General features: G+C 43.8%; 3 protein-coding genes and 2 long non-coding RNA genes across 7 annotated transcripts; 4 read left to right on the top strand and 1 right to left on the bottom strand.

Annotated features, from left to right (window-relative positions):
* The first annotated feature begins 14,016 nt into the window (after positions 1-14,016).
* Positions 14,017-19,417, top strand: LOC308460046. The gene is made up of 2 exons (XR_013978411.1): positions 14,017-14,218; positions 17,814-19,417. It is a non-coding gene; the product is annotated as an uncharacterized lncRNA (long non-coding RNA).
* Positions 19,418-37,684: 18,267 nt separating this feature from the next.
* TBX20 (T-box transcription factor 20) lies at positions 37,685-81,514 on the top strand. 2 transcript variants are annotated; one of them, XM_080975933.1, is made up of 8 exons: positions 37,685-38,104; positions 46,212-46,452; positions 50,893-51,057; positions 57,627-57,735; positions 60,399-60,557; positions 65,789-65,865; positions 76,102-76,214; positions 77,079-81,514. In XM_080975933.1, the coding sequence occupies exons 1-8, from the start codon at positions 37,978-37,980 to the stop codon at positions 77,417-77,419; spliced, it is 1,332 nt and encodes a 443-aa protein (XP_080832059.1). In that variant the 5' UTR covers positions 37,685-37,977; the 3' UTR covers positions 77,420-81,514. The 2 variants fall into 2 exon arrangements, with proteins under 2 accessions (XP_080832059.1, XP_080832060.1); XM_080975934.1 differs by lacking the exon at positions 37,685-38,104 and adding an exon at positions 43,048-43,240.
* A 5,662-nt stretch (positions 81,515-87,176) lies between these two features.
* LOC308459648 (uncharacterized protein) lies at positions 87,177-88,263 on the bottom strand (the record flags this gene model as incomplete). Of its 2 annotated transcripts, XM_080975177.1 has the most annotated exons (4): positions 87,177-87,344; positions 87,476-87,594; positions 87,672-87,813; positions 88,168-88,263. In XM_080975177.1, the coding sequence occupies 4 exons, from the start codon at positions 88,261-88,263 to the stop codon at positions 87,177-87,179; spliced, it is 525 nt and encodes a 174-aa protein (XP_080831303.1). The 2 variants fall into 2 exon arrangements, with proteins under 2 accessions (XP_080831303.1, XP_080831302.1); XM_080975176.1 differs by having other exon boundaries at positions 87,194-87,594.
* A 5,018-nt stretch (positions 88,264-93,281) lies between these two features.
* LOC308460077 lies at positions 93,282-94,694 on the top strand. The gene is made up of 2 exons (XR_013978457.1): positions 93,282-94,124; positions 94,164-94,694. It is a non-coding gene; the product is annotated as an uncharacterized lncRNA (long non-coding RNA).
* A 7,264-nt stretch (positions 94,695-101,958) lies between these two features.
* DPY19L1 (dpy-19 like C-mannosyltransferase 1) lies at positions 101,959-139,204 on the top strand. The gene is made up of 23 exons (XM_080975824.1): positions 101,959-102,384; positions 104,068-104,136; positions 105,504-105,528; positions 106,370-106,457; positions 107,402-107,539; positions 107,968-108,088; positions 109,591-109,684; positions 112,583-112,640; positions 117,997-118,088; positions 119,216-119,315; positions 120,394-120,471; positions 122,037-122,123; positions 123,152-123,217; positions 125,253-125,333; positions 127,192-127,293; positions 127,737-127,808; positions 128,241-128,281; positions 128,859-128,886; positions 130,225-130,344; positions 130,936-131,110; positions 131,601-131,700; positions 134,969-135,094; positions 137,230-139,204. Exons 1-23 carry the CDS (start codon positions 102,012-102,014, stop codon positions 137,384-137,386), a joined length of 2,391 nt encoding a protein of 796 aa, XP_080831950.1. The 5' UTR covers positions 101,959-102,011; the 3' UTR covers positions 137,387-139,204.
* The last annotated feature ends 4,581 nt before the right edge of the window (positions 139,205-143,785 follow it).

Here is a 143,785-nt window from a genome sequence, read left to right as displayed (position 1 = left end):
TGTTTGTTGTTGTTGTTTAGTCGTTTAGTCGTTTCCGACTCTTCGTGACCCCATGGACCAGAGCACGCCAGGCACTCCTGTCTTCCACTGCCTCCCGCAGTTTGGTCAGACTCATGTTTGTAGCTTCGAGAACACTGTCCAACCATCTCGTCCTCTGTTGTCCCCTTCTCCTTGTGCCCTCCATCTTTTCCAACATCAGGGTCTTTTCCAGGGAGTCTTCTCTTCTCATGAGGTGGCCAAAGTATTGGAGCCTCAGCTTCACGATCGGTCCTTCCAGTGAGCACTCAGGGCTGATTTCCTTAAGAATAGATATGTTTGATCTTCTTGCAGTCCATGGGACTCTCAAGAGTCTCCTCCAGCACCATAATTCAAAAGCATCAATTCTTCAGCAATCAGCCTTCTTTATGGTCCAGCTCTCACTTCCATACATCACTACTAGGAAAACCATGGCTTTAATTATACGGACCTTTGTTGGCAAGGTGATGTCTCTGCTTTTTAAGACGCTGCCTAGGTTTGTCATTGCTTTTCTCCCAAGAAGCAGGCGTCCTTTAATTTCGTGGCTGCTGTCACCATCTGCAGTGATCATGGAGCCCAAGAAAGTAAAATCTCTCACTGCCTCCATTTCTTCCCCTTCTATTTGCCAGGAGGTGATGGGACCAGTGGCCATGATCTTCCTTTTTTTTTATGTTGAGCTTCAGACCATATTTTGCGCGATGAGACTGTTTAGGGAAGCTTTTAATGTTTAATAGACTATTGTATTTTAATATTCTGTTGGAAGCTGCCCAGAGTGGCTGGGGAAACCCAGCCAGATGGGCAGGGTATAAATAATAAATTTATTATTATTATTATTATTATTATTATTATTATTATTATTACTATTGACGCACAGAGAGAGAGCATTGCAATTCATTGTGTCATTCTGTTAAGTGTGGCTTGTTAGTGGAAGGCCAGCCACTCTGGAGCCCACAGAACAGTAGAACTAAAAACGTGGTCTGTGATGTCCCAGCATCTGGTGATAGCTGGATTTTTATTCCCAAAAGGCATCAGTAAACTTTATAACTACTGGACTAGACTGTTGCAGCTGAATGTCTGCTACTGCCCTCTAGTGGACGGAACTGATGCATGTATTGGCTTTTGAAGAGGGTCTGTATTTGCTTCTGCCAAAGCAGCATGATATATAACAACGCTGAGCTCTGTCGAGTGAAGTTATTTCAGAGAGCAAGCAAACAAAGTGCCTCTGAAAGAGCAGGAAAGAACAAGAGTCAAGGGGGGGTGCTTCTATTCAACATCCTATAGCCTTACTTTTAGGAGATAGGAGTTGACTGTCATGGCTTTCTCACTCAGGAAATCAAAGCACTTCTTGATGGCAGTGCACTATCAGTGTTTAACATATGGGTGAATCTCATATGGGTTACATTCTGGGGACAGCATATACAGCCACATCACATATAGTAAGCACATTGGGTTCAATGGCAGGTGGGATTACCAAAGTCTTTCTTCCCAGATGCCCATCCCTTTTGCCCCCGTTTTAATTATCTTTTGACAAGTGCATAAAGCTGAATGTGTGCAAGTTTAAATGCATGAAAGTTACCTGTATCTGCATTTTAAGCAAAAAAAAGTCAGTGCCTTCTGATCTGAATTAAAGTCTGTGTCATAATGGCAGAATTAGAGATTGGTAGCAGAGCAAGGGCCCAAGCTCTGGCATAGTTGGACAGAATTGGCTGCCTCGCAGTGTTTCACTGTTGGGCTGAGCCTGTCTTGGGAACCCTGATTTGGGCTGGATCTGCACACAGGGGGAAAAACACACTATAAGAAAATCAGAAATTAGATTTATATAACAAAACAAAAAAAAACCCTATGGAAAAAGCATAAAAAAAATTCTTGCTCTCTCGCGCCATCTGGTGTTGCATGTTTATAGTGCATGCAAATCGTTTCTTTACTAATGTTGCTGAGTCCCAGATGTACCTGTAATTATAGAAGTGCCTCACCAAGTGCAGAAAATGACATTGTTGTTGCCCGGGCCATTTATTTGACCCAGATCCCTTCTGGTTTGCATGGTCAAAGTTGTAAGCCATCATCAGAGGCAGATTTCGGGCAGCGCAATTTGTTCTGCCACACTCGGTGCCGAGCCTAGGGGGCGCTGCAGGGCGTCACAACTATGACATAGTGAACTGAGCAGAACGGAAGGTGAGAGGCGGGAGGCACCGAATTTTGGCCTTGCACAGGGCGCCGCTGAAATTTGAAAGATCAAAGTTCGTCCCTGCCATTATCAAGGGGGAGGAAATAGGCTCAAACTGATAAGTCTTCCGAAGGCTTCTAAGGAGTTTGGAAAACCAATGACAAAGAAAAGACATTGCCTGTATGAACCAATATTTATGTAAAATATGTTATTGAGGGCTAGAAACCTGCTTTTTTAAACATGACAGCTGACCATCAGTACATTCCATGCTTCTTGTGCAATGTCACAGAATCATATAAAATGCAAGGGCCCAGCTATGTGACATGTTTTTGTTTGTTTGTTTTAAAATCAGTCCTCGAGCAGAGACCTTTGTAATGGAATTCCTTATCTAAAACTAATGAAGGTCTGCAAAAAGAACGAGCAGTTGCAGAAAAGACATATTGTACCTGGCGGAAACGTTTTGTCAGTCTCCAGGTTAAGGGCCAAACTATTATGCTGGAGATCTTATTCATCTCTCAAATTAAAGCAACAATAAATTGCAGCCGTGGAGATGGGGTGCTAATTTGATTGGGGAAATGGTTCAGGGACTGGGATGTTTAACTCTTTCCCCTCTGCCATTTCCCCACTTCAAATATTTCCCCTCAAGCTGCAGTTTTCAATGAAATAGCAGCTGGAGGAGGTGACGGTTTAGCTTGAGGGAGATGGCGCACAGGGAAAGGGTTAAATCTCCTCAGCCTCTGTGCTATGGCCCGGTCAAATTAGCAGCATCACAGTTGAATTTCCTTTTAAAAAAATAATAATTAGGAGATCAGTCATGGATCTCCCAGCATAACATACCATCTGGCTCCAACACTTGCCGTTTTGCCCATTTTGAGTGAAAATCCTGGTCTGCCTAACGCATTATCTGTGTGTGTGTGTGTGTGTGTGTGTGTGTGTGTACAAAGTTCAAAGTGCCAAACGAAGGTAGTGTCAGCCTGATGAAACTTGGTGGCACTGAAAGCTCCTAAAGGGTGCCATTATTTTAGATAATTTCAGCTCGATTTTCTGCTTCGTTGAAGGCACAAGGAAGCTCTCCACCCGTTAAATGTTTTGCACAGCCAAGTGTTAAATCGCTTCATATCAGAGCTGAACCTCAACCTCATCACCCTTAATCTTTCTGATTGGTTACGTCTTTGCTTTCTGTCTGAAGGCTGAGAATCCGAGCGCCAACAATCAGCACATCAAGCTGTTCTGGTCTTGGAAGAACAGCCGTCCCATTCAGAAAGAACTCATTCACATTTGTGTTTCTCAAGGATGGACTCTCAGCCTGAATATACGCCGTGCTGATTCACATTTGTGGCTGTCCTCACCTGAGGAGGAGCCATTGGAGAGTCGGTGGACAGGATGAACCAGGGGTGGCTGAGAAATCTGATTTCAAGGCAAGGCTACCTCAGTCACACTTCCTGAAACAATACGCGAAGCAAAACACAACCTTTCTACCAAATTCACGCTACCCTGAATTTTGCAGTTCTGCAGCGAAGCAATGCATATGGAAATGCATTAACGAGAAATGGATATAATGGTGAAAACAGCGCACAAAAATGTGGGGGGAAATTGTTTTGCAAAAATGTGTAATCAGTCAAATAAATTCATACAAGAATGAGAAATTTATTATTATTATGAGAATATTATTAAATATTATTGTGATGATTTTATTAAATTATTATGAGAAATTTGCACTAAAATGTTAACAGATTTTTATGAGGGCTTAAAAAATACAATCTCAAACTGATGTAGAAATTTTGGAGTGGAACTTAAGATTGGTAAAATGAGAATGTGAGGGAAACCGAAAGTGTCTGCTTTGCCTATCCTAGGCTGAGCGCATGTAGGCTGACTGAATGTGTAGGCACCAATTCAGATGTGCCTGAGCCACTTCTCAAATGGTGCTCAGTCAGGCCCTGCTAGGCCTAAGGAACCACTGAATTCAGCAAACATAGCCGTGGTGGCCTAAAATGGATGGCAGCAACAGAAAAGTCCAGCACTGTGTAACTGGTGTCTTTTGCTGAAGTCAGGTGACAAGCAGTATGAGACCATGGCAGCTTAAGATAAGAGAGGCTGAGAAGATCGCCATTGATCAGAATGGCAGGTGGTGAAAAAAAACCACACACTTGGGGTCCCCCCCCCCAAAGATGCTGCTATGAAATGTGTCTATGTGACTTGGGCAAGTTACCCAAAAGTGGAAGGTGATGGCAATTTGCAGGGGCACTGAGTACCCTTCCCCAAGGAAGATTCTGGTGTCCACCTCTGGACCCAGTTCCAGAATGGCATAAAGGTGTCGACCCACCTGTCTCTTTGCTTTTCATTAAGAAGGTGGCACATCAGTGTGTTTTTTGCATTACCTGAGACGAAACGTATTCTACTTGTATATTGTTCCTTTACAAATGAATGCAAGCATCTGAACTAGATACAGAAGTACAGTGGTACCACGGGTTAAGTACTTAATTCGTTCCGGAGGTCCGTTCTTAACCTGAAACTGTTCTTAACCTGAGGTACCACTTTAGCTAATGGGGCCTCCCGCTGCTGCCGCGCCGCCAGAGCACAATTTCTGTTCTCAACCTGAAGCAAAGTTCTTAACCCGAGGTAATAATTCTGGGTTAGCGGAGTCTGTAACCTGAAGCGTATGTAACCCAAGGTACCACTGTAGTGTCACTAAGTTCCCCATCTGCACTGTATATTTAAAGCAGCATCGTACCACTTTAATCTGTCATGACATCGCCCAAGGACTCTTGGGAGCTGTAGTTTGTTAAGGGCGATGCCTGTCCCTGCCTATTATCTCAAGCCTATTTTTTTAAAAAAAATACTCAGGTGTTTTCAAAATCCTGATGGAGCGCACAGGAACCTGATAATTGGAATGACTGACCACTCCACCTTTAAAAAACAACAACAACACATTTTTGAAATAAGCAAAATTTAAAGGCGGCTATCGTGAAACTCCTTGAAACTCGACCTCTCTGCAGGGGCTGCCATGTCCCCAGACTTCATGTCGTCATGTGAGGGGAAAACAAAAATGTTTTGTTAATTTTAAAACATAAAGGTGACTAGCACAAAAACCCCTGGAGCTACCCATCTGAAATTTGGTAGCGTTATTCCATTCTGAAGAAGTGACCAAGTCTCTAAACGTCACGCTCCTGTGTGGAAAAAGGAGAAAGGTGTTGCCATTTTGGTTTTGCGATGAGAGTCAATAGGATTTCTGGAGATTTGTAATTTGGCTCCAGGGTGAGTCAAAATGGGTCCGGATTGGTCCCATCCAGATTGGGTCCAATCCCAGATTTCCAAATGGGACCATAAAATTGGATTGGGGGGGCGGGTTGTCAGTGCAAATACACTGAAAACGGGCAGTATTCCTCCTCCTGCCGGATTTCCCTGTTATGCCTGAGGAATTAAAAAAACTTTTATGGCATTACGACAGCATTGATGACAAGAGTAATAATGCTCACAGTAATTAGGACAAGCAGGGATTCCATTTCCATTACACGAACCAATCGATTCCGTGCTTTAATGTCTCTCTCTTCTCTTTCTAAAAAAGTCCACGCTGGAGCTAAATCTTAAAACTAATTTTTTAAAAAAAGTAGTTAACAGGATCTTTGGAAGCCACATGGAATTTTAAAATCGAATCTGTAATTTTACAAATGAAACTAATGTGATTTATATATCATACACTTCCATTAAAACTGGGATGTCGTTTGGTCATGTCATCTCAGTCACATATAATAAAAGAATATATGCACCAGGGATGCAGTTGCTTCTAAGGAACTTCCTTTAATTAGTTTATTTTGGGGGGAACAACTCCTTGACCTGGAGGCTGGATTGTGTTGCCATGGCCTTCCGTGGGGGGCTACAAAATGACAGGGCCTTTCCTTGCCTATGCTGAACAAGTCCTTGACTGTCACCAGAGCACCAGAATTAGCCATGAGGTGGAGTTCCTCTTGGTCCAGACTGCGAAAGACAAGGCCTCAAAATGCAGAAGAGTGTTTCTTTGGAGCAGGGGTCAGGACCAAGGCTAGCTCCGCCCAGTGCGACCCAATCCTAAATGTCCAGCATGGATCCCTAACTTTCAAATAGGAAAAAGTGGATTGACAATGACAAGGCCTGAAGGGATCCTGAGCACTTGATTCTGTAAGCTCATTCTTGAACCAGAACTAGAATTCTGATATCCGTTTAGACTGCCAGTGTGTCTGGCCCTGTTGTAATGCTTGATGTTTTATTGTATTTTTAATATTCTGTTGGGAGCCGCCCAGAGTGGGGTAATAATAATAATAATAATAATAATAATAATAATAATAATAATAATGTATCCTACAGTTTACCCATATCCTGATGTCACAAAGTTGCATGTTTCCCAGTTCCCATTCCACATCCTTCACTCCTGTTGGCGGAGTTTGGAGTGTGGAAACACACGGTCTACTGGATGCACAGCTTCTGAGGTCACCACTGCATGGAGTTCTGGCCTCAAGGTTTTCTTTTTATATATATAGTATTTTATTAAGTTTCCATTTTATAACATTTAAATCCATCCTTGCTCTTCACAGTAGTTTTTGCTCTTACGAGCTGTTTGACTTCCCTCCCTCCCGCCTCATGGTTACCATATTGCCTTTCTATGTCATCGCTTTTGTATCTTTTCCTGCTTATCTTTCTTCAATTCAACTGTCAAATTTTTAAATAAATATAAGAAGGTATAAGTCATAGTCATTACATAGTCATTTTTAAATGAGTCCTGTTAGGGTTGTTAAATGTTTGCAATTGTCCTTCAAATATTGTACAAATTTACCCCCGTCTTTTTGGAAAGCTTGATCACGCTGCTTTTGGATTTTCCCAGTCAGCTTTGCCAATTCTGCATATTCCATCATCTTCTTCTGCCACTCTTCAATTGTTGGTAATTCCTGTTGTTTCCATTTTGGGGCGAAAAGAGTCCTTGCTGCTGTAGTTGCATAAATAAATTTGAGCACAGAGTCCCAGGGCGCTGCAAGGGATGCCACAAACTTTAGAATGGAGTGTGACAGATGGGGGCACTCAATTTTGGTGTCGCCCGGGGCACTGCTGAAATTTGAAACTCCAAGGTCTGCCACTGACCAGGACAACAGATCCAGCCTCCAATAAATGCATCACCCACTCCTTTTGCTGCTGCCAGGGTGAATGTGGAACGTTCAGTGCCATGAGCCTTATTTGCCCATGTGTTTCACAGAGTGTTTTGATTGGCATGGAGGAACGGATGTTAGCAACATCTGAAGGCATGCAAAGATGACAGCTATCACCTGATTCCAGCTGCTTAGTTCTGCCAGACAATATAGGAGATAAAAAATAATGGGGAAAAAGAAAGAAATTAACATACAATAATCCTTTTTATTTTTATTTTTTGCTGGGACATGGGTGGCACTGTGGTCTAAACCACTGAGCCTCTTGGGCTTGCCGATCAGAAGATTGGCGGTTCGAATCCCCGCGATGGGGTGAGCTCCCATTGCTCGGTCCCTGCTTCTGCCAACCTAGCAGTTTGAAAGCACGAAGTGCAAGTATATAAATAGGTACCGCTCCAGCAGGAAGATAAGCAGCATTTCCATGCACTGCTCTGGTTTCAGTGTTCCGTTGCGCCAGAAGCGGCTTAGTCATGCTGGCCACATGACCTGGAAAAACTGTCTGCGGACAAACGCTGGCTCCCTCGGCCTGTAAAGCGAGATGAGCGTCGCAACCGCAGAGTCGTCTGCGACTGGACTTAACTGTCAGGAGTCCTTTACCATTTTAATCCTATTTTTAATTGCAAACATTAGAATTTTGGCGCATCTGAGCCAGGGCTCATTACTAAAATTGCAAACTGGCAAAATTCATATTACAGACCAGCTAATGGTAAGTTTTGGTCACAGGAGGTTTCTGGTATGTGCTACTTCTGGTGGGTCACAAGGTGGGCAGGCATAATTGTGACCTAACACGCAGCAATGGCGCGTCAAAGATAATATTACAACTCCTCCCACCCCCGTCCTGAATGCAATGCTAAATCTCTTGTCATGCGTGGAATGTAATTACCATTAAGGTTGAAAAACGAGAGAGATGAGCAGCAGTGGCAGTTTTTCTCAGGTTTATGTAAACACGGCCTCCAAGGAGGAGGCTGGAATGCTAGAATCAAAGGGCCCCTGTCACATCAGCCCTCTAAATCTCTAAGCGGCTGCCTTGGAATCATCTGGCCTCGGTGAACACAGGGAGCCGATAAAAGCTTTGGCTGAAACCAGCGCCAATCTGCTAATTTAAGAGGGAGATGGCCCTATAGTCGCTGTCCCTCAGAAAGTAGCAATTTTGGCACTTTTGTTCCTGGAAGAAAAAAAAGATTTGCTGGTTTAAAGGAACAACAAATGGCCAGGAAAGAGGCAGGATGCATTCCTTGGATAGTTAATACAGGCTGGGAGGCCACCTTTAGCTCTGATGTTGTGAAGACGCAATAGATATTTATGCTTGACTTTAAGTCAAAGTTAAAGGGCAAGTTCACTTGCGACATTCAGGGATACATTTGAGCTCTATTTTGGGGAGTTGCTAATGACTTGTGGGACTTTTTATCCCCAGATGCATCAACAGGTGCCTCTGATATGTCCAATGAGGCCAGAATTAAGCCAGGATGATGGAGGAGCAGCAGTTACAGGACATCACACAGGGGCGGATTTTTAATCTTTCGTATTACGACACTCTGTGTAAGGCCAAAATTTGGCCCCCCTCAAGGATCTGCTCAGTTATGGATCTTCTTGATTTTCTGCCCCCTCAGCTCAGTGTCCTGTGGGGTGGGGTACAGCCCGCAGCGCCCTAAATCCAGTGCTCATCACACTATTTTTTTGCATTTTCAACCTTCTTCAGACCACATGCCAGTGTTGGGCAGGGTAAGAACAAAAGTGGTTGGCGCAACTAATGTACATTTTACCTTTGCAGAGTAGTCTAGTGTCAGGAGCGGGTCTCAGAAGCAGGTCAGTGAACTCTTTATTTCAGGCTGACTCAGGAAGCCAGGCCTAATAAGCACAGCAACCTTTCACAGTAGATCATGAGTAGGCAAACTAAGGCCTGGGGGCCGGATCTGGCCCAATTGCCTTCTCAATCCGGCCCGCGGACAGTCCGGGAATCAGAGTGTTTTTATATGAGTAGGATGTGTCCTTTTATGTAAAATGAATCTCTGGGTTATTTGTGGGGCATAGGAATTTGTTCATTCCCCCCCCCCCAAAAAAAATTATATAGTCTGGCCGCCCACAAGGTCTGAGGGACAGTAGACTGGCCCCCTGCTGAAAAAGTTTGCTGACCCCAGCAGTACTGTAGATCATGCTCCTATGCAGCAGTTGTGGGGACTGAAGGCCCCCGCTTTCCCACAGTTGCCTAAGCTTCCTTCTCCCCCAGATCTGAGACTCTGTCGCCATGCCTGTCTTTGCTCCACCCTCTTCATACCTCTTCTGGTTCTGGGAGATCAGCAGAAGGAGGTGCAAGGAGAGTCCTGAAAGCCAGAGAGAGAGCATTGAAGGGCTGCACTTGGCCCCCAAGGCCTGAGTCACCCCGCCCCTGTGGGAAGGAATACCATTGGCTGCCTCCTTCTTTGGCAGCTCCTCCCTCTCGTCACCCACCATCTGGGCACGCTCAGAATTAGACCTTCTGCTCTCGTCTTTCTCTCTATCAAAATAGACTGCTGAGGTGTGCCAGGAGATCTGTGCGTGAGCACCAAGAGTCCTGGATCAGTTTTAGCCCAGTTGTGTGGAAGAGCCCGTCAGGCTGGGACTAAGGTGCAGAGTTGCTATGAGGGGCCTGAACCCCCAGAAGTCAGCTTGGCATGTTTGCTTGCTTTTTGGCAGCTGGGCAAAGAGGTTAAGAGTGAGCTGTGGGCCTGTAGCCGCATCTCAGCTCTAAACTCAGGAGATATCATAGTTCAGTCCTTCTCAGCCTCTGAACCTGAGGTCTCCTCAAATGAGGAGCAAGGGGAGTAGGACCTTCCAGTGGATAATAATAATAATAATAATAATAATAATAATAATAATTTATTATTTATACCCCGCCCATCTGGCTTGGCTTCCCCAGCCACTCTGGGCAGCTTTCAACAGAATATTAAAATGCAATAGTCTATTAAACATTAAAAGCTTCCCTAAACAGGGCTGCCTTCAGATGTCTTCTAAAAGTCTGGTAGTTTTTTTTCTCTTTGACATCTGGTGGGAGGGCGTTCCACAGGGCGGGTGCCACTACCGAGAAGGCCCTCTGCCTGGTTCTCTGTAACTTGGCTTCTCACAGCGAGGGAACTGCCAGAAGGCCCTCAGCGCTGGACCTCAGTGTCCGGGTAGAACGATGGGGGTGGAGACGCTCCTTCAGGTATACTGGACTGAGTCCGTTGCCAATGATCCTGAGAAGCCATCGGATCTGGACACCTCTGCCCCAGGACAGGACACCCCTGTAATGTCTATGGCAGAGCCATTCCTTGATCCAGAGCAGGATTTCAGAACGTTCTGGCCTAAAGCTAGAAGAGTCCATCTCAAGACTTAGAATTCTGAAAGGAAGAACACTGGTCTACATGCAAGGGAAGGAGCCCAAAGCAAATCTCTTCCTTGAATAACCATAGCCTCACTAAAGCTTCTTATTTCTAAGAGACCCAGTCATCTGAACTCGACAATCCTCACACCACTAGCCTGGCTTCCTGAGTGGCTCTCGTCTCTCCCAGGCACACAGCTGAGATGCTTCAGAGCTCCTGCCCAAGTGGTCACTGCTCCCAGGAGGCTACTCAGGAGAAGAGGGACGGCATGGGAACACCTCCTTGGGCCTGAATGAGAGCTAGGAAGGTAGAGAGCCTGGTCCAGCTCCTGTGTAAGCTCCCAGTGTGACCAGCTTTATGACTGAAGCAACAGCACCATCCAAGCTCCAGATTTTCAGACTTGGGGACATGGACAGTAAAGTGCTTTTTGTTGCTTCAGTCACACATCTTCAGAATGTAAATAGTAATACTACTGGCCTACCTTGCAAAAATATTGTGAAGATTATTGACATCTTTTACAGCAGGCATGGCCAAACTTGGCCCTCCAGCTGTTTTGGGACTACAATTTCCACCATCCCTGATCACTGGTCCTGTTAGCTAGGGATGATGGGAGTTGTAGTCCCAAAACAGCTGGAGGGCCAAGTTTGACCATGCCTGTTTCACGTCCATTTTTGGATATACACCTCGTCCATTTATTGAGATGACACATGGAAATCTGTTAATCATCGAACTGTGGTATACAAAGTTGGTGTTTTCTGTTTGGAATTTTTTTTTGGGGGGGGGGGAGCTTGTTTTGGTTTTTGCTATAGTACTTTCCACAGTCAAACAGATAAGCTACTGCTTAGTTTGAAAAGTGGCTTGCCTCTTCAGCAATTGGATTATTTTTATTTTGGTCCGAAACAGGAAGCAATACTCTTGCTACACACATCATTATATTGTATGTGCACATGCCCTTTCTTGAGATCTTGGCCATAACCACTGAAGCCAAACAAAATACATGCAAGGAATTTTCAAAATCAACATCTAAGTTGGTTGAAGATCTTCAGACTCATTCACAAGAGGTGTAACATGATGTTGATCAATAAGAACATTGCATCTAGCTTCTAAGTTGTGCCCTTCTCCTCAGCCCTATGTCTTAGCTTATTCTAGGGAAGAGTGGGAGAGATTAGGTGCCTTCTAAACTGATTCAATTTTTATTAAAAATTTAGTTGGGATAAATGTATTAATGTAGGCTTGTAACACTCAAGTAGAGTAAAAATACCCCCGGGGCAGGAATTCTTCAGGAGAAGTGAGACAAAAATTGAATACTTTGAAGAGGGTGAGAATGTTCTTGTGTGTAGAAACCCTTTTTGCAATGTCACACAGCTAAACAGGACTTTTATCAAAGTGTACTGGCGATAAAAGCCTGGGATGGAAGAAGATATAAATGAAAAAACAAAGACTCGGAGAAAGGAGTCCCAGCTAATGAAGAGTAATGTCTTTGTTGATTAATTTTACTTCAGATGTATTTGGGGCTGCAATTAAGAGAGAGGATTTTTACTTCCTGCTAGCCTTTAGCTTCCTATCAGGAGTCTGTTTATTACTGATAAGTTCTCAAAAATTGCTGCAATGGTGGCCAAGACAGGCTGGTGGGGAGGGAGGCGGGAGAGAGTGAGGAGACAGGCAGAGTTGGAAAACAAAAATTCCTCAGAGCTTTCATCCTCACTGGAGCACTTTTGCTTTTCAACTCCAGATGAGGCCTGTGAAAAAGGAGTTCCATTTTATGGCTCTCCAAAGTATCAGAAAACAACAGGGAGTCAGTCTGGTGAGATCTATCCTTCCTTTCTTCCTTTCCTCAAGAACTGATTAAATTGTTTAAAATATACCTTAGTATTTTGTTCAGTTTAAAACAAGTAATTTGTAATGTTACTTGTCTGGATAAAATCTAAATCGTATCAGTTGCCAAGTGTGGAACTGGATGGTGGGGGAGAAGGATTGGTGCATAATAATGATGAAATCTACCACGTTTTCTCATCTAGTGACCCAGAAAGCCAAATATAGCCCACCACCCATGTACAAATGGCCTACCACGGGCTCCTGAGCCCTCTCGTTTTTGCTGACTGCCCAGGACTGCTGAAACAAGGGGTTTTCAAACCACCTGGTAGGTCACTATATCTGGTTCATGGACTAGATGTGTTGTGGGACGCAAGTTAAACTTAAGAACATAAGAAAAGCCCAGGATCAGGCCAAGGGCCCATTCTACCACAATGGAACTACCACCTTGGAAAAGCGTAGCAGCACAACGCTTGCCACACTTGTGTTTCCCAGCAAATGGTAAACAGAGGTAGACTGTTTATTACGGTGGAAGCAGAACATAAGCACAGTGGGTAGCAGCCATCAATGGCCTTTGGTCGAGGTCTCCTTTAAAGCCATCCAAGTTGATGGACATCACTGCATCCCATGGAAGCGAATTCTGTTGTTTAACTATGAGCAATGTGAAGAAGTGCTTTCTTTTGTCTCACCTGACTCTTCCAACATTGAGCTTCATTGAATGTCCCTGAATTGTAGTATTATGAGGCAGGCCTAACCACTTTCCAGACCCTCCAAGTGTCCCTATTTTCCAGGGACAGTCCCAGATTTACAGAAGCCATCCTGGTTTCTGATTTGATCCTGGAATGTCCCACTTTTCCTTAGGAAAATGTTGGGGAAATGTTGGAGGGTATGGAGTTATGCAACCCTGAGCCAAGGAGATAAGTAACTATAAAATATTTAGAAGACATCTGAAGGCAGCCCTGTATAGGGAAGTTTTTTTAATGCTTAATGTTTTATTATATTTTTATGTGTGTTGGAAGCTGCCCAGAGTGGCTGAGGCAACCATTATATTTATGATGATGGAATAGGACATCCCTTGTTTCACTGGAGAAATGTTGGAGGGTATGACTTTTTCCAATAATTAAGTACATCTCTGACCAGTCTCCCCCACCTTACCATTTTTCTACACTAAAAGCCTTTTGTTGTAACCTTTCTTCAATAGAGAGTTGCCCAACCACTGGGTCATGTGACGTCCCCTTTTCTGAACCTTTCCGATCTCTGCAATATCCTCTCTGAGATGAGGCAACCAGAACTGTACACAGCATTCCAAGTGCAGCCGCACCAGAGATTTGTCTGAACTACATCTTAGGGTTCTTGTGAGGGGAAACTGAGAGAATATGTAAGGTGGTTCACCAAAACAAATGGCTACTGAAATGATATTTTGTGACATTCTGTTCACACAGGTCCGTCAAAGTGCATTAATGGGCTTGCTGCAATAACAGAATAGCAAGTTGTTATTATTTACCACACACATACACAGCTCTCCCTCCATTCCACGTTCTCCCCACCAATTCAACCCTGTGGAGTAGGCTGGGCAGAGAGAGAATGACAGGTCCAAATATCTGTGGGATATAAAGCTGTCAGTCAAGTCCAACATTCCAAGAGGACTAACTGCCTCTATGTGGCAGGCAGTTTTGTCAGTTGGTCAGTTGGTCGGTTGCTGCAAGGAGTGTGAACTGGTAACTGCTCGGATGCAGTCTTCTCATGACTCACTACTATCTAGTATATAGTCTATCTGTTATGCAACCTAAGCCTGCAGTAACTCTGTAAACCTGAATGATAGTATAGTTGTTGTTGTTGTTTAGTCGTTTAGTCTTGTCCGACTCTTCGTGATCCCATGGACCAGAGCACGCCAGGCACTCTTGTCTTCCACTGCCTCCCTCAGTTTGGTCAAACTCATGCTGGTAGCTTCGAGAACACTATCCAACCATCTCATCCTCTGTCGTCCCCTTCTCCTTGCGCCCTCCATCTTTCCCAGCAACAGGGTCTTTTTTCTTTATAGCATTGGACTTTCGCTTCCAGGCATATCCGCAACTGAGCGTCCTTTCGGCTTTGGCCCAGCCACTTCATCAGCTCTGAATCTACTTGTACTTGTCCTCCGCTCTTCCTCAGTAGCATGTTGGACGCCTTCCGACCTGAGGGGCTCATCTTCCAGTGTCCTAACTTTTATATGCCTGTTGTCTTTGTCCATGGAGTTTTCTTGGCAGGGATACTGGAGTGGCTTGCCGGTTCCTACTCCAGGTGGATCACGTTTGGTCAAAACTCTCCACTATGACCTGTTCATCTTGGGTGCCCTGCTCGGCATAGTTCATAGCTTCTCTGAGTTATTCAAGCCCCTTCACCACGGCAAGGCAGTGATCCATGAAGGAAGATAGTATGGTAGTTTATGTTAATATGATTCAGATTCATGTGTGTTTTCTTTAAGAGGGACAGAAAGGGATTATCAACCAGGAAGGTATAATTATTGATAGGACTCAAACGAGTTAGCAACCTGCTTGTCACTGCATAAGCTCAAACAGGGGATCGTTTAAACTCTGCTAAATTATATAAACGTTCCCACAATATCATGGCTGAATGAGGATTTGAACCAGAGTCTTCACATCCTACTAAGCTACTAAAACATGCTGACTCTCAGCAGCCATGCCAAGTTTACATGATATATCAAAAATAAGACTTTCAGGGTCACATGCCTTGTGGTCCAGGGTTGCTTGTTTGTGTTCTTTGACCCAGATGCATCACTTTTCAATGCTACAGAGAAGGGGGGTGCTTCCTTTGTCCACCAAGAAGCAGAGCTATCAACAAGTATACCCACCAAGGCAGCTGTACCCTCAGGCTTATAGAGACACCACTGGTTTAGTATCAATAGCAGCTGTCCTCCAGTCTGTAAGAACTGGTAAGGGCCTTCTTGGCCTTGCTCAGATGGGAGAAAGTGGCGAGTGCATTAAGCCAGCCACCTCCTGGGAGCTGTCCACTGTTTCAGATCAGCAGCCTAAGCCCTAAAAGCACCTCGAATGCAGCCATGCCATCACAGTGTTCTGTGATTAGATTGTCAGCCTTCATTCTCACTGCCTGCCAAAGGGATCTAACAGGATAGTATGTCTGAGAGATGTGTGGTCCTAAGCCAACAAGAATACATGGCGTGCTTTTAAATCAATTGAAACAAGCTGGATTAAGGGTGTGGTGAATTGTGGCTAGTGACTGACATCCTCTCATCCAAGGGTATGTTTCTTCAGTAGCTCTGGTTCCCTTTCACTTGCTTCACTTCAGCTGACACCTTCAAGCATTTTCCCTGGTCTGTAGATCCAATCCCTTTCACTTCGTTCTTGATTCAACTTACCTTCGCTGTGGGTAAAACCTCAGCGCCTAGGACTTGCCAATCGCATGGTCGGCGGTTCGAATCCCCGCGGCGGGGTGCGCTTACATCGTTCGGTCCCAGCGCCTGCCAACTTAGCAGTTCGAAAGCACCTCCGGGTGCAAGTAGATAAATAGGTACCGCTCCGGCGGGAAGGTAAACGGCATTCCGTGTGCTGCGCTGGCTCGCCAGATGCAGCTTGTCACGCTGGCCACGTGACCCAGAAGTGTCTGCAGACAGTGCTGGCTCCCGGCCTATAGAGTGAGATGAGCGCACAACCCTAGAGTCTGGCAAGACTGGCCCATATGGGCAGGGGTACCTTTACCTTTACCTTCTTTCAGATATCTGTCTAGTCTACAGGGCACAGAAATCCATGCCTCTGTATACCTGTTATAGGCATGAAGGGGGGGAGAAGTACCATATTTTCCTGTCTATAAGACGCCCCCATGTATAAGACGTCCCCTATTTTGGGGGACTCAGATTTAAGAACATGGCCTTAGCACTATCTGTGTATAAGACACCCCTAATTTTTGACATGGGATGTGGGTGGCGCTGTGGGTAAAACCTCAGCGCCTAGGACTTGCCGATCGCATGGTCGGCGGTTCAAATCCCCGCGGCGGGGTGAGCTCCCATCGTTCGGTCCCAGCTCCTGCCCACCTAGCAGTTCGAAAGCACCCTTAAGTGCAAGTAGATAAATAGGTACCGCTTTATAGCGGGAAGGTAAACGGCGTTTCCGTGTGCTGCTCTGGTGCCGGTTCGCAGGAGCAGCTTCGTCACGCTGGCCACGTGACCCGGAAGTGTCTGCGGACAGCACTGGCTCCCGGCCTCTTAAGTGAGATGGGCGCACAACCCTAGAGTCGGACACGACTGGCCCGTACGGGCAGGGGTACCTTTACCTTTACCTTTTTAATTTTTGACATAATTTATTAGGGAAAAAACCTAGTCTTATACACGGAAAAATACGGTATGTCTAATGTGAAAGTAGTGTTCCGCTAATGCTTTCCAATCATTATGCACAGACCAATAATAATTAACTTCATTTGTCTATTGGAAGCCATTTTTGGAACAATTTTAATTCTCTCTTTGGGCAGGACATTGCTTTATTATTTATTTGCTGCATACATGCCAGGATGGCTGCTAAGTGGTTTGCAAGCATAAAATCAATTATGAAATCCATACATAATTAAAATTATGTGATAAAACCATCAAAACGTTAAAAATGTCCCTATTTAAAATATACAATAAGACAGTTATCCTATATACCAACTGTCAATTAATAACAGCTGTTCCAATGAAGTATCAAATATATTTATATGTCAAATGTCGATGCTGAGCTATGAAATGCTCCTGAAATAGTCACACATCCGGTGAATATTTGCCAGCAAAGTTTTTAGAAGATAATTCTGAGGAATATCACTTGAGGCAAATGTATTTCAGTTCTGCGCTAAATCATCCATCGATTTTGCTCATACCTTCTTCCACTGGAAATTTCAGGCAGATGATAACATGCTCCCTCCTTTTGCTCCCTCCATGCTTGAAAGCATCAGTCTTATGTTCCCATACCATCCATTGTAGGGATGCTAGCCCTTACATCAGTGATAGCCAACAGGCTGCTGTGCACATATTTTGGACTACAGCTATTAAAATGCTATTAAAATGTTTTGGACGTCAGCCATGGGCAATGCTGTCTGGGCACAACATTGGCTAACCCTGTCCTACATGAAGCTTACTAATTTAATGGGAACTGTTTTGAAATGTTTTGATCACAGAAAAATATACCTTGCCCTTGTCTACATCTTTTGCAACTCCCCCCCCCCCCTTTTTTTCTTTTTTTTCTTGGATTATGTTAAAACTCGTTTTACAGCTGCTGGTGAAATCTTTTATGTATGTGCATTCCAATGAGACCCTTATTCGATTTTCAGGATGCAGGCCTGCTATTGATCCATGAAATTAGGACAGGACGAGGACTAAAGATTAGCTGAAAGACAGCAACCTTTGCCCATTCTCAACCACAAATGTATTTCCGCCTCAAAGAGATGGCAAATGTATTCCATGGAAATGAAGGCAGTTATGTCCTTGGTGGAGAAGTGATGACATGGTGGAGAAGAAGACATGGCTGATTTCTGATGTCTCCTCAGCAGTGCTGAAGAAAGGGCTGGTTGACTCACACAGCATGCAACAGATGCTAGTCAATGGATAACAGGAGCCATGGGTCAACCTTGCCACACACAAGCCTTCAAAACGTTGCCTCTCATGTCTTGGTGACAATTTAGCATCACATGGTGGTTCAAGTGTAGTGATCCCAAGGTGAGACATCTACCTACCTGCTGGAGTTGCACCATCTGAAATCTGCACCAGGTTTGCTTTCTCACCGTAAACATCCCTGTGCCCACATGATACCTGGAAGACGGTTGTCTCCATAGATCCAGCCTGAGCTCCTTCTCAATGTAATGGGTACAATTGCTGGATGGTAGAGACATCACATTTATCACATCCATATAGTTAAAGCTATGGTTTTCCCAGTAGTGATGTATGGAAGTGAAAGCTGGACCATAAAGAAGGCTGATTGCCGAAGAATTGATGCTTTTGAATTATGGTGCTGGAGGAGACTCTTGAGAGTCCCATGGACTGCAAGAAGATCAAACCTATCCATTCTGAAGGAAATCAGCCCTGAGTGCTCACTGGAAGGACAGATCCTGAAGCCAAGGCTCCAATACCACATGAGAAGAGAAGATTCCCTGGAAAAGACTCTGATGTTGGGAAAGGGCACAAGGAGAAGGGGACAACAGAGGATGAGATGGTTGGACAGTGTTCTCAAAGGAGTGCCTGGCGTGCTCTGGTCCATGGGGTCACGAAGTGTCGGACACGAAGAGTCGGACACGACAACGACTAAACAACAACAACAAGAGACATCACATTTCCTCCCAATAACTCCATGTTGCAGTGGGAATGCTGAGGAAACGTCACTTCCCAAAAATGGGTAGATGCACTAGCTGGAATAAGGATGGGAAGCCTGTGGCCCTCCAGAAGTCATAGAATCATAGTGGTAGATTTGGAAGGGACACCAAGGGCTATCTAGTCCAATCTCCTTCAATGCAGGAATTTCAAAATCCCATAAACAATGTGGAGGAAGGAGAACTTCGTTCTGAAAGCAAGTTGCATTAGTGGCAATACAAGTTGGGTTCAAAGATAATTTGGGGTGGGAATCACTGCTGTTTATACATAACAGGGCATCAAATCCCATTTCTGTAGAATTCCTCTTCCAGTTCATTCTGGAATCGATAGTTTGGCTATTTTATATCATAGAGACAACCGCAGATGGCACAAAAGTGTTTTAATTCTTGGGGAAAAAATTAAGAATACTTTAAAAACTACAGTATAAAAGGAAACCTCTTGGCAGAATTAGACTGAACTTTGCACAGTATAAATATACGGTAGTTTGTAGGGAAGTTAACAGAAACTATATATGAAATATGTAACTGTGTGGTACAAGTCAATCAACAGATAAAGTACAGTGAGACTGATTGGAAGTCATTTTTAATTTCTTTTTTATAAGTTCTATAATTGTTCACACCACTGGGAGTATAAATGATGTCAGTTGTAATAATTGTGTTGTCTCATATATTGTTATTGCTTGTTTGTTAATTTATTGTTTATCTATTCGATTGTATGTTTGTTGGTTGGTTTCTTTGCTTTCCTTGCATAAATGTCTCTATTTTAAAACAATAAAGATATACATTAAAAAAAAGTGTTTTAATTCTATTGCTGTTTTTCTTTCCGCGAAGGAACTCCCAAATATGCACTAGCTAAGTGGATTGAACTTCTCTGTCTCCCTCTCCTTCTCTGTCTCTCAGTCTGTTCCTTGTCAATTCACATCAGTTTAAGGTCAAGAAAGCTAATAGGGAACAAGGCGCTACAAGATTTGAACTCAACCTTGCTTTCCTTAGGAACATAACTGACAATTAGCACAGGGATCAGCATCAAAAAAGAGCAACCCAGCATGAAGCCTGTCTAATTAGTCATATGAACGGAGGGCTTCCCCTCCACTTCCTCAAGGAGCACATGCCTGTCAGATCTTATATGGCAAAAGCCGCTCTCTCTCCAACACAAGGCTGAAAGGCGGTTGAGAACAGGTAACACCAGCTGAAGAACTTAATTAAATCCTTGCCTAAGACAGAAATATTTCATGGGTGCCTATAGGGGCTTCTGGTGCAGTTCATCATAAACGTTTGGCCAGTGATAGAGAGTAGGGGGAATGTGACTCCTCACTATGAAAAAGGACCACCTCCATCCCCAGCTTTCACCAGATCTCCTCCAAGATCTTCTTTTCCTACGTTGACAGACAAGTATCAACCCGTGCCAGATCTCATAATGTGTGGTATGAAAAGCTGCCTATTTCTCATCGTCATTTTTCAAATATTATATCTTCCTACCCCAACCCTCTGGGTGCCCGTGAACCACAAGAAGAGTAACTAACTCTCAAGCCTATTCTTCATCCTTGATTTTGACTGTCGTGTTTTACAAAGGAGCGTTCAGTTGTTCTGGCTGAAGGCCTGCTTGAAACAACTGCACTCAAAAGGCAAAGATCAAGTGAGTGGGTTGGTATGCCCAACGGAGGACCTTATGGTCCATAAATGGCAACACCCTAGAGGTCCCGGGCCCTAAGGAAGTCAGATTAGCCTCAACCAGAGCCAGGGCCTTCTCAACACTGGCTCCAGCCTGGTGGAACGCTCTGTCTCATGAGACCCGGGCCCTGCAGGATCTGATTTCTTTCGGCAGGGCCTGTAAGACAGAGTTGTTCCACCTGGCCTTTGGCTTGGAATCAACTTGATCCCCTCCCCCTCTTTCTTTTTTCCTTTTTCCTTCTGTGATGGAACTCCTACTTGGGGACTTCCCTGGCTTTTTTCTGGCCCACGTAGGACCAGTCTGGATAGTTAGCGTTGGTGAAGACATGACGTTTTCATCCACAAAAAAGGTTTTTGAGTTTCTGCTGAAATGAGGCTGCATTTTAATGTTGTATTTTAATCTTGTTTTTTAAGTTGTATTTCAGTCAATTGTTTTATATCTGGTGTTAGCCACCCTGAGCCAGGTCTTGGCTGGGGAGGGCGGGGTATAAATAAAAATTATTATTATTATCATTATTATTATTAGTTGCCATTTGCTTCAGTGCCTTGATGTAACTCATTTAGGATTCCTAAATGTGTTTCCTCATCGTCTCAACACAGGAGCAGGGAACTTTTCGTTGTTGCTGAACTACAATTTCAATGACTAAGGATGATGGAGGACCAAGGTTCCACATGCCCACCATAACTCATAATTCTGCTGACTGCATGTATACCTTGCCATTTTGCAGAACACGGGGTAAATGGTATAGCATATGTGAAATAATATTACCCACAAAACAATTCAATGAGTTGAAAGGAAGTGACTCACCCAAGACAACCTGGGGAATTCCTTGACTGAGCCGGAACTTGCACCTAGGCCTCCCTGATCCAACTCCTTGATTTCTTCAGTTTTCTGCCTAAACTAGTAGGATTTGTGATGCTGTTGCATCCTATGTAGAACTAAAGGGCCTCTGATACTATATTTGACACCAGCCTTTCTTTAGCCATATCACTTGGATTGCATTGTGCATTGCCCTGGTATGATGCACTGTGCTTATAAGAAGGTTGTTAAAAAAAAAAGTAATAATAATAATTAAGTTTTTACATCAAGTTTAAGGTACATAAAAGTAAAACAAGCATAACAATACTAATAACAAATTGTTAGATCACCCTTCTCTTGGAGGTTGAACCCACTTCTACTTTAAAGTAGCTTGACACTAGAAAAAAATAGGACAGAACTTTGAGAATTTTTAAGTTAAAACGATGCTGAGGATCATATGACTGCTATAACTTGGGAGACACACTAGGCTTGAGAGGATGTTTTATGAGTGAGCAAAGTAGAATTAGAAAGGAAACAGCCCCTTCAAAGGAAATTAAAGTTCTACAGCAAAAGCATTTTTTTAAAATGGTATCAAGAGGTCTTATTATCTTTTACTTTAAAAGCGCACTAAAATCTCCTCTTTAGATAATGCAAAACTTTCATGCGTGCTTCAATATTTAGATCAATCCGGCTATGAATTTGTTGACAAAACTCTAAGTTGCTAGCCAACAGATTTAAGGAAAGGAATCTGAGAAATATGATTATGCCATTAGATTTTTATTACGTTCCTTTTCCAACCTAAGATTCAGGAAGTGTGCAACTGATCAATATCACTCCCTCTGTTTCTGATGTTCAGAGGTGAGTAAAGTTGCTTTTGTAGGCAAAATGGCACTCCTCGTTCACAACAGAGTGTTGTCAGTAGGCTTAGGTAAAACCCAAGTTTTGCAAAGGTACAAAAAAAAAAACTTTAGGCAAAAAAACCATGTGGGAGTGAAACAAAAACAGCCAAATGGCGACTGGACATATTCAATGAGCATGAATGCTGATTCACTGTTGTTGGGTGTGGTATGGAAAATTAGGTGGGCAGGGAAATCACAGAAAGTCTCATGGAGGAAAATTCCATGCTGTAACATTTTGTTGCTACTTCCACTTGTCCTACTGTAAATCTGTGCAGGTCAAGGATGCTGTAACAAAAAGGTCCAGATTCCTCCTGCTTCAAGCTACCATGTTTCATGCATGTCATGTGGAAGGGAAATACAGATCTGGTATTATAGCATTCAGGTAAACACAAAATGTCTGAGGGAGGGGGGATGGTAACTGGTTGACAGCCTGGTGAGAACATTATCAGAGTAAGACCATCTGCATTCCTTCCAGGGAGAGAATGATAACTGCTTCCACTCTGGGAAACAATTATCTATGGTGATTGCAATGGCAGAGGCAAATTCTGGGACAGCACACCATGTGACAATTTCATCCTCCTTGTGAAAATGGAGATATTAACTCACACTACATGGTGGCTGCAAAATGAGCTGTTTACATTTAACAGTTTACCAAAAGCAATGGGTGATTGTGTGTGTGTGTGTGTGTGTGTGTGTGTGTGTGCCACAGCATACAACCAAAACATCTGCAGAGATGTACAGAAAAATCTGCTGATCAGCTGCTGCACACAAATGGTTCACCACGTAGTGGGGACTGCCACATTTTAGTGGACATCCATGTGTACGCCATCTCTGAAAACCTTGCAAGGTATAATGTACCAAGCAGTAAGAAGACAATGAAGCAATATAATGTCAGTAAAAGACCCTGGAGTTCTTGGGAGTGTATTATAGCTTTAATGCATTGTAGCCATGTATTTCCTATGGAACAATTAATGGTAATTGAACCCATGAAAAGTGGTTAATTATATATATATATATATATATATATATATATATATATATATATAAATCTCTAACTGAAGGATCAGTAAGAAAAGGAGAATTTCCTTAACATTTTTTTTAGCAAGGTTGCTGTAAAAGTAGCCTGTCTTGAGTTGTCTGGCTGTGTATCTGCTCTGGATTTGGGCTTTAAAGTGATGATAAGGAAGCTTTATCTCAAAGCTTGTGTGGTTTGGGAGACACTGGCAGTCTGAAAAGCACCGCTGAGGCCAGCACAAAAAATTACAGGCATCAGTGGCTGTGTGAAGTGCAGAAAAGTGGAAAGGAAGACCCAGACCAGCTGAGCAGCGTGGAGACATTCTGCAACAACAACAAAAGTTGCACTGTGGAATGCTAACATTCAGAGTGTCAGCCACCCATCCACGCCATGCCCCTTTCCGGGACACTCCATTCCATTCTCCCTCCCCACCCCCAGTTCCCACCTGCTTTTTAAAATTCTCCAGCTGTGAGTATTGCATAGCCACTGAGCATTGTTCTGTCCTCACTGGGCTGTTTGGGGGGCGTGATTTCCTCCTTAGGGTATTTTACACCCACAACCCCCCCCCCTTTTTTTTTTTACAATCTTGGGGTTCCCCTGAGTCTGCCGCCCTAGCTTCTTCTGTGTGGGTGGTTCCGTTTTGGCCGCATAAGCATCCATAATCAGAGAATGAGTTTGCTTTCAGTACATAGAAGTACACATCCAGTTTATGCAGCTAAAGTTTGTGTCCTGGTCAAAGACGTTTGTGTCCATGGTCCTGTGTCCAAAACCCTGGAGATCCACCACTAGTCAGCACAGAGAATATGGAACTTGAAATATACTCAGAGTCAAGAGTAGATTTCATGCTCTTTATTCAGCTCATAGTGGTGAGGAGGAATGAAAGTTTCCCCAAAGTATCTGCTTTATATACATTATTTACACAATAGGCTGCACGTGATTGGCTAATTCCGGAATTCTCCTGTAGGCCAATCAGGTTGTGGATTCACTTCCATCTGGAGCTGGATTGGGTGGCTCCTGCAGACCAATCATACTGCTGCATTGTTCTAGGACCAATCAGACTGCTGCATTTTGGATCCTATTCAACTCAGTACATAAAAGAACTAGATGGGCCAATGATCTGGTAAGCTCTTTGGCCTGGTCTCCACCCACAAAGCAGCGTGGGATTTAGGGTAGTGTGGGTGGTTTTCTCCCCGGTGCCGAGCCGAGGGGGTGCAAAACAGCGCACTTGAGAGCATGCACAGAAGGCGAGATGGGGCGGGGAAACTGCGAAAATAAGAATTGCGGGGGGGGGGGCGGCAATTTTGTCCTAGCTCAGGGCCCTGCACAGAGCCAAGGTTTAAATCGACCCAGCTGTAAGGACGGAAACAAAAAAAAGGGGGGTAGCTTTGGTCCAGACTCAACCAACTGCTTCTGCCGAGGAAGCAAACTGCCAGCGCTGGGACCTCGAGAGGTTAGAAGGGTCGCGCTGGGGAAGCTCCTGCCTTTGCTAGGTATTTTGGGACCAGAGCTGGGATTTGCTAATGGGGGCAAAGCTCCTCTGGCGCCATCCTCCAAAACCGGACCGATAATGGGACAGATTAGGCAACGCAAGGAGGGAGAAGGCCAGGCAGTCGCCGGTGCGCCTCTTGCGCTTTAGACTCACATTGCAACAAGTGCGGGGGCCGCGGCAGTTCTCAGCTTTTCTGATTGGCCGCCAGTCCGGGGCAAAGTGGGCGGGTCGCTACCTAAAGGGGCGGGTCAAGGCTGGGGGGGGGGGCAAGCGAGAAAGGTGGAAGGGGAAGGGGAAAGCAGCCCTGCGCTCTTCCCGTTCCCCTCGAGCTAGCCTGATTTGGCAGGACACAGGATCTTTAAAATCCACCAATTTGCAAGGCGGGTGGGGGGAACCTACCTTTGGCCAGGTAGAAGGGGGAGGGAATTGTTTGATCGCCAAACAAATGCTAAACGGCACCTGCACAAACATGGGCGTAGCTAGGATTGGGGGGGAGCCAGAACTTCAGTTATCTATGCATTTTGTTTGATGGGGGTAACTGGCCCTCCCCTGGCTACGCACATGTGCCCCAACAGGTGTTCCATGTCTGCTCCCGTGGTGTCCAATTACCCCGAACAGCTCCTGTTTGTGGGGATATTTTTTGCCTAGGGGAAAGATGGCGAGGCGCCTTTTCCCACGCCCATGTCCTTGTGGATCGACGTCTCCTAGATTTGCCTTCCTTCAAGTCTCTCCTCCCTTCCCAGTCTCTAGAAGTTCAGTCCTTTGCGAGGAGAGAAGCGGTTGCATCTTGAATTTGGCGCGCGTAACGGCGACTGTGAAAGGAAACTGGCGATGTATTTTATTTGGAGACTTGCTCTAGAAAAGCCAAGAGTGGTGCTGATAGGCCAACGGGATAAACTAAATCCTTTCGAACTAACTCTGTTGAAAAGCCACAGTTCTTGGGGGAAGTGTGTGCTTTAAATGCCTGATGTGTCGGCAGACTGTTTTTATTTTACTCCAGCCACAATCCCTGGTCATCTCTTGGGATCCTAGCAATGTTGACTTGCGACTTAGTCTCGTTTAGGCTGCAATCCTATTATGCTCACTTTCCTCGGAGTCAGTCTCACTGAAATCATTGGGATTTACTTCTGAGCACCTTGACATGGGGTGTTCTGTTGAGGAGAAGCCTCCAACTAACGTTCGTCTTCCATAGCATTCCACATCCAGACAGTTTCTCCCACCCTCTCAATTCCACTCACACTTTCAGGAAGTGACCTTTAACCTGGGGGCGGGGAGCTCTTGCCCGGTTAACCAGTCGGTACCTGGCACCCCAAACCTAAACAGATCACTTAGAAGAACGAATTTCTCCTTGGGATCAACAGGGATTACTTTAAAAAGGCAAGTCTGCAAAGAAAATTACCCACACTGATTCCTGAGCTGTTTCTGTAGGGGCAGAGGGGGACTCAGCTTCAGCAAGGTGAAAGAACTCTTTATTAGAAAGTGAGTATTCTATTGTGCCTGAGCCCGATGGGAGTTCTAGTTCAAAATGTCTAGAGGACACCAGGTTGAAGAAGGATCCTGACCCAAGTAGTATACCACAGTGTGCACACTATCCATTTAAAGCACATTGCTTCCTCCAAAGAATCCTCAGAGCTGTTATTTTTGTTAAGGGTGCTGGGAATTGTAGCACCGGGGTAAACTGCAGTTCCCATGTTGTTGTTGTTGTTTTGGGCGGGGTGGCTTTCAAAGAGTGGAGAGTATGTAGCCATAGGCCATACGTCCCAGATTTCAGCTTTGCGTGTATTGCGGAGCTCAAGCTCATGGGCCTTTACATTTTTTTTATAAACCCATCAGCAAATGAGCCCCACTCAGCAGAATGAGCAGGAAATGAGGACGCTTCCCACCTCCGTCCGCAAAAATTAAAAAAAATGTAGCAGAGTTGCCCGCTTACCATATTTTTTAATTTGCATTGTCATCTAAAGCAAGCGGAGGAGTCAAACCCACCTAAGTGTGCCACTGTCTCTGTTGCGTGAAGTTCCATCGTTTCCAAGGATGCATATGCTGAATAGAAGCCGCTTTAAAAGTACTTCGCTTTGATTGGATAGTGCTGGTCCCTTGTGGCTGCGCGCACACCACACCTGTAAAACACATCCCCCAACCACGCACCCAAAGAATCCTGGGAACTATAGTTTACCCACTACAAGTTCAGCACCATTAAACTACGGTTCCCGGGATTCTGTGTGCGTGCTTTGAATGAACTGCTGTACGGTGTGTATGTTAAAACTATTTCATTTACACCCGTGGAAAAAGAGACACACAGTGCCTGCTGAATTCTGGCTCGCTTTGAATATATAGGTAGAACAAGGAGCCAGCTCTAGCTTAAAGAGAGAGAGATGCTTTAAGGTACAATCCTAGGCGTGTTTACTCAAATGTAAGTCTCACTGTGTCCAATAGGCTTATTCTCTAGTAAATATGTGTTGCGCTTCTACTCCCTATGATTAGAACGTGTTCCATACATTATAGGCCCGGTGTTTGTGTTGACCTGAGCAGGGCATCTTGTGCTACGCCCGCGTTCACACGATACGCGCGTTTCGCTTAGCAGGTCCACCCTTCCTACGACGTTTGCGCTCGATAGCTTCGACTCTCGGTCGATGGCAGGCCGTCTCCGTCGGAGGCCCGGCCCTGTCTCCCTCGCCTCCCCTCGCCTGGCCCGCGGGAGCCGGCAAAGTGTGAATAATTCTCAGGAAGGAGTTACACTAAGCGCGAAAGCTTTTAGCACATTATCCGCTGGCAATTGGACTATAATCTAATTGTCAACCCTCGGGTCTTAATCGAGCTTTTTCCCCCTCTTTCCACCCTCGGATTTGCATCGGGGAGATGCCTAATGGGTTTAAGAGCGCCTCGCTTTGCGCTGCAAAGAAGACACCTCGGCTGAGAAGGAGGTGACATTGAAGGGGCGCGGGCGGTGAAATTGGATAGAGGTCGCCAAAGTCTCGCGCAGATGGCGAGACGCCTGGGGGCGGGGGGGGGGGGGAGACAGAGACTCTTTCAGAACCGGGTCAGGAGGATCTAGATCTGTCTGGGCTTTCCGAAAAGGCAACGGGGGATTCTCCTGCGAAAGCCCCATTGAAACAAACCGGGCTGCGCAAAGGGCACGCTTGCGCACGGCACTAGGGCTCCCGAGCCCGATTGCGCGCTTCCTAAGAACCCTGCCTTGCGTCACCCAAGCTCCCATCCCGCTCTATACGACTGGTTTAGGCTGTGATGCTTGGACTTACGCCTTCCAATAAGCCTGACATTTATTTATTTAATTTGTCTAACGCATATATATCCCGCCTTTTTCTCCAAGGTGGCACGCATGACTCCCCCTCCCCTTCATTTAATCCCCCACAATAACCCTGAGAGGTAGGATACGTTGAGAGGTAGTGGCTGGCCGAAGGTCACCCAGTGGGTTCCATGGTCAAGCGGAGGTCCGAACCCTGGTCTCCAAGTCTGACACTCAAACCCCTACACCGCACTGCCTCCGACGTCCAAGTCTTGGCGCTCAACTTCTGTTGGGACTTACTAAACATCTCTGGACCATCGTTCTATATAACACGTGGCACCTGCCACAACATGTTGCAGAGTATCTGTTTTGTTTTACAAATTTCACCGCTTTATTGTAATCAAACCTCTAAGCGGGTCGCAAGCAACGCGAGCGGTTTACAATCAATCTGAGCGGTTTTCCCACCTCCTGACAGGAATGCTCTGTTCACGTTGCTCCCAACTAGCCAGCAAACAATCCACTTCTTGTTGTCTGTATTTTTCCCCTGTCAATCAACCTCCCGTGGTGACTGAGCGCGCGCAGTCCTCATAAGGCATTGGGGGGGGGTGCCGCTTTAATCCCCTCCCCTAAATAAAAATTGTACCCTTTCAAGCCTGATGCTTCCGGAATATTCAGATACTTCTCTATGGCTTTATTAACTATTAAATGCATTAATAGTTGTTGTTTGCTATATTTACATGCTACTGTGTTTGATGTTTGTTGTGAATGCAGGGTTTGTTGTTGTAATGCTATTGTGGTTATGGTGGGCTCAACATTTATTTTTAGGAACGCGGGGTTCAATGAGGATACCAAGTTATCCGTTGTTACACAGAGGTCCAGTTCTGGCTTAATTTCTGTCGGCACCCACCACCTGCGATTACTGTTGAAGGGAGCAATAATGAGAGCTGACAAACTTAGGGTGAAGGGAAGGCGCCTCTCTTCCTACTACACGGAAGAAGTTCTGTCCGCCTTCTTTAACTGCAAATCTCTGGAGAGTTTGTGGGACTAATCTAACTGGGCTTCACTTCCAAATGATATGAGGATGATAGGGTGGGAGATAGCAAGGTTTGTATCCTTTGTTGTGGGTAAGCCTACTGATGATCACAGTGCAACTTGTTATTGTTGTTGTTTAGTTGTTTAGTCGTGTCCGACTCTTCGTGACCCTCTGGACCAGAGCACGCCAGGTACTTCTGTCTTCCACTGCCTCCCGCAGTTTAGTCAAACTCATGCTGGTAGCTTCGAGAACACTATCCAACCATCTCGTCCTCTGCGGTCCCCTTCTCCTTGTGCCCTCCATCTTTCCCAACATCAGGGTCTTTTCCAGGGAGTCTTCTCTTCTCATGAGGTGGCCAAAGTATTGGAGCCTCAGCTTCAGGATCTGTCCTTCCAGTGAGCACTCAGGGCTGATTTCCTTCAGAATGGAGAGGTTTGATCTTCTTGCAGTCCATGGGACTCTCAAGAGTCTCCTCCAGCACCATAATTCAAAAGCATCAATTCTTCTGCGATCAGCCTTCTTTGTGTTCCAGCTTTCACTTCCATACATCACTACTGGGAAAACCATAGCTTTAACTGTACGGACCTACAGTGCAACTTAGTGTCCTGCAAACAGGATCAAGGCTTGACCTGCTGGACCGGAGATTTCTTCACACCTCTCTCTCTTCTTCTCTGCTGCACTTGCAAGCTACCGGCTTAATGCAGATGAGGTGAGGTCTACAGAAGGATGCGCAGCGTTTGACCTTGAGCACATTGGATAAGGTTATCCTGCCTTCTCTTGAGATGGAAAGGGAGCGAGTGGCTGCACGGTAGCAGGAAAGAGGGAGGAAGAGTTTTGAACTAATGCCAGTGTTGCTTGGAGACAGAATTGGCATTCAATATTACACTGTTCTTTCCCTCCAGTTCGACCCTCGCTACAACCCTGTAAAGTAGATTAATCTGAAATCTGACCCAGGGTTGCCCTAGTGAGATTCAGCGTTGATGGGGTGGGATTAGGACGCCGGTTTTAGGCCTATTGAATAGGAAGCGCGGGCGCCAGTTTTAGCGATTATACGCGTTAATTGGCCAAGAAGTCCGTCACCAAAAACTGTTTTGTGAATTACCGCCGGTAAGTGTGTAACTATCGCTGCTTGTGCTCTGGATAGCGCTTCAGGCATCCGGTGAAGTGCGTAGGAAGTCCTCCAAAGCTTGTTTTATTCTTATTTGTTAAATTTGTATACCGCCCTTCATCCGTAGATCTCAGGGCGGTTCACAACATATGTCATATTGAAATTGAGGTTGCCACATAACCAAAAGCACCAACCCTCCTATCGCATTATAAAGTAGCTTCCTTTCATCACAATGGAATCCTCTTCACAGTAAACTATGCGCAAGATCAGCCCGCAGAAAACCTGTGACTTGCCCTCTAAAAATAGGATTTAGGGTAATGGCAGCTGGTGCCCATTGGGACTGATGGAGCGGAAAACAGGGAGGTCTCTGAGCCAACTAATTCGAGTTTTATCCCACCTTGAGCCTGAGGAAGCTGGATGTGGATAAGAAGACTGGCATGGCAGTGCCCTGTTAACCCCCACTGGCTGCGGGTAGAAAGGGAGGAAACATTTGCTAAAATTGGTTGTGCTGTCAGGAGATTTTTGATTTACATTGAGGCTGTAAAGCTACATTTCTGGAGTAGGAACTGAGTCCCATAGAAGAAAATGGGGATTACTTCCTTGAGGGCGTGTTATGGATCTGTGCTGCTGATGTGTTGGGGGGGGGGGACCCCGGAGATCTAAAGCCCACACCAGAGAGCCAGGGCGTGGGACTAAGACCTGGGAGACTAGGGTTCAGATTGCCATTCGGCCCTGAAGCTCAGTGGGTGATCTTGGGCCAGTAACTGCCTCTCAGCCTACCTCGCAAGGTTGTTGTGGGGATTCAATAAAGGGGAAAACCATGCAAGACACCTTGATCAGGTGGGCTATAAAAGCAAGGAAATGAAGAAAGGAATAAATTCTAGCCAGAGTTAGAAATCCCACCAGAGATCCGGGTTGAGTTCCATCACTCAAGTGTGCCTTGATCGTCTCCGTCGCCTGGCAGGTGAGTTTGTCACACAGTACAGATGTCGTGTAGCAAAACAGTCTTCTGGGGTTATCCCAAGTCTCCGGAAGATCACTTGATACACACAGCGCAATCCTAACCATATCTCATAAGAAACAAATCCTACTGAATTCAGTGGGGGGGGTCACTCCCAGGAAAGTGGGGTTAGGATCGCACCATTTGGTTACACTCCTGGGATTTGCTTCCCTCACTGCGAGAAGCGAGGCTACAGGGAACCAGGCAGAGGGCCTTCTCGGTAGTGGCACCCGCCCTGTGGAACGCCCTCCCATCAGATGTCAAAAAGATAAACAACTACCTGACATTTAGAAGACGTCTGAAGGCAACCCTGTTCAGGGAAGTTTTTAATATGTGACATTTTAATGTATTTTTAATCTTTGTTGGAAGCTGCCCAGAGTGGCTGGGGAAACCCAGCCAGATGTGCGGGGTACAAATAAATTATTATTATTATTAATATTAACATGGCTAGGATCGCACTGTTCAGGAGGAATCGTCACCTCCTTAGCATCCCTGGTAATCCAGAAGACGCTTAAGGAAGCCACTGAATCCTGTGGGATTTACTTCCGAGTAATTATGGATAGATTACTATCTATCCATGTGCTAACAGTGGCTAACAGAACAGCAATAAATTGGAATAAACTGGGAATGCAGATTGACCAGGCGGTGATAGTTCTAGTGGGTCGGTTAACGCGCAGTAGTACCAAAATCCAGTTTGCAAGAAAAGGATGTGTTTGGGACCCGTCCGAGCTGCAGAGAGGCGGCGCCTCACTGGCGCCTCAGCCCCACCGGATTGGCTGGATTCAGGGCATGCACAGGAGCCCCAGTTCCACAAAGCACTACCAAGAACTTAAGCAACCAGGCCGGCCCCAGTTGTTTCCTTAAGGGACAGGCTTTGGCAGCTAAAGGAATTTCTCTTCCCCCAGCTCCTCTCTTGGGGGGTTTTCCTGTCTATATAAGGAAGGCAAAGGGCGTCTGAAGAAAGGGAGGTCTGGGGCGTCGTGCCTCAGACCAGATTTTTAGGTGATCTGCTTATTCAGCTCTATTCAGTTCTGTGGATCCTGTGGATCTTCCGCCCTCTTGCTCCTAACTCGACTTGAACCCGCTGAAGGAAAGGCCCGGATCACGTCCCTGGAAAGTGAAAGTCCCCTGAAAGCTGGTCAGGTTCAGTGTAGGCTAGGTTTAGCCTTGCTTTTGGACCCATTTCAAAAGCAACTCCCACGGCCCTGCTAAATGTAGAGTATGCCCCCTTACCTGGGAGTAAGGGCCTTTAAATTCAACGAGACTCATTTCTGCGGAAAGAAGCGTGCTTTAAGCCCCATAGATTTCAGGTATTTACTGCTGGAGCTCGAGCTTTGCGTTCAGTAAATGTGTATAGGATTGAAGCCTTAAAGTGCGCGCTTTCCTCTTCCCATTGAAGCCAATGGAATTTGAAACGTGTGCTCAGATTTGGTGGGATCGTACTCAGGGTCGTGCTGGAAACCAATTTCGCTGCAAGCGCACGGGTTACGCTGTTTGGGGATGGCACCATCCGGCAACCTTATAATTCGCAACGGCGCGTTTCTGAAAAGGGCGCTTCTGCTTCCAGCAGGTTCAGGTTGTTTAAGGGGCGAGTGAAAACCCCAAAGTTCCCCGAAGCGGTATCCATTTTTTTAATCAGTCCAGGGGATTTATCTTGGCCAATTCCGGAGGGAACTGAAATACATACAGCCTGCGTGTGGAACTCTTTTCTTTAAGAGAGGTGCCAGGAAGCTGGCAGTTTTCTTTTTCTAATAAATGGGGAAAGGGGAGGTTGGATGAGTTTGGTCAAAGGTCAGTAACAACACTCTGCACATGCTCAAAGGCGATCTGCACTTTCCTAGGTCCCAGGGCTAAGAGAGCTGGCTAAACTAGATTGCAATCCAGTTCTGCTGAAGGAAAAGGAAGCTTAGTCCTCGGATCTCATTTTCCTTCCAGAACCACCCCCCCCATGCAATTATTTTACAATTGTTAGCAGTACTTGAGCGCTAGAAATGCAAAATAAACGAAGGCCAGGGGAGCCGGCGTGTTTTCGGGTTCAGCCTCTCACACATTTACTTTCTCTGAGAAGTTCTAATGAACGCGGAGAGGTTTTGCTTCTGAACAGACAGGGAAAGTGACTGCCGACGACCGCACACCTCTGGCAACCGAAGACAGTCTGATAATACACTTCTGTTTAGGACCGGAAGAGTTAGTTATGCATTTAAGGTCAAGCCAGATTACTTAACTGATGTGTGGATCCGATTTATAAACACAGAATTCCAAAACTCACTAGTTCGCAAGGCTGCAGCAGGGAAAATGTCTCACACTTTCCAGATACATTCCAGCGCCTGCAGTTCTGGGAAGCTTTAGCGAAGGAAGACACGGGTTTTAGCTGGAGAAAGGATATCAGTTTCTGCTTATGGGGGTGGGGGCAATACGTGCCCAAGTCAGTAAAACTGAGGAATGGAAGCTGATGCGGGGTTTCGGTGATGGCACTTTCAAGAAACAACCAGCATCCTATAGTGCAATTTTAATGCAGCCTGCCCTTAATCCGTTTTTACTGGGAAGCAAATCTCACGGAGTTCAAGCAAGCCTGTCCCCCCCCCCCCAAAAAAAAACTGTGGGGGGGGGGAGGCGCTGCAGTTTTAACAGTCCGATTTCGTGTTTATCTTCTCCGATGCAAGTCCCACCGAGTTCAGAGGGTCTCACTTTCAAAGAAGTGTGCATAGGATCGCACTCCGGTCCGGATTTAGGGCTGGGTTTTTACACTGTACAATTGGAGAAAAGAAGTGAAACTGACTCAAAGGTCCTTAAATGCGAGTCGGAGCCACTTGATCTCAAGAAAACTGAGACCCTCGCTTAATCTGGTTAGGATCGCAGCCCAAGCTGACCTCCAGGGAAAGCATATGCTGACCTGTAAAGAAAAAAGAAGAAAAAACACGCAATTTTTGTCGACCTACTTTTGAAATCATAGGTAGAGGAAACGATTTGGTCTTCCCAGAGTTAAACAGTGCATGCTCTTAAAACAAATTTAGTTTGGTGTTCAGTGCATGTTAATTAAATATTGCAAAGGAAAAATAAACTAATCTAAAATCTTAGGATGCGACTCGTTTATACCAGACGCTTTCTACTGATGGCCCTTTACAGGTAGTCCCGATCCCGATCCAAATACGGTGCGTGGATATATTACAACATATGCGACACTCCAGAAACAAATCAGAAACGTGTAGGGAGCACCCGTTGAAACATGCGCGTTCCAAGGTTAGTCGAGGGAATGGGGGGGGGGGTGTCACAAGAAGGCTAATTCCTCGGATTTAATCCGGTTTGGCCCAATGGACCCCCATCGGCTTCAGTCAAAGGGGACCCGCTTTTTTGGGATTTGGATCCGGGTGCTGAAGTGATTCTGGGTCCATTTACGCATGGGGCAGCTGGGAAGATCAATGTGCGTAAATGCAGCGCAGAGCTGTGGGTGAAAGTGAGCAGCCTTCAGGATCTCTCGCACACTGTCCGCGTGGAAGGGAGCACTGCTGCCACCTGTGGGGCTGACTCCCCCGTGGGGCTGAGTTCACTGCTTACAGCCGCGTGGCGCTATCCTAAGCCTATTTAGCCGGAAGCAAACTCCCAAATAGCGCAGCGAGGGGACCGCATTGCGAAGCCCTTGAACGACCACTCCAACCGGGTTTCTCTGAATAGGGGTGGGGTTGGGGGGGAAAGCTTCACACCACTTATTTTCAAGTAAGCTTTCTGTGGGATTGTTCCGGAGTAAGTGGCTCGAAGCTTGCCCTCTCCGGCGCCGATCCAAAATACGCTGCCTTGGAAGGAAGCCTCGCTGGAAGCAAAAGCAAAACAAACCTCATTCCAAAGTAAGAAGCATATTTGAGATCGGCCGCATTATCTTAACCTCATTCCGTTAGAAAAAGACAGTACAGTGGTACCTCAGGTTAAGTACTTAATTCGTTCCGGAGCTCCGTACTTAACCTGAAACAGTTCTTAACCTGAAGCACCACTTTAGCTAATGGGGCCTCCCGCTGCCGCCGCGCCGCCGGAGCACGATTTCTGTTCTCATCCTGAAGCAAAGTTCTTAACCTGAGGTAATATTTCTGGGTTAGCGGAGTCTGTAACCTGAAGCGTATGTAACCTGAAGCGTATGTAACCCGAGGTACCACTGTATAGACCAACAGGGATCTAATTTAGTGTAAATCGGCTCTCAAAAGCAGTGAAAATATTTGTATTTTTGCTATAAGGAATGGGAAGAGTAAATAATAACAATTTAAAAAATCACGCGTGTTTGTATGGTGCGATTCACACACACACAAACACACCCATAGTTTGCAGGTAGCGGTCGGGACTAAGTCCCAGCGCCTCTTGGAGCTGATTCTCAAAGTCCCCCACCCCCCGCCATCACTTGGACCTGAATGAATGGGTATGGACCCTAGCAGGAAAGAAAAACGGGACAGCATATGCTTCTCCCACCCAAAGATTCCTGGGAGTTGTAGTTTTCAATTCCCAACATTCTGAGCAAACTGCGGTTCCCATGATGACTTAGGGGAAGTGCGCTTTAAATGCGCTCTTAAGTGTACAGTGTGCACACAGCCGAAGGAACAAAGCAGACACATCTGTCTCTGGTGTTAGAGCTCTGCCGGTTCATTCGCACGTGCAAGAAGCCAGGCTCAGCCATCAAGAGACGCGTGAACCAGTCTTTGGAGCGGAAGCTGCGTCGTTTAGTGAAAGACAGTGTCCACAGCTAGCTGGTACTGGAGCAGCCAGATCGCTTTTAAGGCGTTTTCTTCCCTAGGAAATGCGTTGCCAGAAAACGTCAAGCTTCTGAAACAAGGTGGTTAAAGGACAGGCGTGTCCATTTTTACGCAGATTTGTCGCCGCGTACGCAAAGAGAGTTCCTTAGAGTTAGGGCAGAGTAAATTCATTCTTCTGGGCTGCAGTCAGTCCCCGCTACGCCTCTGAACAAAAGGGGCGAGGGAAAATTGTGCAGCGGTTGTGGAGCCGCGAAATCCCGAAGCCCCTTTGAGAACAAGCGCTCTTGCATAGGATCGGGCGGAAGACAGGACAAAGTCGCTGAAGGGCGAGAAAGAGAAAAGGATAATAATTCCTTTTGAGAAACACCTTTATAGGGAAGTGCTTGATGGAGAGCCGGTGGGAGTAAGACCTTGCTCTCCCTAAGCTGGTGAGCCGGTGTCTTGGCTGCAGTTCAGTCTGCGGGCGGGCGGAGGCGCCTCCAAAAGGGGAAGAGATTCCTGCACATCCAAAACTGGACCTCAGGGAGAAGGAGCTCTCGGGGCCTTGTTGTTTCAAGGGGGCATGGAGCGCATGGGGGGCCATTAGGTCATGGGAACTCCTCAGCCTGGAGTGGTGCAATCCGGACACAGATCGGCCACTTCGTGGGGAACGAGGCCTGCTGGGGACCGAGCGGGTTGAAGTAGCCAGGAGTCCCGTAGGCAGCGCGGGCTGTCAAAGCGGCAATCAGTACAGTGTTACCTCGGGTTACAGACGCTTCAGGTTACAGACGCTTCAGGTTACAGACTCCGCTAATCCAGAAATAGTACCTCGGGTTAAGAACTTTGCTTCAGGATGAGAACAGAAATCGTGCGACGGTAGCGCAGCGGGAGGCCCCATTAGCTAAAGGTTAATAACAGTTTCAGGTTAAGAACGGACCTCCTGAACGAATTAAGTTCTTTACCCGAGGTACCACTGTACTACTTGACAGGAAGGAGAGGGAGACGTTGGGGTGGAGGGAGCAAAGAAGTCTGGGAACCAGAGATCTGGCCTTGCGGTTCTCGTCGTCTGAAACCTTTCCAGTTTTCAGTGCAGGCAGAAGAGTCTTAGGAATGGTTAAATGCCTCCTTATGGACGCAGGGCAAAAGAACCTTTGTTGTGGATATATACAGGGGGTGTTTTGAGCAGGAACTCGGGGGGGACTGAGTTCCCTTACCTTAAAACATATATATATATATATTTGTCCGGGGTCGGGGTCTGGAATGGATATACACCCAATGCCTGAGCCAAAAATCCACCTATATCTGTAATCAAGTTTTGGCCATCTCTAATCCAGATCATTGTCTGCTTGAGTTTAATAATAACAATAATAAACCTTTATTGTCACTACACCACCTGTGTGCAATAATATCACATATTACACTTAGCCACTGCTGGGGGGTGGCATTGTGACTGGGCCCACAATAAACAAACAAACTTCGTGGCGAGGAAACCCTGAACGCTCGTGGAACCAGCGAGCTGCCCGGAGATGCAGAAATCAAAACGCGTGGGCTGAAACACAGAATAGGGGTGGTCCGATGCCCTCCGTGGAGGGTCCCCCCCTCCCTCTTGAAACCCCGAAAAAGGACCAGGGGGAGACCTCTCCAAACTCTGGTTTCCTCCCCAGAACTAAACTGTTGGCTTGAAAGAAAAGGCGAGTTTGGAGAGCCCGGCGCTTGCCCTCCCGCGCGCTCTGCCTTCCTCTCCGGTGGGATCAGCGAGGCCTGACGTGGGCAGGCTCTGATTGGCTGGCAGCCGATAGGATCTCAGCGGCCAGCGAATTAAGGCGGAGGAGGAAGGAAGGCGCATCTCATTGCGAGCCCTCCGGCCCTGGCAGACGCCTCTTCCATCCGCACCGAAGCGCGCGCTCTCCTTCTCCCTCGCCTCCATCCAGGGAGCAGGGAAAACGATGGTCGCCGCGTAAACTGCGCCCGCGCGCTTCCCTGACCTTCCAGACTCGTCCTGGGGAGTCTGGCAAAAAGTTCTGGCCTCCGGATCCCCCAGCCCGTGGGCTCCTTCCTCCTCACTGCTTCTCCCTTGGAGCCGTCTGGGTAGCAGGAGGGAACGGCCTGGCTCTGCGCGACCATCTGACACTTTTGGGGGTGCCGTCCTCTGCTCCGAGACCATGGAGTACACTGCCTCCCCCAAGCCGCAGCTCTCCTCCCGGGCGAACGCCTTCTCCATCGCCGCGCTCATGTCCAGCGGGAGCTCCAAGGAGAAAGAGAGCGCCGAGAGCACCATCAAGCCTCTGGGTGAGTCTCCGGAGAAGGAGGGACGCGCCGTCGGGGAGTCCTCTTCTCCGAACCCACCTGCTCAGCCTAGAGGGGCTTTCGCCTGGGATGCTGGAGTGATCGCTTGGGGGAATGGAGGGAGGGGGTGATCTTGTCATAGGATCATAGAAGGGACCCCCAGGGTCATCCAGGCGGAGCCCCTGCAATGCAGGAAAACAGATAGGTTCCTGCTTAGTTTTGCAAATGTGTTAGCAGTTTTAATGCGGCGCCGAGCTCATTGGGCCTTACTCCCTAGTAACTGTGGGGGGGGCGGGGGGGATACGTTTAGAAAGGACAGCTTTCCAAAACAATAATTATTCGTGGGGTGGGAGAATGCCTTTCCTAAATTGGACTGGAGCGTTCAACTTCCCCTTGACTGGGATGTTTTCAAGGATGCTTTCCAAACGTCCAGTGGAAAGTTTTAAAAGGCAACGGAAGCAAACGCTTTTCTAACTAGCCTGGTATAACAATTAAAATGTCCCGGTGTTACGACGGGGAGTTCCGTCGTTCTTTAAAGGCTGCGATTATCCGACGCATCGTTTTCCTTTTAAGAAGAAGCTGGTTTTAGAGGGATCAGATAAAGAATCTGGCCCCAGTGCCGTATCTCCGGTCAGAAATAAAAACCAGATACGATTTTGCTAAGTTGACTTTTCTTGGACTGCTCTTCCTCTCTCCGGGCAAAAGAGGCCACCGATCCGGAAAACAAACTTTTCATCCGAGAACATTGGGGCGCAGCTGTAGTTGTAAAATCAGCCCAAGGACCGGCTGATTGTGGGAACCACTTTTCCCCAGTTTGTTCGTACACTTTTTAAACTAGGGAGATAGAGTTGAAGGAGAGGGAGATTCAGCTAAAGTAATTACTAGCAATCAAGATTTTAAAAAAAGCCCGAAATTCTGTGAACATTTGCTGCACAGGAGACAACTGCAATCCTGTGCACATTTAGCTGGGAGCAAGTCCCAGGATCGCTGGGCAAGCACGTTTAGCTTGGTAGGATTTGCTTCAGGATGAATATGGGGCCTCCTTTGGAATTAGTTTGTATTCAAAATAAACTTGTCCTCTGGAATCACTGGGATTCGTAATAGCCAAGGCTGTGATTCTGAATCTGGAAGCCATTAAAAAAAAGTAAACCCGACCAATTTCAGATAAATATATTTAGGATGAGGTGATCATAAGCTAAGGAGTCTGAAAGAAATGGGATTTGCTTTCAAATACAAAGACTCCGTTCACATCCCTTTGAAGCCGAAGGCAAAACTTTGCCGGTTTTTTTGCAATCCGCAGCAGGGAGCCCATATTTTTGACTGTGATCCTTAAAGCCTCTGAAGTCAATCTGCGCTATCCTGCATGGATGGACGTCCCATCCTAAAACATCCCCCCGTTGAGTAAATAAAGATTTGCTTTCTGATAAACACGCCAGGACTACAGTTTCATACTCTCTAGTAAAACTTTCCACTTTTTGACTTGAAAATAAGCCATTTTGATTCGTAAGAGAACTTGCTTCTAATTCCAGAAGTTTAGTGCGTCAACCCAAATACCAAACCCAATTTACCCTGGCTTTTGACACTCGATGTGTATGCTTTTTAGGACCCACCTAAGTTATTTCAAACTGTTTTTAAATATTGTGTTTTAATGTTGGAACCCGCCTTTTGGGTAAACGGCAGGTAATTAATAATGATAATGATAAATAGTGGAGAATGTGAACAGTTTTGTGCGTTTTGTTTTAAATAAGTTTTGTCGACTTGTATAGAACCTCAATTACAGAATTTCCTAAGAAAAGAGTAAATATGTCTCTGCTCCAAGGACGTTACAAGGAAAATAACAAAGAATTATTGCACTTTCTTTATTTTAAGATACTATTGTGCTGATTTTGACCTTTATAGCACTTTGAGCTTTAGGTACATTATGTATTTAGATCCTTTTCTCTTACAGAAGCTTTAACAAAAAATACTTCTCATAAAATCATTGCTCAGCTCTTAGTGTGGGTTTCCTTTATGGCTGTTTAAGAAACATTACCCAGAAACCCTTAACTATAATTTTTTTCACACCTCTTCCCTCTGTCAGCTAGCCCACCCTTTAACCATTAATAGAAATAACGCGCCTTTAGAAAACTACCTTTTTCTCTTGGTGAAGAATGAAAGGAAGAGCGAGAGTTCTCTCTCTTTTTATATAATTTTAATTAAATTTCATTTTTAAAAATTGACAAAACATCCATCTTACATATAATACATAAAAACCTCTTGGCCATCTTGGCCTGAGACTTCTCTCCTCAGCTAATGGTTTTCCTAATTATACTCTGATATTGCATTTCGTTATTAGGAAGAGCGAGAGTTCTCATTGGCGTTGTTAAAAAAGGGTAATTTAAACAGACAAAACAAAAATCCGAAGGCTTTTAAGATGCATTCAATATAAGCAATGCGTATGCTTAAGAAACTTTCGTAGAAAATAGAAACCGGTCCCTCATCCCAAACATCGTACATTAAAGATAATTTTATACTTTATCTTTCTGAGCTTCGGTCACAGCGAATTTGTTTCCGGTTATTTACAGCCTCTTTTTTTTCCCCTGTTCCGAGTATGGACTGGCTCGTGGTTGCATTGACTTGCCTTTGCGCCTGCTTTTAAGAAAATATTACTTCCCGCCTCCCACTGCAGTTTTTAAATAAATATGAGCAGAAAGATCCTGGACAGGTTGAAAGAGGTTCGGTACGACCATATCCTTGAGATCTGCTAAACCGACTAAGATGATCACCAGGAGATCGGACCGGGCGGGATCTCGATTTGTTTTGATTCGGTTTCCTTGTTTGGTTTCTTGCTGAGGAAGAAACCGGAGGCCGAGGGCCCTGGGTTTTCTTTGGAGCGCGTTCCCAATCGACTCGCTGTAGACATGCTTCGCCTTCTAGCTCCCCTCTTCCTTCTTCCATTGGAAGTGTAGGCCCAACTTGCCGTCCCTTCTGTTCAGCCCATTTCCCAGACTCAACCGCGGAGTCTTGCGCGCCCAGGGGCTGATTAGAGCCAGAGTCACAGATACTGTTGGCTTTGCTCGGTGGCGGATTCCGTTGCCGTGAACTGGGGGTTACACTTCGATCTAATTCGGTCCATTTAATCCCAATGGGACAGCTATCTGGGAAATCCATTCTTATGCGTTGGATTCACTGTTGAACGTGTGAGACGCAACCTGGCTGTGTTCGCGCCATACACTTAAAGCACACACACACACACACACCATTAATCCTGGAAACCATAGTTTGCTGGGAACTGTAGTTCTGGGTGGTGGTAAGCTACAGTTCCCAGGATTCTTGGCAGCGTGTGCTTTAAAATGCGCTTGAAGGGTTACACCAGGAATGAGAGCGAAGGCTTAGAACTTCCCTCGAGTGTCTTTGGCATATATTATCTGAATTAAAAAATCGCTGGATCTCCGTGGGAGAGAGTTATGGGGTATTTTGTGCCACTAGTTTACTCAACTAAAAACTGGCTTTCTAGAGGAAGTCCGGTTGACATAATCGTGCTTAAGAGCGTGACAAAACCATTGAACAACGAAAACCTGACAGAGGTTCCTGCTAAAATCCCAACAAAGCGAGTGCTTTCTTCTTTTCATAGTACTTTTATTTATATATTTATCATAAATATGTGTAACCCGCCTTCCATCGATACAGATACCAGGGCGGGGTACGGAAAGCATCCATTGCGTTTAAGTCCCTTGCTGGGAGGTGAGATATTTTAAATGAAGAGTTTGAGATTTCCGGAGGGTGCGATCCTGTGTGGATGCGTTTATACACCCTGGATTGAGGGAGACACAGTGATTTCCGTGCAGACTGTTAGAAGTCCCAAGGAAAGCCACAACCCACCTGAGCGTTTCTCCCTAAATAAACCCCATTTCAAAGGAGCGAGACTGCGTAAAAGCAGAGTTCATTCCTTTCAATGGTGCGTGAAACTACCGGTCAGTTTGCGCCCTGCGGGGAACCTTGGAAGAGTGTTAGGAACAGAGACGTTTTGTCCACCCCCAAGTCTGGATGCATATGTCATCCTTAGTTATGTCTCTTTCCAAACCGTAATTATTTTAATACCCCACTCAGCTCCGAAGTTTACACTGGATCAGTGAATTGGGCAACCCAGAAACGAAGTTATTTGGATTTGAGAGCACCCTGACTTTGAATAAAGCCCGAGGTTTTACATCTGTCCGATCCCTCTGAAGCTGAAATATTTATCCTGAATAAAGGGGTCGAGAATAAGGCTTCTTCTCTCCACCCCCCTTGACTTTATTCCAAGGTTACAACACCGCTTTGCCCGCTGCCATAATATCACAGAATGATCAATCCAATCCTCAATCCCACACCACTGTCAGGATCAGGCTTCGAACCTGCCTTATGGGACATGGACTGTACAGGACGATTAGATCTGCTTCATTATTGGAAGTATTGAATTGAATGGGGTTTTCGCTTGGGATCGCAGTGCACATCTTACGTGCTCCAAACCTGCGCATATTTCCTTGGGAAGGAAATCTCAGCCGTTTTTAACATCCCAGGGTGTCGCAACCTTTCAACTGGGCTAGTCTGGTTGGAAACGTGTATCTGACCAATTGGGGTGTGTGTTTTCTGGCATTTAGTGGGTGAAATGCTTGGGATCAGTCTCCGGCTGGTGCGGCCCCGAATCTTGGCACAGGATGCGTCCTGTGAGTTGGTTGGGAATGGGCCGCCGGCGTCGCTGGTCCGATCCTGCCCATCTGGGACCAGTTCTATTTTGGGTTTCCCTTCCATAGCGCGCCGCTCGCTTCCGACGCCAGCTGGATAAAGTCTCCCTCCACCGCCAACCACCACGAAGGCCCTCAAGTGGTTTCTTTATTTAAGGGCGGCGATAATCGCGGCATTTAGACAGGCTCCCTGCCTTCAAAGTAACTGGGTCCTTATCAGTTGGCTTCCAACAGCGCCGAGGCGCGCGACCCAGCAGGGGAAGCTCTCCTGCGCAAGTCTCCTGAGCACATTCGAGAAAATTTTCCCGGTGGATGCTTGCTCCTGGACTGGATTTAACAACCAGCTGCTAAGAGGGAGCCCGGGGCTTTACAATGCAATCAAATTTAAGCCTACTCAGAAGTAAGCCCCTCCGAGTTCAGTGGGGTTTACTCCCAGGTAAGTGGACGTAGGGTTACATCCTGAGAGTTTTAGAATTAAGAGTCCTGTATCTGGTTTTAGCTAAAGCACAATCAAGCCTCTCTCGCCTCCATCCCGACTGCGCACAAACCACTAGATCCCGATTTTCTGGATACAGCTGGGGGCGTTGGGGGGGATCTCTGACTTACTTTCTCCAGCTGGATCCGTTTCCTTCGCATTTCGTCTCCAGTTTATGGCACTTGAGCTCTAGACTTGTGCGGAAGGTGAGGCGTGCCCACATCTGATAGCGCCCCACGGAGAGTTACAACGCCAGGAGGTCAAGCGATGACTTTATTTCCCGCTCGGTCCCCTCGCCTGATGAAAATGGGGGTTTCTTTGGAATCCTCCTGGGCAATCTCTCTCCAGGCCGAGCGACTGGAGAAAGAAATCCCATCAGAAGAACTTGTGATCAATCTGGAAGATTGATCAGGACGATCAGAAGCCGCAGGGTGTTTGGAGGCGGTTTTCCCTCTAGATTTGGGAAGGTTCCCAAATCTGTGGTCCTTCTTCCTACCTATATCTTAATATTTATATGCTGCTTCTCCATCAAGTTCTAGCCCCCCCCCCCAATCGCTTTTATCCTCACTACAACCCTGTGAGGTAAGTTAAACTGAGAGGTAAGTACCGGCCCAACGCCACCCTACCTGGTCCCAGCATGACACTCCAAGTATAGGTGTCAGCTCCCTGGGGCTCTGGGTGCCTGAGCACCCACAAAATTCCCCATGAAGGCGCTGGGCGGGCACCCACAATGCCCATGCCAGCACCATGCATGCTGCCTGACACCCACGGGCCTGGGCGCCCACGGTCACAGGGCTAATTTGGCACTCCTGACTCCAAGAATTCATTTCCCTAGTAACTGACAACCATTTAATTTCAGTTACCCTTCGCAGGTAGAAGCAAGTCACAATAGAGAGATGCTCTGCTACCTATTCTATGTAGTTCTTTTGTTGATCACAAGTTGGGGCAGGATCCAGTCGAGAAGCGCGAACCTAAACATGTTTATTCACAGAAGGCTCAGCGAGAGCTACTCCAAGGAGAAAGTCCAGCCCCTCGAGAAATCCCCTTTGAACACAGTGGGAGGGAGGGAGGCCTCTGAACTACACGTTTAGTCGGAGGTAAATCCTATTAAGTTCAATGGGGCTTATTCTCAGGTAGGTGTGCCTGGGATTTCAGGCTCAAGGTACGATCCTAGGCTTGGTCTCACAGAATGCAAGGACGCTTACTCCCAAGGAGATGCTAAAGGATTAGCAGCCTGCGCCTTCTATTGAAATCCAAGGAAAGAAGTAACAGTGCTTTGAATTTTGGGAAGGTTAGCTGGGCCCGATGGTGTTTCACCAGATGCAGCTCCTGTACCTATTTTCCTGGGAGGAAGCCCAACTGATCTCCTTCCAAGTAGACTTGCATAGGAATGCGCTGTCGGTTGGGGAAGGGGGGCGGGAAAGCAGTTTAAACTCATCCTGAATAAATAGAAAAACGCCTACGGAGTTCAAAGGTACTTCCTTTCTTCCAAGTAAGCAGGGTCGATAAAAAAATAAATAAATTGCACCCCCTAAAAAGATCCGCGTCTTTGATTGCAAACCATCTCCCTTTCGCTTGGTGTCATCTACACAAAAGTCTTTTGAGCTGAAACCTTTCCGGTCGGGTTGTACGGTAAATAATGTTTTCAAGGACGCAGCTTTGGGCCACACTTCGAGGTTCTAGGCCTCAGTGAGGAGGCAAACCTCTAAATCTTTAGGTGGAAAGTGAAAGCTCACGTGACAATGCTCCAAGATAAATAAATAAACATACACTGCGAAAACGGAATGTTGGTTGTCGCGCTAGTTTTCTACTTGCAGGTTGTTTTTCAATGAAGAGCATTCATTCATTCATGTGAACCCGAGCACAAGCCTGCTTGGTGGGGAAAAGGAAAACGGGGGGAAATTGCTTTCTCCCAATTTTCCGTTCCCTCCCCACTCCTTGTTTCCGAAAAAAAAAGGGGGGGGGAGTGAGAACGGGACGTAAAATTTGATTCCCATTCCTTGTCTACTCTCCAATTGTTCAGAAACTAATAGGTGGGAGGAACGGACAAACTGGGGGGGGGGGGGGGGGGAGGAGGACGGGACAACTCAGCTCCCGCGCGCAATCTTTCTCGTTTTCTCCCAGGCCTTCACATCTAAAGTGAAGCGGATGAAACACCGGTTTCTTGCCGCAGAAAGCAAGTGGCCAGCGTTCTTGTACCTGCTTGCAAAACACTGTCTGTGGCGCGCTTCGAGAGTGGGCAAAGCCGTCTCGGAGCGGCGTCTGCACTCGTCTGCGAGGCAACCGACAAGTTCTCTCTTCCCCGTTCTCTCTTCTGAAATATTGAGGACAAGACGCGATGGAAATCAGGAGGCGGCGGCAGTGGAGAAAGCAACGCTTTCGCTGCGCTTTGATTACTTTTAACTGCCAATTGCGGCGACTGTGTGTAGCCGGCTCCCTGCCCAAAAGCGCCCGAACGCCTCTGCTGTTGCTGTGCGTAAAACGCAGGGCGGTAGGGAGTTTAAAAACCGTATCCTCTGCCGCTTGAGAAATTCAGGGGGCTTAATGTCGCGGGATCCTGGCAGCAGTTTTCAAGGCCCCGCTTTCCCAAAGGGGCCGTAAGTTCATATGAGTGAGGGAAGAGACAGGCAGAGGGAAAAGAGACCCCAGATAGTCTTGGATCGGCTATAGCCACGACGATCTCTCCAATTTCGTGCGCGCCGTTTTCCTTTGCGGGAGTTCAGGACCTTTCTGCGGGCGCACCAGTTCCCCTCCTGGTTATTATTGGCTTTCTGCCGGAATCCTTCCTAGTGTTTGTCAGGTTCACCTCTCTGCTCCTCCTGGCAGCAGGCTGACTTGCTTTCCCATTTTTGCTCTGCTGTGGTGACTCGATTATTCACCAGGAGCAGCGGTCTCACTCCGTCGCCGCCCTTTCTCTCTGTCCCATTTGCAGAGCAATTCGTGGAGAAGTCGTCTTGCTCCCAAACGCTCGGCGACTTGCCCGCTTTGGAAACGCCGCCGGGGGATTTCAGCAGCGCCAGCCCCTCTTCCCTGTGCACCGAGCCCCTCATTCCCACCACCCCCATCATTCCCAGCGAGGAGATGGCCAAGATCTCCTGCAGCCTGGAGACCAAGGACCTCTGGGACAAATTCCACGACCTGGGCACCGAGATGATCATCACCAAATCGGGAAGGTAAGGCTATACCTTCAAAGTCATCGGTTATATTTTGGTACCACAATCCACAATTGGACAGTGCCTTCGTTAGGACTAACCAAAAACGTCACAAAATCGTGACAAGCTTTGGTTGGTGGTCCTAAGCAAGGCATCAGCTGCGTGTGAGATTTGCGGGAGATGTTGCTTCAGCACAAGTGCTTTTGCTTATTTGTTGTGCAGAATTACAATGGAGCAACTGAAAGGAAAGAGGGGTGAGAATAGAAGTGCCCAGGGCGAAAAAGTTGACTCAAAAGTCTGGGAAAGGGGTAGTTTATCACCAGCCAGCGTGCAGAGCTGTGGATTTATCCAGCCCACGCTTCAGGCATCTGGATTGTGCTAGAAAAGCTTCCTTTACGCAGAAAAAGGTGCTGATCTGCTCCTCTCCGCTTCCACGCCTCATTGCTAAAAATACTGAGTTTGAGGTGTTGTCAGATGACATGAAGGTTCTTGTCCTCTTTTTTCCTTTTTGATCTGTGATGGCTGTTTAACACATGCATGTCATGGGTTGAATGTTGGTGTCTCCAAGTGATGTGCCTGCCTTGTGTATCAGCCACTGTAACATTAGACCACTTGAAGTATTTGCTTGTAGTCTGCACCTAAAGGTTATTAATATCAGAGTAATAGTTAGAATGAGAATGTTATGCTTCCTTTCATTTTGACGTGAGGGAAGAGCTGTAGAATACTAACTATACAAACTGCTGCAGTGCAAAAACCAGCTTTGGGATATTGTCTGGACCTGTTTGTTTCATTTTGTTTTAGGCTGCAATCCTGCACCCACTTACTTGGGAGTAAATCCTATTGAACGCAATGGTACTTACTTCTAAGTAGGATTACATTGTAGTGCATGAGCAGTACTTGAGAAGCTTAGGATGGAGTAAAAAAATGTGTGCCCTGAGTTGAAATCTGTAAAATAACCAGTAATTCCCCCCCCCCAAACAAACCTACATTAATATAATTTATGTATTAATGCTATTTTCAGAAGGGTCACCAAATCAGTCTGTTGTAGCAGAAACAAAAACAGAAAAGGCTTGCAGCACCTTAAAGATGACCTCAGTTTACTGTGACGTGAGCTTTTGGGGACTAAAGTCCACTTTGTGCAGTATATTAGCCTCTACAGCTAATAAGCAGAGCACCCCATCCATAATAGGCATAAAATGGATATGTATTCAAGGAACTTTGTAACACTGGAATCTGCCTGTTATGAAATCAGACCATTGGCCCATCCATCTCAGTACTGCCTACACGGACTGACAGCTGCTCTCTAGGTTTCAGGCAGGGGTTCCACCCAGTCCCACATGGAGATGTTAGGATATTGAATCTTGGACCTTGTGCACTCAAAGGAGATGCTCACCCTCATTTCTTCCTTGTTTTCATTTCTGCTAATAATTTGCACATTCCACACACCCCATATAAAAATAATTAAATTACAAAATTTCCTTAAGCCAAAACCCATGGCTTAAAAAGGGGAAATTGTAGGTTCGTAGTAGTTGTTGTTTGTTTTAAAAGCTTTTCTTAGTTACCCCATTCTTAGGGTCCTTTGCAGAAGTCCCACCCAGATCTAAAAGCTCTAGGGTTAATCAGACTTGGGAAAGCCTGTCTGAGGATTTAGGATTCTGGTTTCATTCTTCTCATAAACACTCAAAAGTGAACTCCCTCCCTCTTCCTGGGCCTTTCCAGATTACAGTACAGTTTCCTTAAGGCTATTTTACACAAAGGAAATCTGGATTTACCACAGGCCTATACAAAACTCAGCCAGGTTCTGCAACCAAGCTCATCTTCTTTGGCAAAGGTACCTGCATGATACAAGTGTTGACGTATGCATATTTATCACACTATATACTTAAAATATAACTTGTTCTCTCAATGAAAGCAGTATATATGAAGGCAGTGGTGGGAACTTTGCACCTTCCCATTGACAAAATATTGTTCCTTAAGTGCTGGGAAAGTGCCATTGTCACAACAGGAACTTTGAAAAGAGCTGTCACGATCCCATGCAACTCTTGAGCAACAACTCTGAGTTTACCACACTATTTCATCTTTTTAGACCTATAATGTTTTGAGTGTTTACCCAGAAGGAAGCTCCAGTAAGCTCAGGGGGGTTTCCTCCCCAAAACTTGCAGCTAAGGGCTACAAATGGTGCTTGTGAAATCACTAGTGAGTGACACAACCCCTCCTTCCACACTGCATCATTTTGTGATATTTTACAGGTTCCTATTTGTTTAGTTCATTGGACTGCTTCTTTATTGTCCCATTTAACACAGGAGTGCTTAAACAATTCAGAAATAGTGATCGACACCTGCAAGGCTGCTTTTTTTACAATACCAAAATTTCATGCCATTTCATGTGGAAAGGAGGGATATAAATTGGAAACACATAGCTAAAATTCCCCTTGATTTTTTTAAAAAAGTTAGCTCTTAGGAAATGCCATGCACATTTTATTTTTTAAAAAACTGATCACCTTTCATCCTGACCGGTTCCTGGGCAGATGATAGATACAATGCTATTACATTTATCAACATCATAATATTCTTCATAACAATATACAGAGGTACCTCGGGTTACAGACGCTTCAGGTTACAGACGCTTCAGGTTACAGACTCCGCTAACCCCAGAAATAGTACCTTGGGTTAAGAACTTTGCTTCAGGGTGATAACAGAAATCGTGCGGCGGCAGCGGGAGGCCCCATTAGCTAAAGTGGTGTTTCAGGTTAAGAACAGTTTCAGGTTAAGAACGGACCTCCGGAACGAATTAAGCTCTTAACCCAAGGTACCACTGTATTTGAGAGCAAACACAGGTGGTCCTCATCTCTATGGTGGCTTTTTAAAAAGGAGGACCCAAATATGCCTACTCTAGCCTTAATGCTTTTGAAGTGGAAATAAGATAGTGTGCCAATATCTGTAGCACTAAGGGAGAAAACCATTTTTTACTTTGGATATGATGCAGAATGGAAGTATGACCGGCTTTTAATTCGGCAATGCATCTAAAAACCTGGAGGCATATGTTTTTCTCCACTCTCTAGGTTAGGATGTGCAGTGAGATGCCTCAACTCACAAGCTTATTGCTTCCTTGCTCTATTTCCCCCATTGAGCTCCACACGACCAGAGGATTCCATTCCATTGTGTTCCTACAGATCTACAATTGCAGTTTTCCCACCTCCTTCCACTTGCAACCTCAGGCTTGCTCACCCTGCGCTGGAAGGGACACGACAAGTCTACTTACACGACTCTTTCTTTATTTTTTATTTTTTTAAGTGGTATTTATTGAGAAATTTTTTTAAAATTACACAGAAAAAGAAACAAGACCAAAAAAAAGAAAAAGAAAAAGTAAAACCATCATTCTCCAATTCTCCACTTTCAATACCTTCTTTCCTTGACCTCCTCCTCCTCACTTTTCCTGTATCCTGATTTATAATAGTCACAGCAAATCCTTTCCATAATTCATAATATTCTTTCCTTACATTACCTTAGTCTATTTTCATCTTATCTTATATATAAAAAAAGTTTAAAACTTAAATCTTAATTTTTACCAACTTCTCCTAACCATAACATTCTTACCTAATTCTTTAAACATTTTTATAAGAGCCAAATAATTTCATTTCAACATTTTCCTAACATTCATCAGTTTTGTAAAACAGTCCTAATGATAGAAATAGGAACTTAAGCAATCCAATCTTCATCCAGCGTCCCTTCCTCCTGGTCCCGGGTTTTGTCAGTCCTTTTTGTCCTATTAATCTAGCACATTAACCTGGCAATCTTATATCCGAGGCCCTCAAGTCTCTTCCATGTCCCTTCCACAGCTCTTCTTCATATTTTCCTTTTATTCGTGGGAACTCCAGCTTGGTAATGTTTTTGACCCTTTTCAACAAAACAGTCCCTTTTCCATAGTCCAGGCTAGACTCGATGTAGTATTTAAAAACATGTTCCAGATTCCCTTCAAAGTTGAGAGCCCCCACTGCTCCAGACATCTGACGGCCCCTTTCCAGACTCGAAAAGTCCAAATCTCCCTGTATGGGGGGGGGGGTCTATCCAACCCCCCATTTCCAAACCAATTTTTTTCTTTCCAAGTCTGGTCTTTTCCAAGTTCATTTGTCCAATCCAAAAATTTATATTCCTGCTGGGCCACAGCTCCCTCCGTCTCTTTCTTTAACTGCCTGGGAGCCGCATGTGGCTGTGAAGCTGCAGTTTAAAATGCGTTTTAAATGTTTAAAACGCGGAGCAGCTTCAGTCAATGTATATTTGTAGGGAGATATGGATTGTTTTAAATATCCCCAAACAAAGATATACAGAAAATGCTTGGAATTTCCCTGTCTCTCTGGTAGGCTAGGCTTATAATGTCTGTTTCTGATCAGTTTCAAAGGGGCTGTTTTCTCTGGTCCCTTATTTATATATTCACCATCTTGTTTGCTTCTGTCTGTTTCAGAAGAATGTTCCCGACCATTAGGGTTTCCTTTTCGGGCGTGGACCCGGAAGCCAAGTTCATTGTGCTGATGGATATCGTTCCAGTGGACAATAAGCGGTATCGATATGCCTACCACAGGTCCTCCTGGCTGGTTGCTGGCAAAGCAGACCCTCCTCTGCCTGCAAGGTCAGTTCATGTGCAAGTCATATCCATTACACACACCCCACAAATCTCTGCTGTGAATCCTCAGTGTTGCTTTGTCTTTGGGCAAGACCAAGAACTGACAACTGCTGAAACCAATGGTCAGGAAAACAAAATCCTTGATAGGAGTCAAAAGTTCTGTGCATTCCAAAGGTGGGCAATCTGAAGTCTTATGGCTGCATTTGGCCCTTTGGTCTAATGTTATGTGGCCCTTGGTTCAATTTTATGCAGGTGGCAAGGAGGAAGAAAACTGGAAGGAAAGGGGGTGAGAGAATAGGAGGTGGTTCCATCTACTTTTGGCCCTAGCCATGCCCCCTTTTGACTCCTGTTCCACACACCACTGTTTTGCAGCCCTTGACAGATTACTTCCAAGAAAATTTCCCCAAGGGTTGTCTATCCCCGCTGTATTGTTGAGCTTTTTTATAGGAAACCCCCCCCCTCAATTTTGAGCAGTCTATGGCAGTGTGCATGATCCAGCTAAATGCAAGCAGATTTTAAAAGGAGAGTTGCACACCGTCCCCCACAAATCCTAGGTGCGATCTAATCAAAGTACAAACAGGTTCCATTAATGTTGGCTTAATCATGCCCAGAGATCTTAAGGATTTGCTGCCCTCCCCTCCCCAAAAAACCTTGCAAAAGTTTTAGTGCCAAACAGTTTAAATGGCCCTTTAAATATATACATTATTTTCTTCTTGCTACAATACTTTCCACTCTTTAACTTCAAAGAAATCCAGGCATGTTTGGCCAAGTGCAAGTCAAAAATATTAGATTACAGCTTGATTCATGCAATTACATTGTTTTTTCAACTGAAGACTAAACCATGGGTCATGTTTATGCACTGCAGTCAATTAATTGTCAACTTGCTCTGCAAGTCAAGGGGACACGATCCCCTTTTCAATTTAAAGGCTCAGTTTTTTCAGCTTCTGTAGCCACAGAAATTCTGAATAATAAATGGTGTGTGTGTGTGAGTGAGAGAGAGAGAGAGAGAGAATATCTAGGAATGACTGAGCTCCCCTTGGCTCAGTCTGCAATCCGACTCAGCAAGCCAAGCCATTCCCCGCTCCGGAAAGCTGCTAGTTTCCCCAAGCACAACTCTAAATTCAGACCCCTTCATGTTCCCCATGATGTTTCAAAATGCACATTGAGATCCAAATCTCTTTCCCCAACTCCTGCAATATTCCAAATCCCATGAACCACTCCTTCCCTTCTCCCAAACTTCCTGCTGTCAGAGCTGTGCTGACACGGGTGCTATCTCACTTGGAGGCCTCCATGGAAGGTAAGGAAGGTAAAGGGACCCCTGACCATTAGGTCCAGTCGTGGCCGACTCTGGGGTTGCAGTGCTCATCTCGCTTTATTGGCCGAGGGAGCCGGCGTACAGCTTCCGGGTCATGTGGCCAGCATGACTAAGCTGCTTCTGGCGAACCAGAGCAGCGCCCGGAAATGCCATTTACCTCCCCGCCGGAGCAGTCCCTATTTATCTACTTGCACTTTGACATGCTTTTGAACTGCTAGGTTGGCAGGAGCAGGGACCGAGCAACGGGAGCTCACCCCGTCGTGGGGATTCGAACCGCCGACCTTCTGATTGGCAAGCCCTAGGCTCTGTGGTTTAACCTACAGCGCCACCCGCGTCCCATGGAAAGCCTTCCTCTATTTCCATGGCACCTGAGATGCTTCAGTGTAGTTCGCCAAGGCAACTGAGTCCTTAAACTTTGGACAGTAGGTGACTGGGAGAACGTTGTTTCTTTGATGCCCGTCAGTGAAGCATTCAAGGCCCCAGAGGTTTCACACTGAAGCTCCGAATGAAACCTCTTCTTTACCACAACTGCTCCAGAATGGTGTCTGGTACTTCCTAGAATGGTTTGTCTAGGGCAGGGTCAGGCGATGTGGTGACCCTGCCCCCAAGATGTTGTTGGACTATGACTCCAGTCCTCCATGACCACTGGTGGTGTTGGCTGGGGTGGTGGGTAGTAGGATCCAGCAGTGTTGGCTACCTCCTGGAGCGATGTCATCCTGTACAAGATGCAGCAGAGAGTGAAATGAGGCAATCTGGCTGAAAAACAACCTCACCATTCCACCAAATTATGAGATATGATGGATGGTTACCTTGGACAGGGGCTTCTCAGTGGTGGCCCTCAGAATTTGGAATGGCTTCCTGATAGAGAATTTGGCTGGCAGGCAGTAAAGACTACTTTATCCACATCAAAGCTTTTTCCTATGGGGTAAAAATATATCAAAACAATTTCTCTAACTGTCCAGATGTGGATAAACTTTGTTCAGAAATAGGACCTTCACTATGCAGTCTATACATGTCTACTCAGAAGTAAGTCCCACTAAGTTCATCTGGTATAGGACTGTGGTCTCGGCCTGTCTCCTTCAACTGATGCTTCTGTCTATTGGATTATGAGGATTTTTTTGGCAGATTAAGCTGAAATTCTCAATGGCTCAAACTTTAAGAATGTTGGCAATCTAATATTAATTAAGTTCCAGGGGTTTTAAATTCATTTTTTCAGTGATCACTATTTGTAGACTGAAGCCACATCTGTGTGTGTATATGTTTAAGTGTTGAAGATAGAAATATATCTGTTGTGTGCTTCGCGAGATTGAGTCAAATGAAGTTAACTTGTTGATGTCGAAACGATCTGTCCATAAGTTTACTTACATAGGTGATTCTCAAGAGAAAGGGGGGGGGGTGCAGGGGAAGGAATCCCTGCTGTAGGTAAGCCTTGATGACATCCATACCCTCAGGCTCCCCCCCCCCATCATTTTTGTAGAGAAATAACTTTCAGCACCACAACTGCTGAGACCGATATTAACAAGGATTAGCCAATATCATTTGAAAGCATTTCCATTCATAAACCTTCACTGCGGATGACCATTAAATCCTCCTTTTCCTGCTGTCAGCGTGCAAAGTAGCTCTCCCTCCCTTGCGCTGTGAATGGAAGGAGCAAAATTCTTTTGGAAAAATCTATTGTGAAACTTTCTGCGGGTCCCCAGTCCCAGAATACGACTAGCTTAAATGGCTTTATGAACCAGACCAAACCTTTGAAAGACATACCTGTCTTATGAGTTCTAGCTTGTAGCTAAATATTCTGCTTGTCTTTTCTTCCTTTGGGGTTTTCTGTTTTGTTTCTTTAACATTGGTACAGAGTGTTGATTAGTTTCCTTGACAATGCAAGCCACCTTGTGCTTTTAACTCCTTGCTGACTAAGCCAAGATCCACCACAGGGCAAAAAAATAACTTGTTGCTCAGTGGTAGGTAAAAGTACAATCGGTTTCTTGTTTATGTGCTGATAGTGGGCGGTGTTCAACGGAGTTTTACTCAGAGAACACCTATTACAAATAATGGACCAGACTAAAGTCCTGTCTGCACCATACATTTAAACAAACAGGGCCTTCCACAAAGAATCTTGGGGACCACAGTTTGTTAAGGGTGCTGAGAATTGTTAGGGGACCCCTGTTCCACTCTCAGAGCTACAATTGCCAGGGTGGTTTAACAACCAAATCCTGTTTCTAGGAAACTCTGAAAACTGTATAGCGCAGGTGGGACTTTATGCGGCCTAGGACCCACGAACTTACGGGACCGCCTCTCCTGGTATGCCCTGCAGAGGACCTTAAGGTCCACAAATGACAACATTTTGGAGCTCCCAAGTTGCAAGGTGGTTAGATTGGTCTCAACTAGGGGCAGGGCTTTTTCAGTACTGGCCCCGACTTGGTGGAACGCTCTGTCACAAGAGACCAGGGCCCTGCGGGACTTGACATCTATCCGCAGGGCCTGCAAAACAGAGCTGTTCCGCCTGGCCTTTGGTTTGGACTCAGTCTGACCCTTATGTTTCCATCCCCTTACGGTTTTGATCTATGGGCTACATTTAAAATGAGGCTGCATTTTAAATTGCATTTTAACCTGTATTTTAAATTGGTTTATTATTATTATTATTATTATTATTATTATTATTATGTTTTTACTGTAATTTTAATGGTGTTAGCCACCCTGAGCCTGGCTCTGACCGGGGTATAAATACAATTTTATTATTATTATTATTATTATTATTATTATTATTATTATTATTGTCACATTCATTAAATTCAGTGGCACTACTCTGAGTAAAACTATCCAGTGATTTGTCTGTTTTATATATTTTTTTTCCTCTAAACAGTCCCTTTCCTTCATTTTTATCCTGCTCAAAATCCTGTTATGTAGATTAGGCTGAAGGAGAGGACGAGAGAGAGAGAGAGAGAGAGAGAGAGAGAGAGAGAGAGAGAGTCACCTGGAATGCTTGATGGCTGAGTTTCCTTTTCTTAGTCCAGTCACTATACCATGTTGGTACTCATGAGCCATTCATTGTTCTTTCAGGCCTTGATCAGAACAGCTGCAGGGGAAGAGGCAAACAATCTTCCTTTTTTGGGCAGGGGGAGAGACAATGCAGTGGATTTGCTTAATAATAATCTAAAATGGAAGCATTAAGCATCAGCTAATGAAATAAAATTATGTCTGAGATTGCAAAAGGAATGAAAGGCCCCGGAAATAATAAAGCTTTAAAAGAGAAACAGGCATTCATGATTCAGGCCAGCAAATGAATAACTTAATGAGCCTGTTTCAGACATCGCTTATCTCAATCCTATTAACCTGGGACGGTTCCATTGATTTCGGTGGAATTTACTTGCAAGGAAGTGGGCTTGGGGTTGCTGTTAGTTAGGCAGCTGGACCTGAGACAGATTGACTGGGAAGTAAGTCCTACTGGGTTCAGCAGGGCTTACTCCCAGATTAGCATTGATGGGATTGCTGTGTTTGTCGCAGAAGTGGATTCGAGAATGTCATACGTGGCAGGTCTTCAGGCGAGCTGTGTGTACCATTTTGCCGCCTGAGGCAAAACAGGAATTGCCACCTTTCCCTGCCCTGCTGCTGCTTCTCTGCTCAGTCTGCCGCTTCTGCAATTTTGGGCGCCATTTCAGCCAATACCGGAGGCAGCGGGCCACCCACAGGGCTTCCGCCACCTTAGTTTACCTAATGGCAGAGCCGGCTCTGCATCCAGAAGAGTCCTAATGAAAAGGTGGGGAGATGTGGGTTGGGAAGTGTTATGCACTAAAGTTCTCACCCTGGGCCAGCAGGGGGATATTGTAGATAGTTTTCACTCAGGTCCACATATGCAAATAAGGGATTGAAAGTGACGTTCAGTGATTGGATAGTTTCAGAAAGTTGTTACAGTTACGTTGTGCTGGAGCTCTATATAAGCAGGTTGGCCGAATCCTTCAGTTCAGTTCTGTTCCGGCCTGTGAATAAACAAGAGCTGTTTGAAGAATAGCTGTGTCGGCTGATATGTTCACCCACAACTTAACAGGAAGCCCTGTGTATCATGTTGGCAGGGGCAAAAGCGGGGGGCGGCGGCGATTTATTAGCTAACCAGCTCCAGCTGATCCAAAGCTGCTGCTACCCTACCCTCTAGCAGCCCATTTCAAGGCTTATTACCCAGCTGGAGGTAACTTGGGGTCTCCACTGTGGTAAACCCCACCCATTTTATCTGTTGGCAGAGGCTGGCAATGATGCCACGCTAGGTCTCCACTTCCCTGGCCATCGATATGGGAGGCACTAGAATGGGCTTTTTTTATTGTACAGCACTTTCTTCCCCACCCAAGACTGAAGTCTACCCCTGGAATCAGGACCGGATTTAGGTTTGATGAGGCCCTGAGCTACTGAAGGCAATGGGGCCCTTTATATGTCCAGCTGTCCTTTGTCAACAACAAATTGTCACTGTTTTTTGTGTTGAATATATGCTATTTGGTAATTTATGGACCTAATAGGTATCTAAAGCCGTTTGCGCATAACAAAATGTATTTTATCAAAGTAATTGTTAAACAATTGGAAATGTACATCCAGGTATTTTTTTCCTTTAATTTTTTGTTTGGACCCCCAAGAGAGCGGGGTCCTAAACTATAGCTTGTTTAGCTTATACATAAATTCAGCACTGACTGGAATATATTGTTAAGTAGGGTTGCCATATTTCAAAAAGTGAAAATCCGGACACAAAAGTTGTTGCAGTTTTTTTGGCAAAGTTGTTGAGCTATTTTTGTGTGCAAAATCTCAAAAAGAAAGTTTTTTGAGCTATTTTTAATGGAAATCACCCAAATCTACATCAACGTGGATTTTCCCGGACACTTCAGCGATTTTTGCCCAGACACTGCTTAAGAGAGCTGAATACCGGCCATATCCAGAGAATTCCAGATATTTTGAACATCCATAGATGACTTAATTTGCGTGCTTTCTTTCTGAGACTGATACATTACTAATTTCTTTTGCCACTGGGGCAGCTGCTGTTTCTTTTAACATCTATAGGAAATGGAGCCAGTGAACCCCTTTTCACTGGCATATCTTTGAGTCTGAGCCTTCTCCTATATTATTCCTTCAGAACAATCTTTCATACATTGCATTGCTTTTTCTTCAAGAGGAAGATCTTTAAATAAAATAATAATAATAATAATAATAAGTCTCTCTTACAAAAGCAAATGTCCTGAACACAGATTGGGTTGATTGACAGGCCCTGTGTCTCTTGGCTTTCCAGACTGTACGTGCACCCAGATTCTCCGTTCACGGGGGAACAATTGCTGAAGCAGATGGTGTCCTTTGAAAAAGTGAAGCTAACAAACAACGAGCTGGATCAGCACGGTCACGTGAGTAGCTGGTCCTGTGGGAAGGGAAACAATGTCCGCTCTCTCAGGCAATGACACCTGCCAGCACACCTGGTGGGAACGGGCGTTATGAGCAGAGCCCCGGTGGCTGCTGGGAAGGTGCTGCTGTTTTTAGGTGGCTGTGAAGGGGTGCGAAATGTAATGGGGGGAGCAAGGGATGCCTTGGGTCGGGGAGAAGGTTCTGTCATTTATACCTCATTTATCCTTCTCTTGCTTCTGTCCTCTTTGTTCAGCAGCCCAGCATCTTAACATCTTTGTAGTCACCAGCCCATGACCCCATTTAACAATTTCTCGCCTTAAACAGGCTTCTGTGGTGGTATGCTTGTCCCTGCCCCCTAATAATAATAATAATAATTTATTTTATTTTAGCCCTCCCCAGCCCAAGACGGTCTCAGAGCGGCTAACAACAGTAAAATGATACAACATTCTAAAATCATTTCATTATAAAAACAGTTTCTTGCGCATCTTTCCCCCCATATAATCATTATAATACGGACGTATTATTGGGCATGTTCTCTTTATCTGTCTTGTGCAAGCCTTAGTGATGTAAGTTTCAGTTTTGCACAAGATCTCCGTATTAAATATTAATGGAAATGCCTATCCCTCCCTGCCTATCCCTCCCTCCTGGATCACAAGCTACCATTTTGCCCACTGTGAAACATTTACTGGGATGGATGGCAAATGGTGGAACAGCGATGCACACCAGTCCCTAAAAAAAATGGAAATGTGCGGAAGCTAACACAGTAAGCTTGTACACACAGAAAATCAGGTCTGCTTGTAACAGACATCTTCCACTTGGAAGTATCCTGAGATGGGCTTGGAAGGCCCATTGGTGTGAAAAAATTCTCCTGATTTAAGTCCCATTGATTTCAGTGGGGAAGAAGCATAACTAATGGAGGCTGCAATGCTATGCATAATTTACTGTTGAATTCAGTGGGACCTACTTCTGAGTAGGCATGTCTGCACTCACACAACTCTCCTTGTTAGCTTTTAAGAAGAATTTATTTCTCCCACTGTCATAATGGAGAAATGATGGTGTGATTGTTTGTCCTTACTGGATGTCATGATTCATTAACCCTAAAGAAGGCATCAAAGTCCCTGGGTGGAAGTCTTGCAGCTGTATCTATGTGATGGTTGATATGAAAAGTGTGTTTCTAAGAAATAGAAATGAGAGCTTTAAAAAATTGCAATAGCAGTAGCTGAGCCAGCTTGTCAAGAATACAGTAATATGACAAAGATATATTGTCTTTCCTTGTCTCATAGAATCTAACCCAAGAGCCTAGGGCAACTAACTCTTAGTAGTGCGGTACATTATCTGGGACCAGACTGCTGCTTTTTTAGTGATATGAGCCTTGGTGTCCTCCAAGGAAGACAATTATTCACAGAGTGTTTGTGATTATACTTTCTCTACAGAGAGCTATTGGCTTTGATCAGGATCAGCAAAGGCCACTGCGTTCCTAAGGACTATAAAAAAACCATATAGTGATAGAAACTGGGGAAAGTTATTTTTCTGCACCAAATCCTTCTGCTTTTGCAATTGTTCATAAAGACAACATGAGCTGGTCTTACACAGTCAGCTGAGTGAGGCAGACGGCAGAAAAGGATCACATTTCTGTGCAAATTCTGTGCAAATTCTGTGCAAATAGTAATAAAACTAACAGCTAAATGATAGGATGGAAGATTCTGCTCCAGCTTTTGCTCTTAGGGAGTGGATGGTTCACCCCGGAATATTTTTTTGAATGCAGAGAAGCATTTGATACCCCTCACCTGCAGTCTGAAGTGGGGCAGTCCACATTGTCCCATCATTCTTCTGATTCATCATTTTTCCCTCTTAGAAATCTTTAAATTAGGAAAGAGATCTGTGAGGGAACAATTTATTGCACATTGCTAATTACAAGGTCCTAGCCGTGAGCTGTGGAACAGTTGATATATGTGTTGCAGAAAGGTGTTGCAGAAATCTTGGGCGGAAGTAAAAAAGTTGGTAGTTGTTGGGATTTGAATGGATGCTAGGAGAGAATATATTTATTAGATATTATCCTTCCTCCCTCAAGTTTGTGAGTTCAGCAGAGTGCATCCCTTTGCAGCTTAAAAAGAGAATCTTAGATGGGCTAGTTTTAGCCTTTTAGTTTAAGTAATCCAGAATGCTTTAAGACAGACCAGATTCTCCTGGTATTTCCCACCTTTCTCCCCCTTGAAACAATAATCACCCAAACAGTCTTATAATAGGTAAAAACAACACTTACTCACTCAGAATACTAGTTGAAGAATAACAAATACCGCAGCTTTGTTCAGGCAGACTTAAAATGGTAAATCAGTTACAAAGGCTTACTTAAGCCTTGCTTAAAATGGAGCATGTAGCTCAGACTTAGCAGATGCTTTCACATTGCTGGCATGGTGATGAGTGGTAAGAGAGTAGGAGAACACGCCAAAGCAGGCAGGAGAATATATAGCTATGCCCTCCCCCTGTCAGGGCACAGTGGGGTGTCTCTCACAGAGTCCTCTCTGGCAAGTTTACAGGAAAACTTTGTGAGCTTCAGCTCCTATCTAGCAAAAGACGAATTGTTGGTTTGACTGCACTTTAAATACCCCACAGTAGTGAGTGTTGACTTGAATCTGAGTAGCTCTTCCCTTTATCTCCTCTCCAGATAATCTTAAATTCAATGCACAAATACCAGCCTAGGGTGCACATCATCAAGAAGAAGGACCATACAGCTTCCTTGCTCAACCTGAAGTCTGAAGAATTCAGGACATTTATATTTCCAGAGACTGTGTTTACTGCTGTCACTGCCTACCAGAACCAACTGGTGAGTGTTTTATAACTCTTATTAGTCTTTTCATCAATGCTACTACTGGACTGAGAGATGAAAATGAGGGTTGAGTGCCTGAATTGCAAGGATGAAGAGGTCCTCCCCCTCTTTCCCTGCTACTTTTTGTGCTTGTAAACTGGATCAGGCCCCTGCAGCGGGTTCCTGTTGAAAACCATCCCCTCCTTTGGAGACAAATATGGCGGGGTAGCAGATGATACTCAACCGATGCAGGAGGAACAGATGCACTGTTTTGGGATTGGGGCTGGATTGGGGCCCTGCAGCTGCTTTCACTTAAAAATGCAAGTGACCTGCTTAAAAAGTGTGAACAATGTGACATGATTTGGTCCTAAGGATGTCACGAAGTCTTATGTCTTCTTTGGGCAGACCGGCTGCAGCATTACACTGCAATCGGAAGTCGTTGGGTGTTTGTGATGACATTCCAGACACGGTGAGGAAATACAGTGGTACCTCGGGTTAAGTACTTAATTCGTTCCGGAGGTCCGTTCTTAACCTGAAACTGGTCTTAACCTGAAGCACCACTTTAGCTAATGGGGCCCCCTGCTGCCACCGCGCCGCTGGAGCACAATTTCTGTTCTCATCCTGAAGCAAAGTTCTTAACCCGAGGTACTATTTCTGGGTTAGCAGAGTCTGTAACCTGAAGCGTATGTAACCCGAGGTACCACTGCATTGTAACATTTGGGCATTTTTAATTTAGAAAAGGGACGCGGGTGGTGCTGTGGGTAAAACCTCAGTGCCTAGGACTTGCCGCGGCGGGGTGAGCTCCCGTCTTTCGGTCCCAGCTCCTGCCCACCTAGCAGTTCGAAAGCACCCCTAAGTGCAAGTAGATAAATAGGTACCGTTTTATAGCGGGAAGGTAAATGGCGTTTCCGTGTGCTGCGCTGGTGCTGGCTCGCCAGAACAGCTTCGTCACGCTGGCCACGTGATCCGGAAGTGTCTCCCGACAGCGCTGGCCCCCGGCCTCTAGAGTGAGATGAGCGCACAACCCTAGAGTCGGACACGACTGGCCCGTTAGGGCAGGGGTACCTTTACCTTTACCTTTAATTTAGAAAAAAGCTGAGTTAAGGGAAATGATAGAGATGTATAAAATAACGCAGCTGGGGGTGTGTGGGAATGGATAGAGAGAGGCTTTTCTCCATCTCTCGTAATCCTAGAATCCAGGATCATCCAATGAAATGGAATGTGAGAAGATTCAAGACAGACAAAAGCACAGGAGCCAACTCCTAAGGGTCAAGGGGTCTTTGGCCCTCCCAATAAAATATTTGAGGGGATGCCCCCCCCAAGTTGATGGACATTGCCAATGCATTCGAACGGTGTGCATGCTTGATCTATTATGCGGGCCGGGCTTACCTGGGCCCCGCAATATTTTATTCAGGTTAGCGCCCCTGGGCAAAAGGAAGTCTGTCTTTATACTGTGAATGTGGAATTTGCTATTACAAGACGAAGCAATGGCTACCAACTTGGATGCCTTTAAAAGGGGTTAGACAAATTCACTGCAGATAAGCCTATCGGTGGCACCAGCTATGGCGGCCATATTCCAAGTCTGTAATTCTATGGTTCTATGACTCTGCTTCTGGTATTGAAGCTGCTGTGTGGTGAGAGCACTATTCTGTTCATGTCCTGCTTGCGGACTTCCTATGGGAATCTATAATTTTCTAGGCTGGTCTGGGGAGCAGTTTCACAGAACAAAGAGGGCAAACGACTTCCCATGAGCCAGTTCCACAATGGAACCTTCAGAGACTTTGACGAAAGAATCTCCCTCTGCCCTTTGCTTTGTGAAATCTCAAAATAGCTTTCTGACACTCATCCCTAAGCCATGTCAGAAAAACTCTTCTCTGGTCCCGGATGAGGGGCTCCCATCCAAGCCATTTGGAGAGGTGTTGCTGGAGAATCACAAGACCGCACTGCTTATGTCTGAAAGGAGAACAGCGTTTCCCAACACCTTCCTAATACAGGCAAGTCTGAGCTTGCTGATGAAGCCGTGAGACATGGTGCGTGATCAGGCTGAAGCTGAATGTGTGGCCTGCAGCCGCGACAGCATGATAGATCTCCAGATCTACACTGGGCAGGTAAATGGCACCAGCAAGGCCCAGTAGGGGAATGGGGAATTCTAAACCCTTTCTAGACAATTTCTAGAGTCTGATGTCCATCCAAAATGTGCATCTCATCAATCCACAGGGGCAGACTCTCTACAAATTCAAGACCAGAACACATTCCCCATACCCTCCAACATTCCTCAGATGAAAATAGGGACATTTCTCACTCCCTGCAATTGAACCTTCTCAACCTGCCGTTTTTGGGGCCCTGGCCCCGCCCCCACAGAGCATTTCTGTCAGAAAAAGGGCAGGTGCCATCGCTACACCAATGGGACACAGCACACACACCCTCCACCACCCTGAAAAAAGCCCTTAACCCCGATTTAATTTTATTCTTTGGTAGATTTACAAAAGGAAAACACACACCACTAATTTTTTTAATATTTTTTTTAAGAAAGGGGCAAGATTAGACGCAGATGCACAAAGCAGTTTTTTTTAAATCAAGACTTCTTGCGCTCCACGAACCCTTTCTTGCCACGCAGGGTGGCCCTGCTCCTCAGAGCTGGCGCACCATGCGCGGCCCGCCCTGATTTCAGTAGCACCCTTACTTTGTTCCCCCCAAAATGAATCTGTTTTGACCAAATGTATACGTAGTTTCAGTTATTTAGATGCTTAGAACGTGGCGCATTTCCAAAAGGCTCAGAATAGTAGATAGCTGCATTTTTGGCAGTTTACATCCCTTTTGGGACGCGGGTGGCACTGTGGGTGCCACCCACAGAGCCTAGGACTTGCCGATTAGAAGGTCGGGGGTTCGAATCCCTGTGATGGGGTGAGCTCCCGTTGCTTGGTCCCTGCTCCTGCCAACCTAGCAGTTCAAAAGCACATCAAAGTGCAAGTAGATAAATAGGTAGCGCTCCAGCGGGAAGGTAAACGGTGTTTCCATGCGCTGCTCTGGTTTGCCAGAAGCGGCTTAGTCAGGCTAGCCACATGACCCGGAAGCTGTACGCCGGCTCCCTTGGCCAATAAAGCGAGATGAGCGCCGCAACCCCAGAGTCAGTCACAACTGGACCTAATGGTCAGGGGTCCCTTTACCTTTACATCCCTTTTAAAAAATAGCCACAATCTATCACATTATCCACACTGAACACAGTGCGTCTTGTTTGTGAGCAGCAACCCTCTGTATGCTTACATGACAGGGACCTCTGCTGAACGCAACTATGCTAAGTTCCAAATCTTCTAGGTTTTCAAACCCGATTTCAAAGGAAACTTACCACATGGAAGTAATTGGTGTATAAATGAATTACGTAAATTAAAAATAGAATTTATCTGCCTGGTAGCTATGTGTTTACCCTTCATATAGATCCTACTGTCTTATAAACTTTGAATTAAGCTTCAGGCCTATGGGAGGGGGGGAAAGGTGTTTGCCTGGACAAAGCAGTTTTAGAAAGCTGTGGTCTGATTCTCCAGCACATCCCGTAAATACTGCCAAATTTCCCTCTGGAAATCCTAGAGACAGAGGCTGTCGTATTACGTATGACTAATGAAAATGGAACCTCTCTTATTTTTGCCATTTCTTTCACTGCTGGTTTTAAGGGGGATGATTACATTTCTGCGGGTTATTAGATAAGGGCTAAATACATTACACTTTCAACAAACTATCTCACATTTAAGATTTAAAGGTCATGCATTTGTTTAAACAGTCAAGCCACTACGGGAGAGTTGAATTGTAGGTCAACTTTCATTTTTACAAGCTTTCTTGGAGATGTTCTCATGATTCATTTGGGAACTGGGAGTTTAAAAAATGACGGCAACAGCATCCAACAAATCTGCAAACCACCTTCCCATTCTGATGTTAAACTGGTGTTGCTCCTGTACTGAGCATTTTCTGTGCAACAGCCATGCTTTGTGGATTCCCTTTTTATGGAGCATCTGCACAATACTGTGAAAAGAGTCCTGTTTTGTTTGTCCCCCTGAACAGCTTCCATTTTTTTTTAATTCGGAGCTTAGAAATATTTTTTTGAAAAACAACCTCAGTTTATATTTTTAGGATTAATCTTATTTTTGTGGTGGTAAATTGTGTTTTGACATTGTGATCTACCCTGGGACCTCAGGGTGAAAGGCAGGTAATAAGTAAATAAGCAGATATTAACTACACCATTTCCCCAGGCAAACATGGCTTATCTTTCTTGTTTCTGGCCAATTCTGTCTTATCTAGATTGCTCCAGATAGTTGTAGATTGCTCACCATAGTCTTCTCCATGGTCCATCTCTCCTCTGTAGGAATCAACTTTGTCACTTTGCTTCCCTTTTGAAATGACATTGCCAGAATAAGAATAATACCATCCCACAGTGAGAAAAAATATTTGCTTCTGTACTGGTGGTGCTCAAGATTGAAAATGTTAATTCCCCTCATGGAATTGAGATATGTCTACCCTTCATAGTATTTTTTAAAAATGAGACAACTTTATTGCATTCCTGTGTAACCAAGTCTCAGTTTATCACCCTGTCAACATTCTCCACACAAAAACATGTGGCCATTTTGGATGGTTATTTTGGCGGAGATGCCGTGAACTGGTCCAGTCCTGAAGAGGAGGCCTGGTTTCAGTAGCTGTCCTGGGTCCCAATAACACCACACTCCTGATTTACAATGGTTTGAGCAAGAAAACCAGACTTTTACACTTTGGGGGCTTTCACAAATCCCTAAGGAGAAATTTTTGCTAGACTTATTGAAATGTTTAGCTTTCCTTGGGAATTCCTGGGATGTTTAACTTGAGCAGGAGCTTCTACTTTTGCTGCAAAATTGCCTTTGACAGTTGAGGGACAGTTTAGGTCTCAAGAAAGTTCTCGTGTCTTGTAGCAAGCCTCCTCACCTTTCACAAAGTTCCTCTCATGTCCTTCTGAGGAGAAATATGTATTACAAAAAATGCTTCACATTTTGCTTTAAGGGAAATTAAGTGGCAACAGCTATAGCTCCTGAGCCCTGAATGGTGGTCTTCAAATGCCATTACAGAAGAAGCAAGAAGTCACGTCTTTGCCAGCCTGCCTCTGAGATGAGATAAATTGGGTAGAAGCGCAGCAGGGGACTTGGTATGGATGGTTTGGATGGGGTCATGGGCTGTAAGACTATCTCCTCAAAAGCTGGCCGCAAATGCACTCTGCTCTTCTCTGTTTCCAGATAACCAAGCTGAAGATTGACAGCAACCCTTTTGCTAAAGGATTCAGGGACTCATCTAGACTCACTGATATTGAGAGGTAAGGAGGACTTTTTGTTTACTTTTTGTTCAAGATAAGATAATGCTGAGGAGAGAGGAAGAGCTGTCGTGAAAAGTGTTCTGTCCTCTCCCACGAAGCTGTAGCGTTTGCAAGTTCATGTTGCACTGTAAGAGGTCTCAGGTAATTTATATAAATACTCAAAAATAATAAGTTTGCTCCCCTGAAGATCCCCCCACCTTTTCCAATTGCTGCTCTAAAGGCAAAATGATCTCGTGAGCTGGCCACTCAAATAACTCATATGTCTATCCCACATAAACACACATATGCATGACTTCGTATAAAATAAACACATAACTTAGTGGTTGCCGTTTATCTCTCGCATTTTTAAGTCTTTCTCATGTCTTTTCTTAACAACCTGTATGTCTTTTTGTCCAAGCCCACAACCAGAATATTCACCTTCTCATTCAAACCCTCTGCAAGGTCATGGAGATAGTCCCCATCAGACTATTTCAGAACATGAACATGCTTCTTCCTTTGTTTGCTTGTGTGAACGTTTGTTTGCTCATAAAGATGTTGATGGAACCTAAGGGACAAGGTATAGGTTTAGGACAAGGTATAGGTTTTTCTAGATTTAAAAAAAGCCTCATTAACTCCAACCAAAGGACAACTGGAACCCAGTGCAGATATTAAGGAACTGTTGTCATCATTAGGCACTCTCTTCTCTTTCTTGGACCATTGCAATGTCCTTTTGTCTCATGAGAACGAGAATTTGCATGGCCATTTTTAATGGCCTACTTTGCTCCATTTGTACAGTGGAACCTCAGTTGTCAAACGCTTCAGAAGTCGAACGTTTCGGCTTTCGAACACCGAAAACCCAGAAGTGAATGCTTCCGTTTTCAAACGAGCCTTGGAAGTTGAATGGCTTCCCAGGCGCGGTTCTCCATTTTTTCAATGGATTTTGCCAACTGGCAATTGTGCCTCGGTTGTTGAACATTTCAGAAGTTGAATGGTCTTCTGGAAAAGAATTACGTTTGACAACCGAGGTTCCGCTGTAATGGGTGTATGAAGACAACATGTTATTTCTGTCCCACATTTTAACAGTGTGGTCAGATCATCTTGGTCCCTTAGCAGGATGGCAGCTGGTTTAGCACAGATTATTTTAGCTGGTCATTTGTATGCCAAGGGCAGGATCTCAATCCCAACCCCATTCACTGAATACCCCCAGCATCAAAATCATTTAAAAGGATCATACTAAATCAGGCATTTCTGCAAGAAGACGGCAGTCCTTACTAAGAAGTAAGCCCCACGAATACATAGACACCTGCGTGCAACAAAAATGGTTTGGATTGGGCTATTTATATACCACATGATTTCTGAGGTTCAGGTTACACCCCAGTCCAGCTGGCGCCTTGGGCAGGTGCCCTTACTTACATGCCCGGCTTGCTATGTGATTACCACTCCGTCAATAATGTGGTGACCTTCAGATATTCTTGGATCCCTTGTCTCATCAGCCACAGGAAGCATGACCAACGGTCAGGGTTGATGGAAGTTGGTGTCCAAACACATCTGGAGAGAACCACACCAGCTACCTCAGGCCTAGTGGATTGGAAGCAGGTCGGCTTAGTGCAAATTTATACATACCAAAAACCTTTCATTACACAACTCTACTCATTTCATTGAATGACGGACCTTGAAAACAACTTGTAAAGTTAATAGAGTCTCAACTGCCATTTCTGGAGACAAACAATATTATCAGTTCCATTTACATGCCTTGGCACGGACGGTTTGCCAGTTCACATTCACACCTTCTTGAAAGGTGGATATTTGATTAGCTCTTGTAATCAGATAATCCATTTTTTGAATGGACTTCCTAAGGCAGACACACTTTTTTGTATGAACAATTTGGGCTATAGCATGGTCACCTATGCTGGGCAAAGCATCTGTGAGGACTTTTATTCCTTGCACACTGCCTGTCTTTGGGTTGACCTAAATAGTGTGAATGTGGGACAAAGCTTTGGATTTAATTTCCAGATATTTAAGTCTGCTTTTTTTCCTAACTAGCCTTTAGGGAGGGAAGCAAATCAGATCAATTGATCTTTAGAGACCTAAAGAAATCAAATTAGGCTGGAGTCAGTTACCGCACTAAACCATCTAGTAATTGGATTGCTCCATGTAACTGATTGAACACTGCTTCTATCTGCCGCAATAGAGGCTGGGCTTCCTTTCGGTTGATCTGAGAGAAAAAACACATCTTTTTATGACATGATGACAGACATTGCACTTTTCTAGCCTAATTGAATATGTTTTTTATAAATACACGACTCTAACAATTTCAAACTTCCCATTTCAAATTTACGGTCTCTGCCAGGACTTAATTTGAGCCAGGGCTCAACGCGGAATCTGTGAGCTCAGCCTGTTTTCGATGGCAGGGCTTTGTCTAAGAAAGCATCTGAGCATAGACAGAGTGCTTTCCCTCCACTGCTGAGATCCTTGTTGGGGGAACACCTGGGCTTAAAGGCAAACTTCATACAGAATGGTTTCCAGGCAGGTTGAGCCTTAGCCCAATACCAGACTGCCTACTCAGAGCTAGGTAGCATTTCTGCGGGCCCAGTTCTCTGCAAATGGATTCCTATCGGTATTCTGTTGTATTCAGAGCCAGAGAGTTCACTGTCACTGCCCCCTTAAGCATAGTTTGCATGTCTACACAGAAGCACATGGGCGAGGCCATCTGAGTGGATGTTGTTCACTCAGCCATTGTTCTCCCAGCTAGGCTCCCATCACAGGTAGGACAGCCATCATACCATGTTGTGATCATGTGATTCTGATAGCTGCACATATACTACAGCTGCATATGGCTGTTGTGCATATGTGTGTGAGGAAGAGGATGGTACAGTTTGTTTTTGTCTTCTGCCTTTTAGTCACCCTTCCCTTCTTCTGCACTGAGGTGCCTGGTGAATTTATTTTTATGCCTCCTTTGGAACCCATTTCGATGACTCACCTCTGGTGGTTGTTGTTGTTTTTTGCAATCTGGGCATTCTTCCAAATGTGCAAAGAGGCAACTGCACGAAATGAAAACCTTTTGAAATTTAGAACTAAAGAAGTCCTTCATGCTCGTGACTGCCAAGCCATGCACTCCACATCCGCTTTTTGTCGGGCGTTGAATGGAGAGGCAAATTTGATTCGTGAGGTTTTATTATTTGTTCTCTCTCATTAATATTCTATTCACCGGCAATCACTTAAAAACAAAAGAGGAGAAATGATGAGTGGGTGACTTCTTACTGCATGGGTGGCCAGTCTATGGAACGGGGAGAAGTCTGCGACTCTTGGGGATCAGCCCCTGCCTTCCCTTCCCCGCAGTGGCAAACTTTGGGCCCTCAAATTTCAGCGGTACCCTGCGCCTATGCTAACATTTGGTGCTTCCCTGCTTCTCGTGCTCTGTTCCACAGCACTGCTGTGGTGCCCCCTGCAGTGTGGCTGAACCAGTCCCGCTACCCTAAAACCACTTCTGTTCCCAGGGCAGCCCAGTTGCCTCTCCCAGTAGGTTCGAGTCAAGAGACTAAACACATATGGTTGCACAAACAAGAATGGGAGTTGTTGGCACCTGCCTGTCTCAGGAGACAATAGAGTGCGCCTCCGGGGGTGAAGTCATTAGCAGCACCGGGGTGCAAGCCTAGGCAGTGTGCATGGAGGTCCTGGGCTGCCCAGATGACAAGACCCACCTCTCGGCCTCGCTGATGTGGTCCAAAGGAAAGGAAAGAAGAGTACCGTATGTTCTGGCATATTAGGCGACTGGGCGTATAAGACGACCCCCCAATTTTTGGTGTTAAATTATAGAGTTTGGCCGACCGCCAAGCACCGCCAGGGGCAGAGTGTGCACCCCTCCACTGCCTCTGCCGTCACAGCAGCCCAAGGGGAGGCGTTTGGTGGGCGGAACAAAACCGAAACCCGCCACCAGGAGGGAGGGAGGCCCGGCCTGGCTCCCTCCCTCCCTCCCTCCCTCCCTCCGGGAAAAGGCTGCGAGCAGCCGCCTCGGCTTCTGCTGCCCTCACTTGTGGGGATGCCCAGCTCCTTGGAGGCCCGGGCAAAGCCGCGCACCACCTCACCACTGCAGGCTCTTCATGGCGCCCGCGAGCTGAGCGAAGCCCGCGCGGCCATGGCGGAGGCCGGATCCGGCTCCCACAACGACGGCAGCAGTAGGCAGGCGGGCGGGGGGAGCGCCGCGCTCGGAAGGACTTTCTGCAGTGAGGAGAGAGCAGCGGCCAACGAACACGCGCTGTGCTGGTACGGAAGAGGAGGGGCCACGCGCTGCGTCACAGGACGCTGCGTCCCCTTCCGTGGGGAGGGAGGAAGAGCGATGGCAGAAGGGGCGCCTCTGCTCACCACAGGTGGCTCCACATATACCCAGCGTATAAGACGACCCCGGACCTTTGGGGTGATTTTCCTGGGTTAAAAAGTCGTCTTATATGCCGGAACATACGGTAATAAATTTGGCACCAGTTTACCTGCAGGAGTTGCCAGAAGGAGGCGTACAAGGCGACACCCAACCGTCTTAGGGACTTCACTCCGGTTTTGTGTAGGGTTTGTTGCTTAGCTTTTTCTTCTGAAGATAAACTACAAGGCAGCGGAAGTTTAGGATCAGAGTTTTCTTTCTACCTTTCCAGGTTGACGAGCCCCATCTGCCCCTTACTTCCCTCTACAGACAGCACATGCAGAAAGTGCCTTCTTCACCATTGGACCCACAACTGGTCTCATCTGCTCAAAGAGCGGTGCTATCTTATATTTTGGGCGTACCTGTTGGGTTGCTTTTGCTTGAGCCCTTTCCTGGAATTGCTGCTCTTTGTTAACTCACTTTTTTATGGAGAGCCCAGCTGACCTTGCTGTTGGCCTGTTGGAGTCCACTGTTTTTTGTACTGACCTGTGTTTTCCAGTCCTGATTTGTGGGTTCATTTGTTTTGGTCACAATTGATGTATGAGGTATTTCCAGGCCCTGTCAGCTTTACATGGAGAAGGGCATAGCTCACTGGTGGAGCATCTTCTGTTGCCAGTCATTGTAGACCAATACGGAGCTAGATGGACCCAACGCCTGACTGAATATGACAGTTTCCAGTATTCCTGTGTTCTTATTAATAAATCTGCTCTGTCCTATTTCCACATCAATCTGTAAATTAAAAACCAAACGTTTGCATTATTCTTGAACATAGTTTTTTCATCTGAGGTGCATTTTTGTGCACGTTGTCTCCCAAAGCATGCATTTCGTATGCATTTGAACCCCAAATACAGATTGCTGGTACTTTTCTGAGCCAAGAACCTCAAAATTAGGAAAAGTAGGAAGATAAAGGGATAACTGTATTCCAAATTGTGTATTTGTCCAGAATGTGTGAATCTGTTTGGTTTGCTTAAAGATGTGAAATGAATAAAATTCTCCTCATTCCTAATATAATATACTGTATTTTTTGCTCTATAAGACTCACTTTTTCCCTTCTAAAAAGTAAGGGGAAATGTGTGTGCATCTTATGGAGCAAATGTAGGATGCGCAGCTATCACAGACGCCAGAACAGCAAGAGGGATTGCTGCTTTCACTGCGCAGTGATCCCTCTTGCTGTTCTGGCTTCTGAGATTCAGAATATTTTTTTTTTCTTGTCTTCTCCAAAAACTAGGTGTGCCTTATGGTCTGGTGCGTCTTATAGATCGAAAAATACGGTAATTACAAGACTGGCCTGCCTAATGTAAACAGGCAAAGGGTTGTTGAGGCTTTTAGGAGCCCAATCATCTGTAATTAAACCTTTCCTGTTTGCAGCCCATTTTATTGAGTGGGTGGTGGTGATTATTGTGCCGAGAGGGCAGAAAACCAAGAGTGTTGTTAGAGAGTGACCTAGAGGTCCTAAGTCATGAATTTTGTGCACCAGGTTTGTGCCTACAAATGGTTCTCCGTTCACGTCAAAGGACAAGGAGCTCCATGTGTGCTTAGAGCTGTCCCATCCATTGAAGTGAATGGGGAAGTCATCTAGTGCTGGGACATATATATGTGCTCATGTGTGTGTTTATTCAGAGCTCTTGATTGGAAGCTATGGCTTCTATCAATCATGGAAGAGAAATATCTGTAGCATTTGTGACTGTTCTTTAGGATTGCTTTTAATGGATGGTATTGTCAAAGTTTATCTTCAGAGAAAAATGGCGTTAAGCATCTGAGGCAATGTATATCTGACTTATAAACATGCCCAAAGCTTTTCTAAAATTAAAGTAGAATTATATAATTATTCACAAACTGACTGGCTCGATATGTATCATTTTTGAAAAATGTGCAGTTGTGCAGTCTAAAAACACCCTAGAATGAATTTCTGCCTCAAATTGCCATTGACGTATTTTTATGGGGTAGAATTGTAATAGGAAATATATTGATCTGCCTGCTGGTAATTTATAAAATTATCTGCATCTGCTTATGAAAAACACCATCGCAAGGTGGCGGTGTACAGTACAAGGTGATCTTGCAGCCTAAGAACCTGTTGAGACATAAATGAGAGGAATCTTAGCATCACTAAATTGGGTGGCAAAGCTTCCGCTTACAGGTAGGGTCAGTCATGGTGCTGATCAGCTATTTGTGAAGAGAGCTGGATCCAGTCTCTGCCTGCTCCCCATATCTTAGCTTACATTTGTTTGGGGTCATCAGAGTACTTCCCTAGTGGCTGTGCGTGTTTCAGCTGCATGTAGGAATTATGTGTTTTGTATTTGAAGAACATCTGGAAAGCAACAACGCATGGATTTTTGTGATTTCAGGCTGTGACCCCCAGGTTTTCTCACATATGTGCTAAATCATACATGGCCGTTGCTGGAGAGCAATTATTCATGTGTATGTAACAGTTATGGGGAACCTGCTATCTTCCCAGATGTTGTTTGACTCCAACTCCTGCCATCCCCAACCCACCTGGCCCAGTAATCAGGGATGGAAGGAGCTGAAGTCCAGCAATTTACAGGCTTCAACTTAGGTTTGTCATCCAAATACAATGGTACATTTGTTCTCAAACTTAACCCGTTCCGGGAGTCCGTTCGACTCCCGAAACTGTTTGAAAACCAAGGTGTGGTTTCCAATTGGCTGCAGGACCTTCCTGCACTCCAGCAGAAGCTGCGTCAGATGTTTGGCTTCCAAAAAATGTTCGCAAACTGGAACACTTACTTCTGGGTTTGTGGCATTTGGGAGCCGATTTGTTCGACAACTAAGCCGTTCGAGAACCAAGGTACCACTGTAATATAAAAAATAAAAGGCTTGCTTCTGCAGTTACCTCTGTGCAGATGTTCACAGCACCTCAAGCTCAGGGGCTGGAGCCACAGACGCAAGTCTCAAGTGGCCTCAGGTGATCTTGCCTTACAAACCGAAGTGGAGCTGATGAGCGCTTCCTGGCAGCGATCTCCATTAATGCCGCAGGGTTCTTGCCCATGCTTGACGGAAATGAATGGAGGTTGGGTAGGCACATGCTTGGCGAACTGCACTACGTTAGAGGTCAGGAACAGGAGACATTGGGGATGAGTCTGGTCCCTTGAGTATTGCCCGCTGGCCCCTGACATGCCAATTTGCAGACAAGAGAGGAGTATAGGAAGGAGTTTTGCTGGTAATCCGGCGTGACAGATGAGTGGGACCAAAACCCCACCTTCTACCCCCTCCTTAGAGCACCCCCCACCATCGAAACCAGTAGCTGAAAAAGTAACTAAATGTTAACACAATGGAATATTTACTTCAAGGGAGTGTATTGAACCAAAGCCTGGAAAGCCTTGCTCATCGACTCCATGGCCTTTGTAATAACATGAAATGGTGGTGTTTTTTTTTTGCATTTCTCCTTTTGCTAGAATCAGGGGAAAAGGGGGCATTCAGATCCATAATGTAACCAATGTAGCCTCTTTCTCTCCCCCTTCCCCTTTCCCTTGTAAGATCTTCTGGGAGATAACGCTGGATGGCCACTGTCTTCAATCACTTAAAAGGCAATAATTCAATTATACCCTCCTCTCAGTAGCAACTGCCATTGCTTTCTGTCCACTTCCAGTCCCCGCAAGTAAATTGCTTCAATAAGATTCTCCTCCCTCTCCCCCTTTCACTCCTTACTCTCATTTCCCCTCTCCTGCAAGAGGCTTGTATATGTAATGATACCAGTGATATTCCAAGGACAAAATATTCTCGGTTCTTTTGTAAGGAGGTGGGATCACTGAGATGGATTTATTGCACTGTTTGGTAAACTGTCCTCCCCATTTTATTTTATTTTTAAATGTAGTAGGCTTTGCTGAAAGGCAATGCACTTTTAGTTAGCCTGAGTTACCAAACGCGGGTTCAGCAGGGATCTCTGCCAAAGGCTAGGTTTAAATGGCTTCAATTAACTGGATTGTCTATGGGAGCAGGGATAGACAGCTGATTTGAAGTGCATCAGGTCAGATTGGCCTTTGGGGAATCCTGATAGATAAAATGGCTTTGTTCATTAAATCGGTTCTTCTTCTTACTACTACTACTAAGCTTTCTAGCAGTGCAGCTGAAATCTATGTGATGTTTCTTGTTAAGTATTTGAAAAAATGAAATGAAACTTCGGGTGAATTCTGTACTCATAGTGAACACACAGAAAAAGAAGCAAATTGCTTCTCTGCCCTGCTCCATGAGTTTAATCAGAATCATTACAAAAACCTGTCCCATGAGAACCTCAGGCAGACGGGCTCAAAGCGACCCAAACTGCAGTGACCCCCAGCACAGTGGGATCAAAAATAAATATCATCCTCTATCATAATCTCCTGACTGTAAAATCTACAGTGAGTGGTAGTCACTGCTGAGTTGGCTTGAATTCTGTGCCCTCTGGCTTGTGATGCTTTGGCAGCTCTGGAAATAATCTGGCTCACGGCCAGGGAGAATTTACACACTTATGTGCTAGTGCAAGGGTAGGGAACCTCAGGTCTGGGGGTGGCACTGAATGTGGCCCTTCAGACTTCTTTATGTGGCCCCTGGGACTCTGCCCTGGTTATGCTTTTTGCATATCTCTCCCTGGCCATACTCCACAAATGCTTTTGCTTGGCTGTAATGTGTCTTTGAACAGTGACAAATGCCTTTTGCTTGCCTGGATGGAAGACGGAGAGTAGTAGTAGTAATAATAATAAAAAATAATAATAATTTATTATGTATACCCCGCCCATCTGGCTGGGTTTCCCCAGCCACTCTGGGCAGCTTCCAACAAAACACTAAAATACAATAACCTATTAAACATTAAAAGCTTCCCTAAACAGGGCTGCCTTCAGATGTCTTCTAAAAGTTTGGTAGTTATTTTTCACTTTGACATGTGGTGGGAGGGCGTTCCACAGGGTGGGTGTTGTGTGTTGAAAGCTCTGACTTTTGCATTGCCTACTATACAAAGCTTCTGGCCATGCTCTCCACTGAGACGCAGTCCCACAGAAGATTAACTTTTCCAGCCCTAGTGGTGCAAGTATTTAGCTATGTTTGTGTTCTGGCCGATTCTCATCCCCTTGGTGTCCTGGCATTATTCTATTGTCCAATCTGTAATAACCAGGTAGAGTTACGATTTTTCCTCCTCCACCACCAACAATATCACCCAGTGGGTGAAAATAATCTACTGTGTTAGGTTGTGGGTACAAGTACAAACTAGTTAGGAAGTAACTGCATGATCTTCTGCCCTTACTAAGCCTCCCAGGAAGCCAGTAACAGGTTTATTATCTGCTACTTTGAAAGCTTCTCTCAATGTTCCAAACTGAAAAGAAAGTATGTGTGGTTTTGATGTTATTTTAATCATTGTCAGCATATAACATGCCCTTTAAGATCCTTTCTATGCCCCCGTCATAACTGGGGCTCTTGCAACTCTGTTCTAGTCTGTGGGGTACTCTGTTTTACTGGGTACCCCATAAAGTCAGTTTTAAGCCTGACTTACCTCAGTCAAGGCTCCTGATGTTTTTTACGGGGATATCTGAAAGGGCCTTCAGTTCAAAAGAATCCAAGCACATGCTTCCATTGTATGTCTTTCAAACGGCCTGCCCAAGACATTTTGACACCTGAGGTAAACCACAAAATGTCCCGCTTTTCCACCAGGGGAACGTGAAGTGAAAATTTACATCGTGAACAAGATGAGGGGATAAAGATCTAAGTCTGAATTTGCTGTCTTTGTGCATCGTGCCACCTGAGGCAGTGGCCTCACCTTGCCTCTTGACTGGGCTGGCCCATATTAGGAGTAGAGGGAGCTATTAAAGAAGTGTATAGATGGCTTTCAGTCTGTTGCTAACGTGGAATGTTGTCTTTCACAGAGAAAGCGTAGAGAGCCTTATTCAAAAGCATTCCTATGCACGATCCCCCATCAGAACCTATGGCGCAGAGGATGAAGTTCTGGGAGACGAAAACCAAGCAGCCCAAAGCAGAGGTAGGAGAACATCTGATCTTGAAGAGCAGAGGTTCAAGATCAGAACCTTTGGTGCTTTCAAACGAGCCCACAATTTGGAAAGAGGAGGTACCCCTTCTTCCATGCGATTCCTGTATCATTGTGAATCTGATTATGCACAATGCTTGGAATCTGCGTGCCCTCTCCTTTTATTTATCAATTATTTTTAAATGATCCAAGATAAATAAATAAAATGATAAATAACCGGCCCCTTGAAGAAAATCAGCTGTGCCTGCTGTGCATGTGGCAGTGACCCCTTTTAATAATAATAATAATAATAATAATAATAATAAATTTTATTTATACCTCGCCCTCCCCAGCCAAGACTGGGCTCAGGGTGGCTAACACCCAATATAAAAACAAATTGATTGAAATACAACTTAAAAACAAGATTAAAATACAACATTAAAACATTAAAATATTAAAATACGGCCTCATTTCAATGGAAACTCAAATCAAAAACTTTTGGGGGGATGGTAACGTCAAGTCTTCACCAAGGCTAACTTTCCAGACTGGTCCTACATGGGCCAGAAAAAAGCCAGGGAAGTCCCCAAATAGGAGTTCCCATCACAGAAGGAAAATGAAAGAGGGGGAGGGGATCAGGCTGATTCCAAGCCAAAGGCCAGGCGGAACAACTCTGTCTTACAGGCCCTGCGGAAAGAAATCAGATCCTGCAGGGCCCTGGTCTCATGAGGCAGAGCGTTCTACCAGGCCGGAGCCAGTGTTGAAAAGGCCCTGGCTCTGGTTGAGTATGCCCCCTAACCTAGTGTCGTCTTGCTATGGCAGCCCCATTACTTACATCAGTTGGTACTTATGCAAACCTCCACTCTTTTCCTTTGTTTGCAGGATCAGCTTTTACAACTTCTGACAACCTGCCCCTCAGTTCCTGGGTCTCGTCAACCTCAAGTTTCCCGGGATTCCAACACCCGCAGTCCTTGACCGCTCTTGGTTCCGGTGCTGCGTCCATAGCCACGCCGATTCCTCACCCGATCCAAGGCTCCCTGCCCCCATACAGCCGCCTGGGAATGCCTCTAACCCCTTCTGCCATTGCCAGCTCAATGCAGGGCAGTGGCCCAACGTTCCCTTCTTTCCACATGCCCAGGTACCACCACTACTTTCAGCAGGGTCCTTATGCAGCGATCCAGGGACTACGCCACTCCTCTGCGGTGATGACCCCTTTCGTATGACTGACCTAAGGCGAGAGAAGCCAAGACTTGGCAGGCAAACCAGCCTGGGCCTGTTGGGAAGGCCCAGGGCAAAACGACTAAGAAAACCAGCTTGCATAAAGGCATTGTGGAGTTAGATCCCTCCTCTTGAAGGATCCGTGTTAAGGGATGGTTAAGGGAGCTTGAGTGGCTCTGAAAATGGGCATGGCCCAAGGGACTCCAAATGTTGCAAGGTCTCTAATTAAACGCTGAACAATCTGAAGGTGCATCATAACCACTAGATGTGTGGCTGCCATCATGCAGCAGTGTATAGTTTGAATTGTGTATAGACTTCCCCTCCTGACAGAGGCCAAAGAGGCAATACTGTGCTGATAACTTCATTGCTTTTTATGAATGGGGGGGGGGGGGTATTTGTTGCTTTGAGCATGTTTAGGCTACTTCAGCATTAAGCTCGCTATGAAAGAAACAGAAGGAAAAGACTGCGCCATTCCTTTCCCCGTACCATCCTTTAAACTCCTTTATTTTAAGTATGGAATCCAGTTAGTTAAGAACACTGGGCATAATCCGCTGGAATTCCTCCTGCATGAGCCTTCTTTGAAATGAATGGAAGCTGTTTCACCAAACCATAGATAGGGTTAACCACAGTTTGCCAAATTCAGATGCTAGAACATGCTAATGGTTCATATAGCTCAGGTGGTTTTTTCTTGGATACTGACAGCAGCAGGGAGGACTGATGGTAAAACAGGGTGACTGAAGATTGCTCTGCATTCTGTTATTTTATTCACAGCTCATTGCAAATGTTGGGACAATTTGTGGGGTACTAATCTGTGGCGTCTGTCACATGCACCTCACTCTTACCATCTGCAATGGCGATATATCTGGAATTGGTGAGGGTGAGGTTTAGCACCGTGTTACTTTGAAGAACATTGTACAAGGCTGAAGAGCCACAGCTTCAGGCTTCATCTGTCTGTTACTCAGCCCTGATCCATACATGTTGCTCTGGGGCTGGATCTTATGACTAGATCCCATGCCGGCCCAGTGATTTGGTAGGATCGTATAAGCAGTATTGATGCCAGTGTCTGTGGGCCATATTGGGTGTGTCCATGTGGTCCCTGGGGGCCTATTTATTTATTTTTGTACTTTTCCATCCTGCCTTTCTTCCATCATGGAACTCAAGGTAGGATACATGGGATTTCCAGGTGATCTCCCATCTGGGCACATGCCAAAACTGCTTAGTTTCAGCAAGATGGCTGCATCATGTAGACCCAGAGCACACCCTTAATTGATCACCAGACATTATTGGAGCATTGTGGGAGGCCACAACAGATAACTGACAACTCTGTTGATCTGACATTGTATCTACGAGGCCTACCTGTGTTAGAAAAATATGTGGCAGAGGAACATTTAGAAGTGGGAAGTTGTTGACACCTGCCGTTGTTCACCTTCAAGGCCTTCTTCCTTGCATAATTGCATTTTGGAACAAAAGGTGAGATGTGAAGCGTTTCCTTTCCCTGATTATTATGTAACGCAGAACACTACAAATTCAGTAGATAGGCATCAAGAGTTTCTGTAATGAGAACAAGCATGGGAAGACTCAAAGAGGTGCATCAGTGTGTGGTCCTTGCTGAAAATTAGAAAAAAGCAATAGGGAAAACCTCAGTCCTAGGATGATAAAATCCAACCCACTCCCAATCAGACGCTCTGAATGGGAACACGTATTTGTAATATGGAAAGACCGAGAGGAGCAGAAAGCCACATCTCAAGATGAGTCAACAATGCCCCAACCAGCATTTTTTCAATTCATTGTTTAAGCAAGTTCCTAGCTAAAGAACTGAAAACATTGAAACTACATTCTAAAAGGCCCAATAAATTTTCAGTTCTCTTGATTTCTAATTCCATAGTATGAAGATTTATCCAATGGATAAACTGGGGGCTGCAAAGGATTGCAACCTTGGTGTTGCCCAATCCTGTTGAGAAAGATCTAGAGAACGTTAAGGGAGGGTGGCATCACAGAACCATTAGCTGTATGGGGTTGCTTAAAACTGACTCTCTGGCTGCTTTAGCAATGTGGAGAGCCTGTAGTGTTTAGGATCTGGCTCTGCAATGAGACAAGCATTACCTTACCATGTTCCCAGAACCCAGTGGTTGTTGGCACCCAACAGTAGGTGGTGTTAGAGCCAAGGACAGGCTGAGACAACTTATTATTATTTTGTCCTCACCCTTCTTGCTGCTGAGTTCTTTAAGACCCAACAGTGAGTCATGGTGTAGTGGGGGGCAGTTGTCCTGGACACAAAATTGTTAGGGGCGCAAAATTTCAACACTTCCTGCTGCCTCAGTACAGCTGTGTGCTTCCGTTGCTCGGCTCCATTGAAAACAGCTTCTCCATGCAAACCAGGAAGTGATGCGGACACCATTAGGCAGTTGAATGTCTATGTGTCCTCCATCCGTTTCTCTCCACCCCACCTGCTATTCATGGCCCCAGGCACAGGCAACCCATGCTATGCCACTGACAAGTTGTAAGTAAGAAGGTAGGTAGCAGGAAAGTGGGAGCAGAGTGAAGTTGTGCGGCACTGTCCCGTTTGCCCTAAAGGATCTACCTCCGCTGCCTGAATCTGCTTGCAAATCCATGGAAGCAGGTTGGAAATGATGGTAGAAACTGCTTACCTGACTGATGGGAAAGAAGACCAAACAATCCGTTCCTCCCCACAGGTTCATAGCTGCTGCAGTTGGTTCATCCTAAGCCTAAGGGCCTGTGATTTAAACCAGACTTAGGGTACATGTAGTTTATCTGCCACTTGTGGGCAGATAAACACTGAAACGGCTGCTCAAAATAGTGGGCGCAGTAGATGACTTTGTGGGGCTGTTAGGCACACATCAAATTTCATGATGTAAGTAAGGGTTGCCTCTTCTCATTTCTGCAAAATGTGTCATGTCCCATTTGCATGTGTTGAGCATTTCCCAGTACAGTGGTACCTTGGGTTACATACGCTTCAGGTTACATACGCTTCAGGTTACAGACTCTGCTAACCCAGAAATAGCACCTCGGATTAAGAACTTTGATTCAGGATGAGAACAGAAATCGTGCTCCGGCAGCAGCAGGAGGCCCCATTAGCTAAAGTGGTGCTTCAGGTTAAGAACGGACCTCTGGAACGAATTAAGTACTTAACCCGAGGTACCACTGTACTGCAGAGATTGGGCAGCAGCTGCACCTGAACACTGAAGCTGTTGGACTAGGATGCCTTTAGGGTTGGGGAGTCAGCTAAACGTTTTCCTTTTCACTTTTCCAACTTGCTTTTACCACAAAGTTTCTTTGTTTTTCCTGCTCATTATTTGCAGTAAATATGGTTCTGGTACTTCCTGAATCTTAAAAGGATGAAGGGTTTATTTATGACAGTTTCTGGTTTATAAGATCAGGGTTTGATATTGTTTTAAAATACTGAAGAAAGTGATTTCAGTCAATAAATGTGTTACTTTCTAAATAACTTGTTTTTAAAAGTATTTTGGACAAAAAAATTACAGATTGCTGTATTTTAGCTTTGGCACATTTTAAACAAGCATTTAGTTTCTTACTGTAACACCAGAAATAGGAGGAAAGTGTTTCTGTAAACATAGGGAAAGTAAAAACTGGAGGTAGTCTCTCTTAACAGAATGTATTACTGGTCTGTTTGCTGTGTTAAATGGTTTAAATTAATTGTGTGAACACATTCACCATGTAATGACGTGTGCGCGTGCGTAATTTGGGAGATGAGGGCAAAATGTTTTACGAAAAAGAAGTTGAGTATGTAAGACTGCAATCCGAAATCCACTTATCTGGGAGAAAATCCCATTGAGCACAATGGGACTAATATCTGTGTCGAAGTGTATAGGCTTGCACTGCAAATTAGAAAACAATATCCAGCATCAACAACCAAAAGATTCTTTTTAAGTGCAATATATTTATTTCTGCCAGAAATATAATATCAACATGATGTGATATTTCAAGCACTAAATGTGATTTGTAAACAGCTTAAAATGATTATATATAAATATATATATATATATATCACAAAGTTGTACATAAGTGCAAATGTGTGGATATTCATTTTTTCCTTTCATTAAAATACTGGGATTTTTAAATATGGTATGTGTTCATTTGTTTAAGCTTGTTTCGATTTTAAACCATTTGACATACAGTATTTTTGAATGGCCATGCAGAACACCTGCTGGCTACCAGCACCCCAAAGTCAAGACCCAAAGCAGGACTTGAGGACAAATAGGCCTCTCTCATGTTTATATTCCCCAGCTGGTATTGAGAGCCAAACTGCCGCTGTTTGTGGAAGCAGCAAGTATCCATCTTGATTAGTAAAGGTAAAGGGACCCTTGACCATTAGGTCCAGTCGTGGCCGACTCTGGGGTTGCGGCGCTCATCTCGCTTTACAGGCCGAGGGAGCCGGCGTACAGCTTCTGGGTCATGTGGCCAGCATGACTAAGCCGCTTCTGGTGAACCAGAGCAGCGCATGGAAACACCATTTACCTTCCCGCCGGAGCAGTGCCTATTTATCTACTTGCACTTTAATGTGCTTTTGAACTACTAGGTTGGTAGGAGCAGGGACTGAGCAACGGGAGCTCACCCCGTCGCGGGGATTCGAACCGCCAACCATCTGATCAGCAAGTCCTAGGCTCTGTGGTTTAACCCACAGCGCCACCCATGTCTTGATTAGTAGCCACTGATTACTCTCTCCTCCTTGGATTTGTCTAATGCCCAGTGCCGGATTTACGTATGAGCTAAACAAGCTATAGCTTAGGGCCCCACTCTCTTGGGGGTCCCCCCAAAAAATGAAAGAAAAAAACAACTGGATGTACATTTCCAAAATATAAGATAAAACAAACAAATAAAATAAAACCTACATACAGTTACAGCTTAATAATTATTTCACTATTAATATACTTCTTAATTGTATTTCAGTTCAACAATTACTTTGATAAAATGCATATTTTGTTATGTGCAAATGGCTTTAGATAGAAGAAGAAGAAGCGTTTGGATTTGATATCCCGCTTTATCACTACCCGAAGGAGTCTCAAAGCGGCTAACAACCTCCTTTCCCTTCCTCCCCCACAACAAACACTCTGTGAGGTGAGTGGGGCTGAGAGACTTCAGAGAAGTGTGACTAGCCCAAGGTCACCCAGCAGCTGCAGGTGGAGGAGCGGAGACGCAAACCCAGTTCACCAGATTACGAGTCCACCACTCTGAACCACTACACCATGGTGGCCTATTAGGTAGGTAGGCACACTACCTATTAGGTCCATAAATTACCATATAGCATATATTCAACAGAAAAAACAGTGGCAATTTGTTTGTTGACAAAGGACAGCTGGACATATAAAGGGCCCCATTATGTTCAGTAGCTTAATAAGAATAATAATAATAATTATTATTATTATTAATACCTGCCCTCCCCAGCTCAGGGCAGCTAACAAGCAATAATAAAAACAAGTTGAATGAATACAACTTAAAAACAAGATTAAAATACAACAATTAAAATACTGAAACATTAAATTATTAAAATGCAGCCTAATAGCGAGAGGAGAAGGAAAAGAAAAAAGAAAGAGAGGGAGGGAGGGAATCAAATTGGCTCCAAGCCAAAGGCCAGGCGGAACAACTCTGTCTTACAGGTCCTGTGGAAAGAAATCAGATCCTGCAGGGCCCGGGTCTCATGAGGCAGAGCGTTCCACCAGGCCGGGGCCAGTGTTGAAAAGGCCTTGGCTCTGGTTGAAGCTAATCTAACTTCCTAAATCCAGCCCTGCTAATGCCCATTTAAAGCCATCTAAGTCGGCGGCCATCACCATGCTCTGTGGTAGCGAATGCCAGATAGTGCAGGCCTGATCCTGCGATATCTCCATTGGGGAGGAGGAACAAGCTTGGTGGCCAACCAGTGGCACATGCCATTTTTTGAGAGACCTTCTCCTTTGCCCTTTTAACCACACGACTCCTTTTTTATTTGTGTTTTAGCTCAACAGAGCTAATTTGGCACTGGAATCTAGATAATAATAATAATAATAATAATAATAATAATAATAATAATAATATCTTTATTGTCATTGCCCCCTTCGGGGAACAACGAAAATACAGTATAATACAGCAAGGGAGATTAGATGACTTTCAAAGTCCGGGCTTCCCATTCAGGGCCGAGATCGCTCTGGAGAAGAAGCTGTTCTTAAGACGGCTCGTTCTTGTCTTCATCGTCCTGTATCTCCGTCCCGACGGCAAGAGCTCGAAGAGACAGTGACCAGGATGCGATGGATCTTTTACTATGTCCAGTGCCTTCCTATGGCACCTTGTGGCATAAATCTGCTCTAAGGTGGAGAGTGGGCAGCCAACAATGCTCTCTGCTGCCTTAACAACCCTGCACAACCCCATCCTGTCCTGGGTAGTACAGCTTCCGTACCACACACATAAGCCATAAGTGATCACGCTCTCAATGGCACAGTGATAGAAGGCAAGCAGCAGTTTCTGCGGAAGATGGTTTTTCCTTAGCATTCTCAAAGAGTACAGTCTCTGCTGCGCCTTCTTCACAAGCCCCCTTGTGTTGACACTCCAGGACAGATCCTCTTGTAATTCAATGCCCAAAAATCTGAACGTTGTTACCCTCTCCACACAGACCCCATCAATCAAAAGTGGCTGGACGTTGCTCTTCTTCCCAGATTTTAGTCTGGGTTTGGTAAGAAACAGCATCTGTACAAATCCAGTTGCACAGTACCGAGGGGCACTGTGGCGTTTGCCCTCCTAGGTGGGTCATAAGGAAAGGGTTAAATGAGTGTGACGTGATTGGCCAGTGGGAACCCAAAGGGAGGAGTTAGAGTTAGAGTTGGAGTTGTTGGGAAGTCAGTTGGGAGTTGGAGAAGGAAGAGCGAGGATAAGTCTGTGGGTTGGTCTAGTTTTGATGTGAGGGAGTGAGAGAAACTGTTAGGAGGAGTCAGACAGACAGTTGGGATAATCAGTCAGAAGTTATTAGGAAGGTATAGGCCGGTATAGAAACTAAGGATAAGAAACTGACAAGAAAAATTGCAGCTTTCCCTTAGTCTACGTTTCTGTTCTCCTCTGACTTGGTTCTCCCAGTGGTATATAGGGCCATGGTAGGGACAGAGGAAACTGCCATATGCCATATATTGAATTAGACCATCCATCAGGGTCTTAGCCAGACTCCATTGGGCCTGTCCTGTACTTTCAGGCACAGCCTATAATGAAGGTGTGGAAGGGTGTGTGTGTCATGGAGAGGTTAGTTCCCCTTGTCTGACTTCTAGGATATCTTACGGGGTCCTATTTTTCCTGAGTCGAACATTGTAATGGGCAGAGGTTTCCTCCCTGCACCCATGCGTTCCCTTAGGACTCCTCCATGCAACTTGTTTACAGTATTGAGTATTCATCCTGATTTGCTTGCTCGATGTTTACACAGAGGTTGGACCATGTCCTTTCTTCAAGCATTTGTTCTGCTTAGTGGGAGGCTATACAACAAGAAGCATCCATCCAGATTTGCTTGTGCAGTGGTTATTTTTAAGTTTTTTAGGTATTTAATTACCCTTTCTATAGTACTTATTGCAAAGTGGTGTACAGAAAACTAAAGCAACAACAGACAACTTAAGCAGCAGCCAATTTTGGGGGGAAAGTCTTAACAGTTAAATACAGAAATGCCAAATGTTAAATACAAAAAAGATAGATGTCATCTGCCTTCCCATTAATTAATTGTTTATCCCACATCTGTCCCTCTTCTAACTTCAAAAAGTCTGGCTTTAAAAATAATAATAATGAATTGATTGCATCAGAGCACCAGAGTGCTTTAAATCCACTTTAATTGTGCACACCTGCATTCCTGGTACATGACTAAATCTCTCCTGCAAAATACTGATGGTCTGGAGGTGACCCGGCAAAACAAACACAAATGACCTTTCAGCATCTTCACACCAGCAGCTTTCATTAAAATTGGCCACACGATGGCATTGTTGCACCACTGGGGTTGCGAGCTGGAGGGAACAGTCTTCCACTAAGGAGCTCTCATTTTAAAGGAATGAATGCTAAGCGGAAGAATAGCATAATCTATCAAGAATTGCCTTTGGATTCAACCAACCAGCCATGAAATCTAGCCTTCTGCCTCCAACAGTGCTAAACAAGGAAGCTCATGAGAGATCTAAACCTCCTCCCGGATCACTTAGTTCCAATATTTGCTAATCAGAGACGCATTGCCTCTGAATATGATGGCAAGAACACAAGGACAGACAAAGACCTATTGAAACCTTTTGATTCAAAGGAGCTGTCAGAATATGTACAGATGAGAAAGGTACGGGTATATATTCTACTGATAGATATAATTTTCCATGAATTTGTCTACTTTAGAAGATGTCTCTTTTAAGGACATTTAAGCTTGTGGCCATTGCTACCTTGAAGCAGCAATTAACTCTACAAGTCAGATTTACTGCATGTACGGTATCTGTTGTCCATCTACTGCATTCACAATTTTACAAGTCAGACCTTCAACAGAGTGTTGCATTGTATCCCCAGCCTTTTGAAGGAAGAAGAACTTTGTTCAGGGCTCCAAAGAGGAATTCTGCCTTCCCTTGGATTAGGCCAGTTTTACCAGGAGGCTCATTGTCACACATGCAAATTCCTTCCCCATCCTTGCTCTCTAGCAGCCGCCTGAAAGACGGCCTCCCTTGGAAAATCAAGCTGGACTGGAATCACCCGGAGCTTGAAGGGAAAAGGACTCCATTGGTGCCTTTGCAGCACACTACTCACCCGAGGAATTCCTGGTCGTAGTGGAAGTTGACAACCATCCCCAGGAGAGCGATCAGCAGCTGTGGGAAGTTCCAGCAACAGGCTGGTGAGATGTTCCTGGAAGAGAGAGAGGTGCAAGTCACTTTCCCTGCTTTTGTGCAGAATACAGAAACCCCTCGATATCACCCTGGGAAGAAGGAAGCCAGAAAGCAGGTGGTTCGTCCTTACCACTTGGGTGGCAGATTCCTCCAAGGGGCTTTGGTAAAGCTGCTCGGCCATGAGATGGAGCAGTTGTTCTTGGTCAGCCGATGCCAAAACCTCCTTCCATATTCTCTGGCAGCCTCTGTGAATGCAAAAACAAGAGCAATGCTCAAATTCAAGTCTTCTGCTTGCTGCCCTGCCCCAGAGAGTGGAAATGGCAGCAAGGGCTTTCTGAGTGAGCCCTGAAGCTTGCCAACCTTTCCCTTAGCCCAGTAGAACCTGGAGGGCTCCATACCCGAAGGGAAATTGGAGGAGGTATTCAACCACTTTCTCCAGGCAGTGGTGTGACAAGATGGAGAAAGCGAAGACAGCCATGTTTCTGCCCTCCACTGTAGGCCCCTGGGTGAATTTGTAGAAGGCCTCCATCAGCACCTCCACCTGTCAGAGAAAAGGAGAGGGTTGCTTAGAGAGTACAAGGAAGTGGGGCTGTCTGCAGGCAGATCCCTCCATCCCTCATCGAAAGAGGGACCCTTGACCTGTGCCACCACAGCCATCTTCCTTCAAAGGTACCACTCAGGGTCCTTGGGAGTACTGGACCCAGGCAGCTCCAGGAAACCAGTTTCCCTCTCCATTGTGGGCCAAGAGAAGAAGCTTGCCCGTCTGCTCCCAGAAGGAGGAGGATTCCCCAGTCTTGAACCCATGTTTCTCAGGACCCTTGGCTGAGCTTCTTGTCCTGACATTGCCAGGCCCCTCTCAACAAACATGTGTCCCTGGCCACTCAATGGCATGAGGTTGCCTCCCCTACACCAAAGTGGAGATTCTTCTTCTCTCCTACCTTTGCAGACATCTTACCTCTGCTTTGCCGCTAAACTGCTTGATGAACTCTTGCAGCAGGTGGGAGATATCCAAGGGGCTGAAGCTGCTCTCAAGAACCAGGTTGCTGGCCAGGAAGCACATGGCCTGCAAGAGCTGCTCAGCAGGGAGAAAGGCGCCAAAGACCTGAAGCAAGAGACGAAGGTCAGAGATGCCCACAGGGCAGGGCTGGGGAGCAGAAAGTCCAGGTGCTTTCTCTGTGGGACCCAGAACATGAGGCTTGAGAGACCGCTGTGCCTTGTGTGACAGCGACTTACCCTGGCAAGAGAGTAGCAGTCATTGATGAACAATGCAGGAACCAGACTTCTGGTGGAATTGAGGACCTTCTGAGCTCTGATGATGAGTGTTTGGTTCCTGGATGTTCGTGCCAGCGTCTCTGCAAAGGAAAGCCAAAGGGTTAGTTCAGGTCTTGCTCATCCCACCCCATGCTGGGATGCATTCTTCCAGTCTTACCTTCTTTGCCCCGCAGGATGGGCAGAAGATGGCAGAGGGCCTCTGCTGCCCGCTGCCTGCACTCCGGGTCGGGATCCAACGCGCACAGACAGGAAATGGCCACCAGTTGGCCAAGGGAGGATGCAGGAAGCGCTACCGATGGCTGAGAAGAAACCCAGAGAAGGGACTGATAAGAGAAGCAACCCATCACCATTTTTCCTACAACATTTTTATTAAATTTTCAAAACATTCCAAAACATTTAGCATCCTATACAGAAAAAATCAATTTCTTTTTTACTTCCCATCCCTCTTTTCCTGATGTTTGCTTTTTACTTCTTTTATCAGCTGTTTTACTCCTTAGGATTCATTCTGCTATGGCCCAGCTCTGTTCTCAAAATTGGGTATGTGCCGGGATGCCTGATTGTCCCTAGGGCAACTTGCAGGGTGGGCCTAGAAGCGACAGCCTGAAAGCCTTGACAGCCCTGCATGGTTGCAGTGCTTTGCTTCAGTAACTCACATATTCCTGGATCTTCTGCAGGAGGTCGGAAAGATCTCGGAGCGCCTTCCTTCGGACCATCTTCTTCCCACTCTTCATCGTGGTGACGACATCCATAAGTCTGGCCTTCAGCTGGTCCTTGCTAAAGCCTTCGGGAGGAACATCAGCCGCATCTGGAGAACCTGTGGTTGGGATGCTGAGGGGAGAGAGGAGTAGCACTTGTGTCAAAAGGTTTTATTGCCTCCCATCCTTCAAAGACCCCTAGTACCACCACCATAGAAATGGACGGGGGTGGTGGCTTTTGAAAGCAATTTGTTATGTACTGAGTTCAATAGGATTCAGAATGCAGCAGTCTGATTGGTCCACAGGAGCCACCCAATCCAGCTCCAGGTGGAAGTGAATCCGCAACCTGATTGGCCTACAGGAGAATCCCAGAATTAGCCAATCACATGGGGCCCATTGTGTAAATAATGTATATAAAGCATACATTCTGGGGGAACTTCCATTCCTCCTCACCACTATGAGCTGAATAAAGAGCATGAAATCCACTCTCGACTCCGAGTATATTTCACAACTGATGATTGGGGGCAGGGGATTAGCACAGCATTACCTTAGAGGAAGATCCTCCCCTTCTTTCAGACTGATTTCGGAGATTTGATCCTCATCGAAATCAATTCCCTGTCCATAAGAAAAGAGAAAAGAGAAACAGGAACATCAGAATGTGAAGAATGGATCAGACCCATTCATGTTTTTGTGTTGATCAGGAAAGCGCAGGCAAGGTAGGTTGGGAAACAAACTGGAAATCTCTGTCCTCCATTTCCTTAGAGACCTTATTCATCCATTCATTCCTTTAGAGCATTTGTACCCCTCTCTTAAGCCAAAAAGGCTCCAAGAGAGCCTTCGATGAAATCAAATGCAAGAAACTCCCTAATCGCAGACTTCTATTGTAATAAACAATGTGACAAACAGAAATACAACACACAAGGAAAGGGGCAAGGAGGGGAGAGGAAAAAACAACTCACAAGCTCAGGCCCCTGGGTCTAGAATGCTGTTCTCATCTCTCCCACTGAGGCAGCCTGATGAAATGGCTGCCGCCAGATGCCAGCTGGGGGAGACGAGGCCTGCGGGAGCTGGCCTGTCTCAGCAGAGCCCTTGGCGCTGTTTCTCATCCGTCCTTCCTCCAGGAGCACAGCTCTGCCAGGCCTCCTGCCTTTCCCTCACCTGCACCTGGGAGCAGCCCTCCCCTATGATAGACTCTGTGGACAGGTGAGCAGCAGAGCTCCTTGCATCAGCCCTGCAGAAAAACCAGTTCCATCTAGCACCCCCTTCCCCTCCACTGGGCCAGCCGCTCACCCTCTCTTTTCTTCTTCTGTTTTTCCCTTTCCCTCCAAACTATAGTACAAAGATAACATCCAGCGTGTAGAAATAGAAATGAAGCCGCTCCCAGATTCACATAAATCGGAAGGAATCCTCTGTTCAAAATAATATTCAATTGACTGCAATATAGAACACTAAATTTTCTTTTTCGGCATTCCTACTCCCCTTCCAAAAACTTGGGCAAAGCTCAACCCTTTCTTTGACTTTGGATAGCTCTTTGCCAAACTTGGTGATACCATTGATCTAGGTTCTAGAGTTAAGTCCCCTGGCCATGGCAACCTCCACTTACCTCCAGGAGTCTTTGGGATGCCATCTTCTAATGTAGTGACTGAGCGAAGGTCACTACAGGCTACCTCTGCAAACCTCAAGATGCTGAGGATGCAGGAACCTCAATTCAAACGGTCACAAGCTCCATTGCTAGGCAATGGCCCTTGAGAACATGGAATTCCCGGCCTCAGTGCCAAGGTTCTAGGAGAGTCTGTGAGGCCTAGTGGTTAGAACAATGTGAATGCCATGCAACTCAAGGGTGATGTGTATATATTCTTTGAAATGTACAGTTTAATCCTTTTTCTCTTATTTTTATCCTGCTTTGCAGACTCTTGTTGTCTGCTAAAGCTGCTGACATTGATTTAAAAGAAGGTGAGACAAGCCCTGTTCTGAGGTTTGGAAACTCCCAAAACACTGAATGGAAGGGATGTGGAGGAACAAGGCAGAGGAAAAGCCCCTTTCCCAAGGCCCAAGGAGAGGCCTGAGGTGTCCCCAGGCAAGTCCTGTCCTGCTGGGGCCAAGCTGCCCTTCCCCACCCACAGCTCTTCTTGGACAGAGATGCAGCAACTGACCCTGTAGGCCTTCATGCCCAACTTCAAGGGGGCTGTGGGGCTGTGGGGCTCAAGCCCCTCTCAGATTCCCGGGGGGAATTCCTGGCAAATGCTCCCCACCTGCTGAATTTCTAACTGCCAGAATAATCGTAAATGTACAAACCAATCCAAAATACAGTGGTGCCCCGCAAGACGAATGCCTCGCAAGACGGAAAACCCGCTAGATGAAAGGGTTTTCCGTTTTGGAGGTGCTTCGCAAAACGAATTTCCTATGGGCTTGCTTCGCAAGACGAAAATGTCTTGCGAGTTCCTGCTGGGTTTTTTTCCTCCCCCCCCCCTTTTTCCCAAGCCGCTAAGCCGCTTATCAGCTGATCCGGTAAGCCGCTAAGCCGCTTAACAGCTGATCGCTAAGCCGCTTATCAGCTGATCCCCTAAGCCGCTTATCAGCTGATCCGTTAAGCCACTAAGCCGCTTATCAGCTGATCCGCTAAGCCGCTAAGCCGCTTATCAGCTGATCCGCTAAGCCGCTAAGCCACTTAACAGCTGATCCGCTAAGCCGCTAATAGCGCTAATCCGCTAAACCGCTAATGGGCTTGCTTCGCAAGACGAAAAAAACGCAAGACGAAGAGACTCGCGGAACGGATTCTTTTTGTCTTGCTTTTTTTTTTTTTTTTAATAATTTTTATTAACTGGCCAATCACATCAAATTAAATCACATCACATAAATTCCAAATTACAAAGCCAAATTTTTAAATTTTGTTGGGGGAACCCATACTTCAAGATCCAAAGGGGGATTCAAATCGTCTTCTTATTACTGCATTAATGTCCAAATCAGTCCCAATCAGTCCAAACAGAGTTCATAGTTCTATCCAATCTTATCTTGGTGTTTCCACATCATATCTTGTTCATATAATTTTTCTTTTTCCTTTACGATCTCTTCTGTTAGTCTCCTTAAGCCGATAAGCAAATATAATAATCCTGTGTGAATTTCCCGTTCTTCCAATCTAAGTCCAGATGGTTTCCATAAATCATCTCCTTCGTAGATAACATCGCTCTTTCCATCATAAATTAGGCAGTTGTCACTCTTAAATCCCACCGAGGAGTTAGTCCACGATATGTAAACAACTCTGTTTCTTCTCCTCCCAGACTCAAGAACTCCGACAGTGCCTCCCAAAATGGCGACGGCATTTTTAACTGCGTCATTCCAAAACTCTTAAATTTCCAGCTTCGTCTTGGAACATTGCTTTGGTTCGAAAATTTATCTCCACACAGCCTTAAATCCACAACTTAAGTCCTTAAAACGACATTTCTGACTCTTTAGGGGAGGGGATTCTTGTTTAATCACATAGAGAAATAAAAGAGAGGTTTTCCCCCCTCCCCCCTCAGTCATTTGCCGTACCGTATCTTGACGTATCTTCTCATATCTTATTCTTGTCTTGTTTTATCAGAGATCTCTTCTGTCAGCAGTCTTTACTCCCCCTCTTTCCTTGAAGTATGTGCAATTTATCTCGTCCAAATTGTTTCTTTTGAAGATTCTTGCAAACTAGTGGCGCGGATCAGAGACGGCATCGAGGAGTGCCGGAATCCCACAGGAGGGCTTTGTGCCTAGTGCCCCCATCCCCACAAATTCGGGGGTGGTATAGGGCACAGCAGGCAAGGGCCGTCCCCCCCACAATCCTGGAGGGGTTAAGGAGGCTAATTACCCCCATCATAGCCTCCAAATTACCTCATGTGGGTCGGAGAGATGTTATTGTCAGCCATCTTCCGATGCGCCCCCTAGTGGCCCCCTCGGATTCTTTTTGTCTTGCGAGGCACCACTGTAGAAGGAAGGAAGAAAAGGGGGGAGAGATAACCACCAATTCTGCTTCTCTTCCTCATGGAGCTTTGCCCCCCGTCGGCATAACCCCTCATCCCCCTGAGAGCTCCAATATAGGAAGGTGATGGTGCAGGCATCCCCAAACTAAGCCCTCCAGATGTTTTGGGACTACAATTCCCATCATCCCTGACCACTGGTCCTGTTAGCTAGGGATGATGGGAGTTGTAGTCCCAAAACATCTGGAGGGCCAAGTTTGGGGGTGCCTATATATGGTGCTTTAATGCCCAGGAAATGGCATGTGGTGATGATTATTAAATTTGCATGCCACCCTTCATGTGGGCCATTTCAGTGACTGAACCCTCAAGGTAAGAAGGCCTCCTTTGCAGCCTCCACATGATCCATTCTAGAGGTGGAAAGGAGGCAAGAGACCCCTTAGACCCCCAGCGAGAGGCAGAGGGAGATGGAGCTTTGAAAACAGAGGCTGCTGCTCCAGGAAAGGTCTGGCTGCTTCTCTGGGAGCCATTGGCATCAAGCACTGCCCACCCCAAAAGAGCCTACTGGCTGATGAGCTCTATTGGCTAGCCTGGAGCGTCAATCAGCCAGCTAGGGAGGGAGGGCGAGGTGCCTAGCCAGGTAGGCTGCGCAAGACAAGCAGGTTTAGGGTGTGGGGGAAAACTTTTACATTTTATTTCTTATGACTTCAAGAACGTGACCAAAGGCATCCCAAAGGGAGCAGGGGACTCTGTGCCCCCAAAATGGAACCAATCCATCTTTGGAAGGCCAAGTGGCCACCCCAGCTGAGGGTTTGCTCCTGGATGAGGCCCTTCTGGCTCCCAGGGACCGTTGTGACGGTCAGGGCTGTCTTAATTATAAGCGGCGTGGGGTGCAAAGATCCGCCAAGCACCCCCCTCCCCAGGTTTCCCAGTCCCAGGCATGCAGGAGGATGGAGCCGGCCAGCTGCCTCAGCGCCTTGCTGGCTCGCTTGCCCCCGAACCCGTGGCACAGAGCTGCCCGCAGCAGAAGAGCCCATCGCAGCACCCCGACTGATGGGTGGGCTGTTCCATGGACTCAACTCTCGGGCCCCAGACTCTCAGCCTGGCGCCCCTGAGAGCCCAGCGCCCGGGCGCCCCGCACCCCTAGTGCCTATGGGTAAGACGGCCCTGCTGATGGTCAGGGAACCTCTCTCAGCCAGCTCCGTCCAGCCACGCCACGGCCTTGCTGCATACCTAGGTATTCTCCAAAGTTTATAGAAAACAAACCCTTATTTTCTGTGTCCCTACTTTGCTTCCAATCTTATAGGTACTTAATCACCTGAGTTCACTATTACAGGGAGTTATGATTTTATTGTTCCAAGTTCCAGCACTTTGAGAGGCAGAAATGACATTTTGTTCTCCCCGTAATACAAGGAACGATACCCAACTAAATCATATTCAGAGTAGATCCACTGAAATCAGTGGGCTTAGGTTAATTAAGTGCATTGATTTAAATGAGTCTATGAATAATACTGAATATCAGCCCACATCTTTATGAATCTATATCATGTTCTTCCCTTAGTCAAAAAGTCCCAATTCCTTGAGCATAGGGGAAAAGACAGCTGTTTCTTTTCTAACACATTATTTGATTCTTCTTGTTATTTAATCTTAACCAGAGATCCATTCTAAACTGAATTGAAATAACTGGGGCATTCTCATTTAACAATAAATGCTTTTTGTAATGCCCCCTCCCCTGATTTCCAAAATACCATATTTACTCGAATGTAATGTGCCATCGAATCTAATGCATGCCCTAATTTTTGTAACATAATTTGGCAAAAAAAAGGTGTGCATTACATTTGAGTAAATACGGTATATCATTTAAAAATAAAAACTGGCCACACCCATGTTTACACTTTAGCCACACCCACTTCCATATTTCAACCACTCCCACTTTGGCAAGGAGCACTCAAGGGCTGAGCATCAGTCAATGTAGTTGTTGGCCTGAAAAAATTTGGCCACTCCAGGTATTAGAGTAATACGGTATCATTTAAAGATAGGAAACATTTATTTCTTAAATGCTACATTAATATAGTTTTGCACACAGTGCCATCTGTTGGTTATACAATGTAATCCTCATATACTGTAGAAACATTCTACTAGCACTTGTTAACTATGACTTTTAAGCTACACATTCTGTAGTAACTTTGCATTAGAAAGAATAAAAATTAGATGTCAACTGATTAAACATGCTTAGCTTAATCAACTGGATTTTAGTTGAGTGATGTATTAAATGAACAGTACATAGCTAGATAAATGATCTAACTGTTGTAAGATCCCATGGAAGTTCAGACACTTTACTGGTGGTGGAACTCTTGAAGAGTTTACACATCTAGCTATCAGTGATTTGCGTGGAATTTTTTTCGGTGCTTAATTTTTCTTCCACTATACAAAATGTGAACATGGTAACCATTTACTGAGCGATAATTTACCACAATGTGCATTTAGCCATTTGACAAGCCAGAGTAAAAGTGTAACAATAAATAAATTTCTATTGTCCTTCCAGTCACTTTTATTATCTTTTTTTGCCATAACAAGATATTGTCACATATCAGGTGTGATATAACTGTCTATAGCTTTAAAGGACTATGGCAAGAATTTCCCATTCCTGCATAAATTTCCAACTTCCTCTTTGAGCACATACAAGCACATTATGCAGCATGACAGAGAATCCATCAGTCTTTTTTTTTTTTTTAAAGGCAAACCTCATTTGGCTGAGCTGGAATACTTTATTTAATATCTTGCAAAATATATTGTAGTCATAGACTTTTTCAAAATAGCTGGGGCATATGAAATGACTGATTTCACTGCAAATAATATTGTTCTATTTATACTATACAACACCTTCCTGTTGAAAATAATGGCATACAAATTTACACTTGGCTTCATAGTGGACAAGTCACAATTTAAAATACCGGTAGTTCAGCAACTTCTCTTTCAAGTCTGTTTCTGAAATTCTTTTGTAATAAGATAGCTGCTTTGAGATCCTGTATTGAATGTCCTGGGAGATTGAAGTGTTCTCCTACTGGCTTCTCTGTCTTGTGATTCCTGATGTCACATTTATGTCCATTTATCCTTTGGCGTAGGGTTTGGCCTGTTTTTGGGAGGCGGGTGGCGCTGTGGGTTAAACTACAGAGCCTAGGACTTGCCGATCAAAAGGTTGGCAGTTCGAATCCCCACAACGGGGTGAGCTCCCATTACTTGGTCCCTGCTCTTGCCAACCTAGCAGTTTGAAGGCACGTCAAATTGCAAGTAGATAATTGCTCCGGCAGGAAGGTAAACAGCGTTTCCATGCGCTGCTCTGGTTTGCCAGAAGCGGCTTAGTCATGCTGGCCACATGACCCGGAAGCTGTCTGCGGATAAATGCCAGCTCCCTTGGCCAATAAAGCGAGATGAGCACCGCAACCCCAGAGTCGTCCACGACTGGACCTAACGTTCAGGGGGCCCTTTATCTTTACCTTTGGCCTTTTTTAATTTATATTTTATATTTTTTTAATATTATGACCGGTACCAACATTTTAAGCTTTTTGGTGCCACATCAGGCCCCAGAAAGCTTAAGAGTTTTTAAGTTGGTGACTGTTTAACTCATTCTGTTCCATGTGTTGTTGCTTTTATAACTGTCCTTTATTTGTTCTGTTGAACTGTTTCAAAGGCAGATTTAGAGCTGTGTGAGCTAAGTGCAGGTACTGGGCACTGAACGAAGGATGCTTGGGTAATAGAAACAGCAATTTGAATGCGCTATAAACATGCAAGACCAGATGGGGCCAGATGAGTATTGTCAAGGTGTTGTCAGTGGCTCCCAGCTGGTTGCCCAGGAAAGTATAAAGACAAGGAAAAGTTTCTCACAGTCCTATTTTATTTCAGTTTTTACAGAGAGAGGCTATAGAACCCAGCCTCTTGGATAATGGCGTTGTCCCGAGTGAATCTTCAACACCCCCTTGTGTCTCTCCCACTTCCACATTCGTCATCCTTATCACCTCCTCTATGGGTGCAGCTAAGTGTCCTCTGTCTTTGAGCTCTTTGCTCTCCTACTTTTAAGGCTCGCCAGGTTCTGGGAGATGGAGGGTCTGGAATGCTTTCTAGTGAAAATGCGTCCGCCAGCTGCTGCTCCAGTTCTGCCTTCTCCTCCTCCTCTCCCATGATTTCCCAAACTTTCCCCTCATCTGCCTCTGAGCTGCGACCTCCCGCAAACCGCTGTTGTAAATCTATACTATCTTCTTCTTCCTCCTCCATGGGAGGGTCAGGATGGGGAGGCGGTCTCCACCATTCCTCCTCCGCCCAGTCCCTGACAAGTATAGCCATAAGGCAGCAGAGGTTTAGATTCAGAGTTTTCCTTCTCCCAGATGGGCTCCTTTCCCAGGTTGACAAGTCTCATCTGCCCCTCTACAGCACATGCAGAACCTGCCTTCTTGAATAAGGGACCCACTATTGGTCTCATCAGGGGACACGGGTGGCGCTGTGGGTTAAACCACAGAGCCTAGGACTTGCCAATCAGAAGGTCGGCGGTTCGAATCCCCGTGATGCTGTTGCTCAGTCCCTGCTCCTGCCAACCTAGCAGTTCGAAAGCACGTCAAAGTGCAAGTAGATAAATAGGTACCGCTCTGGCGGGAAAGTAAACGGCGTTTCAGTGTGCTGCTCTGGTTCACCAGAAGCGGCTTAGTCATGCTGGCCACATGACCCGGAAGCTGTACGGCAGCTCCCTCGGCCAATAAAGTGAGATGAGCGCCACAACCCCAGAGTCGGCCATGACTGGACCTAATGGTCAGGGGTCCCTTTACCCTTTACCTTTATTGGTCTCATCCACTCAACCCACCGGAGTCTGTCTTCCTATTCGTAACTCAGCAACGGTTTGGGACCCACCAGTTCCCCTCACCTGGTTTAGCTGGCCATTTGAAAGCCATTTCCCAGAGTGTGGCTTCTGTCACATGCTGACATCTTTTAGGAGTCACAGGTGAGAGCTGAGTGCAAAATGCGAGGATGAAAGGTGGGCAAGTTACCCCCGAAGAAGTGTCTCCCACCAGCTACCCCTCCTCTATCATTCCATATACTACATCAGGGGTCAGCAAACTTTTTCAGCAGGGGGCCAGTCCACTGTCCCTCAGACCTTGTGGGGGGGCCGAACTATATTTTGAGGGGGGAAATGAACGAATTCCTATGCCCCACAAATAACCCAGAGATGCATTTTAAATAAAAGCACACATTCTACTCGTATAAAAACACCAGGCAGGCCCCACAAATAATCCAGAGATGCATTTTAAATAAAAGGGCATTTCTACTCATGTAAAAACATGCTGATTCCTGGACCATCCACAGGCCGGATTTAGAAGGCGATTGGGCTGGATCCGGCCCCCAGGCCTTAGTTTGCCTACCCATGCACTACATGGTTTGTAAATGTTCTCTTCTGCACCCCCACCTTGGTATCTGTGCATATGCAGGGTGGGTTATCAATTTTTTAATAAGCGAATAATGCCCTCTGGTCATTTGGATAATGCATCTTGAGCTTTTTGCTCTGAAAGCACCCTCTGCAATGCCTATGCGGTCTGCCTGTGACACACCATGGGCAGGATTGCATGGCTGTTCTGCGAGAGGCTGTGGATGGTTCTGCCTCAAGGCAGAGGATTGGATTAGATGGCATTTTGTTTCATTCTGACTTTGATACTGTAATGTCCAGCTCCAGGCAATTATCCATGCATGATGACAGTATTAGCCTTTAGCCACCACACAGAAAATTAAGCAGATAAGCAAGCATCAATTATTTTCCCCAGCACAATTACAAACAGAACCTATATGATAAAGAATCTATTAAAATAGAATCTCATATAAAGGCCAACTGGTATGAATGTAATTTATTCTAAGATGTATAGTGATTAAATATTTAATTTTATGTACACCCATGTATAGTCTGTCACAGCAATTGTTACAGGCACTTTTGTTTTGTTTTGTAAACCTGAAAAAACCAGCCTCCAGCCAAGCACAGAACATTATTGTTTTGCTCAGAAATGCATACAGTGATATAACAAAGGCTTTTCAAGAGATCAGTCCAGCCAGGAAGAAAAGAATTCTTCCAAACAGAAGCACAATTTCAAGCTGCTTCCCGATGACCTATTTACTGGGCATTCATCCTGATTTGTTTGCACGAAGTGTGCATGGAGGTTAGACAATGTTGCATCAAACAATTATTCTCTCACCCCTTCTAGTGCATTTACTTATCATGAGAAGTCTTATTTGGGGAGCGGGGAAAACTCTTGCTATGCAAGAACCCTAATCGACTTTAACCGTGCAACCCAAATTTGCTGTTCTATGATTGAATCCCACCTGAAAATGGGGACTGTGTAGAAGTGCCCTCAGACTGGGGTTGGATGTTGAGCACCTAGTCCCACTAAATTCAACAGGAATGATTCCCAGGGAAAGTCTGTGTAGAACTGCAGCCTGAATATATTCATTTGCAAGATTTATTAGATGCCATTCCAAAACAAATGTAATGTGCAATTAAATAACTACGTTAAAATTCAAAATCAATCTTCTTCTTTTTTAAAAAAAGGAATTAAAATGGGATCGTTTATAAGCGCAGAGGCTTCATGTTATGGATCTGTCCATTAATCAGCTTTGAATATTCAGTATAAAACCAGGAATGCTACTGATTAGGAGCTTGCTCATGTCTGAATATTCTTGATCGCTTAATGTGACTTGACCCCTTTGACCACCCTGTTTTAGTCACAATCAAGATCCCGGTGCAATTTCTCCCACATTTTAACGCATAGTTACAAATGAAGAGAGGATTTCAATTAGCATGAGCAATTGTGCATACAAAACCAGGTGGGTAGTAGTTATTCCAGATCAATTAATAAGAGAGTACGAAGTGTGGTTTTGTGTATGAACTCTGGGTACGGGTTCTGCGGAATATAAATTACTGCGGCGTTCTGCTCCCCCCTCACCCACCCCACAAACATGTCCTTAAATCTTCCTGCTTTACAGCAGGCAGTACAAAGAGCTCTCAATATGTGAATATTTGCAGCAGTGGGATTAAAAAGAGTAGACTTATGTCTCAGTAAAATCCATCTGCAAAGAAACCCTTTATCACAAAACCCAGATACTGTTAAATCCAGGGTTAGATGCTTAGCTAGCATAAATCAGTGTTTATCTATTGACTTTGGTAGAGCTATTTGGGAGACTAGACCAGCTAAGGATTGACTCTTGTTTGAAAAAGCAGCCTCAAAAGGCAGCAAGCCCCGCTCCAGACTTTCTAAATAATGAATGGCAAGACAGTTCTCGTTTCAAAGACATTGTGCTTTATTTGTAGCATTCTTCGCCGGAGGACAGAGAAAGCTGGATAAAGCTTCTAGAATGTGGGCGGACGTGACTGAGAGTGTAACAGTACACAAAAAGCAAGGGCTAATGGGATGCAGTTTCTGTGGTTCAGAAGCTGGCTAGTGAAGTGGCACATTCAAAATTATATATATATTTTTAAAAAGTGCAAGCTGTTCTTTTGTATGAGCAGTTTATTGATTAGGGCATTGCTAGGCAGAAGGTACACTACGGTTCACCTGACCAGAACACTACAGTTCACCAGTTTTGGATGGGTCACTTAATCCTCGCCAGCAAGTTCTTGCAATACAACAAGGCAGATTTTGATCTAGGAAGTTTCCTAATGCTCTTAAGGAAGAGTACATACTCAAGAACATACAATGCAGATTAGTGATGCCATAACTGTTAGGAGATTAGGACTGTGCACTCCTTCTTCGTAAATTTAAAACAGATTGGTAGGAAATTTTTATTTAATTTTTTGAAAATTAGACCAAGCAAATGTCAGGACAGGATGGACAAGGCATCCGAAGGAGCAGCAGCAAAAGTAGAAGGAATCTGAAATGGAGAAAGCTGGAGATAAAAATCAGTTAATCACAAAGACTCTGATACTTATGGGCAGCAACTGGGGGAATCCAGCATACTCTTATGAGTTTGTGCAGGGTGGTGGTAGTGGTAGGATATATATCGGAGTTCCTTCTAATTCCTGGATCCATCCTGGATTCAATCCCTGGAACAGCCAGGCTAGCTTCCTGGTAAGGTAATGACCGTCTAAGTATGGGCCATTAAGGTAACAAAGGAAGTGGCTCTGCGCCAGAAAAAAAAATGGGTGCCCCCCCCTCAACTTGCTGGGAGTTAGAAAGACTCTGTCTGCACAGCAACATTACTTCTTTGGCAAGATTACTTAGTGGAAAAAAAACTCCATAAAAGGAAGGCAGATTGCTGAATCTGTTGTCTGTGAGACCGGTGAGAGCTAGGCCTGAACATTTGTATGCTGCTGAAAAGGCTCCCAGAACAGCTTACAGGAATTCAAAGCAAGGCTACCTGCAGGCTTACATTCAAATAAATAGATCACACACAACACACAAGGGGAAAAGGAGAAGGAAGGCCAAGGAAAATAAAACTCAAAACGCAGGCACCAATTTTCTAGACGGTTGCTCCTATATGGACACAGTTCAGAGGCAGGAAGTGCCTGGTGGAGCTGGGCCTCCAGCAAAGCAGGGGCAACGAGCCCTGGCATGGACGGAATGGCTGCTCCCAGATGACAGTTGTCAGGAGAGGAGGCCTGGTTATTATTATTATTATGAGCAATGGAGCTGGCCTGTCATATCCTGAGCTGCGGAGCCTCTTCGTGCAGGGGCAGTCTATTCCTGCATCCCAGCTGCTGAGGAGATGGAGTCTAGCTTTCTTCCAATTGAAGTGTTTGAGGACCGGGACATTTGCGGAGAAACCAAAATGCTTGTTCACAGAGCTATTTGCTTCTTCCAGTACACTAGCATTAGTTCGCCTGTCTTCCCAAGTGATGTGTAAAATTTTTCGGAGACACTGCTGATGTAATCTTTCGAGGAGTTGGAGATGGCGTTTATAAGTGGCCCATGTTTCACAAGCATACAGTATGGTTGGTAGATCTCCGAAAAATCTTACACATCACTTGGGAAGACAGGCGAACTAATGCTAGTGTACTGGAAGAAGCAAAGATCACTAGTGTTGGAGAAATGATTCTTCAACATCAACTTCGTTGGACTGGTTGTGCGGATGCCTGATGATCGCCTTCCAAAGCAACTACTCTATTCCGAACTTAAAGATGTAAAGCGTAATGCTGGTGGTCAACAAAAGAGGTTTAAAGACTCTCTCAAGGGAAATCTTTAAAAATGTAGTATAAATACCAACAACTGGGGAACACTGGCCTGCGAGCGCTCCAGTTGGAGAACAGCCTTTACCAAAGGTGTCATGGACTTTGAAGACACTCGAACTCAGGACGCAAGGGAGAAACATGCTAAGAGGAAGGCACGCTTGGCAAATCCACACCGTTATCAACTCCATCCTGGAAACCAATGTCCCCACTGTGGAAGGACGTGCGGATCCAGAATTGGATCCACAGTCACTTATGGACTCATTGTTAAAACCGCGTTCATGGAAGCCAATCTTACTCAGCTACAAGTGATCGCCAAATTAAAAGAAGCCCCCTGCACCCCAGCTGCCGGGGAGATGGGGCACTGGAGAGAGGAAGCCCTCTTCCCTTCGTGCCTTTAGGATCGCCGCTGGTGCAAAGAGGCCACGTGGGGGGGGGGTTGGACTAGATGACCCCGGGGAGCCCCTTTCGAACTCTGGAATTCCACGCGGCGAGCGGGAAGGGGGCGGGGCCGGGGGCGCGCGCGCGCGCGCGCTGCGGACCGGCAGTTGCCCGGGCGCGCGAGAGGCTCTTTCTCTCGGCCGTTACCTCGCCGCGGGAGCGCGAGCGCGCGCGCTGCTTGGGCGCCTCTTCCTCCCGCTCGGGCCTCGTCCCGCCCCGCTCCGGGAATGGGCCGGCCGAGGCGAGGCTTGGCCAAGAAGGCGCCGCCCCCCTCAGGCGGCGGAGGAGGAGGCGGCGCTTCCCCTTCTCCGCCTTCTCCCCCTCCGCCGTTACCTCAGGAAGGCAGGCGGCAGCAGCGGGGCCTGAGCGGAGCCGGCGAGCCCGAGCGCAGCAGCCCCAGCCGAGCCCACGCCGAGAAGGGACCGGCCGGCGCCCGCGGCCTCCAACAGCCCCTGGGCAGGCAGCTCCCCGGCGGGGCCTCGAGCGCCATGAAGCGGGGGGGCGGCGGCAGGAGGGCGGCCAAGAACGGCAGCCCCCGCCCGGAGGAGCAGCGCGAGCGCCTGGCCCGGGGGATCCGCGAGTGCCAGGACTGGCTGCGCGGTGAGAGGCGGGAGCGGGGCCCGGCCCTGCCCAGCGGGCTTACTCGGGAGCAAGCCAGCCCACAACGGGGCTTCTCCCCCCGAGAAGTGATGGGGCGGAGGCGGAATTCGCTTCCGTGTGAACGCGAACCCTTCCTCGGATTTCTTCTTTGGGGTGGGGGTGGTTTCGCTTGCAATCTTTGGTTTCCAACCCCCCCTTAAAAAAAAAAAAACTTTTTAAAAAAAAATTATGTTGAAGGAGGTATCCAAACGTGTAACAAAATGCGGCTCTTTTTTTTTTTTTGGAAATTTCTATCTATCCTCAGAAATAAGGTTGGCAGAAAGGAAGTCAGCGAGTCGTCAGGATAGTTAGAAAGAGATGGATGGACAGGCGACCGTCAAACCCCCGTTTGACGAGAAGTCGCTTCACTTGCCCTTTTGGATGTTTTTAATTGTAGATTGGTCTTTATTGCATTTTGCGTGCCGTGAGCCACTTTGTTGCAGGTTGATGAAAGAGCGGGTTATTTTTTTTCATATATATATCTATATATATTTCGCGGGTAGGGCTTGAATGGGAATGGAAAGGATGCAACCCGCTGCTCAATTCTTGGAAGGGGTGAAAATGGGAAAGGGCTTAGATACTGATGGGACCGAGAATTTATGAGTGAGAAGGCAGAGGACATCACCCTGACTTCAACTAGGGATGCTGCTCTCTAAATCACCCTTTCGCTAGGACGATAAATTGTTCCTTTAAATCAAGACACCCAATAAAACCTCTATGGCTCTTTCATTTCTTCAGTTTGCTTCTCTGATACTTGGAAGGTTGGCAACCTAATGAAAATCCTTGTGATCAATTTCAGTGGTGTTGGGTTTACATTTATAAAGCTTAAGCAAAGGGTTGTGAGGGTTCTTTTTTTGGGGGGGGGGGATAAGTTAGGCTTTTGTTTTCCATGTTCCTGTGATTTTTAAAAGTGCTGAAATCATAAGAGCCGTACCTTTTTCTCTGTAGATTATGTTCTATCAAGCTGTCTCCTAAATTGTGATGTAAGCAAAACATGGCGGGGTTTGTCAGCTTTCCTTAACAGTGCAGAATGTGATTTTTATCTCCTTAGGCAACATAGTATATTTTGCTGGATTACTACAGTATTGTTTAAGGACTGTGCATACTTGTCCTTTCCTCAGGAAACATGCTATATAATACAGTGCATAAGACTGCAATCCCATGTGTTTTCTTAGGAGTATACCCCACTAACCTCACTGGGACTTGCTTAGGAGGAAACATGCATAGGATTGGTCTTCACATGCAATAAGCTATTACCTAAAGAACTTTTAAGGCTTTTAATTTAACCAATAGTATGAATTTAAAGTAATGATCTGCATTTGTTTGAATTGGGAACTTAGATCTGCATTTAGTCCAAGTATTAATAATCATGCAGAAACTAAATAAAATGTTATTCAGGTTCGTTTGGACTATACCTGCTCTAACTCAGTATTGATACTTGCTATTGTTGGTGGTAGTGGTGTAAAGTCCTGGATTCAAATAAAAGCAAAAAATGCAAAAAGTGCACATGAAAGAACTTTGTAAAAGTCATCTCTTTTTGCCCAGAGCAAATCTATGAACTTCTGTAAGTTGAAATACAACTTTTAAAGAAATAACTTTGTGCAATTAGAAAGTCTAATGAAATTATTTTGTTTTTTAACACAGCTTATCTGAATGAAACAGGAATCTTCATCGCAAGAGCAGATAGCAAGATATGGATTACCCTTATAATGGGTAGGAAGAAATATATGTTTAAAATTGTAGTTTTTTAACAATGCAGTCCTCCATTTCTACTCAGAGGTAACTCTTACTGAGTTCAGTTGGAGTTACTTCTAGGTAAGTGTATACAGGATTGCAAGCTAAGTCTCAGCTGTTGATATGCTTTTGATTCTAATAAGGGCAGAGGGTTGTATCCAGTTGTGTGCCTCTGGTGTTGGCAGGCCCTTTGATCCAGTAGAGGTTGCTGTGAGCTAGTGTAGAGAAAATTATTTTTTTCTGCAGTCACCTAGCATGCTTTTCTAAAGGGTCCCCAACCCTCTGGAGTAGATCTTGGGAGAGTACAGGAGGCAGCATAAGGAAGTGAGGGTCACTGAAAATTGCACACAAACCTACCTTTTGATAATGGAAACTTCACTGGATTGAGGAGGGTTCTGGCAGCGGAGGGACACAATTAGACAGAGGCCAATGTTACTAGATTACTTCAGTGCATTAAGTATGATATTGTTACTGTTTGAGTACTGTAGATGAAACTTAAGTTCATTTAACTTCATTCTTAGAGTTGACCTCACGTTTTCAGACATCTAGTGACCAAATACGTGAGGTTTTCACAATTCTAATGACAAGGGCCCTAATTTTAAAGTAAGATGCCATAGACTTCATGTACTGGTGATTCAATCTACTGTTTTCTGATTTGTTCATACTATGTAGCAGAGGTTACACTGATAGTTTAAGTGTGCATGTCTTTGTGCTTCTAGTGTAATGAAATTGCTCTCTGGACATAGTATCATGATTCTACCTTCTGGGGAACCAGTATTCAAATAGTTTGACTTCAGTCTTTGTTGGTCTGGGTCATGCTCTCATTTGTACAGTTATATATCTAAAATAGGGACGCGGGTGGCGCTGTGGGTAAAACCTCAGCACCTAGGACTTGCCGATCGCATGGTCGGCGGTTCGAATCCCCGCGGCGGGGTGTGCTCCCGTCGTTCGGTCCCAGCGCCTGCCAACCTAGCAGTTCGAAAGCACCCCCGGGTGCAAGTAGATAAATAGGTACCGCTTTATAGCGGGGAGGTAAACGCCGTTTCCGTGTGCTGCACTGGCTTGCCAGATGCAGCTTGTCACGCTGGCCACGTGACCTGGAAGTGTCTGCAGACAGCGCTGTCTCCCGGCCTCTAGAGTGAGATGAGCGCAAAACCCTAGAGTCTGTCAAGACTGGCCCGTACGGGCAGGGGTACCTTTACCTTTATATATAAAATACATTTAAAATAAGAAAGAGTAATATTCTGGGTCCCTATTGCTGTCCCTGAGAACTAGGTGTAACTTTTTAAAGATTTTTAAAACAGGAGGTTGAAGTAACTTACCTTTTTGTGATTTGTTTTAAACAGCTGCCGTTGCTGGAATTCTTCACTGGTAAGTTTATCTCTGTTACAAGGTCTCAGCAGGCATGTGTGTCTCATCAAGGTCCACCTAAAATTGTGATCTTGTTATATTATTAATGCCTTAGGCAATAGTTCCTATATTTGAGTTTTCCTGTCTCTCTCCTTTTATATGGACAAACAATCAGAGCTTGAGTCTCTCATTCTTTTTTACCCAACCTTTTTTGTTTACCCACACATCTTCATGCATGCACCTTTCCCTGCTATATTTTTCTCTTTGGGGGATGGTTTATTTCCCAGGTCCAGGAAGCTAGATCCTTTCCTGATGAACTGCCATGGGCTAGATCCAGAGTTTGAAATTCGCCAGGCGCATTTTGCACCTGGCTATTAGCCACTTGTGGGCTGATATCTGGGCACCAGGATGGCACCTGATGTCTCCATCATCTCGAGGTGCATGCCTGGGGATCCTTGGATCTTGTTTGCCTTCACACACTAGCAATTCACACACTGTAGAATTCAATCTGTGATATTTTATCTGCACAATCAGAATAAATTTCAGGAACTAAAAAGTTGTATTGTAAAATACGACTTTTGAGCCATCTGGCCCTGTTTTGACAACTGTCATCCTGGTTTAAGGAACCATGTGGTTCTGCTTAGGGAAGTCTGCTTCTCTGCATCCTGCATAGAAACAGAGTGGGCTGGGGGATGACAGCTGTATTGCCCTGTTCCTCATCTGCTATTCTCTCTGTGTAGGTTAACAAAAAAAAGTACACCATTTATTTTTGTGATCTCATTTAGAAGGCTGTTGTAATTTAATACTAGTTCCTTTAAGCTGCAGATTTATTTCTGAGTTTTGTTGTTTTTTGTTTCTTTAGGTGCCATATAACAGCTCTCTTTGAAAATGACCGCCACTTTTCTCATCTTTCAACCCTGGAAAGGGAAATGGCTTTTCGAACTGAAATGGTTAGAGCTTCTGTACTTTAAGTGACACTGCTATTTTTAAAGCTGTTACCCAAAATGTGTTTTTCAGCCAGCCATGGATACTTACCAGTTCTGTAATAGTAGTTTAAAATAGTATACATTCTTGCCTGTGATTTATTTTTAAAAAATGAAACAGCCATGAAAGTGGATTTCTGAATCAAATGGGTATTGCAAATATTGGTATGATAAGCTATTAATAAAATAAGATTTTAATTTTTGCTCTTTCATTCTCTCAAATTACCTAGAATGATTAAATTTATATTTAGTCGTGTTTATTCAACATTTCTGGTCTTCTACTTTTTGAAAGCAAACACTGCTTACAAATTATTTTTGGCTGAGTTTGGACATCACACTAAACTGTGGCAGCAATGAGTGTAGCCTCCCTTTAGGTTCGTTCACTCCCCACTCCCACCCTGTTCTCTAGCATGTCTGTGAGAAGATTGGAAGCTTCCGCTTCTGTGTTTTTAACTGCAGCTTTTCACTTCACTGTCCCAACAAACTTTAGTAAATTCTATCTATGTTGTTTTTTTTAAATAAGCCAACTTTGAATTGCAGTTTTTAGCTACAAATATTGAAATAAGTCAACTTCAAACTGCATTTTTTGAAGCTGCTGTGTTTCAATGAACCTTGTTTGTTTGTTTGTTTGTTTGTTTGTTTGTTTGTCACTAACTGCAAAAATAGTCTTAAAGCATCTTACAAGTTTTAAGAAAACATACAGTACGAATCACTGTTGTATTAACAAGCAGTGCCCATCCTTCAAGAATAGAAGAAGGGCACATCCTAGGTGTGGTTTTAAAAAGGTTAAGTAGATTCATTAGTACTTAAATTAATAGCTGTAATTTATTGACTTCTGTTGCTGTAAGAGAAGAATACAATGTGAAGGTTTCTGTTAATTAATTTCATCTTAATATATATATTCTCTTTAGGGTCTTTATTATTCTTATTTCAAGACCATCACTGAGGCACCATCCTTTCTGAATGGAGTCTGGACGATTATGAATGACAAGCTAACTGAGTATCCTCTTGTAATCAACACATTGAAACGATTTAATGTCTATCCAGAGGTAAGGCACTTCTTACATTTTGGCTTTAATTCCATTATGTGGTTGTATGCATAAATCCTGGAGCTCACATTTTGATGTCAAGGCATAGGTAAAACTCTACAAAACTCCTTGCCAGTTGTAGGAGGGAGATAAATACACTGTGGTTATTTTAGTGCCAGATGCGTATCCAGTGCAACAGCTGGTTCAACCCTTAACATAAAACCTGGAGAAGGCTGTATGAGTATGCTTTGTGGTACAAGATTATTGGCTCTGTAGTTTGAGGTTTCATCTCATAAACAATGTTGTAAGAGGTCAAATGTAGTATCTTGGAAGAAAAAACATCTTAAACTAGACAGATATTTCTGAATAGCAACAGATAAGCTTTTAATCATCAGGATAATCTGAGTCAAAAAATTCTTTTGAAATTCTAAATCCTATTTTCTGCACAGGTTGTTGTAGGCTTTTGGTACCGATTATACACAGAAACGATGAATGTGATGGGTATTCCGACAAAGAAATGTTGGACAGTGAATAGAGGAGAAGACCTCAGTCCTGTTGAGAGCTGTGAAGGCAAGTGTTGCTTGGTCTTTGTTCATTATTGGATGTTTTGCATGATGGCATATGAAACACCAGGGGAAGGTTTACAAAGCCTCCTTTGTGTAGGCAAAGAAAAACTGAGGTGTTTGCTACATCTGTGGACTGATGAAAGATTTTAGCTTGCAATAAATAATTTGCTAAATTACAAAAATAAATTGCAGTAAACAATTTACTATATTACAAAGAATCTTCAAGTGGCTTTTTAAAGATACTGAAGGGCATGTGTGCTTTTTCAGGTTTTGTAAACTTGTTAGATGAAAACGCCATCTTTAGTTTTTCTGTCAGTTTGGAAACCTTCAACCTTAACCACACATTGTGTCTTAGCTGTTCTCTATTTCACCAAGAAACAGGGAGTATGTGGGCAAATTCACCCCGGTCATCAGTATGACTGATGAAGCATAAACATTCATCTCAAAATAATAAGGATGGCACCAGTATCTCAGCAACAGACTGAAAGTTAGGATAGCTAGGAGGGTAGGAGAAAGATTAGTAGCTGGTTGCTATATTTCTGTAAATTCATGGACCTTTCTCCTGCTCCTTACTCAGTCTTAACTGCTGTTAAGATGGCAGGAAGTACTGCATTTGCGGTGATTGGATACTTCCAATTAGCAGCCACAACACTCATACATTTGATTCCTTGCAATAATGCTTCTGGATCTCAATCTGTTTTCTTTTTATATCAGGCTGGAAATTTGCAATCTCCTAGATGGAAATAACAAAATGTACAGTCTTATGGATTTGTTTTCACAAATTAGGTGTGCATCATGCCTAACTGTTACACAGTTGCATCCTTTTTGTTGGCCTTGTATTGTTTTACAACTGCAGTCATAAAAAGTTATAGATACATGCATATTGACAAATATCTCTTGCAACTAATGAAAGTGGAGAAAATTGTCTCAGTTCCTGGGCTTAATTTATGACAGCAGACATTTTTTGTTTCAACTTTTAAATGCCTGCTGACTTTTCTTTTCTGCCAGGTCTGTGCAGGCAATTAGGAATATATCTTTCCACAACAGTTAATTGATGTCTGATTTTAACTTTGTGCATAGTTTTTATTTTATGGTTTTATGTCTAGTTGTAAACTGCTTTTATTCTTTCAAATGAATTAGTCATATATAAACATTTTTATAAATACATAAATATTCTTTATCAGCATGTTGAGTTGAAGACCAAAAATAGACAAAAACAGGGGAAAATTAAAGTCAGTTCATAATTTATTCTTATTAGCTGATGTGAGAGTGAATTATCTAAATATTTTTTGCTCTTTGCTCCTCTATTCTTCCATACTGCAGAAGATGTTCATACTAGAACATACATGTTCCAGCTGAGGTGGTCCCTCCTTCCCCCAACTGCCATCACAAAGATCTTCTTTTTCTGAGGGGAGAACAGATTTGGCTTTCTGAAATGCTTTTTTCCTTGTAGCTTGTCTTTACTGTTGCATTATATAGTTTTAATAATACTTGTTTGTTCTGTAGGGTTGGGAGATCCTGTTTCTTTTTATGTGGCTATGATATTTCTTCTGAATGGATTAATGGTGTCAATATTCTTCCTATATGGCACATACCTAAGGTAAGGTGCACAAGAAGAAAAGCTGATACATTGAAAGTTACTATCGCTTTTTGTATTTTTAAATATACAGCACACTGCATTTTATGTGGAGTCCTGCACACTCAGAGCCAAATGATGTAATTGAGCTTTAAGATGTTTGTTCTAATCTTATCTCCCCCTTTCTTTTAAATCTCCCTTTTTATGAGACTGAAACAAAAAATTTACTTTCTTGAAATCTGGACTAAATCTTTGTAGCTTGCTGTTTGAAAAATATACCAAAGGAAATGTGGCAGGATAATAGAACAAGAACAGATTTTGTAGTGTTAGGGAATATTTATTCTGCCTCTAAATGTAGTTCAGTCTGTATTGCATTCTTAATTTAGGCTGTTTGACCCTGCCCTGCAAACCTAATTATATCTGAACTCAAGTTAACATACATATACTGCTGGATGTGGTCCAAAGTTGTGTTAATGTGAAGGCACAAGGTTACTGGAGTACCATTCGGCACCTTAAGTATAGTTCTGAAGTATTGATTTTGAATAGCTTCAATCCTTTGTAGGAAGTGTGCCAGTTTATTAACATTGGCAAAACTCCAAAAGCTGGTCACAAGATATAAATGTGCTTATTTATGTTACATTGAAAAGCTATGTCAGAAGCAACACTTATACATGCCAAGGGTATGCTTGGGATCACAATGGTGATACAATCTTAGAACGTAGCCTTCAGAGACTGTTGCTTCTGAATCGTGAGTCAGGATGCTGTCATGTCACCAAAAGTTGAGTTCTTTCCTTTCCTTTTTACTTTGTAAATTTGGACTTTTACTAACAGAATATCAGTTCTTGGTTGAATTTAAGGGAAGCTAGTACTGTACTTAATTTTTCAGCTAAACATTTATGCTAGGATTCCAAAGGCACTGCTCTATTTCACTGGAATTCAGAGTTGGATATCACAGTAACTACGGGCTCATTTCTCTTTGTTCTTTGATTTCTAGGCATGGGTCTAAGAGATTTTTCTTTTGTCCCACCACTTTCCTCGGGAAAACCCGTTGTTTATTGCTGAATTAGAACAAATGTCAATTGGCATGTAACAGAAGTGAACATCTTCCCAGAGTAGGGGTGCATAAAAAGTAGCAACTTCCATTTCCTGGGTATATGTCTAAAGCTACATTTAGCTTCTAACAGTTTGCAGTTTAAACAATTCCATTTGCTTGTATTTGTGTAATTGATTGCAATTGACTAGATGCTTCAGGCATATGTGAAAGCTTGAGTAGCTGCAGTGGTTAAATAGTTTCAAAACATGAATAATCGCTGATAGAATTTATAAAGTGTAGCTTAAATTTCAGAATTTCAATTGAATAGCAGCTTTTCTCATAAAAGTCATTTGCAGTGGAAACCAGTGGCCATGGAGAATAACAGTAGCAGATGTGGGTCAGGAACCAAAGTTATTTTTTTGCATGCATGTGCAGGCTTTTCATTTCCACCAATTCTGGCAGCAGGCCCCAATATTCTTCCTACCATGAAACATGAAAAGCTGCTGCCAGAAGGAAAAAGCTCTATGGGTCGCAGTGCATTTCTCTGCAATAATCTGTAGCAGTGTATTATGTTGATGGTTTCACTTGTGTGCTTTTTTACACTTTATTGGTCACTTGTTTAAAAATGTGAGCAGCTTTAAGGTTTTTTGTTTGTTTTTCTGAGAGAATGGAAAGTCTGTGAAATCAGGAGTAAATTGTGCCCTCTATGGATCTTTGTGTGCTTTGTTGACACTGGTAACATAATAGTTTACAGAGATGAGCTGCTCCATATTTCCTCTTTAGTATATGCAAAATAAAGCCAAAATGGAGAAGGGGAAGTTTCACACTAAAGCTTTTGTGGGCTGTTACGGAAACTCCCCTTCTGGCAATTTTTGGTGTGTACTTGTGCAAATAAGGACAGAAGTATTTGCTGCTACAGAGAGGCCTGGAATCATTGCCCTTGCTTGAGTTTTTCATTATTTACTCATCATTGCAAAATGATCCAAGTGTGTTGCGTCACCATTCTGTCCATAAACTATGTGACATCCAGTTGGCTGGGATCACATATAAAATATTTCAAAAACAAACAAACAAAAAACACCTCAGATGACATATGCACTGTAATTCAAAATTATTAGCAGTTTTAATACTGAGACACGTATTTTAGAACTACTTTTAAATCATGGTTTCATTAATCCCCTAGATGGCAGTGTTTGAGAAGCAATTAGATGGATATTTTAGAAATTATTTTTGAAGCTATTGTAGTTTCAAATTACCAGTCAACTTTCTCTGCATTGCACTTACCATGTCCTAATCTTTTCTAGTCTTTTTTTTTAAAAAAAGAAAAAGCTCAAAAGAGCTGTCTTAGTACGAGTGTAACTACAACTATTAGCATCCTTTTAAGGAGAATAGATGAATGTTTAACAGCTACATAATGGTTAAGTTGTAGTCAAATTCTTAATGTTTTTATTTCCTTTCTGCATCTTGTAGAATGGAATGCTTGGTTTAAAACAGTCTCAAAGCCACAAAGCGGAATCCATATTAACATAATAGGCAGTATTAATTCTCATCCTCTCTAGCTCTGTATGAGACAGTTGCTCCTGGTTCAGATGTAAATATCAAGACCAAGTTTGTGAAACAGCTACTGTAGCCTGAAAGGTTACAGTCCTTACTTTCTAAACCTGGGGAAGGAACTACACAAACCTCAGGATCATTCCTGATCTTTCGCATCTAGAGTTTGAGCACTCTTGCTCAGAAGTAATTCTTTTTGCTTATCTGACATTTGGGTGTAAACTTCTGCTAAATTCATACAGTAAATAGTATTTTAATTTTGTAGTGAAAGATGTTGAGTTGCTCCTTCTAAAGACTCCAAAAATTGTTACTTTCCTTTTCTTTCCCCTGTACTACAGTGGCAATAGGTTTGGAGGACTACTTACAGTGGCATGCTACTTTTTCAACCATGGGGAGGTAGGTTACTCAGAATTTAAAATATTTTGTTTAATACAAGGTCAGATCATTTGATAATGTTCATATCTCTTAAAGTAAATGTTTCGGTTTAAAACACAAAAGAAGTTGGAAGGTTGAAATGGTCAGTATTCCTTTATTTACACTGCTGCTTGCAAATGAAATGGGACGCGGGTGGCGCTGTGGTCTAAACCACAGAGCCTAGGGCTTGCCGATCAGAAGGTCGGTGGTTCGAATCCCTGCGATGGGGTGACCTCCCGTTGTTCGGTCCCTGCTCCTACCAACCTAGCAGTTCGAAAGCACGTCAAAGTGCAAGTAGATAAATAGGTACCACTCTGGCGGAAAGGTAAACAGCGTTGCTGTGCACTGCTCTGGTTTCACCAGAAGCAGCTTAGTCATGCTGGCCATATGACCCGGAAGCTGTACGCCGGCTCCCTCGGCCAGTAAAGCGAGATGAGCGCCGCAACCCCAGAGTCGGCCGCGACTGGACTTAACGGTCAGGGGTCCCTTTACCTTTACTTTTGCAAATGAAAAACTCCTGTAATGTACATCATGATGCTTTGCATGTTTACTTGACAGTTCAGTAGAACTGGCAGCGCTTACTCACGAGTAAATGTGTCTAGAATCTGTGACTATATTTGATTCATTGTGTAGGATAGATTGGGTACTGATGTAACTATGTGATTAAAATATCATAAATCTTAATTGCTGCATTCATATGTCACACTAAACCATGGTTTAGAACAATGCAGGAAGCCTTGGATTTGTGTGCTCGCCTTCCATTCCTTTTCCTCCTTCATGGTGTAAGCTACCAGTTCAGAAACCTTTCCTTCTGCCAGCTTGATAGCCTGCCACTGACATTCTTGAAATTAACTACATTCGCTGTTAACACATTGTGTCACTCCAGAAGCTGGGCATGCCCTGGATTCCACCCCACATTGTGGGTGCCTGGAGTGTGCATGTGATGTCACACGCTGGGAGAAACCCCAACATGCCCCCCAAAAGGCCCACCGCTGCAATGGAAGGGCCCAACAGAGCCTGTTGGAGCCATAGCAGGCCATGCTGAGCCTTTTGGAAGGTACACCAGGGCTCCTCCCAGCAGCCCTGCAACAGGCTGTGTTGGGCTGGCTGCGGAATATTGAGGAGCCCCGACCCGCTAATTGAAAAATTTGTGGATGCCTAGGCACCCAGAGACCTGCAGAGACTGCACCCCTGCCAGAAGCTTTTGAACTCCTGCCACTTTGTGGGAAAAGGGGAGGTGCATGTGAGCCTAAGGCTCTTAATATTTTGTTGGAAGCTGCCCAGAGTGGCTGGGGAATAAATAAATTATTATTATTATTATTATTATTATTATTATTATTATTGCTGTACCTGGTTCTTGCTTATGAACTCTGCACTGAGCTCTGGTTTAGCATAACACGCAAATGTGGCCAATATGTTGCGTAAAGGTAAAGGGACCCCTGACCATTAGGTCCAGTTGTGACCGACTCTGGGGTTGCAGTGCTCATCTCGCTTTATTGGCCGAGGGAGCCGGCGTACAGCTTCTGGGTCATGTGGCCAGCATGACTAAGCCGCTTCTGGCGAACCAGAGCAGCGCACAGAAACGCCGTTTACCTTCCCCACCGGAGCGGTACCTATTTATCTACTTGCACTTTGACGTGCTTTCGAACTGCTAGGTTGGCAGGAGCAGGGACTGAGCAACGGGAGCTCACTCCGTGGCGGGGATTCGAACCGCCAACCTTCTGATCGGCAAGTCCTAGGCTCTGTGGTTTAACCCACAGCACCACCCGCATCCCAATATGTTGCTTACTGGAGAGTTAAACCACAGCTGCTAATTTATTTTGTCACTGTAATAAACAGATGAGAAAGGGTGGTTTTTCTGTACATTTGTTCTTAATTATGGAAATGTGGAGATAACTGTTAAAGCATAGGTCTGGTTTACACATAATACTAAGCCACTACTTAAATTAGCAGGAAGGAGCCCAAGCAAAGATTGTGTTGCTTCCAGTCTTCGCATCTGTTTGATGAATGATAGCACTTGAACTAAGTTGTTATTAAAATACTTTATAATCCACCTTTCATTTCCAGAAGAAAAACCAAGGTAAAACAAGTAAAAGCTAACAGCAAGTATAAAAGAGATTATAAAAATATAACTACCCATAATTAAAACACATAGTAAAACTGTTTCATCAAAACATTAAAATATCTATAATTAAAAGGTGACATAAGCAAGCCCATTAGAGCAGCATAATAGTTAAACTTTTTTGCACAATATATTTATTAAGGAAATAAATAAAGCTTTGTCGTTAAAGAGCTAATTGTTCCAGAAGATCACAGAATCACAGAATCATAGAGTTGGAAGAGACCACAAGGGCCATCGAGTCCAACCCCCTGCCAAGCAGGAAACACCGTCAGAGCACTCCTGACATATGGTTGTCAAGCCTCTGCTTAAAGACCTCCAAAGAAGGAGACTCCACCACACTCCTTGGCAGCAAATTCCACTGTCGAACAGCTCTTACTGTCAGGAAGTTCTTCCTAATGTTTAGGTGGAATCTTCTTTCTTGTAGTTTGGATCCATTGCTCCGTGTCCGCTTCTCTGGAGCAGCAGAAAACAACCTTTCTCCCTCCTCTATGTGACATCCTTTTATATATTTGAACATGGCTATCATATCACCCCTTAACCTCCTCTTCTCCAGGCTAAACATGCCCAGCTCCCTTAGCCGTTCCTCATAAGGCATCGTTTCCAGGCCTTTGACCATTTTGGTTGCCCTCCTCTGGACACGTTCCAGTTTGTCAGTGTCCTTCTTGAACTGTGGTGCCCAGAACTGGACACAGTACTCCAGGTGAGGTCTGACCAGAGCAGAATACAGTGGCACTATTACTTCCCTTGATCTAGATGCTATACTCCTATTGATGAGGCCCAGAATTGCATTGGCTTTTTTAGCTGCCGCGTCACACTGTTGGCTCATGTCAAGTTTGTGGTCAACCAAGACTCCTAGATCCTTTTCACATGTACTGCTCTCAAGCCAGGTGTCACCCATCTTGTATTTGTGCCTCTCATTTTTTTTGCCCAAGTGCAATACTTTACATTTCTCCCTGTTAAAATTCATCTTGTTTGTTTTGGCCCAGTTCTCTAATCTGTCAAGGTCGTTTTGAAGTGTGATCCTGTCCTCTGGGGTGTTAGCCACCCCTCCCAATTTGGTGTCATCTGCAAATTTGATCAGGATGCCCTTGAGTCCATCATCCAAGTCGTTGATAAAGATGTTGAATAAGACCGGGCCCAAGACAGAACCCTGTGGCACCCCACTAGTCACTCTTCTCCAGGATGAAGAGGAACCATTGATGAGCACCCTTTGGGTTCGGTCAGTCAGCCAGTTACAAATCCACTGAGTGGTAGCATAGTCAAGACCACATTTTACCAGCTTCTTTACAAGAATATCATGGGGCACCTTGTCAAATGCCTTGCTGAAATCAAGGTAGGCTACATCCACTGCGTTCCCTTCATCTACCAGGCTTGTAATTCTGTCAAAAAACGAGATCAGGTTAGTCTGACAGGACTTATTTTTCAGAAATCCATGCTGACTATTGGTGATCACAGCATTCCTTTCTAGGTGTTCACAGACTGTTTGCTTAATGATCTGCTCCAGAATCTTCCCTGGTATTGATGTCAGACTGACTGGGCGGTAATTATTTGGGTCCTCTCTTTCCCCCTTTTTGAAAATAGGGACAACATTTGCCCTCCTCCAGTCTGCCGGGACTTCGCCTGTTCTCCAGGAATTCTCAAAGATGACTGCCAGTGGTTCTGAGATCACATCTGCCAGTTCTTTTAATACTCTTGGATGCAGTTCATCTGGCCCTGGAGACTTGAATACATCTAAACTAGCCAAGTATTCTTGTACTATCTCCTTAGTTATTCTGGGCTGTGTTTCCTTTGCTGAATCATTTGCTCCAAATTCTTCAGGTCGGGCATTGTTTTCTTTATCGGAGAAGACTGAGGCAAAGAAGGCATTGAGGAGTTCAGCTCTTTCTGTGTCCCCTGTTTGCATTTCACCATCTTCTCCTCTGAGTGACCCCACTGTTTCTTTGTTCTTCCTTTTGCTACGAACATACCCATAAAAGCCTTTTTTGTTGCTTTTAACCTCTCTAGCAAGCCTGAGTTCATTCTGTGCTTTAGCTTTTCTGACTTTGTGTCTACACGTGCTGGCTATTTGTTTGAATTCCTCTTTGGTGGTTTCCCCCCTTTTCCATTTTTTGTACACATCCTTTTTAAATCTTAACTCAGTTAAAAGTTCTTTAGATAGCCACCCTGGCTTCTTTAGGCACCTTCCATGTTTCTGTCTCATTGGTATTGCCTGACGTTGTGCTTTTAGTATCTCCCTCTTCTCTTCAAGTATTAATCTTTCCAGGAACATTAGAAATTATTTTACTAGAATTTCCCCCATGACACCTGTGTTATTGGACAAAGAAAAGAGCCGTAACCTCTTGAAGCAATGTTACATGTTAACTATATGCATGTAGCCACTTTAAAATCTAATATAAAATAATAATTCCTATGACTGGTCCTACTTTTTTGTTTTGTTTCCAGATATTTCAATCTTGTATCTTTCACATCCGATTCTTTTAATATTTAGCTGTATATAAATTGTATTACTTAACTGGTTTGACTAGGAGTTTTACGAAGCCAACATGGCAGTGATTGAGTGAAATATGGAGAGTAATATCCAAGTAGGCCATACTCAAGAGTAGACCAGTTGAAATCAATTGGTCTATTATATGACTAATGGGTTGTATTCAGCAAGTGTTTTACTCATGAGTAGACCCACAAAAATTAATTTATTGAATTTATATCCATCTCTTCTCCAAGAGCCCTCAGTTAGTGACACTAAATTAGTCATATTAGTTACTTTTAATAGGCTTACTCTGCATAGGACTTGCACTGAATGCCACCTAATGTTTTTATACCACCTGGAACTAAAAATGCCAGAAAGAAGATGAGCTGCATCATTTAAAATGTAAAATAATGAACGTGTAAGAGATTTTTGCCATTTATTTTGCTTTTACTGCTTTGCACCACTGCATTTCTCGGTTGAAGTTACCAGAGTAGATGATAAAATTTTGTTAAAACAAAATCAGTTGTTTTTCAGCAGCATTGCAAAATTTTGTTACCTTTTTATTCTTCAAGCATACATTGTTTTGCTCTTATAGTCTTTACTGCAACACTCTTTTAGGTATTAATTGCTAGTGGAAGTGTCCACAATTTCAGTTTTGCTATATGTAAGCTTCAGTTGCAAACACATTGCTTTGAAGTGGAAAACAAATATTGGAACACACAGTGAATTCACCTAGTTTTTACTTCCAGAGTACTCGTGTGATGTGGACTCCCCCTCTTCGTGAAAGCTTTTCATATCCGTTCCTTGTGGTTCAGATGCTATTACTAACCTACATTCTCAGGTAGTTTCCATTTTTCTCCTTTCTACTTAAATATGAAGAGTTAAAACAAAATCCCAAACAAGGTATTGATTTATATACTTGTATCTTGTGGAGAGCATGATATTCCTATTACGTTTGGAATGTTCATTATTGAAAGTTTTCAGCACCGCTTTCTTAAAACTGGACCAGTGAATGGCAGTGGTACAAAAGCAGGGAGCTGAAAATACACTGAGGAAATGCTCATCCTCACTACAACTGTTTTTAGCTGTGTCTTTGCCTTGAAGTGATATTGCAGCCCCAGAAACGTGGTTGCCCATCCCACCATGGTTGCTCTTTTTCATGGTTGCTTTCCTTTCTTTATACAAATCACTGTTGTTAGTACTGCTCACTGGCTTGATTAGGGAAAGGTTTGTAGTCATGGAAACCTGATAGTGGTGGGGAATACAATTGCCTCCCAGTCTGCTATCACTCTTGGGGCTTATGGTTTGATGGCAGTTTCCCCTCAGTCAGAGGTTTTTATAATTGTGGGTTCTTCTTTCTCCATATGTGGCAATGTAGCAAAGGCATTTTTCTCTTGCTACATATCCATAGACATCAACAGGTACTATCTGACATGGCTAAATACCAGGTTGATGTGTACACAGGATCTTCCTGAAACTGCTATCTTTTCTCCTCTTTCAATCTAGGGATGAATAGTGGGTTCAGGGTGATCCTGGATACACCTAAATCCAGTAAGTGGCTTGGTCAGAAGTTGCTTCCTGCCTCTCGTAAAAGGGGTAGCTGGTTGAGGTTGTATGTGAGCTTGAGACATATTGCCTGACATTAGATGAAAATGTTACTGAGGATTTTCCTCCCCACTTTCTGTTTTGATGCAATAGTTTTACAATGGTGATTAGAAATATCGCACGTACATACATTTTGATTTGCATATCCTTTGTGCGTGTAAATTTCTACTTTACAGTTTATTTATTATGAGTGTGAGAATTCATATCACTGAGGCTTATTCAAAGTTTTTAAAATTATATATTTTTAGCTGACTACTGTAAGTGAAAATACAAAGCAATTTGAAATAGTTCATTCTCTATTGATCTTCACATTAATGAACAATCCTAATACTGAACTTACTACTCTTTTATTTTTTCCCCAAGGACTCAGAATGTTAATAGAAGAAGCCTGATTGCACTATCTGTTTCTAATGTTTTTTTCATGCTTCCGTGGCAGTTTGCTCAGTTTGTTCTTCTAACACAGGTAAGATAATTTCAGTAAAAGTGATCCGAATTATAATTATCCATTTCTATTTTATAGTGCAGTTCAAATAACAGTTCAACAAGGTGTGTAGCAATAGAGTTCACACACATGTTTGTGGGAGGTGCAGGCTCAGTTGAGGACCAGGACTGCTGCTGCTGTACTTCTTCACTAGCTCCCTTCATAGCTGGTTCCTTTGTGATGGTGGGAGGGTGTATGCATTACAGTATGTGTATGTTTGTACAAATAAGCTCATGGTGTAATGTGTATTGTATGGTGGGCATGTGTTAAAGGAATGCATTACAATAATTCCATGGTCTGATTTACTCATAACCCTAAGCCATGGTTTGTTTAGCCAAAGTGTGCTTTGTATTGGGTTAGCATTCTATCTGCACACAACATCCTTGCTTAATATTTGGTCAGACCTTCCCCAGATACTCGCCAACCTAGAGGCATGAGTAGCTAGTAAGCTTTCATTGACGCTTTCCCTAAAGAAACCTTTGCTCCCATCTCTGCCTGGCAGGAAACTCAGGCCAAGGAGTGAGGAGTAGATGGGAGAAACATAAACCAAGCTTTGGAGAAACAAGTCATGGTTTGCTTGTCTTTGAGACAACTTGTGGTTTATTGAACAAATCATGACTTAACATTATGGGTAAACACAGCCTTTGCTTCTTTCCTGAGTTAAATGCAGTGGCTTCAGTAGTTATTATTGAAAGTGTGTCAAATTCAGCCTCAAAGCTAGTTGCCATGGGTGAAATAACTTTAATCAATCTTGTGATGTTGAATGGTCATTCTTGTGTTTGATTCTTACAATGATGTAAACACATTGTCTTTGGAAAAGACATTTTGCAGTGCCTCCCTTTCCAGTTTTTCATAGAAGTGGCTGATCTCTTCAGATTATTTGTGATGCAACTGCCAGGATCCAAACTACTGTTTAGGCTCACATAAGAAATAGTCCCCACCCCAGCCCACCCCCATGTCTCCTGGAAGGAATTGCATGGTAGTTTGGAACCTAGTTAATTTACTTAATAATGTTCTCAACAGAACTTTTTTTCCAATTACTTTATCTTTTCAATTGCAGGTGGCATCAGTTTTTGGAATTTATATTTTAGGATTGATTGATTCATCCAAACTACAGAAGATACTTTATGCACATATGGTAATACTTAGTCTTAAATTATTTAGGGTAGAATCAATTTCTTAAAGTTACCTACTTCTGAATCATGAATATAGTGGTATATAGTTGGTTTTTTAAATAAGAAAGCAACTGAAGAAAGAAACTAAATTGGTTGGAGGCTTATTCTTATCAGAAAATGGTGCTGCATATGATTTTAAGTTCTCACTCCTCTATTCCACTCAGGTGAATTATCCTCCATCCAATTAGACATTTACATGTGCAGGTCCTAGTTTGTGTTAAAGTTTCTGTGTGCTTTGATGGGAGAGTGAACCGCCCTGAGACCCCCAGGTATAGAGCGGTATATAAATTCAGTTAAAACAAAGAGTGTGCAAGCTTGATGATCACTCCTATATCCCACCAAATATACAGAATATGTGCTGAGATTCATTGTGAACCTGACTCAAGAGATGACTTTCCACTATGAAGGGTAAGGAAGACAGAAAATGAAAAATGATGTGAGTTTTCCAAATACATTGTAGCTTTCTGAAAAATTCAAGAGTTACAGCCCTAAGGGTAACACTTTTATAAGGACAAACAAATGTCACACATTAGTGAACAGACATGTTGAGTTCTCTAGGACACTTCTTCATACTGGGTATTCAGCCAGATCTGTGTAATACCTTCCTGCACACCTGTATGAAGATATTTTAAATTGCAGACTTTAGGCATCTTCATTTATTTTTTTTAGCATGGGGAGAGGGGAGCACTTACAGGTTCAGCAAGGACTGGGGGCCTGTCCCCAACATCACATGACTGCCCTAGCCCTGCCCCAAGATCACTGCACTGAAGAGTAGCCTCCCTGTTTCAGTAGATTTGGGGCATTTCCATCATGCTCTGCCTTTTCTTCCCCTGGTGGTGGTAATTTTGCTTGCTATCCAGCCTAAAGAGTTCAAGAGAACTTGAACAATTACTTGTGCTATATTGTGGCAATTTAGTTGGCCTGAATACATGTATGACTTCCATCCCCCCCCCATGGACAAGCAAGGCTAGCTACAAATTTTCTGGAAAATAATAATTCCGAATGTCATGATACAAAAAGAGGCCAAAATCTTTATTAAAAAAGAAACATAAAAGTTTATATTTGCAGGTTTTTCATAAAGGGGGGGGCGTGTAGACAAAAAATGAAATTGTATTTACTTTTTTGCTTATTTCAGCTTAAGTCCCTTTGAACTGAATGAGACTTCTGAGTAGACATGTATAGACTTATATCACATATCTGCCACATGGAACAGCTTAATACTAGATTCTTTTTATTTATTTTCTGACATATTAGTTTAGTATTAAAAATTAGTATGGTGCTGTGGGTACGAAATAAGAGCAATATATTGTCATTTTGCATATCCTGAGGGATTCTTGTAAAAATTGTTTTAGGAAGCTACATTATTGTGATAATAAATATTTACAAATGAAATAAAGCTATTTCAAGATAGCGCCTTTTGTGTTTGAAGATTTAATAAAACAATGTTTTCATAGACACTGCATCTGTCACATCCATTATTAGCTTAAAGATTGCATTAAAATATGTTCAAATGTTTATATCCCTTTAGGCATCACTTGGAGTATGTTTTGTCCTTATGTTTGGAAACTCTATGTTGCTGACATCATATTATGCTGCCTTTTTGGTAATTAGTTGGGTAAGTTAGTTAAGGAATACTCAAGAATCTTTTGTCGTACTATACTGAGTTACTGCAATAATTTATAAGACGCTTCATATAGGCTGGCACGTGGGGTGGGGTGGAGATACTGGTTATTTACTTGGAGACAGGAGATTTTACCATTTCAGAAATAAGCTTTATCCAAAAGCATGAATAATTTTGCAGTGAATACATAGAGCCCCTTGTGAGTGTTCCTACTCACTGCGGTTTGGGAACAAATGCTGTTGTCACAATGGATTTGTGTGCCTTGACATTACAGTGAATGGGGAAGAACTCAGGTTTTCAAGAGCACTATAATATGCATCAGAATTCCACCTTCTGGATCAGCTTAATAAACAAGAGGCAAGTCTCATGCTCTGAAAGCAACTTAATCTGAATACAGGCAACTTCTGAGCACCATAGGTTTGCAGGAAGAAGTAACATTCCCTTTATTTGGTGATAAGATAATTAGTGTGATTATATAACTTTTCATTATTTATGAAAGCCAAAAATAGTGAACTAAATCAAAAGAAGTATGCATGTAGTACAGCTTCAAAAAGATAACAGAATGACACTGTAGGGTGGGCCTTTGACATTCCTGGTTTGTCTTTTTGGATGATTGGTTATGTATGTTCTTGGAGAAGTGTACGTATGCTTAGCTCATTACTTGTTTCCATTCTGTCTTATGGTTATTGGGTTAACATATTGCAAAACTGGACGTCCGTGGGTCTGCCTAAGTCCGATTATGTGATGTGCAAATAGTTTGTGCCATTGTACAGTAGAATCTTGCATAACAGACAGCACAGTATATGTTTAAAAAGCAGTAACAATGGGTTTCAGTGTTCTATGGAAGTGTAATGCAATAAAACCAATAATTTCAGTGTCTGGTATTAATACTTTTACAATGCTGGTTTTGAGCATTTTCTAACTTCATTTTGACTTATTTATTGTTTCATCCTTCTGGACTCCATTTGAGAGGAGTGTTATATAAATATTGCTGTTTAATGAACTAATTTAATTATTTTCAGGGTATTCTTGAACTGGGTCCTAAATACATCCTGAAAATGTGTAGTAGAAGAGGTATCAGCGTATGGGTAAGGATTGACATTTTGTGTTATAAATATATTACCAGCTCTGTTGGTCAGTAGGATGATTTGTAGGTGATAGTTTCCATTCAAAGCCAGCATTGCCACATGTTACTGAAAAGCATCTGGGCCTAGCAGAGAAGGGGCTGGGCCGGGCTGATGGAAGGCTATCCCAAGGCCTTGGGGATCCTTGGCCAGCAGCTGAGTGATTGATAGCTGGTTTGGGGGCTGAATGCGTTTTGTATTTACAGTGGTACCTCGGGTTACATATGCTTCAGGTTACAGACTCCGCTAACTCAGAAATAGTGCTTCAGGTTAAGAACTTTGCTTCAGGATGAGAACATAAATCGTGCTCCGGCGGCGCGGCAGCAGCAGGAGGCCCCATTAGCTAAAGTGGTGCTTCAGGTTAAGAACAGTTTCAGGTTAAGTACGGACCTCTGGAACGAATTAAGTACTTAACCTGAGGTACCACTGTATTAAGGAGAATAATTTATTGGGAGACTGTTGTCCCTTTTAAGCAACTTTTTGGTAAGTTGAATACCTGAACTTTGCGAATGTTGTCAGTTCCTGTTTGATTTGCTAAGGGCTTCTTGAGAGAGAACACTACATGAAATAGATACATTGTAGATCATTTTGTTTTCTATAACCTCATCTTTATTATTAACAAGTAAGGCCTGAATGAAATGCTGCGCTCTGAGATTGCTTCATGCAGCCATTCACTTCCCTGTTGGCATTACACGTCGGCTGGGGTGGGGTGTGTTTGTGTGTGACTTTTGCCTTGAATCCTTGAATCCATCACATATTGTGAACAACCTCTGTAGGTGGGAAGCCAAAGTAGTAAATGAATAGGAGAAGGTCAGAGGACATTATAGCCTCCCATGCTCTAGATGCTGCACGGTCTAGTATTGCCTGTAACCTCTGCTCGGTTCTAAACCTGTCACCTGTGTGATGCTGGCATCACAGCTCAGTAGTTGTACAGTGCAGGTGACTGGCATTCTGAGGGACTAGTTGGACAGCCCTTTGTGGGCATTGGTTTCCTCCTGACTTCACTCTCCTCTAAACCTCAAGTAACCGTCTCTGGCATCTTGGTGGGCTATGTGCACTTATTTCTTGCTGTTCTCCTGTATTCTTGAGAGGTTGCATGTACAACAGCTAGTTTACTTGTTTAGGGGGAAAGATTGATCTTCTTTTGCAGGTGTTTTTTTCCAAAGTGTTTCGTATACTCCAATATGCTTAATCTTTCCATGCGTGCATGGGTATCTGTGTTTTGGCCACAAAGCCATCAGCATAGCCCATCCAAATTCAGCATCAGAGGGAGTGAATATTAAATTTTGCATGAAAGTAGCATAAAAAACTTCACTTCACTTTCACCAATAGTTTAATTTTAAAAAACCTACCATTTCAGCTCTCACACAACATACCGTATTTTTCGCTCTATAGGACGCACTTTTCCCCCTCCAAAAATGAAGGGGAAATGTGTGTGCGTCCTATGGAGCGAATGCAGGCTTTCGCTGAAGCCTGGAGCGAGAGGGGTCGGTGCGCACCGACCCCCCTCTCTCTCCAGGCTTCACGAAGCTATCCGCAAGCCTTTGGAGCCCGGCGGGATTGCAGCCCGGAGCCTGGGGAGCGCAGTGCCAACTCCCACTGCACTCCCCGGGCTTCAGGCAGCTATCCGCAAGCCTTCGGAGCGCTCCCCCAGCCCGCAAGCTCCGGGAGCGGCGGCAAGGCTGTGCAACCCGGCCCCAGCCCCGCGGCTAAAAACGAAGCCGCGCACAGCCTCTCCCAGCTGGAGAAGTTGTGCGTGGCTAAAGAGGAAGCCAAGACAGCCAGCGGGATTTTTCTTTCTTTATTTCCCCCCCTAAAAACTAGGTGCGCCCTATGGTCCGGTGCGCCCTATGGAGCGAAAAATATGGTAATAAAAAATTGTAGTTAAGAACAAGAGAAACAGTTGCATAATAATATGTATTTTAATTAAAGTGCCTCTTGTATTAAATGCTGAGTATTGCTTCTGCTCTTCAGTTGAACCATGCCTTTCATTTTACAGGCCATTGAAGGATTTTCTTGCTTTTTGGGGACAATTACCTTGAAGTTCTTGATGTGCCTAATATTTGGAACAGCTGATGATGTAAGTTTAAAACTTCCTTGTTTCATTTGTTCACTGTCAGAATTCTTCTTGTATGTCTTCTTCATCATATAGGCCCCATCTACACTATACATTTAAAGCAGTAGCACACCACTTTAACCCCCTCCCCAAGAATACTGGGATATGTAGTTTCTTAAGGGTGCTGATAATTGTTTGGAGACCCTATTCCCTTCACAGAGCTACAGTTCTCATAGTGGTTTAAAAATCAGTCTCTCTTTATAGGGGACTCTGAGAATTTATTGACAATTAAGTGTTACAAACTACAGTGGTGCCTCGCAAGATGAAATTAATCCGTTCCGCGAGTGTCTTCGTCTAGCGGTTTTTTCGTCTTGCGAAGCAACCCTATTAGCGGCTTAACGGATTAGCACTATTAGCGGTTTAGCGGCTATTAAAGGCTTATCGGCTTACCGGATTAGCTGCTAAAAGGCTATTAAAGGCTTAGCGGCTTAGATAAAGGGGGGGGAAAGCGAAAAAAAAATCTCAAGACTCGCAAGACATTTTCGTCTTGCGAAGCAAGCCCATAGGGAAATTCGTCCTGCGAAGCAACTCAAAAACGGAAAACCCTTTCGTCTAGCGGGTTTTCCGTCTTGCGAGGCATTCGTCTTGCGGGGCACCACTGTATTGAAAAGAAACATTCGTTGCTGAACACTCAGCAAAACTTTCAAGTAGTGTAGTTGTTTGATTCTTTTAATCAAATAAAATCTGTCAGGATGGTAAAGGACTCAAAACCAGGCCTTTGGCCAAGACATCCTGACCCCCTCCTTTGGTAATCCTCACAAAACTCTAGCCCAATGGTTGCCATTAATTTGATTTGAACTCATTTTGTAAGGAATTGATTTTAGAATGCTGTATTATTTTACTGTTGTTAGCAGCTCTGAGCCCGGCTTTGGCTGGGGAGGGTGGGATATAAATAATTTATTATTATTATTATTATTATTATTATTATTACTAAACAAACACCACCCCAAATTCTCTCTTTCATAAAGCATACATTTCTGAGCACAAATTTTGAATTCTGAACTTTATAGAGTCTAAAAATTACAATCATCTTCTTGATGCACCTTAAGAATTAAACACATAGAATCTTCCACTGGATGCATCGCAAATTTCATCTAATAAAACTGCAACATGTCAGTTATCTGTGGCTTAGTGCAGGGGTTGCCAATGTGGTGCTCATTGATACCATTGTGCCCACGTGTACCTCCTATGACACTCGCAAAAAGTCTTGGTAAGTAGTCCCTCAGAATCCCACAATGCGTGAGAGAGGCTGCTTGCTGTCCTCCACAGTTTCTGTTTGCACTGACTTGGTTTCTCCTACATTGAACACGTATCCTTCAACATGCCCACTTTTCATTGGATGCTGGGATTGGACCCACAGTCCTGTTCTGAACAGAGGAGAGCTGTGAATATCTCTGAGCAAACACAGCAGTGGATAATATAGGTGCATTTCCCATTACGTATGGAGGCATGTCCACACACTTTTACTATCCCATCTCTCTGCCCTTTTAGATGTGGCAGTCAGTTCGTGTTATACCATGCCCAATAGCAGCCAGTTAGTGATTCGTACCCAAGGGCACTTCTTTAAAATTTCAGATGTGCTCACCCACCCAAAAAGTTGACAGCCCCTCGCCTAGTGTCTACTATATGGTCTACAAGTTGTTTATTCTTAACATGGTAAATTAACTGCTGTTCTTTTTCTCAGACATTTCCATGATCTTTTATTTGTATTGAACCAATTTTAATGTAGCATAATCCAACGTTTTGTACTTTCCACTCTATTTTTTTTTTAATCTCTGAAATAATTCATTTAACAAACATTTTCACTGTAATTTCTTAACAGGCTCATATAAGCAACCTGCTGAAGGCAAAATTTACTGGTTATAGGGATTTTCATACTTCAATGTACACATGTGCTGTGGAGTTTGATTTCATGGAAAAACAGGTAATTAAAAATCAGTGGATGAAGTATGGAACACCTTAATGTTTATGCAGTTTTTTCTTCCTTAATCAGAAAAATAATGTTTGATTGGAAAGCTATTTTTTTTAACAAATATAACAATTCAGGATTCTTCTATTGCTTAATGAAACTGAGTTAGCAGTTGTTAGAACAAAATATCTGGATAAAGTGTCAGTGTCTTGACTTTATTACAGGCCATAATTTATGTTCATGAACAATGAAGGCTGAAAGCTTCGGGGAACAAATGGAATCACTGAAAAACATTATTCAGATTAACTGCACAATAGTTTTGACAATTTTTCTTGGATAAAATAACTTGGGGAGAGGTTCATTGTGAAAATCTAGAGTAAGAATGTCTTAAAAGAAAATGGTTTTTTAAGAAAAGTTACTGTGCATAAAATTTACCACCCATTGAAACTGTGTTTCAGACTCCAGTAAAGTACATGAAGACACTTCTACTTCCGGTAGTTCTTGTCGTTTTTTCAGTAATTGTTATGAAGGTAAGGTCTTTGCTGTTTTGCATCTGGTTTACATTTAGTGTGTATATTATTCTAAAAGGAGGCAATTAATACTTAAATTTGAGTATGTCTAGCATGCATGTATTTGCACATACATACAAAAAGAGCAGAACATGTGACCAAAAACCCAAATCAAAGTATATGAACTTGGATCTGGGCTTTTCATCTACATGTTCTGTTATATACCAGACCTATTTCTGCAGGCATATTTAAAGACATGCATGTTGATTACCAAAAATGAAAATCTAGTCTACATAATCCTGAAGAAGGAATTGCTATTAAAAAGAGCAATTATTCCAAAGTATGTAATTGAAAAAATTTGTCTGTTAACCTTTGGGAAATTGTAATTTTGGCATATGATTAAATCTGCTTTAGAGAAAAGGCTATTTAAAACATGTTCTTGTCTGTTCACAGACATTTCAACATGTTGTGTGTCGCAAGGAATTGTCTGAAAGGTAAATAAATTTTGAAATTAGAGTGCAAATCCATTGAATGAATTATTACCTAAAGGACTATATGTAATTGTGCAGCCAAGCTTTGCTCCTATTGTTTACTTCTAGTCTCCAGTTAGTTTTCCCATCACTTTGTGGAATGAATATGTACAGCAAGTAAATGTTTCTTATGCCTTGTGAACATGCCAGTAATCTAGCTGGGTTGCAATTAGTGTGCGTACAGAGGTCTTGCCATGTAGTCTTCCATGCCCTGTAATTACATTTTTTAAAGCAGTGATCCTACTGAAAATTGGAAATTAATGAAAGACTTTTACTGCAGTTCAACAAATGCATCAGAGCATCTGTACATATGAGTAGCCCCCAGATTGATAAAAATATAAGTTTACAAAATAAATTTAGTAGTAACAGTTTTATTGTAATTTTGTAATAACTTAAGGGACTTATAAATTAAAAACACTGCAGTATTTTTAATTTAGTTTGATTGTAAACAGAGGATGTGTTCTGTAAATAACTATTTGTAGCATAAGGCATATTGATTCTATGCAATAAACAAATAACAGTCTTACTGTTCTTTGTTCAGACAGGAGGATAATTTCAATCATGGGGAGGTAAGGATCTCATCCTGCATGAATTATGTTACAACTCTGCTTATTGAGCTCTCCTTTGATAAGTTTAGAAAAGTTACCTTCTGTGGGAAATGGAAGTGCTGATTTAAGAGAAACAGTGGAGATAGTGGGAAATGATTGCAGAAGTTTAAATTGGTGGTGCACACCAGGGTTCTTAGAATTAAAATTGCAAACATAGGCCAGTTTCCTTGCCGAGTTGTTTGATGTGGACAAAAACTGCTTGTTTGATGTGGATTTACATCAAACTGTTCTTTTACATAGGTGTGAAGTGCTAAGTATCAAATGACAGGTTTTAACTTTGCCTCCTATTCCTGCCTCAGAGCTCAGAAATTTACTTTGGGGCAAGGGCAAAGAGAGAGCGTCCAACATCTTAAATCTCCCTGCAGCTTATTTTTTTCCTGCCCAGGATTGGGATTGCCAATCTTAAAACCTTCAGTGAAAACATAACACTGCAGGTGTCAATACTGAAGGGAAGAAACCCTCCAAGGCCTGCTTTTGGGGGGAAATGATGTGCTATCGGTTTCTGTTGGGGATTCTGGGACGAAGTCACAGTCCCCAGAGGGAAAAGATGCTCTGCAGAGGCATCTAACACCTTCCTGTACTTTGTGGGGAATTTATGGAGCAAGTGAATGTGGTGGTGGTGATTTAAGAATATCAGGATGAGAATGGGCCTGGGAACATGGCTGTGCCCCAATACTTTGCCCCAGTATTGCTTGAATGTTCACAACACCCCTATTGCAATGATTACTCAAAGCATATCCACAGTTTACCTTTAATCACATGGGCTGTGCACACACAGAAGAAATGCATAATATCTTGCAATTCCTTTCAGTGTAGGAGGACAGGTCCAGGCAGCAAAGGGGGCATATTCTTCATTAAAGTGAATGAATAACTCCTTATACTTCTGGAAGTTCCATTTACACATCAGAGTTATCTTCTCTGAAACTCATCAGTATGGGTTATTTGCATCCAAATCATTGTTGGATTAGAGTGGTGGTGTGGGATAAAACCAGAATGAAATGGAATTCAGTTATTTTAATAAATGTACAGAAAAACGCAGCCATTAAAATTGAGCTTCAAACTAGTCTCTTCTATTCCCACGGGGTATTCATCTTTCTAAAATGTTTTGTCTCTCATTCGTAGTCTTTCTCTCCCCTGCCCCCCAATGGGTTTAAATGTAAAAATAATGCAGTGCTCCAAGGAGCATCTATATAAAAAGGTAAACCTTCTTTCTTATAGTTAATAGGTTTATGTTCACAGTTTTGACAGCTCTTTTAATAAGCATTATTTTCTTATGCCTTTGTGTTTGTTTGTTTTCAGATAGTATACCATGCACTGCAGCTTATATTTTTTACTGTTCTTGCTATTTTATTTATGAGACTAAAGCTATTTCTGACACCTCATATGTGCATCATGGCATCCTTGATATGTTCAAAGCAAGTAAGCTACTGTTTTATTTGTCCGGCTGATGTAGTAATTTACTTAATATGTTTTACAGAGGGGCTGATATAGCATTTCAGTATGCCAAATGTTTAATATTTTGAATTACTTGATTATAGAATTACAAAAATATATAGTTATTATTAAATACACAATACAGAAAAACATGCTATCTAAATATTGTGAGCTGACAGAAAACATATATACAATATAAAAGATAATAAATCAATGGAAACTCGTGTTAGTGACAATACCTTTGTCTAATGTTATCTCTCAACATAGATTTGTTCCAGTGGTCAATACTGATATACATACAGAGCATCCATGCCTTAGTCAATAAAATGACACAGCCTAGTTATTTTAATTTTGATTGCATTAACAAGCAAGGAGATAAACACACTGTGCTACAGTGGATACTTTTAATATCAATATTAGAGTTTATGGTTATTGTTAATTTCAGTGGAAAATGTATCGTGAACTGAGTTGTCATGTTTTTCCGTGTAATTTGTTAAGCTGGTGTTAAGAAAAAATGGAAATTTAGAAACTTAAGTTGTATGTAAAGTTAAATGGCTTTTAATTTCTTCTTATCAGCTGTTTGGATGGCTGTTTAGCAAAATTCAGCCTGGAACACTTGTTCTTGCGATTTTAGCAATGATGGCATTTGAAGGAGTAGCAAACCTTCAAAGAGAATGGAGCATTGTGGGAGAATTTAGCAACTTGCCCCAGGAAGAACTACTGTTATGGATAAAAGAAAAGACCAAACCAGGTAAAACAAATACCCGGACACCCTGCTTTTTTTGTTTGGTTTTTGCCTATTTTGCAGTATCTGCTACAGCATCTATCATAAGGCAAGCAGCAATTTTGTGTCCTGTGTTGGAGAACAGGATTATTATGCTGTTGAATAGTTTTCCCCACTGTTGTGTTTTATAGTAATTGACTTAAGAATGAAAGGACCAGTTTCTAGAGTTTCTGTAATTGTATTGTTTTATAGTACATTAAGACTTGTATTAAGTAGAGAATTTGAAGTATTATAACTTTAAAATATCAAGAACAATCTAAGAACAATTAGAGTATTGGATGAAATCTGATGTAGTTTTAGTTTTGCCACTAAGAATGATGTCATGCCTGAATGTATTAATATGAATGTATATTTTGAGCTCTGATTTTTAAAAAGTTTAGTCATCTTTACTTTATTCTACATTTTTACAATACTTTGCCCAATTGTTTGATTTTTAATTTTCTTTTATATATTTCAGATGCTGTTTTTGCGGGTCCAATGCCTACAATGGCAAGTGTAAAATTGTCTGCTCTTCGGCCTATCGTGAACCATCCTCATTATGAAGATGCAGGTTTACGGTAAGATTTAAACTTCAAATTTTAAGGCTAGCTATATTCTGATTTACTCAGCAAGGAAATTGATGTAACAAGACTTCTAAAAATTGGGAATAAGCTGTGCCTTTTGCTCCCTGAATTATATGAACTGGAGCTTTGTGTGCTGGGATACTTGGACTTTTGCAGATTGCATCTAAAATGCTGTTTCCACTTTTGATTAGTGTAATCTTATCTCTTTTTAATGATTCTGTGAGGTTTTACAGGTGCAGCATGTACCTTTTTTGTTGAAACAAACAATGAAATGGGTCTGGCTTGTGTTCTTCAGGTTGTTTGGTTTATTATACCGTATAGAGGTCTCTGGCCTCCTGTGTGCTTTGAATATATTGTTCACAAATTATCATACTCTTGGGTTAAAAAAAACAACTGGTTGTCACTGGGTGCTTTAAATGGGAAGTTGGTGACTGGAGTATGATCTATAGAGATGGATCAAAGGTGGTGGTGGACTGAGCAAATCTTATTTTGTATTGTTTGGGAGGAAAGATTAAAATACAGGGTTGGATGAGTTTGAAATTAGCTGGGTAGTTTCAAATAAACATGTTAATTGATTTAATATAGCATTATGTTGTATTGCTTTTTAATTGATTAAAATAGGATGAATAAAATATAGTTATTGGCTTTAGACAGAAGCTTTGCTGTAGAGAGAGATGAGTAAGTCGGCGATAAATTTGTTTCCTTCAGGCATGCAAGCTCACTAATCCTGTGGTTTCTCCTGGCTTAAAATAAAGAGTGTGAGTTGCTATTGTATCAACGAGATGGAGAGCAGGCAGCAGCAAACTCCTCCTCTAAAAGAAAGCAAGGCCTGACAAAAGACAGCAAAATATTTGCATTCCTCCCAGGGAGGAGAGTCCTTTCAGTTTTGTGGTTCTGCCTTTGATTTCAAAGCAGCAGCATCTTGCTATTAAAGAGATCCTACTTGGCAATAGAACTCCCCCCCCCCCCCCCGCTTTTTCTTCAGCCTTTTTTGTTCTCCCTAATGCTTCTAGGAGGGACGCAGGTGGCGCTGTGAGTTAAACCACAGAGCTTAGAACTTGCCGATCAGAAGGTCGGCGGTTTGAATCCCCGCGGCAGGGTGAGCTCCCGTTGTGCTGCTCTGGTTTGCCAGAAGCAGCTTAGTCATGCTGGCCACATGACCTGGAAGCTGTATGCCGGCTCCCTTGGCCTATAGAGCGCCGCAACCCAGAGTCGGTCACGACTGGACCTAATGGTCAGGGGTCCTTTTAACTTTACCTAATGCTTCTAAACAGATGGGAGAGGGAAGCATAGTGAGGGAAAGTCTAGTTCTGTTCACCTCAAGAAGCCAAATGTACAGAGGGGCTGATATCGCTTTCCCCAGAGTGCATCACAAAGATCAAGGTGGTGACCAGGACTTTGATGTTGTCCAACAAAGCCAACGTCACATCCATGGCAAAGGTTCTTGCCCTATGTATTTCAGCAGCCCAAATGACACTTTGGGGCAATCACTGCTCCCACCAGTTGCCGTGGCCACTTTCCTCCTTTCAGAGTTCTCCAGTAGCTTTGTCAAGCCGTGTGATGGTAGACCAAGGACTCCAATCTGCAAAGATGGACTCCCTTTAGAGATGCACCAAGAACAATAGTAACCTCGGGTCTGCAGCGCTGAGGTGGCCATGGCTCAGTACCCATGGTACTTTCCCTGCTCCATTAGAATCAACAGTTGTGGAAACAGACAAAGCCCCTTTAGCTTTTCTTCATAAGAGGTGGAACTAGACACTGACACAGAACTGCAGCTCTATGTAAGTCTTAGTCTGTGTTAAAGCAACACCATTCAAGCCTGCTCATATGATTCTTCAGCCTGAGCTTCACACAGATCTGCCCAGGGTGCTTCCTGTTTGGTCTTAGTCCCTTTGGCAGAACACCAACTCAAAAAGTAATGCCTCTCCCCACTCAGGATCTCATTTGACTGAAACATGGAAAATGCATCTCTGTCACAGAATATTTAAATAACTGAGTGAATATCCATGCTCTCTTGCCTGCTTAATATAATGGAAGTTCAGGGAAAGTCCATCTTCCCAACATCAGTTAGCAATCAGAAGGGCAACATCAAAACATTTACCTATATTCCAAGGTGGGACAAACACCTACTTAAAATACCAGCTGGAAAACCCTCCTGTTGAAGAATGCATCCCTAGAAGCAAACACATTGACATACAATGTTAGGCCTATGTGTGTTTTCTTAGTCATTGTTGTTGAGCCAAAAGTCTGCCCGTTTTGCACCCAGGGTTGGAGCTGTGGTACTGGGTTTTTTCCTACTAAAGTCGAGTTCTGAACCTGAGAGAACTCTTCTTCCTGGGAACCAGCACCAGGTTTTTGCTTGGCACTGCCTTCTGCCACAGGAGGAGTTAACCCTTTGCTGTTCCCTGTCCCTTGCCTCTTGACTAAAAATAAAACTCATGGTAAGTGAGGCTTTTCACTTTCTGTTCTGACACTTCAGGAAGTAACCACCTTCCTTCCATTTGGGGTTAGGATTTGTGCTCCAGAAATTATTTCATATTTGTTTCTGATTTGCTGGCAAATGTTAACTAAATCAGGTACAGTGGTGCCTCGCAAGACGAAAAGAATCCGTTCCGCGAGTCTCTTCGTCTTGCGGTTTTTTCGTCTTGCAAAGCAAGCCCATTAGCGGATTAGCGCTATTAGCGGGCTTAGCGGATCAGCTGATAAGCGGCTTAGCGATCAGCTGTTAAGCGGCTTAGCGGATCAGCTGATAAGCGGCTTAGCGATCAGCTGTTAAGCGGCTTAGCGGATCAGCTGATAAGCGGCTTAGCGGCTTGGGAAAAAGGGGGGGGAGGAAAAAAACCCCGCAGGAACTCGCAAGACATTTTCGTCTTGCGAAGCAAGCCCATAGGAAATTCGTTTTGCGAAGCACCTCCAAAACGGAAAACCCTTTCGTCTAGCGGGTTTTCCGTCTTGCGAGGCATTCGTCTTGCGGGGCACCACTGTATTAGCTACCAGTATGTGCTTTTTCCATTTCCTTGAGTCCTTATCTTACTAGTTTTGTTTATCCTCCTGTGTATTTTACCACAAATATATATGTCAAACATCTCATGAAGTATGTTATTAACTATATTTAAAAAATACACCAGAGTAAATTAGCTCTCTCCACAATACCGCAAACATTCTTTTCCACTTTACTTCAGTGATGAGCTGTGTATTGTTTGCTCAAGTTATTTTTTTTTCTTGGTTACTTGGTATATTTGTAGCTTTCTCTTCCTCCTAGGGCAAGAACGAAAACAGTTTATTCCATGTATAGCCGAAAACCAGCAAAAGAAGTTAAAAGGGAATTGCTGAAGTTGGGAGTAAATTACTACATTTTAGAAGATTCTTGGTGCCTGAGGAGATCTAAGTAAGTAATCAGTATGTAAGTTTACCTTGATCATTTCCTACCAGTGATCAAGGGGTTCAAGTGCTTTCTTTGCACCCGTTGGCTAGGAGAAAGTGCAGGTGCAGAACTTTGGGACTTTTCTGTGACGTCTTGTCATGCTGAGGTGGTTTGGGAATTTGGCCACTCACCTTCTATAAACCCTGAGACATTGGTCAACTCTTATTGGTGGTGTCCACCTTTAGTTTTTGGAATTTGGGCAGTTGGTGCTAATGGCTGAAAGTGATCTTCAAAGCAATCCTTAAAATTAGAATTTTGCTTTTGTAGCCACTGTGTCAGATGCAATATGATATTATGCTTTTTGTTGCTTCTTATGTTCTGAATATTAATAAGATCTACTTGGATCTCTAAGGATTTTCTTAAGTTCGTATGTGCATCATTGTGGAACTTTGGAACCTGAGTTTTTGAGGACCCTTAGTAAGGATTGGTCATTGAAATTAGATGGGTTTTTACATCAGGGACAGCCAAGGTGGTCATGCCTGCCCCCTCCTCCTGGTTTTGTTGGGAATACAGCTCCTGTCTTCCCTGACTTTTGCTGACTGGAGCTAATGGGGATGTGAGCCAAAAACACATAGAGGGCACTACGTTGGCTACCCCTGTCTTGGATAGAGCTGTGTGTGCTTTAAATCCTCCTCCTCATCCCTCGAGTCATTTTATATTGTGACTGCAGACAGATTCTGAATGAAGCTACTTGAGCAGCACTGTCATTGTAAAGTTTCTTGGCAAGGATGCCAATTTTCATAGTATTTTGCTCTAGATTCCACTGCATTGTTTAAATGTTGGTGTGGATTTATTTATTTTTTGTTTGTTTAAATAATTTTTATTAAGTTTCCTATTTTAACAATCCAGTCAAATCACATTAAATGTTCCAAATTATACAAATACATATCAAATAGTCCAAATATTCTGCCTGAATTATAATTATTTTGTTGGGACTTCCCATGCTTCAAGTTAGGTTGGGGCTCTGATCATCTCATATGTCTGCTGCCTTGGATAGTCTTTCCAATAGTTCCTTTAAATCTTCCTGCTGTTAACCTTCCTTCTTTCATGGCCTCTGAGTTGTTTCCACAAGTGAGTTGAAATAAGCAATGATGTGTTTCTGTGTGGATTTTATGTGTATGACTCTCCGCTGTTGTTGCAGTATGTCTTACACGCTGGTGTTTGTGCCAAATCAATCCAAAAGTCATTTCGCTGCCGGCAGACGCCATCTTCTCCCAGTTCCGATGAAATCAAATCTAGGCGTTTGCTCATTAATTTTCCCAGACTGGTTGCATCAAACATTAGCCTTTCCAGGGGAGATTTACCAAATCAGACTCAAAATACAGATAATGACATATTCAGAGCTCACCTCTCCCTATGACTATTTATAACTCTGCAGCTCAGTCTTATTCCATCATGGCAGATTTCCAAATTAAAAAGTGTGTCATGTCTCCTTCAACATTCTAGGAACCCATCCTGTTGGTGTGGATTTTAATACAGTGGTACCTCGGGTTACAGACGCTTCAGGTTACAGACTCCGCTAACCCAGAAATAGTACCTTGGGTTAAGAACTTTGCTTCAGGATGAGAACAGAAATCGTGCAGTGGCAGTAGGAGGCCCCATTAGCTAAAGTGGTACCTCGGGTTAAGAACAGTTTCAGGTTAAGTATGGACCTCCGGAACGAATTAAATTCTTAACCCAAGGTACCACTGTAGTATGGATCCTAAGAAAGGTTGTGGATGAAAAGTTTCCCATCACCCCCTCTCCCCAGCAGGAATCTGCACACTTGATAAAGCCTCTCCTGAGGGTCGGGACCCTGCCTAAGCTGTGTAAAATGGTGTCCAATTTTGGCCTAGATCCTAAATTGACTAGTTCACGGAATGAAAGTTTCCTAGTTGCATCCCACATTGTTCAGGAGGGACCCCAACCCTTAGGAGAGGCTTTAGAGGAGGGATAGTGGGGTTTTAGGATTAAAGTGATTTAGTAAGTCAAAAAGTGTCATGGGGGAAAGTATCAGCTTTGTTGTCAGTAAAATAATTACACTTGATCAGTGTTGTTCTTCCGCCATTCACTCAAATGATGTGTGTCCTGTTTGCTGACAATATTTAAATACTTTTTAGGCCCGGCTGCAGCATGCCAGAAATCTGGGATATAGAAGATACTGCCAATGCTGGAAAAGTTCCCTTATGTACCCTCATGAGCATGGATTCCAGGCCATACTTCAGAACAGTGTTCAACAACAATATATACAAAGTATTAGAAGTTACCCGGGAATGACTCTTCAGTGCAACGCATTTTCTGACAGTATATGTATTTTTTAAACTGGCAACTAAGTAAAAGAGAGCTCTCAATTCAGAGTCCATTAAAACCAACAGGACTTTTGACATTCATTTTAATGGATTGCACCATTAGACATAGGCTGCGTTCCAGAGAATTCTATGCTCAGGAAGTTCCTTTGTCAGTTGTAGCAACCAAAGCTTTGTGCCTACATAGGCTCTATCCCTTTTTCATATTTTAAACCGTGTAGCTGCATATAGGGCTACTTCATTGGATCAGCCTTAAATGGTGAGTCCAGTTATATTTATTTGGAAATACATTCCATTGATGTAAATGATAACGGCTTCTAAATAAATATGTTCAGAATTGGAAGCGCTAGGGTGCCAGGAGTACAGTATACTGCAGGGAATACTAGACCTTTACAATGAGGACATTTTTAAAATATTCTCAGTCGTAGACTTGGGTCAGTTCTTTAAAATTTGCTATGCAAATGTTTATGTGTTCAAACATTTTTAAATAAATACTGATCCAAAGCAAGTGAGCAAAAATGGCTGTGGAAAAGTATGCCAGGTTTCAAAATCAGTGAAATTGCAGAGGCAGATGATCTTTCCTAGTATAGTCAGTGCATCTTTCAACCCGAAATAGCTAGGAAGGCGCAGCATTCCATACACAGTCGCCACATTATATTGCTAACCCCATTCCCCCAGCATGCATCTCATATTGCACCTTTTATGAATATGTATATTTTTTGTGAAGGAATTGGATAGTTTCCACTATCTCATTTATGTGCAAGTGGCTGTTTTTATGAAAACCGATGAAAAATCCCCAATGTTTTAGGTCATTTTAGAGCTAGGTAATATATTTTAAGTTTTTGTTCTACATGGAAATTATTCTGAATAACTTTGAATTTCATGTTTTAGATGGCAAATGTGCACAATCCACAATCTTCAGCCTTCTTTTTAAAGTAGTTGCTAAAATCAGGCCAATGAAACTAATTTTAGTAAGCAGTATTTTTGCTACCAGCTGTTGAAATGGTTTATCACCAAAGTAGACAAAACTTAACAAATTTTGTACATATGAAATATTAACAAGGAAAAAGTTTTCAGGGTTTAGAAAAATCTTTTTATGCTTTGGCCTTAATTTAGTAATAGAACATATTTTGCCTACCTTGTAGAAAGAAAGTCTAAATTGATAGGAAATAACATTCCCTGAGAAACAAAATGTAACCACTAGAGCAATGTAAAATAAATGGAAATAAACTCATTTCAATTTTTGTGGCTCTTTTATACATCTTAGAATAGTTAATTTATGTAAAAGTAAAACTAATAGTTTGGCAAATATTAAATAAACTACAACAGTATTTTTGCCATTTTTTAAAAAAAACTGCCACGTATTTTGATTTCTGCTTTTAGTGAGATTCTGATGATGATGCACAGCTCCACTTCAGGCAGGAATTCACTTTTTCATTGGTAGAGCAAGATTGTCATATGCGAGAGGTGGGGGAACACTCGGCCAAAAAGGCAATATGAATTCTGTTTATGCAACAGCTACTAAAAAACATTGCAAATCATCTAGATAAGGAACCATCTGGAAAACTGTGTGTTCAGCTCTCTGTTGAATTTTAACTTCTGTACTGCAGGCACAGCTTTGTCTGTGACTTAAATGTAGTAAATTCTGCAGCAAGAAGCATAATTTATTACATAGACTATTAAAGTGGATTTCAGGATAGTGATATAAGAGGGATTAGCCATATTTTGGTTGTGTCTCACATTGATTAAAATGAGGAGAGCTAAAGAAACGGTTTTAATTGATTATTTTTTTTAAAAAAAACCTCATTTTGTTTCCTATTTGTTAAGACAACCACTAATGAGGATTGGGCTGTGGAAAATTAACATTCAAGAAGATGTCTTTTGTAATTATATTACAGCACAAAAATACTGTATTTTTATGCATTTTATGCCAATTGTTGATGTTTGTGGTTAAAATAAAAGCTTTGTTCATATTTGTGCTTCTGTGTAATAATTTCTGGAAAACTTTATTGTTGGAACTTTTGGTCAGCAAGTATTTATAAAATGGCATCAGTTAGCCTTAAGTTTCTTTTTAAAAGCTGCAATTCCACCATTGTTTTTAGGCATCAATTTATAAATCAAGTATCCATAAATAAATATTCAGTACTATAAGAATGTTATTGGGTGCAACCAGACCATGCCTGCAAGTTTCTTGGAAGGTGACTACCACATATTAAACTAAAAGTGACAGGACCCTCGTCGCCTTTTCACCAGAAGTCCCACCTTTTGATATGAAGTAGTGTAAAGTTTATATTGCTTTTTTTTTTAGGGTATTGCGTTTTGGTACCCCCAAACTGATGGAAGAGGTTTTGAGTCCCTCTAAAGAATGGTGTGATTCCAAGAGCATCCTGATAACAGAAAAGTTTGTTTGGGGACCGATCCTCCCCTTTATCCCTGATGCTAAGACAGATGTTTTGGGTCAGAATGAATATGTTTGGACACAGAATAAAAAAAAGGTTCTCTGTGGGTTCTTCCAGCTTCAAAATGACTCAAGCCATCAGCCATTTCCTGCCCCTTCTCAATACTGCTTTTTATTTCCTCCAAGCCAGCGAGAACAGCCTTACAGTTGGTTTTCTGGCAACAAAGGAGACTGGCTGTGATATACTTGGTTTGATGTGATGGTAGGGACAGAGTGGGTGGATTGAGAACAGGGGCAATGGTGACATCTTGAATTAGCATTCCATTTGCTGACTTGCTAACCGATTCAGTTCCACCATGAAGCTCAGCTCCCCTGCGTCACAGCTAAAGAACACCATGTGAATCTCATAATGTTCATGTACCACCATCCCAACATTCACTCACCTGAAACTGGCTGTGTTTAAAGTCTGGGGCTGAAGAAAATGTCAATCAGTCCATTATATAGTTGTATCTGAAATTTCATGCATATCAGTTAATATCTTGACGCTGCTCCACTGAATTGAAATTTCAGCCTTCATGACATAGGAAAACGGCCAAGTAAACAGCTATTTTCGTGGAGGAGTGTCAAGACATTACCTGATATGCATGAAACTTCAGATATAGCTATATAATCCCTAATGTGGTAAGATAAGACCTTGTATACACGGTCTACACTGCTAAGTTGGTGACGCTTGGCTACTGAAGGAATTTGCAATACTTGCAGTATAATATCAAATTATAGCCAATCGAGTATTTAAGGAGGCAAACATACTGGCGAAGCATGATAACCCCTCTGGTGGAATGCTTGGCACCTGATCTTCTTAGGGCAAATACAAAAGATCTAACTGTTCTTCTGTTATTCAATATGATTGTATAGACTTTCCTAAAGAAATGATTAATTTTCCACTGTGGGTTTCCATTCAGGTGGCCTGTGGTTTGCCTGCATCAAATATTCACATTGATCTTTAACTCTCTTTTTTGCCTTTTATTTCTTGTACTGTATTTTAGTGCATTACAATTTTGAATTCCAGTAAAAACTGTACGGCATCCAGCACAGTGCATCACAATTGCTACCACAGGTAGGAAACTCACTATGAGCTCTCCCAAGACCCCAAGCAATTCTCAAATGTTCTGTTGGCTGGGGAGCGGCAGGAGTTGGGGAGCCACTGTTTGCCAGCAAAGTTTTAAATGCAAATCAAAAAGTTTCCCTACATTCTTGGACTTGGCATAGTGGAGACTCACACTTTTCCTTATCTTGGGACTCTTCAAGACACAGCCCAGTCGCTGATGCAGCAGCCTATGTGCTGTTCTCGCTTGCTTGGAAGGACACTGTTTCAGCCGTGTTTGTGACAGCACTTAAACTTACAATGGCTTAGGCTAATGTAGATCAATATGTTGAAACTGGGTGTGTGTAAGTGAAGCAACCTCAGTGAATCAATCCATTTCTGCTCTCAATACCGCAAGTGATTCTCGACAAAAACGGCCACAAACACTGACCTCTAAGCAATAATTGGAGCAACATGAAATTCCTTTGAGTGAGCAGTTGCGCCAGAAATGGAGACTTCCTTTCATACTACTGGGGGAGAGGGTCACAGTGCAGGTTATCCTTTTAAAAACACATTGGAACAGCACAATGTGCTCTGCCATTGAGCAGAAAACTAATGGGCTATCTCAAGTATGTTTTGATTGCACAGATGTATCATAGCATCTGCCAAATACAGCAAAAGTATTAACTCCAGTTGCTGCTGAAGATAATTACTTTCTGAGTCAAATGTCCAGCTAGCAGGATATGACAAACGTTCTGCTGCCTATAGCAGATATGCTGGCCACTTGGGCTTCTTATCAAAGGCTATACATTCTAAAGGTGGTTGTTTTGTTTGTTTTTGTATAAAAATGATGATGAAGGTCACATGTTTTTCTAGAGAATTTCAGCTTGGGGAAAACCTGGGAGGTGGGGACCAATTAGGATTGGGGCTGCACTCAGTTTGGGGATTACTGGGTTAGACAGACCAATTGTCTGGCTGAATATAAGGCTATGATTTTTGCATTGCAAGAGGTTGGTCTAGATTACGCTTGGAGATACCTCCCAACTCAACAATTCTATGATTCTACGACTGTGCTAGCCGTATTCAGGTCCAAGATTGGAAGGTGACTATTTTGCTTCCTAAAATACCGTAGATTGCAATTGCAATTTGGATTCTTCATACATTTTCTTCCCTTGAAATATAGAATCATAGAATTGTAGAGTTGAAAGGTACCTTGAGGGTCATTAAACCCAACCCCCTGTAAAGCAGGAATCTCAACTAAAGCATTCATGACAGATGGCCATCCACCCTCTGCTTAAAAACCTTCAAGGAAGGAGACTGTTCCACTGTCAAACAGAAAGTTCTTCCTAATGTTTAGTTGGAATCTTCTTTCTTGTAACTTGAATCCATTGGTGTGGATCCTACTCTCCAGATCAGGAGAAAACAAGCTTGCTCCATCTTCCATGTGAAAGCCTTTCAGATATTTGAAGGCTATCATATCAGTGTCCTCTTTTCCAAGCTAAACATACCCAAATCCCTCAATCATTTCTTCATAAGGGTTGGTTTCAGACCTTTTATCATCTTGGTCATCCTCCTCTGCACATGTTCCCGCTTGTCAATATCCATCTTAAATTGCAGTACCCAGAACTGGACACAGTAGTCCAGTGTGGTCTGACCAAGGCAGAATAGAATGGGACTATTACTTCCCTTGACTGGGGCACTGTGCTTCTGTTGACTATTAGTTCAACTAAGTACCTGGGGTGTGGGAAAGCTGAAACCCCAACACAAAAAAATGAGAATGTATCCATCAGTTCCAAAGACTTCATTCAGCCTGCATGTGTTTCTGAAGCTTTAGTGTCTATGTGTTTCAATTATGGCTACAAGTCTGCCAAGCGAGAAGACCATCTGTTTGAGTGGGCTCATCAGCCAGCTAAGCAGCATTGTTACCTGCTATTTGAACATATGTATATGGCAAGAAATCTAGGGCTGAAGAATAGACAGAATTAAGGTGCACAGACTTACAGCTGCTTCCCTGCCGTTAGAATAAAGAAATAGTGGCAGCTGAAGAAATGTGTTGCAGTAGAACCATTTTTCAAAATCAACAATGGTTTCTCATTTTCAGACTGTGAGGTATGCTTCAGGATAAATTTTAAAGACTGGATATCTACTGAGCATAGAATTTTTTTGGAATTTAGGAGAATACTGAAGGATGTGCCCCTTACCTGGGAGGAAACATGGCCAATGGTCAGGGATGATAAGAGTTGCAGTGCAACAATATCTGGAGAGCCAGGTTCTCCATCCTTGCTGTAGATGTTCTTTGTGGCCTTTGAGCAGACCAGCTTTGTGAACTAAACATGCACAGACCAACTTTAGAAGCTTCCAGAACTGCCCTTCTCCATAAAAGAGGACGGTTGTTGCAGCTGAATTCTACATTGCAGATCCTTCATCAAGCAGGAGGGTGAACGAGATGACCTTTCAAAGTCCCTTCTGATTCTTTTTATTAAAATCAATTTGTTATTATTGTTTAACAACAATAAAGAAACCCACAATTAAGTAACCTCCTGTAGTATTGTTACAGATAGGTAAGCGTACAACACAATAACAGAAAAATCATGCTTGCATAGCTGGAGACCAGAAAATCACTCCCAAAAGAAATTGGAGCAGCGTTTGAATCTCTTGCCTTAGTGTAAGTAATAAATAGGAAGCAAACGCCCAATAATTTTTCTGATTATGTTTCTCCCCTTGACCCTTTACATTGTGGAGTCCATTTTTTGTCTGAAGCCGACTACCAGAGCCTCCTCTCCCAATTATTAACAGAGGGGTTCCTCAAATCTTTCCAGTGGCAAAATTTCTCCAGCCTGGTAGCTACTGGCTCTTTAAGTTTCAGTACTTTGTGCGTCAAGGGGTTG

The sequence above is a fragment of the Podarcis pityusensis genome (genome assembly GCF_964106645.2).
Source record: "Podarcis pityusensis genome assembly, chromosome: 12".
Taxonomy (NCBI): Eukaryota; Metazoa; Chordata; class Lepidosauria; order Squamata; family Lacertidae; genus Podarcis; species Podarcis pityusensis.
This window is presented reverse-complemented; position numbering and strand designations above follow the sequence as displayed.

Coding starts and splice junctions, on each gene's coding strand:
- TBX20 (XM_080975933.1), top strand. CDS start 37,978: ATGGAGTACACTGCCTCCCCCAAGCCGCAGCTCTCCTCCCGGGCGAAC. Junction 38,105..46,211: donor GAGCACCATCAAGCCTCTGG/GTGAGTCTCCGG, acceptor TCCCATTTGCAG/AGCAATTCGTGGAGAAGTCG. Junction 76,215..77,078: donor CCAAGCAGCCCAAAGCAGAG/GTAGGAGAACAT, acceptor CTTTGTTTGCAG/GATCAGCTTTTACAACTTCT.
- DPY19L1 (XM_080975824.1), top strand. CDS start 102,012: ATGGGCCGGCCGAGGCGAGGCTTGGCCAAGAAGGCGCCGCCCCCCTCA. Junction 125,334..127,191: donor TATTTGGAACAGCTGATGAT/GTAAGTTTAAAA, acceptor ATTTCTTAACAG/GCTCATATAAGCAACCTGCT. Junction 135,095..137,229: donor TGGTGCCTGAGGAGATCTAA/GTAAGTAATCAG, acceptor AATACTTTTTAG/GCCCGGCTGCAGCATGCCAG.